This window comes from Stenella coeruleoalba, assembly GCF_951394435.1.
Source record: "Stenella coeruleoalba genome assembly, chromosome: 13".
NCBI classification, from domain to species: Eukaryota; Metazoa; Chordata; class Mammalia; order Artiodactyla; family Delphinidae; genus Stenella; species Stenella coeruleoalba.
In genome coordinates, this window is record NC_137159.1 from 21,157,446 (window position 1) to 21,301,624 (window position 144,179).

The 144,179-nt window shown below is 39.2% G+C and overlaps 2 protein-coding genes across 2 annotated transcripts; one reads left to right on the forward strand and one right to left on the reverse strand.

Moving 5' to 3' along the window:
* Positions 1-4,294: 4,294 nt before the first annotated feature.
* LOC307195733 (lithostathine-like) lies at positions 4,295-6,514 on the forward strand (the record flags this gene model as incomplete). Its single annotated transcript, XM_079940120.1, has 5 exons — positions 4,295-4,370; positions 4,946-5,064; positions 5,276-5,413; positions 6,053-6,179; positions 6,447-6,514. 5 exons carry the CDS (start codon positions 4,295-4,297, stop codon positions 6,512-6,514), a joined length of 528 nt encoding a protein of 175 aa, XP_079796246.1.
* Positions 6,515-12,146: 5,632 nt separating this feature from the next.
* On the reverse strand, positions 12,147-88,845 carry LOC307195734 (lithostathine-like; the record flags this gene model as incomplete). The annotated part of the gene is made up of 6 exons (XM_079940121.1): positions 12,147-12,214; positions 12,482-12,608; positions 13,249-13,386; positions 13,598-13,716; positions 14,292-14,399; positions 88,770-88,845. 6 exons carry the CDS (start codon positions 88,843-88,845, stop codon positions 12,147-12,149), a joined length of 636 nt encoding a protein of 211 aa, XP_079796247.1.
* Between the last annotated feature and the right edge of the window lie 55,334 nt (positions 88,846-144,179).

The following is a 144,179-nucleotide window of genomic DNA, read 5'->3' on the forward strand; positions in this document are numbered from 1 at the left end:
TCTCTGACTCTCTGTGGTCTTGAAGAGCTAATTTTAAGTGGGAGCATCCCTGTGTAGCCTGCATGAGTCTCATATTTTTGGTGCAAGTGTTGTTTGTTTTATATGGATGCCTCCATACCTTTCCTCAGTGTGTGCTGGGCAGATCGCTTAGATAGGGGGTGTGATTGTGCTTGTGGTGACCAGAGCCTGCACTTGACATTGAGCAGGTCTCCTCTTTGCTCTGTGGTTGTCACAGCCCTGTTGGGACATGGTCTGCTCCCCAGTTGTTGGATAGAAACCCCCATATCCATTTCCAAGCTTTGGTGTGAGGTAGGCAGGACTGGAGCACTCCTGCTGGGAGAGGAGTCACTTAGTATTCCTCTGCAGGAGCTGTCCACTGGGAAGTGTGGTCTGTGGTGTCACCTGTCACCCTTGGTGTGGCCTCACAAAGGACTGTTGATGACATTGCCCTTGGCCCAGCCTCAACCACGGGAATGCAGGCAATCATCCTGGGTGTGCCTCAGGGCTTGTGCTCACAAAGCCACCAGCGCAGACCCACAGGTGCACATCCACTGAAATCTGGCTCTGGGACCACAGGAGTCACATCTGAAACCAAAAAGCATGGTGCTCCAAATACTGCTTAAAGACTTCTGGTGGACTACTAAGTCTGCTTAACTGAGCAAATAAGTGTAGGGTCATTTGTGGTATAGTTTGATGGTACTAGACAAATCATGACCCAGTTGAATACTTCCTAGATCTGTAACTCAGAATGTTAGTGTTTAATGCTTTGCCAAGCACTTTTTGTTTTATGTCATGTATTATAGGGTGTTAGAGCTAAGTGTCATTATAGATCATTTAATCCTAATGGGAAATCATGTAAAACAGATACCAGGAAGAGAGTTCAAGGGTTTAGCTCACAGCAAAGATTTTGGGGCTAGTGGAAAATAGGAATGAAGTATTAATAAAGCTAAAGGTAGAAAAACATAGATAGGAGGAAGTGTTTTCAATAACTGCCAGTGTTTGCAAATCACCTTCCTGGGCTGGAAAGGGCATTGATAGGCTGTCTCTCTTAAAAAAACGAGGGGCAGCATAGACACATAGCTAAGAAGAGGTATAACAGAAATTAAAATCCAGTTTACCAACTTCCAGTCCATTTCCTTTTCCACTTTATACCCATTGTTGAGCTAAAGCTGTACAAAGGATGGTAAAGGTCATAAATCGGTGAGTTACAAAATCAGACCAATGCTGGAAAGACCCCAAGGTTTCCCACATCAACCTGCTGATGTGATCAAAATCCCATCTGCTTGAGAACTTAAATCCTCTTGAAGCTGAAAGCCAAGAGTTTTCCCTCATGCTCAAGTCATTCAGTCCTCCTGACAACACAGTGCTGAGAGTTATGGAAAAGGACCTTATTTCCTTAAGGGAATGTTATTTTTTCTTATTAAATCATTGAGTCCATCTTGTGGTTCTTAGGGGGGAAGATTGTTTACATTTTGTGTTTGATTTCTGGTTTTTGTCATTTCTGAAATTTTGGCAGAAAAATGGCACAAAGGACACTTCCCTAGAGGGGACAATGTTTACCTGTTCCTCTTTCTGTCTTCTGGCTCTCCCATGAGAGTGACCCTCCCCTAGGGAATGTTATCACTTTTAATTTAGTTACAAGTAGTCAAATTGATAGTAGTTTGGGATTTTTTCCTGTTTTCTTGTATTTAGGTAAAATATGTGGGCTTCCCTGGTGGCGCAGTGCTGGAGAGTTCGCCTGCCTACGCAGTGGGCACGGGTTCGTGCCCCGATCCAGGAAGATCCCACATGCTGTTGAGCGGCTGGGCCCGTGAGACATGGCCACTGAGCCTGCACGTCCAGAGCCTGTGCTCCGCAACGGGAGAGGCCACAAAAAAAAAAAAAAAAGATTCAGTTTTTGAAAAATAGGTCAAAAATTCAACAATGCCCTCTTCTCATTCCTTCTACCCCATGAATCCAGCCCTCTCCACCAATGTGAGTGACTCTAAAGACAATGGCTAATGAATACGTGGTTTTGCTATGAGAGAGGAAGAAGAAAGGAACAGTGCACTTACTGACTCTGAATCAGGCTGGGGCTGCTGCCATTGCCTTCATTCATCAAATTGGAATGATATCCTATAGGGCTACCTTCACTCATTTAGTTTTCCCAGGATTAGGGAATATGGTCACTGACACAGCCCAGAGCCTTGGGTGAGCTCTTATATTCCTTTGCAAGACACACCCATATTTAGAGCAAAGAGACGGATGGAAGTTTCAGTCACCCACCTTAAGGTGTTGGAGGGCAGGATGCCTGTCAATTTAACTATGACAGTTTTACCACAAGAAAGAAATGTGAAAATTCTGTCATTATCAAAAGTGAGTTCATATTTCACAATTGTCCTCCAAAGGCATACTTTATTAATCAAGACCCTATTACAATTTACTCACTAGGATAGATTGTTATATCTTTTCAGAGTCTTTTAATCTAAATGGTATCTTTTCCCACAACACTGTGTTTCTCAGGAAGTCAAGAAGCATGGGCCATTCTGTGTTTCTGATTGCTATTATTTACTTTTTCTCAAATAATTGTTTTACTGTAGCAAGATTACTTCTCAACTCATGCTATCTATATTTCCATGAAATATTGTTTTTTCACACTTGAATTTCCACTGAGCTCTAAATATAGTTATGGCTTTGCATTTAAATATTTTTCGTGAAGTAAGTTCTTTTTCCTTTGTAACAAAAGAATCTGTTGGTTGTCCTATCCTTCCTGTTAGATTATTTGTGTGTTCTACTGACTTTTGGATTCTGAGGACATGAATCAATTACAAGCTCAGTTGCATTGACTGCATCTCACACAAGCTGGCCTATAAAAACCACTTGAGAGTCAGGGTCTGCAGAGAATTCCAGCTTAACATATTCCCAGACTGACCAAAATAAACCTGAGCCACTTAGCATGTATCGCATCCTTGCCAAAATTGCCAACTCAGAAGTAAACATGACTAAGGAATTTTACTTCTTACTAAGAAGTAAACATGAAGCTGATCACCCTTTCAAGTAGAATGCAAAAATAAGTGACCCTTCTTCTACAGCCAAATGATAGTTTGCGAGGCAGTTGTCAGCAGCCCAGGGGAGTGAGCACCTTGATGAAGTAGAGATCTAACTTACATGCAATGTAGGATCAGGTCTACAATTTCATCCATCTCTTGCTCTTACCCTTGCTTAACCCTCTCTCATTCTTCCTTTGATTCTGCATCATTTGACTCTAGTCCTCCTAGGCTTGAAATTCCTCCATTGCCTCTTATTATATCACATTATTTTTATCCATCAAGGAAGTTCCATCTCTCAGAAGATCAGCAAGGCAAGTTTCCACATTTCATTTTCCTTAAGATTTTGGCTCATCTATTGAGTTGTGAGATGATTATGAAGTTGCTTTAAACCTAGCTACCATGTAGAAGAGGCAACACTGAACCACCGTCTCCTCTTACTTTCATTTCCTTCTCTGACCTCACTTATCTGTGACACTTGTCATCCCCATACTCACCTCCACTTATCATCCAACATTTATTTAATTCTACTGAACAATTTAAAAGAAATACATGTGTATGCCTGCAGGAGTGAGCACTTGAGACATCAACCAGAAGAAATACTCCAGTAGATGTGCCCCTTAAAAGTTAATACCACATTTTGTGCCACAGTTGCCTATCAGGGAAGAGTCGGGGAAAGAATAAACTTCACCTGTTCCTGGAAAAAGTGCTGACCTGTTAATGAGAAACAGGCAATATCTGTGGCAATTCCCAGGCTTTGCTGGGAAGAGACTCCTCCCCATGGCAGGAATCTCCTTGAACCAAAGCCAGGCCCTTCCCATGACCCCTGTCCTGGCTCCCCGATCCTGTTATTCATTTAAGTGCCACTCCCTCAAATCCTCTTATAAAAACCCAGTCTTTTCTGCCCCGACAAACCAGTGCAGATCCCTTGCAAGAGAAGTAAGTAGGTGCTGAGACAAGATGACACCCCTGACAGGGGTTTCACCTCACATATTTCAGGGAAGGTATACAAGGATCCCTGTCCTCAGAGAATGCAGGAGCTCTGAGAGCAGGAAAAGGCAGTCCTGGGAGGCCCCAGGTGTAGTAGGATATATAGATTTTCAGATTCTTTCCAGAACTATGGAAGGGGATGGAAGCCATTAAGATGGATTTATTCCTAGGGAACTAGACAGAGGAAAAGACAAGAGGTACAACAGGGGGTTTCTCACAGTCTCTCTCTGACCACCCTTTTTGCAGTTCTCTGGTTGTCTCCGCACATCACAGACAAAATGATGCCTTCCATGGGCGTCCCCAGCCTGTCCTGGATGCTGCTCTCCTGCCTGATGCTCCTGTCTCAAGTCCAAGGTGAGACTTTTCTGCCTCTAGCACTGGGTTCCCAGTGTTTGCTCAGGGCCAAGAAGAGGAGGAAAGCTCCTGTGTGCCTCCCGTGGTAATGGTACATCCCCACACAACAACACTGCCTGCAATTCCTGCATCATCATCCTTCCTTCAGGGTAACTAGTGGTGGGAGGTACCTCAGTGGTCCAGTAACAGTGGGATGAGATGATTCTCAATTTTCAGTAGAGTCTAATTTATGTGGGTATATTAAGGAGGGAAAGCATAGAGTGTCAGTAATGAGATGAGTAGAAGGAGAATGACTGGAGGATCCAGTGTAGAAACAGTCAGCCAAGATGAGGAGGAGGCTTGGACTTTTGAATAAGGCAGATGAATAAAAAGAAAACAGACCATCTCCCAATTACTAGGTCTACTTTATGATTAAGAAAAACTCCTGGAAATATTGGCATTGGTGACAGGCAGTCAGGAGTTTGGTGTCACTGCCTCAAGCTGTGGCACCACAGATATTCCTCAAGGTCACCTCCCCACTCCAATCCCCTCTCTCCACTTTGCCCCATCCCTCTCCTTTATTTCTTCCTCGCCAGGGGAAGATTCCCAGAAGAAACTGCCCTCTGCACGTATCAGCTGTCCGAGAGGCTCCATGGTCTATGCATCCTACTGCTATGCCTTGTTTACAACACCTAAAACCTGGATGAATGCAAACGTGAGTGCTGGGATTTGCAGTTCGGGCTGGTGAGGAGAAGCAAATTAGAGACAGGGTTTGGGGGCTGGGAGTTCCATTCTCTAGAGTTTCTTGAGGGTGAGAATGAGCACCTCATCTTTTGCAAACACAACTCCTTCTCACCTACCTTGTCCCTGCCCTTCCCTCAGTGAGGGTCTCAAGCTCCTCCCCAGTCTCTCCCTTCTCCACACAGATGGCTTGCCAGAAGAGATCCTCAGGACAACTTGTGTCTGTGCTCAGTGGGGCTGAGGGATCCTTCGTGGCCGCCCTGGTCCAGAACAACTTGAAAACCGTCTCAGACGTCTGGATTGGGCTCCATGACCCCACAGAGGTACACTTACATCCTCTCTAGTCAGTTACCTCCCAGGATGCTATGGCCACACAGGCCTGCTCGCTGTCCCCTGTGCCTGCCTAGGAAATAACATAGAGATCCCTAGAGCTTGGAGGTCAAGGGGGTAATTCGAGAATGGAGGGCCTTGAGACCAGCTGCAGAGCTGAGTTCTGTGCAGGTCTCCAGTCTCCAGCTAAGGTTAATCTGCCTCTTGTCAAGCTTTTACACAATTCACACACCACGTCTTGATTCAGTTTGCTGTGCATCCCTGAGTCTGTACATGCTGCCCTTAGCAAGTGCTAAATGAGTATTTAGGATTGATGCATTTTTCCCTTATAAACATATGTTGTCTTGGAGGTTCAGAGGGTAATCACAAATGTACCACCAAGTGTAGTTCACACAGTGTCAAGTTACTCTGAGGGGTTCTATTCGTCTTTGTGATTATTGACTTTTGAATTTGCCAATAGAAGCAAAGAGTTAGGGATTGTTTCCCAGAGGAGAGCTGTTGGGCATCACCTGGTAGAGCAGAACTAATTCCATGATGCTGGGGGGGGTACCAGGTGTTCCAGCTGAGGGAATCGTGCCAGGAGACCTCTAAAGGCCTTTCCAATTCACCTGACTCCATCCTCTGCTCTATAGGGCTCTGAGGCCAATGGCAGTGGATGGGAGTGGAGTAGCACTGATGTGCTCAATTACGTTGCCTGGGAGACAGATCCCTCCACCAGCTCATCCCCTGGTTATTGTGGGAGCCTGTCCAGAAACTCAGGTAGGAAACAGAGGAGGTCACTTCTTTCCAGCCTTTTCCATCCCCTCATCCCCTATTTCTGGGTCTGGTCTTCAGAGAATCCCCCTGGGATGGAACTGTTCATCTGTTCCCATCTCCTCTCACCTCTCCTTTCTTTCTCTCTCTTTCCTCTGGAGTGGGACCCTGGTGACTTTGAGGGAGAGCCTTTGAGTCCTAGGCCAGAAGCTGGGATGTGTCCCCATTGGTTTCTCACCAGCTCCATTCACTTGAGCTCTTCTGTCTCTTCAGGCTATCTGAAGTGGAGAGATTATAACTGTTCTGTGAACTTACCCTATGTCTGCAAGTTCAAGGGCTAAGTCAGATGGGAAGTCACTAGCCTGAGTCTGGTGTGCAGCTCATCATGGACTTGGAACCAAGAGTGAAGACCTATCCCGGAAAGGGGAATCCTCCCCACACCCCCAACCTGACCCCCTCATTCTGGCCTTCCCTGTCTCTCAGCCTCATTTCAGGCATTTGTGTGTGTTTGTGTGTGTGTGTGTGTGTGTGTGTGTGTGTGTGTGTGTATGCATAGCATGGCCTGAGGTCTTGTAGAACAGTAATAAATATCTTATTCCAAACTTACCTGCTTTTGTGCTCTTGTCTTATAACAAGACTCTGAGGAAGATGTTTGTATGGGAAGAATCTAGGGGTGGCCTCTGTCAAGTTTCATCCAATTTCCTTGGAAAATGACTGAATGTACATTCCCACCAGTGTATTTGTGATGAGTATGTAGGCCCTGTTCCCTTAGGAATTAGGTTGTGTTATACAAAGGCATTGCTTCCCCACACACTATACTGCCCATTCCTCCTGATGGTATGACACAAGCAGCCTTCGTGTGGTCCCATGCTATTTATTATAGAATGCACTTCTGAAATCATTTGCTGTGAAGGATCATGAAGGATCTATTCCTTTTCTTTAATGTGAAATCCACATTGGATCATGACTTCTATAAAATATAGTCAAGAATAAATTACTTGGACTGACATGCAGATCATTGGCAGTTGTCACTCTCTTTATTAAAACAGGAAATAATCTGAATAATTTTAACACCAACAACTTTTCCTGGGGTAATCTCCTTTTCTTGGGCAATCTGCCGAGGCACCCCATTACATAGATACCTTCTCATTTCTGCTTACTTGGATCAGAACTGCTAGATCTATAAACTTTTAGAAACATGAAATTGCAATTTGGACAACTTGTTGGATGCTGAGTGTGGATTGGCTTTATGAGTAAGAGACTCCTGGAGGCCCCTGTCTAGGGAGTCTCCACTCTCTCATGGCTTTTTCTTTCTGGGAACCCACCAGATTATTATGGTGAAGAGATAAGTAACCATTCTGAAATATGTTCAGATAAAGACACCATAAATAAGGAACTCTTCAGGTCAATATTCTTGATATACATGGTTGAAAATATCCTCAACAAAGTATTAGCAACTCGAATTCAACAGAACATTGAATGTATAATACACCCTGAACAAGTGGTTCTTATTCCTCGGATGCAAGTATGTTTCAACATATGCAAATCAATCAACAGTGTACATCACATTAATAGAATAAAGGGTAAATAGCACACAATCATCAATAGATATAGATAAAGCTTACGGAATCTGTGGTACAACACAGTGGCTATAGTTAGCAATAAGATATTGTGCACTTAAAAAACTGTTTAAAGAAAAAGAAACTATTAGGAGTGTAGTTCTCATGTTAAGTGTTGTTACCACAGAAACAAAGAAACAAACCAAGAAGCGGGACGTAAGGAAACTTTCAAAGGTGATGGATATATTTACTACCTTGTTTGCAGTGATGGTAACACATATGTATACATATGTCCAAATTATCCAAGTTATATACATTATGTGCAGATATCTGTATTTACCAACTATTCCTCAATAAAGCTGTAATAAAAGTGGAACACAATCAAGGAACTATGGAGCACCACTACTGCCGAGATCCTGGATTTAATACAGAGTGCCTGGAATCATTGTCATTATTGGGTTTTTTTAATCGTGCCATCCCTAAATGAGCTTTTTTTTTTTTTTTTCTTTCAATATCTAGGTTGAAAAATTCTGAATTCTTCTAGAGGAAATCAAGAAAATCTTAAAATCTACTATATCTATCTTAAAAAATTAATCTATATTAAAAATACATTCTTACAAAGAAAAGTTTAGGTCTAGAGTGTTTTTGGAAGAGTCCTACCAAACTACCCCAAAACACATATTTTAAATATTATATACAGGCTTGTAGAGAATAAAGGGAAAATACTTCCTAACTCTGACAGATAATAATAGAAAAAATTCCTTACGGAAAGGAAAAGATATACTTTTACCTAGTTTCAGATGTAATGGGTGATTCTCTCTTTGAAGAAAGATTGCCTATCTTAAAAGGGTATAGGAAACTTGCTAAATGTCAATTAAGGAAAGTAGACACTGTCAATTCATCTGATCTATTTATTTAAGAATGAAAACCTCCATATATAGTATCACCAGATTTGGCAAATATGCAATATCTGTCAAGTTGAGCAAAGATGTAATATTTGATATACACTAATACCAAGAAACTATTTGTGGCTTATCTGAAATTCAAATTTAGCTAGGAGTCCTCTATTTTATCTGGCAAATATACCTATGTAGCAATGCTGAGTGGCTCTTGGCCCACATAGAAGATTTTGACCAAGGTGACATCCCCCTTTCAGATGGGGCAATTGGCCAAATATTTTTACACAAGATATGAGGCTGAGAATGTGTCGGAAATGAGGTAGTGAGTAGTATAATGGTCTAAAAATATTTAGGTTCAATGAAAATTTCAACCGTCTTCACTCATGTAAGTGGTTCTTTTCAAATAAATCATCATTTATTCACTCTTTTTATTTATTCAAAAAATATGAGTAGAGACCCCACAGGATATTAAGCCTTCCCAACTCTAGTCCCGACTGAGGCCAGAGCATGTTTCCAGGACACAGGACAGAAAACCCACTGGGCATTTCTTGCAAGTACTCAGGAAAGTGATACCATTCAGCAACTATAGGGATAAGGAACTAATTGTGTGGTCCATGAAATGCTGCTAGTCCTCAAACTGTTTGTTGCCATACCTGTGCAAGATAACTACAGAAATCCAGGGTAAAATTTTAGAAGTTTTTATAGCAATTTGGCAGATTAGTTTTGTCTATGAAATCTAAAATTTTATAAATGGTTTCTTAACATATGTAACTCTTTTTTTATATTTCAATTTTAGTAATTCATTTTTAAAAAGGCTTTAATTCTTAGAATAGTTTTAGATGTATGGAATTATTGAAATGGTAATACAGGGACTTACCACTTGATACAACTGATGAACCATACTGATACAGTATTACAGATAATTCTAATTGAAATATTATTGACATACAATATTACATTAGTTTCAGCTGTACTACATAATGATTGGATATTTGCATACATTATAAAATGATCAGCATGATAAGTCTAGTAATCATCTGTCCCCATACAAAGTTATTATAATATTATTGACCATGTTCCTATATATTGCATCCCCATGGCTTATTTATTTTATAACTGGAGGTTTGCACCTCTTAATCCCCTTCCCATATTTCACACCCCTTACCACTGGCAACTTCCTGTTTGTTCTCTGTATCTATGAATGCTTTTATTTCTTTTCATTTGTCTGCTTTATATTTTAGAAGTCACATATAAGTAAGGTTATATTGTATTTGTCTTTCTCTGATTTAATTCACTTGGCACAATACCCTCTAGATTTATACATATTGTCACAAAATCTTTCAGTTTTTTTCGTGTCTAAGTAATATTCTATTATATAAATTTTATACATATAAAATATATATTCCTCATCTTCTTTATCCATTAATATGTTGATGAATAGTTAGGTTTATTCTGTGCATTAGCCATTGTAAATAATGCAGCAATGAACATTGGAGTGTACCTACCTTTTCAAATTAGTGTTTTTCTTTTCTTCAGGTAAACACCCAGAGGTGAATTTGCTGGATTACCTGGAAGTCCTAGTTTTAATTTTGTGAAATAATGTTTTCCATAGTGGCTGTACCAATTACATACCCACCAACTGTGCATGAGCGCTTTTTTCTCCACCTCCTCACTAACACTTGTAATTTGTTGTCTTTTTGATGATACCCATTATGCCAGGTGTGAGGTGGTGCCTTTTTGTGGTTTTGATTTGCATGTCCATGATGGTTAGTGATGCTAAGCATCTTTTCATATGCCTATTGGCTGTCTTCTTTGGAAAAATATCTACTCAGATCCTCTGCCCATTTTTTAATCAGAGTACTTGATTTTTGTTGATGTTGAGTTGTATAAGTTCTTCGAGTATGTTGGACATTGACCCCCTAATGCAAATATTTTCTCGCAGTTAGAAGGCTGTTTTTCTGTTTTGTTGATAGTTTCCTTCACTGTGGAAAAGCTTTTTATTTTGTCCTAGTCGCATTTGATTATTTTTGCTTTTGTTTCACTTGTATGAGGAGACAGATCCATAAATATATTGTTAAGAAGGATGTCACAGGGCTTCCCTGGTGGTGCAGTGGTTGAGAATCTGCCTGCCAATGCAGAGGACAGGGGTTTGAGTGGTGTTCTGGGAAGATCCCACATGCCGCAGAGCAACTAGCCCCATAAGACACAATTACTGAGCCTGTGCGTCTGGAGCCTGTGCTCCACAACAAGAGAGGCCGCGATAGTGAGAGGCCCACACACCGCAATGAGGAGTGGCCCCCACTTGCCGCAACTATAGAAAGCCTTTGCACAAAAACGAAGAGCCAACACAGCCATATATAAATAAATAAATAAATAAATAAATAAATAAACAAATAAATAAATATATATATATATTTTAAAAGGCAAAATTCCTTTAAAAAAAAAAAAAGAAGGATGTCACAGACTATACTCCCTGTGTTTTTCTACTAGCAGTTTTATTGTTTCAGGTATTAAATGCAAGTTTTTTATGCATATTGATTTCAATTTTGTATATGTGTGAGAAAGCAGTCCTGTTTGATTCTTTTGCATGAAGCTGTCAGTTTTCCAACACCAGTGTTGAAGACACTGTCTTTTTCCCACTGTATATTCTGGACTTCATTGTTGAAGATTAATTGACCATATAAGTATGGGTTTAGTTTAAGGCTGTCTATTCTGTTCAATGGACCTATATGTCTGTTTTTTTTGAGTACAATATTCTTTTCATTACTGTTGCTTTGTAGTAAAGTTTGGGATCACGGAGTGCCATACCTACAGTTTGCTTCTTTCTTAAAACAATGACAACTGCCAATGATCTGCATGTCAGTCCAAGTAATTTATTCTTGACTATATTTTATAAAAGTCATGATCCAAGGTGGATTTCACATTAAAGAAAAGGAATAGATCCTTCATGATCCTTCACAGCAAATGATTTCAGAAGTGCATTCTATAATAAATAGCATGGGACCACACGAAGGCTGCTTGTGTCATACCATCAGGAGGAATGGACAGTATAGTGTGTGGGGAAGCAATGCCTTTGTATAACACAACCCAATTCCTAAGGGAACAGGGCCTACATACTCATCACAAATACACTGGTGGGAATGTACATTCAGTCATTTTCCAAGGAAATTGGATGAAACTTGACAGAGGCCACCCCTAGATTCTTCCCATACAAACATCTTCCTCAGAGTCTTGTTATAAGACAAGAGCACAAAAGCAGGTAAGTTTGGAATAAGATATTTATTACTGTTCTACAAGACCTCAGGCCATGCTATGCATACACACACACACACACACACACACACACAAACACACACAAATGCCTGAAATGAGGCTGAGAGACAGGGAAGGCCAGAATGAGGGGGTCAGGTTGGGGGTGTGGGGAGGATTCCCCTTTCCGGGATAGGTCTTCACTCTTGGTTCCAAGTCCATGATGAGCTGCACACCAGACTCAGGCTAGTGACTTCCCATCTGACTTAGCCCTTGAACTTGCAGACATAGGGTAAGTTCACAGAACAGTTATAATCTCTCCACTTCAGATAGCCTGAAGAGACAGAAGAGCTCAAGTGAATGGAGCTGGTGAGAAACCAATGGGGACACATCCCAGCTTCTGGCCTAGGACTCAAAGGCTCTCCCTCAAAGTCACCAGGGTCCCACTCCAGAGGAAAGAGAGAGAAAGAAAGGAGAGGTGAGAGGAGATGGGAACAGATGAACAGTTCCATCCCAGGGGGATTCTCTGAAGACCAGACCCAGAAATAGGGGATGAGGGGATGGAAAAGGCTGGAAAGAAGTGACCTCCTCTGTTTCCTACCTGAGTTTCTGGACAGGCTCCCACAATAACCAGGGGATGAGCTGGTGGAGGGATCTGTCTCCCAGGCAACGTAATTGAGCACATCAGTGCTACTCCACTCCCATCCACTGCCATTGGCCTCAGAGCCCTATAGAGCAGAGGATGGAGTCAGGTGAATTGGAAAGGCCTTTAGAGGTCTCCTGGCACGATTCCCTCAGCTGGAACACCTGGTACCCTCCCCAGCATCATGGAATTAGTTCTGCTCTACCAGGTGATGCCCAACAGCTCTCCTCTGGGAAACAATCCCTAACTCTTTGCTTCTATTGGCAAATTCAAAAGTCAATAATCACAAAGATGAATAGAACCCCTCAGAGTAACTTGACACTGTGTGAACTACACTTGGTGGTACATTTGTGATTACCCTCTGAACCTCCAAGACAACATATGTTTTATAAGGGAAAAATGCATCAATCCTAAATACTCATTTAGCACTTGCTAAGGGCAACATGTACAGACTCAGGGATGCACAGCAAACTGAATCAAGACGTGGTGTGTGAATTGTGTAAAAGCTTGACAAGAGGCAGATTAACCTTAGCTGGAGACTGGAGACCTGCACAGAACTCAGCTCTGCAGCTGGTCTCAAGGCCCTCCATTCTTCAATTACCCCCTTGACCTCCAAGCTCTAGGGATCTCTACGTTATTTCCTAGGCAGGCACAGGGGACAGCGAACAGGCCTGTGTGGCCATAGCATCCTGGGAGGTAACAGATTAGAGAGGATGTAAGTGTACCTCTGTGGGGTCATGGAGCCCAATCCAGACATCTGAGACGGTTTTCAAGTTGTTCTGGACCAGGGCGGCCACGAAGGATCCCTCAGCCCCACTGAGCACAGACACAAGTTGTCCTGAGGATCTCTTCTGGCAAGCCATCTGTGTGGAGAAGGGAGAGACTGGGGAGGAGCTTGAGACCCTCACTGAGGGAAGGGCAGGAACAAGGTAGGTGAGAAGGAGTTGTGTTTGCAAAAGATGAGGTGCTCATTCTCACCCTCAATAAACTCTAGAGAATGGAACTCCCAGCCCCCAAACCCTGTCTCTAATTTGCTTCTCCTTACCAGCCCGAACTGCAAATCCCAGCACTCACGTTTGCACTCATCCAGGTTTTAGGTGTTGTAAACAAGGCATAGCAGTAGGACGCATAGGCCATGGAGCCTCTCGGACAGCTGATCCGTGCAGAGGGCAGTTTCTTCTGGGAATCTTCCCCTGGCGAGGAAGAAATAAAGGAGAGGGATGGGGCAAAGTGGAGAGAGGGGATTGGAGTGGGGAGGTGACCTTGAGGAATATCTGTGGTGCCACAGCTTGAGGCAGTGACACCAAACTCCTGACTGCCTGTCACCAGTGCCAATATTTCCAGGAGTTTTTCTTAATCATAAAGTAGACCTAGTAATTGGGAGATGGTCTGTTTTCTTTTTATTCATCTGCCTTATTCAAAAGTCCAAGCCTTCTCCTCGTCTTGGCTGACTGTTTCTACACTGGATCCTCCAGTCATTCTCCTTCTACTCATCTCATTACTGACACTCTATGCTTTCCCTCCTTAATATACCCACATAAATTAGACTCTACTGAAAATTGAGAATCATCTCATCCCACTGTTACTGGACCACTGAGGTACCTCCCACCACTAGTTACCCTGAAGGAAGGATGATGATGCAGGAATTGCAGGCAGTGTTGTTGTGTGGGGATGTACCATTACCACGGGAGGCACACAGGAGCTTTCCTCCTCTTCTTGGCCCTGAGCAAACACTGGGAACCCAGTGCTAGAGGCAGAAAAGTCTCACCTTGGACTTGAGACAGGAGCATCAGGCAGGAGAGCAGCATCCAGGACAGGCTGGGGACGCCCATGGAAGGCATCATTTTGTCTGTGATGTGCGGAGACAACCAGAGAACTGCAAAAAGGGTGGTCAGAGAGAGACTGTGAGAAACCCCCTGTTGTACCTCTTGTCTTTTCCTCTGTCTAGTTCCCTAGGAATAAATCCATCTTAATGGCTTCCATCCCCTTCCATAGTTCTGGAAAGAATCTGAAAATCTATATATCCTACTACACCTGGGGCCTCCCAGGACTGCCTTTTCCTGCTCTCAGAGCTCCTGCATTCTCTGAGGACAGGGATCCTTGTATACCTTCCCTGAAATATGTGAGGTGAAACCCCTGTCAGGGGTGTCATCTTGTCTCAGCACCTACTTACTTCTCTTGCAAGGGATCTGCACTGGTTTGTCGGGGCAGAAAAGACTGGGTTTTTATAAGAGGATTTGAGGGAGTGGCACTTAAATGAATAACAGGATCGGGGAGCCAGGACAGGGGTCATGGGAAGGGCCTGGCTTTGGTTCAAGGAGATTCCTGCCATGGGGAGGAGTCTCTTCCCAGCAAAGCCTGGGAATTGCCACAGATATTGCCTGTTTCTCATTAACAGGTCAGCACTTTTTCCAGGAACAGGTGAAGTTTATTCTTTCCCCGACTCTTCCCTGATAGGCAACTGTGGCACAAAATGTGGTATTAACTTTTAAGGGGCACATCTACTGGAGTATTTCTTCTGGTTGATGTCTCAAGTGCTCACTCCTGCAGGCATACACATGTATTTCTTTTAAATTGTTCAGTAGAATTAAATAAATGTTGGATGATAAGTGGAGGTGAGTATGGGGATGACAAGTGTCACAGATAAGTGAGGTCAGAGAAGGAAATGAAAGTAAGAGGAGACGGTGGTTCAGTGTTGCCTCTTCTACATGGTAGCTAGGTTTAAAGCAACTTCATAATCATCTCACAACTCAATAGATGAGCCAAAATCTTAAGGAAAATGAAATGTGGAAACTTGCCTTGCTGATCTTCTGAGAGATGGAACTTCCTTGATGGATAAAAATAATGTGATATAATAAGAGGCAATGGAGGAATTTCAAGCCTAGGAGGACTAGAGTCAAATGATGCAGAATCAAAGGAAGAATGAGAGAGGGTTAAGCAAGGGTAAGAGCAAGAGATGGATGAAATTGTAGACCTGATCCTACATTGCATGTAAGTTAGATCTCTACTTCATCAAGGTGCTCACTCCCCTGGGCTGCTGACAACTGCCTCGCAAACTATCATTTGGCTGTAGAAGAAGGGTCACTTATTTTTGCATTCTACTTGAAAGGGTGATCAGCTTCATGTTTACTTCTTAGTAAGAAGTAAAATTCCTTAGTCATGTTTACTTCTGAGTTGGCAATTTTGGCAAGGATGCGATACATGCTAAGTGGCTCAGGTTTATTTTGGTCAGTCTGGGAATATGTTAAGCTGGAATTCTCTGCAGACCCTGACTCTCAAGTGGTTTTTATAGGCCAGCTTGTGTGAGATGCAGTCAATGCAACTGAGCTTGTAATTGATTCATGTCCTCAGAATCCAAAAGTCAGTAGAACACACAAATAATCTAACAGGAAGGATAGGACAACCAACAGATTCTTTTGTTACAAAGGAAAAAGAACTTACTTCACGAAAAATATTTAAATGCAAAGCCATAACTATATTTAGAGCTCAGTGGAAATTCAAGTGTGAAAAAACAATATTTCATGGAAATATAGATAGCATGAGTTGAGAAGTAATCTTGCTACAGTAAAACAATTATTTGAGAAAAAGTAAATAATAGCAATCAGAAACACAGAATGGCCCATGCTTCTTGACTTCCTGAGAAACACAGTGTTGTGGGAAAAGATACCATTTAGATTAAAAGACTCTGAAAAGATATAACAATCTATCCTAGTGAGTAAATTGTAATAGGGTCTTGATTAATAAAGTATGCCTTTGGAGGACAATTGTGAAATATGAACTCACTTTTGATAATGACAGAATTTTCACATTTCTTTCTTGTGGTAAAACTGTCATAGTTAAATTGACAGGCATCCTGCCCTCCAACACCTTAAGGTGGGTGACTGAAACTTCCATCCGTCTCTTCGCTCTAAATATGGGTGTGTCTTGCAAAGGAATATAAGAGCTCACCCAAGGCTCTGGGCTGTGTCAGTGACCATATTCCCTAATCCTGGGAAAACTAAATGAGTGAAGGTAGCCCTATAGGATATCATTCCAATTTGATGAATGAAGGCAATGGCAGCAGCCCCAGCCTGATTCAGAGTCAGTAAGTGCACTGTTCCTTTCTTCTTCCTCTCTCATAGCAAAACCACGTATTCATTAGCCATTGTCTTTAGAGTCACTCACATTGGTGGAGAGGGCTGGATTCATGGGGTAGAAGGAATGAGAAGAGGGCATTGTTGAATTTTTGACCTATTTTTCAAAAACTGAATCTTTTTTTTTTTTTTTTTGTGGCCTCTCCCGTTGCGGAGCACAGGCTCTGGACGTGCAGGCTCAGTGGCCATGTCTCACGGGCCCAGCCGCTCAACAGCATGTGGGATCTTCCTGGATCGGGGCACGAACCCGTGCCCACTGCGTAGGCAGGCGAACTCTCCAGCACTGCGCCACCAGGGAAGCCCACATATTTTACCTAAATACAAGAAAACAGGAAAAAATCCCAAACTACTATCAATTTGACTACTTGTAACTAAATTAAAAGTGATAACATTCCCTAGGGGAGGGTCACTCTCATGGGAGAGCCAGAAGACAGAAAGAGGAACAGGTAAACATTGTCCCCTCTAGGGAAGTGTCCTTTGTGCCATTTTTCTGCCAAAATTTCAGAAATGACAAAAACCAGAAATCAAACACAAAATGTAAACAATCTTCCCCCCTAAGAACCACAAGATGGACTCAATGATTTAATAAGAAAAAATAACATTCCCTTAAGGAAATAAGGTCCTTTTCCATAACTCTCAGCACTGTGTTGTCAGGAGGACTGAATGACTTGAGCATGAGGGAAAACTCTTGGCTTTCAGCTTCAAGAGGATTTAAGTTCTCAAGCAGATGGGATTTTGATCACATCAGCAGGTTGATGTGGGAAACCTTGGGGTCTTTCCAGCATTGGTCTGATTTTGTAACTCACCGATTTATGACCTTTACCATCCTTTGTACAGCTTTAGCTCAACAATGGGTATAAAGTGGAAAAGGAAATGGACTGGAAGTTGGTAAACTGGATTTTAATTTCTGTTATACCTCTTCTTAGCTATGTGTCTATGCTGCCCCTCGTTTTTTAAGAGAGACAGCCTATCAATGCCCTTTCCAGCCCAGGAAGGTGATTTGCAAACACTGGCAGTTATTGAAAACACTTCCTCCTATCTATGTTTTTCTACCTTTAGCTTTATTAATACTTCATTCCTATTTTCCACTAGCCCCAAAATCTTTGCTGTGAGCTAAACCCTTGAACTCTCTTCCTGGTATCTGTTTTACATGATTTCCCATTAGGATTAAATGATCTATAATGACACTTAGCTCTAACACCCTATAATACATGACATAAAACAAAAAGTGCTTGGCAAAGCATTAAACACTAACATTCTGAGTTACAGATCTAGGAAGTATTCAACTGGGTCATGATTTGTCTAGTACCATCAGACTATACCACAAATGACCCTACACTTATTTGCTCAGTTAAGCAGACTTAGTAGTCCACCAGAAGTCTTTAAGCAGTATTTGGAGCACCATGCTTTTTGGTTTCAGATGTGACTCCTGTGGTCCCAGAGCCAGATTTCAGTGGATGTGCACCTGTGGGTCTGCGCTGGTGGCTTTGTGAGCACAAGCCCTGAGGCACACCCAGGATGATTGCCTGCATTCCCGTGGTTGAGGCTGGGCCAAGGGCAATGTCATCAACAGTCCTTTGTGAGGCCACACCAAGGGTGACAGGTGACACCACAGACCACACTTCCCAGTGGACAGCTCCTGCAGAGGAATACTAAGTGACTCCTCTCCCAGCAGGAGTGCTCCAGTCCTGCCTACCTCACACCAAAGCTTGGAAATGGATATGGGGGTTTCTATCCAACAACTGGGGAGCAGACCATGTCCCAACAGGGCTGTGACAACCACAGAGCAAAGAGGAGACCTGCTCAATGTCAAGTGCAGGCTCTGGTCACCACAAGCACAATCACACCCCCTATCTAAGCGATCTGCCCAGCACACACTGAGGAAAGGTATGGAGGCATCCATATAAAACAAACAACACTTGCACCAAAAATATGAGACTCATGCAGGCTACACAGGGATGCTCCCACTTAAAATTAGCTCTTCAAGACCACAGAGAGTCAGAGAAATATAAATAAATATAAGTAAAATGAAGAAGGAGAGGAACCACTCCCAATTAGAAGAACAAGAGAAGTCCTGAAAGAACAAACAGTGAAACGGACCTTTCCATTCTACTAGATCTTGAGTTCACAAAGGAGGTAATAAAAACACTAAAGGAATTAAGAAAAGCAATCAGTATAAAGGGAGACCACAGTAAACAGGAACTAGAAACTTAAAGATGAACCACTTAAAATTAGGAAACTCACTTGCCAAGACCAAGCTGAGCTAAAGGCATAATTAGAAAAATAAATAATGCGAGAATGAATGAGTGACCTGGAAAATAGAATAACGGAAATCACCGAATCACAACAGCAGACAAATAGACAAATGAAAGAAAAAAAAAAAAAAAGAATGAAAGCCGTATACAAGACCTATGATATAATGTAAAGCACGCCAATCTATGCATAATAGGGATCCCGAAAGGAGAAGAATGAGAAAAGGGGATTGAAAATATATTTGAAGAAAGTATGGATGAAAAATTCCCAAAGCTAGAAAAGCAAACAGATATCCAGGTACAGGATGCACAGAGGGTCCTAAACAATATGAACATAATAGATCTACATCAAAACATATTCTACTTAAAATGACAAAATTTAAAGATAAAGAGAGGATTCTAAAGGCAGCAGAGAAAAATAAATAATTAATTATAAGGGAACCCACATAAGGCTATCAATTCATTTCTCTACAAAAACGTTGTAGGCAAGAAGAAAGTGGCAAGATGTACTTGAAATCCAGAAAGGGAAAACCTGAAACCTAGGATACTCTACCCATAAAGATAATTTTTCAGTATAGGAGAGATAAACGATTTCTCAGAAAAGCAAAAACTAAAATAATACAGCAATACTAAACTAAATATTCCTAAAAGAAATATTGAGAGGTCTTTCTTTATAAAAAAGAAGTAGGAATCTAGGGGAAAGAGAATATCAAAATTGTAAAGTAAATCACTTAATTAAGCCAGTACACAGATTTAAAAAAAATAAGAAAAAATTTGTGAAAACAATGATAACAACAATGAACCGCAAAAGGATAAACATGAAGATGTGAAAGAGGACATCCAAATCATAAAATGGTGTGGGGGGGAAGAAAATGTAGATTATTTTTAAAGAATATTTTTGAGTCTATATGACTACAAGTCTAAAGCAAGTAGACATAGTAATGGGTTAATACACTTGAAAAACAGGGTAACCACAAATCAAAAACATACAAGGTTCACAAAAACAAAAAAGAAAAAAGAAGAGAACATGCATATAATACAAAATAAAAGCATCAATTCACAAAATGAAAAACAAAAAGAAAAGGAAAGGACCAAAGAAGAAATACAAAATCAACTGGAAAACAAGGTTTGAAATGACAACAAAGTCATAGTTAACAATAATTAACTTAAATGTCAATGGACTAAATGCTCCAATCAAAAGACATAGAGTGGCAGGTTGGCTAATAAAACAAGAACCTACAGTTTGCTGTCTACAAGACAACCACTTTAGGGCAATGATACATATAGATTGAAACTGAAGTGGTCGGAAAAAATTCATGCAAATGGAAATGACAAGAAGGCAGGGGTAGCAATACTCCTAACAGACAAAATAGACTTTAATAAAAAGACCATAAAGAAAGACAAAGAAGGACACTATATAATGATAGAAGGATCAATACAAGAAGAGGATATTACATTTGTTAACATATGTGCACCCAATATAGGAGCACCTAAGTACATAAAATAACTACTAACAGATGTAAAGGGAGAAATTGATGGGAATACCATGATAGTCGAAGAATTTAACACCCCACTCACACTGATGGACAGATCTTCCAGATGGAAAATCAATAAGGAAACAGAGATCCTAAATGACAAAAACAGAACAGTTAGACTTATCTTTTCAGGATATTAAATCCAAACCCACACAGTATACACATTCTTTTCAGGTGCACATGGAACATTCTCTAGGATAGACCACACACTAGGAAACAAAACAATCATCAGCAAATTTAAGAGGATAGAAATTATTTCAAGCCTCTTTTTTGATCACAACAGCATGAAAATAGAAATCAACCACATAAAGAGAAATGAGGGAAAAAATGATTACATGGAGACTAAACAACATGCTACTAGGATACAAATGGCTCAACTATGATGTCAAAGAGGAAATTAAAAAATAGCTTGAGACAAATGACAACGAAAACACAGTCATACCAAATCTATGGGATGCAGATGAAGCAGTTGTTAGAGGGAGGTTCCTAGCACTACAGGCTTTCCTCAAAAAACAAGAAAAATCTCAAATAAACAACCTACCCTACCATCTAAAAGAATTAGAAAAAGAAGAACAAAAAAAGCCTAAATTCAGCAGAAGGAAGAAAATAATAAGATTAGAGATGAAATAAATATAATAGAGACAAAAAAAAAAGGAAAAAATCAATAAAACCAAGAGTAGCTTCTTTGAAAGGGTAAACAAAATTAACAAATCTTGGCCCAGTCTCAACATGAAGAAAAGAGAGAGGATCTAAATTAACAAAATAAGAGACAAAAGAGGAGAAGTAACAACCTACACCTTATAAATGAAAAAAAAGAGAGAATCGCCCACCCTGATACCAAAACCAGACAAAGACACTACCAAGAAAGGAAACTACAAGCCAATATCTTTCATGAATATACATGCAAAACTTCTCAACAAAATATTAGCAAACCAAATCCAAGAACACATAAAAAAGATCATATACCATGATCAAGTTGAATTCATCCCAGGATCACAAGGATGTTTCAATATAGGCAAGTCAATCAATGTGATACACAATATCAAGCAAAGAGGGGCCAAGTAACACATGATTGCTTCAATAGATGCAGAAAAAGCATGTGACAAAATTCAGCATCCCTATGGAATCTTAAAAAAAAAAAAAAGCCCCATGTTTCTGAAGAATCTAGGGACAGGACAGGAATAAAGACACAGACATAGAGAATGGACTTGAGGATATGGGGAGGGGCAAGGGTAAGCTGGGACGAAGTGAGAGAGTGGCATTGACATATATGCACTACCAAATGTAAAATAGATAGCTAGTGGGAAGCAGCCATATAGCACAGGGAGATCAGCTCCATGCTTTGTGACCACCTAGTGGGGTGGGATAGGGAGGGTGGAAGGGAAATGCAAGAGGGAGGAGATATGGGGATATATGTATACGTATAGCTGATTCACTTTGTTATACAGCAGAAACTAACACAACATTGTAAGTCAGTTATACTCCAATAAAAACGTTAAAAAAACTTATTCAGCATTCACTTATGATAAAAAACTCTAAACAAAGTGTTTATAGAGGGAGCACATCTCAACATAATAAAAGCTATTTATGATAAACCCACAGCCAACATAATACTCAATGATGAGAAGTGGAAAGCTTTCCTTCTAAAATCTGGAAGAAGACAAGGATGACCACTCTTACCAATTCTATCCAGTATAGTATTGGAAGTACTAGCAACAGCAATTAGACAAGAAGAAATAAATAAAAGGTATCCAAATCAGAAGGGTAAATGTAAAATTGTCTTTAAATGCAGATGACATGATACTCTATATAGAAAACACAAAAGACTCCAGCCAAAAAGTATTAGAACTGATAAATGAATTTGGCAAGGTAGCAGCATACATGATTAGCATACAGGACTGTGTTTCATTTCCTTACAATAACAATGAAATATCAGAAAGAATAAGAAAAGAAACAATTCCTTTTAATACGCATCAAAAAAAATACTTAGGAATAAATGTGACCAAGGAGGTGAAAGACTTGTACGCTGAGAACTATAAAACGTTGATAAAGGAAACTGAAGATGACTCAGAGTGGAAAGATATTCCATGCTCTTGGATTGGAAGAATTAATATTGTTACAATGACCATACTATCCAAAGCAATCTACAGATTTAATGGAATACCTATAAAATTACCCATGACATTTTCCACAGAACTAGAACACATAACCTTAAAATTTGTATGGAACCACAAAATAACCAGAATTGTCAAAGCAATCCTGAGGAAAGAAAACAAAGCTGGAGGCATAACCCTCCAGACTTCAGACAATACTACAAAGCTATAGCAATCAAAACAGTGTAGTACTGGCACAAAATAGGCATATAGATCAAAGGATCAAAATAGAGAGCCCAGAAATACACCCACACACCTACAGTCAATTAATCTTCAACAAAGGAAGCAAGAATGTACAATGGAGAAAAGACAGTCTCTTCAGCAAGTGGTGCTGGGAAAGCTGGACAGCCTCATGTAAATCAATGAAGTTAGAACACTCCCTCAAACCATACACAAAAGTAAACTCAAAATGGCTTAAAGCCTTAAATATAAGTTATGACACCAGAAAACTGCTAGAAGAGAAGTTAGGTAAAACATTCTCTGACATGAATCTTAGCAATGTTTTCTTAGGTCGGTCTCACAAGGCAAAATAAATAAATAAATAAAAGCAAAAATAAACAAATTTGACCTAATCAAACTTATAATCTTTTGCACAACAAAGGATACCATCAACAAAATGAAAAAGCAACCTATGGACTAGGAAGACACATTTGCAAATGATGTGACCCACAAGGGCTTAATTTCCAAAATATATGAACAGCACAGTCAACTGAATAACAAAAACCAAACAAACCAATAAAAAATGGGCAGAAGATCTACATAGACATTTCTCCAAAGAAGACATTCAGATGGCCAATAGGCACGTGAAAAGAGGATCACCATCGCTAATTATTAGAGAAAAGCAAATCAATACTACAATGAAGTAGTGCCTCACACAGGTCAGAATGGCTGTCATTAAAGAGTTTATAAATAATAAATGCTGGAGAAGGTGTGGAGAAAAGGGAACCCTCCTACACTGTTGATAGGAATGTAAATTGGTGCAGCCACTATGTAGAACAATATAGAGGTCTTTAGAAAACTAAAAATAGAGTTACCATATGATCTAGAAATCCTACTCTTGGGCATCTGTCTGGAAAAGACAAAAACTCTAATATGAAAAGACACATGCACACCAATGTTCATAGCAGCACTATTTACAATAGCCAACATGTAGAAGCAACCTAAGCGTCCAAAAAGAGATGAATGAATAAGGAAGATGTCATATATATATATATATGTACATATATATATATGTATATATATGTATATATATATATGTATATATATACACACACACACACACACACATATTTATACATACACACACACACACATGCACAGCGGAATATTAATCATCCATAAAAAAGAATGAAATATTGCCATTTGTAACAACATGGATAGATCAAGAGATTATCATACCAAGTGAAGTAGGCAGAGAAAGACATATAATATATCATTTATATGTGGAATCTAACAAAAAATACAAATCAATTTATTTACAAAACAGAAACAGATTCACAGAAAACACACTTTTGCTTACTAAAGGGGGTGGAGGGATAAATTAGGCATATGGGCTTAATAGATATACACCACTATATGTAAGAATAGCTGTTGTCAAGCCAATCAACATTGTCTACTGTACCTACGGTCATACTTAAGTTCCCGAGATACTGATCACAGGGGATCATTTGCTAAATTCATAATCTTTATGGCTGACCAGTTTGTGTCCTGAACCACATCATAAATTTTCTTCCCCTGGTAAACTCTCATGAAGCTTTCCATCTAGAAGTCTAGAACAGAACTACAAAAGCTGTTTCTATCTTTCCTCCCCCTGCTTCCATTCTACCCCACTGAACCCTCCATAATTTAGTGCCTTTCAGGCTGTCCAGAGCTCTTCTTCTCCTGAAACACTTGATAAAAAAGTCGCTCCCTGCTAGTAATTGTTAGCTCTTATTTTCTCTCTCTAGAAACTAGTCCACCTCAGTTTGGGTATAATAAAGTGGGTGTTCTCCAATTTGTGTATGATCCCCCAATGCATGAAACTTGTATGAGAAACTTTGTGTCATATCCAATACCTGAGTTCTCTGCAATTTCCTCTTCCACAGTTCATACTCTAATGGGTCACTAATAGCTCAAAGGGGCCTTGACTGAGATAGGGCACAGGCTTCTTTTAGGTTGGCTTCTTTGCATATAAGTTTAGGCTAGTCGCATATAAGATGCTGACATACATTATTACTCACTCAAACAAAAGGGGTTGTTTTTAGAAGGATATGGCCTTATCTCAATGCACCCAACTTTAGGGCACAACCAAGTCTCACGAAGGCCTAGAAAAAGGAAGAAAAATGTCAGAAAGTGAAGATATGCTCTCCTTCATTTTCTTTCTTTAATTCACTGGGTTTGGGTCATTCTCTTTGATCCAGTCAGTTTCCTTGCCTTTTGGGTACATGCAGCATGATCAAACATGGTTAACTCATTAGAGATCTTCCAAACCTTCACTGCAGAGACTCAAAAGATTAACTATATTCATGGTGAACAAATTCATTTTCAAGAGAATATCTGTTTCATCTAGCTGTCCTGGTTATTCACACCAGGCCAATCAACTGGGGCAAGGAATTTGAATCACTTGGTGTTATTATAGGAACTTCACTCACTGCTTAAATAGGACCTGTAGATGAGACCTAGTTCTTAGAGGAGGGAGCCAGAAAGGCACCCCAACAGAAGTTTACTGCAGCAAACAAGACTTCATTGTCTCAGCCTCTTGTTTTGACCTTGGCTTGTTTTCAGACCTAGATTCCTTCCTTGGATGTTGCCCCAAACACCACATCTGCTTCTGACCTTGGACTGCCTCCAGACTTGCAGGAGTTGTCCAGCTGGCTGTTGTATTCACTACTCTTATGGTATGTATTCAGCCCTCCTCTGTGTCAAGAATGATGTATTTAACTTGTCCTGATCAGGATTTAACCTGTCCTGATAGATGCCAGTCACTGGGAGGCAAAGAAGAGAACAAAACCTTTTCTCCAGTTGGATCAGTACACCCCCACAGGTTCCTGTGTCTCTGGTGGTGCCTCTGTCATTGATTTTACCTTCCATCTAGTGTTCAGGAGACAAAAGAATTTGATAGCAATCGCAGACGCAGAGAACATCTGGATAAGAGACCTGTAAACCAAGTGACTCTAGTATCCTAATATCTCTGAATGTACCTTAGTGATTCACCCCTTTTACTTTTAACAGGGTTCTTCTCTCTCCACCTCCAAACCTCCTACCAATGTTAGGTAGTCAGTCAGTCATTAGCAGCAAGGAGGTAGCAGTGGCAAGAAAGACAAGAAGTCATCGAGTCGCACCCAACCATCTGGTGACTCTCCCCTGACCCCGCCCAGAACAGACAAAACTAGGGTCGTGTGGTGGTCAGCTTATCCTCATATAGAGGGGCACCGTAACAGAAGGGAACTTCTCTGGGCTTCGCATGCCCAGACCAGACAGGTGTGTGACCTATAGTAAACCCAAACTCATTATACCATCATTATAATAAAATCTCCATGTGGTTTTGCCCCACCCCACACCCCGTGGGCATTTCTTAGCAATTTAAGGCTGAGAGCATGCACAGCGGTAAACCTGTTACATGGATCAGGACCTTCAATCAAATAATGATCCCCTGTCACTCACCCCCGCCTCCCTGCAGAATGCTCCTTAAAAGCGCCCTTAAACCTGTCCAAGAATGCTGCTTTCAATTCGCAGAAACAGCCTGCTCTCGCGCTTTCTCTCTCTCTTTCTCTCACTCCCTCTTTTACAGTGTACCTATGCTTAAATAAACTTTGCTATGTGCTTAAGCTTAAAGTGGTAGTTGGCGATTCTTTGCTTACTACGGTGGGACTGAGATTGCTGGTCCGGGTCTTCCTTTGACCTCCTCCGTTGAAGCTATTTTGTTACAACGCACGTCTACCCGGTGACACCACCAAAGCATATTTTTCTACCCTTCCCAAGTAGTTTTTAGAGTGCACCTCGGGGGGACCATTGCACCCGAGCTGCATAGGTCTGTGCTACAATTATGAGCATACTTGGCACTTGCATTTATTTATGGATTTCTACTTCACGTCTAAAGCAGAATTCCTCCGAATCTCATTCCTTCAAACACTCTTTCAAGAACTAGTCCTAGATTTGTTTCACTTTGCTGTCTGCAAATATTTTGGAAATGCTTGTTCCATGGTTAAGTTCAGGTAACACTGTTATGCAAAGTTAAGCAAGTTTCTTTACTGCAGGGCTGTTCTCTGACTCTGTGTGCAAATGCACCAAAATGAAGGAAAGTAAAAGGTTTTGCAGCTCATCAGGCATTTGGCCATAGGTTTTTGTGGGCATGTTTGTGTATTCCTACTTGGGAGAAATACCTGTTAATAGATCACTACGTTACTTCAGTTTTATTAATCGTTGAAAGCACCGCTTTTCAAATCATGACTTGCAACTTACTGGTGTCTGAAATTATTAAATCAAGTTAGTGGGTAATAACTAACATATTCTTTGTAAACACAAGGAGAATAGAATAGAAAACTCCACAGTATATTACATAAAGTGGGTAAATAGTGTTTTGTGACATTTTAATTTTGATTTTCAGCATTCATACGATTGAAAAGTGTTGAAATATAAAATATATTTTTTATTGTAAATAGCAGCCAAAATTTTGAAGATCGCCAGTCTTCCTCTGGTTGTGCACTGGTATTTCAGCCAGGCATCTCTCCCATAAGATTTTGCCCCACGGATTTGCTGCCTTCTCTTATTTTCTCAATACCTGGCAGACCAGAGCTACTGGTCTCATGGCAAAGGGGGATGATAGTGACTTATTTTCTCTTATAATCTATCTCCTGAAGCCCAGTGTGGGATTTAATGCAGAGAAAACGAATATCTCGGCTTCCCACCAGCATCCAGTACGAAGTTTTAAAGTGGGAATTAGGCACTTGAAAGTATAGAACCCATTTGATTATAAATAAAAGCGAACTGTGTGTTTTCGTATATATCTGGTTATATACAACTGGGAAAAAAGGAAGAAAAGGAATGACAACGACCTCCTGTGTCCCTGCTCTCTGAGCACTCATTCTTCTGCACGTGATCACGGGGCAGAGCCGTCTGACTGCCCGGGTGTCCTCAAACCCTCTGACTCCGAGTGAGGTCCTATAGGTGTAGTGTTGAAAGCCTCCCAGTCCTTCTGATGTGTCCCGCTGGTGCCGTAGAAGAACCAGTGCCCTGGACCCTAGCTCTGGCTTTTGGAGTTTGGGTCTCAGTACCCTCATGTGTAGTGAGATTCTCTCTTAGCCCTGGGAGAATGCATTTGGTTGATGACCTTACCTGGATAGACTGCTGTGTTGAGAGCTTTATCACACTGCCCCAGAGTATGTATAAAGTCATAAACACAGGGTGCGTAGATAACGTTTTTACCCCAAAAGTTTTGCGGTTCTTCTAGGCAACATGAAGGAACTCTGTTGTTGCTGGTATGGCTTTGAGAGTCAGAGTGGGAAGGATAAACTGGTAAGTTTGGTTCCTGTGTGCATACTGGAAGAACCCTTTCATAATAAACTAGAGACTCTACAACAACAACATCAAAAACAACAAACAAAAGAAAAGAAAGCAAACAAACAAAAACCCACTATTCGAAAGAATAGGCTTTTAGGTAGCTACGGGAGGATTAAACAAACTACCACTAGGGTGTGAGCTGGCTGAGCACACAGTTTAGTGCTGGGGAAAATTAGAAGCAGGAGCAAGCTGCTTCTAAATAGAGAGTGGGTTAGAGAAAGGCATCAGGAGAAAAAATAAAGTTTAATCTACTCCTGCATCCTCTAAGATTAAATGTCTGCCACAGTTGCACATCACAGGGGACAGAGGAAACACATCTTGCAAATGAAAATGCAGGGTTGTAATAACCCAAGGGTCAGAACTGGGTAGCTGAGTTGTGTCCCTAAGCAAGTAGAGAGGAAGGCTTGCATGATGCAGAATGCTGTATACACAGGAGTGAATCGGAGAGACACCTGGGATTCGAGGGCTCCTAATACTTCAGAAACGATGACTGATGTGAATGCTCAGGGAGAAATTTGTCTTTTTCCCCTCTTGGCTACTCAGAATGAGAGTGCGTCCTTTGTGTCGAGGGACACCCCTTGGTGTGGGTCATGGCGAGAGGCAGGGTCACAGCTCCCAGTACAGAAGCAAAGGTGACAGATATCCTCCACCTTCCAGTTCTCTGGAGGTTAGGATAACCTCCATTGTGATTGAGGCATGACAATGAGACGCCCAGCCAGGTGGTGGCACAAAGAGGAAGAAGCAATTAGAGATCATTCCCAGTGTGTATGGAGCTGGGGGCCCTGTGGTGCTGGCTGTGAGGGTTCAATGTTTGTGGCTCACAGGGAGCTTCACCATCAACTTGCTCTAACTACATGATTTTCCTTTTAGCCGCCAGACTTTCCTGGTTCCTTTCTTGCTGTCCGGACCTGGTGCTCCAGCCTCCCAGTGAAACTTTGATCAAATGAATAACCTTTATGTTTTGTTTGTTTTTACTTTTCAGCTATTTCAAGGTGTATCTGAAGTGCAGTCAAGGGTACATATTTAAAGTGCATTTAAATATTGATGTCTTGACTTACAGATACACCCAATGACACCATCAAAATAACCCCTATAATAAACACAGCCATCACCATGAAGGTTTCCTCTCCCACCCCTACTTCTCACCCTCAACTTCTCCAATCCCCCCAATCCACGGTAACCACTGATCTGTTTTCAGGCACTATAGATAAGTTTAACTTGCATTTTCTTCAATTGTATATAAGTAGAATAATACATGGCATGCTTTCCTCCCTGGTTTCGTATACTAAGCAATTTTATTTCAAGAGTCACTCATATTATTGTTTGTTTCAACACTTCATTTATTTTCATTGTTGAGTAAATTCTATTGTGTGGGTATGGCATAATTTGTTCTTCTATTGATAGACAGTTGGGTGATTTTCAGTTTTGTGTATTATAAATAGAGCTGCTGTGAATGTTAGTGTACAAATTTATGTAGAGACAAATGCTTTCATCTATCCTGGGTAGAGAGCTAGGAGTGGAATACCTGTGCTGCACAACAGGCATATCGCTAATGTTTTAAAACCTGCCACACATTTTCTGAAGTCATAATATTATCTACATCACCACCAGCAGTGTTTGAGAGTTCCAGATATTTAGCATTCTCAGTATGGTCAGGCTTTCTAATTTTAGCCATTCTTATAAGCACATAATTACTTCTCATTGTGATTTAATCTGCCTATCTTAATAATGAATGATGCTGAGAAAGTTTTCATGTGCTAATTTTCCATCTACATATCTTTTCGCGTAAATAATTGTTTAAATCTTTTGCCCATTTTGTACTGGGTTGTTTGTCTTATTATCAAGTCGTAAGAGTTCTTTATATATTCTAGATAAAATTACTTTGTGGATATATGTTTTTGAAATAGTTTCTCCCAGCTGGTAGCTTGGCTTTCATATTCTAAACAGGGTCTCAGGAAGAGCAAAAGCTTTTCATTTTATCAAGTACAACTTATCTATTTCTGTCCTTATGTAGTTTGTATTATTTTTTTCAATCTTTGCTTAACTTACAAGATTATCTCCTATATTTTCATTTTCAATTATTATAATTTTATACTTTGTGTTTAGGTCTGAAATCCATTTTGAGTTCATTTTTGAATAAGATGTGAGTTTTGGTCAGACTTAATTTATTTTGTGTGTGGACATCAAATTGTTTCTCACACTATTTCTCAAAAGACTACCCATTGAATGACCTTTTTTTCCGTTGTTTTTTCCCTTAGCTTTATTGACATATATTTGACAAATAAAAATGTTATACATTTAAGATATACAACATGATGTTTTGATAAAATTGTAAGGAACCCAAGATAGAATGCAGATGAAAGCGAATGGACCTAACTTCCTTTACAATAAACAAAGTAACCATAGTAGGAGGGTAGGGAAAATGAGCTGGTTTAAGTGACTTTGAAAAAACATATTTTGGCCAGATACTTATACACACTAATGACAAAAAAGAACTGCACACACTGTACTCTAGTAGGCAAGTTTGTTTCTCACAAAGATCTAGAATAACAATCTGAAAATACTCTATATAAATACTGGAGTTGGGTAAATACATAAGTAAATATACTGTAGGTAATCAGAGCCAGTTTTCTCTCTTTGGGAGAATGCAATTACAAATAAGATAAGGAGGAATTCTAGAGAGAACCTTGTAATTCTGGATTACAGTTGGAGTATTTGCTCCTTTAAAATGATAATATCCAGACGTAATTTTCTTTTATATTCTATTAGTATGGTGAATTATACTGATGCTTTTGAGTGATAAAACAACCCATATTTCTGAGGTAAATAATCCTTGGTCATGGTTTATTCTTTAGTATATTTCTTTATTCAATATATTAAAAATTTTGTAGGACATTTTATAGTTCTGTTCATGATGAGTATTTTTGCTTAGTTTTTTCATGTGTTTTTTCTGGTTTTCATATCAGGATAATGCTGACTTTATAAAATGTGCTGGAGAATATTCTTTTATCTCCTATTTATTGAAAGAATTTACATAGAATTGACATTAATTCTTCCTGAAATATCTGGTAGCATTCACTAGTGAAGTAGTTTCTTTGCAAATTTTTCTTTATGGGAAGGCTTGAATGAGCTTTTTGGTTTGTGTCTTTCAAGGAACTTGTCTATTTCATATGAATTGCCATATTTGTTGATGTGAAGTTACCTATAACATTTCCAGTGGCTTTCAAGGTCTCTTGGATTTGTAGTGCTGTCTCTGTTCCCATTATTGGTATTAGCCATTGGGATATCACTCTTTTTCTTCAGTTGGGTCAGAGGTTTTGTCAATCTTATGGACCATCTTAAAGAGTTATCTTTGGTTGGATGGCTTCAATTACTGTTCTGCTTGCAGCTAAGGTGCAAAAAGACATTTTGTATGATTTGAATACTTAAATTTATCGAGATTTGTTTTATGGTTCAGAATATGGTTGATATTGGTACATGTGTATGTGCGCTTGAAAAGAATGTGTATTCCTCTCTTGAGAGGTGTAGGAGTTTATAAAATTTTTAAGCTGTGTTTCTATCAGAATATTAATTACTGATTTTTGCTCTTATCTGGATCATTTCCTTTATTCTCCGGCTATTGTGTTTAGTTTAGATTTTTGGTAACAACCTTGATTGTTGATTTGAGATCTATCTTCTTCTCTAATGTAGCTATTTAATGCTGTAGATTCCGCTCTGAGCACTGCTAAACAAATATCTAAGAGAAAATTAAAAAAATATATTTTCACATAGAAACTTGTAAAGAAAAGTTTATTGCAGGTTTATTTGTAATAGCACAAAACTGGATACCACCCAAATGCCCTTTAGTATGTGAATGGTTTAACAAACTACCTTTTGTCCACACCACAAGCACTATTCAGCAAGAAAAGGGAGCAAACATTGATAAAGACAGGAATTTGGAAAACCTCTAGGAAATAATGCAAGTGAAAAATCCAATATCAAAAGGTACATACTAGTTGATTCTATTTATAAATCATTCATGAAATAGCCCAATTATAGTGATAGAGAACAGATTAGTGATAACAAAGGTTTAAGGATGAGGGAGAAGAGAAGGAGAGTTTTTTTAGGGATATCAAGAGAGAGACTTGTGATACAGTTAAGTATCTTGATTGTAGTGAAGTTAGAAAAAGGACAAGCTTCTGCCTCTTCATTTATGTTCCTCCCTTTGAGAAAGCCACAGTATCATCTTAGACTAAATTTTTCAGAAGAGAAAAAAGCATGAAACCCTTACTTATAGCTCTGACTTTCATAAAGTTTTACATTGGTTGGAATATTTTTGAAGATCCAGGAGACCCCTCCTGGGGCACATGCAGGCATCCTCTTGGGAATTCCCAGAAAAAACCAAGTAGGGAACTTCATAAAAACTTGGGTTCCAAAGAGTCAAGTGGGATGACAGCTAATTTTGGTGAACTGGGCAGTGTCACCTCATTTGGTGGTCAAATACTTCTGGGGACCCGACAACCTAGGAGCACAGACAAGGACCCCTACTCAGAAACTTTTCAATTCAGCCTCAGGTGCTATTCTTGCAGGTGGCATCCTTGGTCTCTTCTCTATCTCTGTCTAGATTCTGCCCCCAGATTTTGCTAAGTCTTTGTTACCCACTCCATTGTGAGCTTCTGGCTTCCACTGCCTTTCTTACCAGAATTTAACAGGCTGCATCCCTGATTCTGGACAAATGTTTTTCACTCTTGGTTCCTGAGTTTCTCTGGCCCATTCCCCTACTCCATTCCCATAGGGAAGCTCAAAGAGGAATCTGTATTTGCAGGATAGCAAGAGACAAGGTGCTGGAGCAAGGGGGTGGGAGGCGTGTACAGGAAAGTCTGGGCATGACATGTGGTGCTGAGCTGCTGCTGATAAGCAAATCTCACTCAGAGAAGACGTAAGATTTCACTAAAAACATAGAAGCTTACCAATAAAACAACAAGACGTGACAAAGCGTAATGCTGTGACTTACAAAACCGCTGATTAAACAAAATATGCATATGCTGGCAGCCTACTAAATGTGGCATGTCACCACTTAGACTCCTGGCACCCGGGACGCTCCTCCACCCCCACCCACCAACATCATCTGAGCTCTGCACATCACATAGACAATCTGTTTTTCCATCCCAGCAGTGCCAGCTGTCCCTTGAGGAGAAACTGAGGAATGCTCACCAAGAAAGGGAAGTGTGAAATCTTTTCAGTAGATCCTAGCCACTCTCCGGATCTTGGTGTGAAGTGAAAACAGCTGGTAGCTAACTCTTGCCAGCTTCAGGCTGACGGCTCCCCACACCATCAGGCTCCAAATAAGCTGTCTTATGACAGGGAAGAAGCAACCATTGGAAGTGTTTCAAATTCAACACAGGCTGACTTTTCTCTCCCAGATCTAAATGTATCCACATCCAGCTGCCAAGTTTCTAAGATCTGTGGAAACCTGCAGATTCTCTCAGGTTAGAAAACTGGTTCCTCTACTGAACAAAAGCCATTGGCTGCTTTGCCCCTTCATGGTTCTATAAAGGTTCCAGAGTTTTCATGACATTGTTCTCGTTCCATCACTTTACTGCCCCCCACTATCACAGGCTTCAGCTTAACCTTCCTGTCTTGGAATAAGAGTAAAAAATCTTATCTCTGGCAAAAGGAGTCCGGGCATGAGGGAGCAGGCCTGGAAGAAATTGACGGGTGGCTTAGGCAAAGGAAAGCTTCCCAAGAAAATTCCTCTGAACCCAGAGGATTCAAAGCACTGATTTCCAAAGGTGTTACTGCAACCCATCTTTTAGGAAAGCAGAGACACCAAGGATGAACTCTTACTCTGGTTACTGAGTGACCCACCATCAGAGCCTGCCCTTCAGATGGTCTTTCACAAACTATTTTCGATTCACTCTCAGGGAAGAAGTTTCTGGGGTCTTGAGACTCTCTCCTCCAGAAGGTCCCCAAATCCTAAATGAATATTGGCAAAACTCCTCCCTTAAATTCTGTCGTTCAGGACCAGAGTTGGTTAAATCAATGAAATGCATAGAACTTATAATATTGGTATTTTGCCTACCCCCCTCCTTTTCATTTTTCCTTCCTTCCTTCCCCAGTGTGTGACTACATTTCTTGGGAAAATGTGACTAAAGAAACCCACTCAGATAATTGTTCACAAAAAGTATCCTGAGGCCTCTCCTGTGGACAGAGCACAACTGGCATAATTTTTAAATTCTGCCTCAACAGTTGTGTTTTGCTATGAGGCACTTATCCTCAGAACTGAATGTCCCATGGATTGCTTTAGGCTTTGGACACACTTGACAGTAATTCTTGAAAAGCATATTCATTTGGATATTACTTCAGATTGGACACTGTTCTTATCCAAATAATATTGGTATTACCTACATATTAGGTGTTGCTCACCTACCAGAAATTTTATATAGCTTCAACTTATATTAACTTATTTTTTCATCCTTCCAACCTTATGAAGAAAGTAATATTGCTATCCCATTGTGCACATAATACGCAAGAGGGGGCTTCACTAGAGCATCTGGAGAGAGCTCGGCCCTGCCAACATCTTGATTTTGTCCCAGCGATATTAATATCATATTTCTGGCCCCCAGACGGTTCCAGAATAAATTTCCCTCATCTTAAGTTGCCAGGTTTTCGGAAATTTGTTAAAGCTGCCATTGGACACTATACCGTATATATAACAAGGTAGAAGAGTCATAGAAAGTCCTCAGTGTGTGTCCATTCCTTCCAGGGTATTGGACCAGGTCTAGGAGATTATGAAAAGGTAAGGACTCCAGATACAAAATTCACCATCTGCTTACTTCACCACTTCAGACTTCTCTCTATTAAACTGCAGATGTTTGCATCCAACGTGTTTGAGGTATGGCCTCACAGTGTTTCTGCACCTATGAACACATGCATTCCTCTACAAAGACCACTTCACAGACAGGAGGAGAACCCCATGAAGAAAACACAGTTTTCATTCTAATAGATGGCAACATATCTTTGAAAAGTGTGAGAATAAATGACCCTCAAGTTGGTGGCTGAATTTGCAGAGGGAATTTTAGAAGCCTTTACCACCAACAGCATTCCTCAGTATAAATCACACAGTTGGTGTTGTTTATACAAAAAGAAAATGGCTGAATCTTGGTAAGGTGATTCTATCAAAGATTGGTTGCTTGTGATTCAATGCATCGCTTATGGCACAGGACGTGGCTCCCTAGACCAAGGTGATGCTAACATTTCATTCAAAGTTGTCTTCCTCCTTAATCTACCCCCCTTCCTCCAATAGTAAATTGGTAGGTTTCCTTCTACTCTCTGTAAATATGGAGTCTTGTCTTTGATGTCAGAAATGGGTAGGGGTGGTAAGGAGATGGCCAAACCCAAATGACTAAGCACAACTTCTGGTGGCTTTAAGAGGTTCTTCCATTTCTCTTCAGGCACAGTAAGCTCTCAAGACCCACTTCAGGAGCCAAACATTTCAAAATGTTTAATATGTTTGAGCATAAGTAGCTGCCATCACTCAAAATATCCAAGCAGGTGGGAACTATAGGGAGCTGATAATTAAGGAAGATCAAAATAGCTGGAGAGGATGCTGTCTTTCTAGGGTCACTGAAGTTGCTGGTTTGAGGTCAACTGCCTCTGAGATGTAGTGGTGAAACTGAATACTTATAAGCATAACTGAGGAATATCCATTTGGAATCTAAAGAACACAAGTGAATACAGAATGAAAATTTAGGAAGAAAGAAATTGAACAAAATGTCCACAGAAAGAGAGATGTGTATATCGAGAAAAATGGATAGATAAAATATAATGGAATATTAAACAACAGTTCAATCAAATAATCTAAATCTTAACATAATTTTGAATGAAAAATAAAATGCCAGTTGCAGGAACAATACAAACTGCTTGATAAAATGTATATGTGCTTCGAAAGGACATAGATCAATACTATATTAATGTATTGATTAATTCCCATGTAGTTTAAAGAGTAATGAGAGAATATAGAGAAATTTATTGTAGTATTTGCCCAGAGAATTTATAATGAGTTTTTTTTTCTTTTTATAGAGACTGAAGATTGTAAACAAAGAATGGAAATGATAATATTTTTCTTCTGAATGGTAGGTTCATATGTGTTTGTTTAATTAGTACAATTTCATTCTACATTTAATAAAAAGAGCTATGCTTTCTTAAGAGTTAGTAACCAAGGAAAGATACTTCTATTTTTCAATAAATAAGGGATTTGATCATATTCTTCAGAGTTATCGAAAAATGCAGATGGGTGGTATCCAGTATACTTGGTGCTATTGGCGTCCAGAGTAGGACACCCTAAAATGTGCCTCAGTGACATACTGATTATTTTGAATTAAAGTTACTTAAGAAGTGGCCAAGGAAGAGGGACACTCTGACCTTCCTTTCTGTCTCCCTGAAAGCAGGAAATACATCTCATGTGACAGGTGCCCTCCTTGCATCTGGAGGTAGACGGACACATTATGGCAAAGACAGAGAATTCAGATTGATAAGCATATATAAACGAAACTTGTTACTTCTTAATTTACTACTCCAGACCCAAACTCTATTCTTCACTAATTAGGAACCCAAAGCCTAAGTTTCTTTATTCTGTCAATTCCTCACAAATTCATTTCTCCTTTCTCTCAAAGTATAAAAACTGTCTGCTTTGTTCACTTCTTAGTTTCCATTTCTATGAGACTTCCATGTATATGAATTAAAATTTCTTTCTTTTTCTCTTGCTAATCTGTCTTGTGTTAATTTTATTCTGAGTCCAGCCACAGAACTCAAAAGTAGTTGAGAGGAAATTTCATCCTTCCAAACAGTTGGTGAGACAGGTAGGAGGCTGGCTGTTCCCTGCTTCCCTCCCTAAGTCTTCTGCAGATGAGAGGCCCTGGGACATCTGACGAAGGCCTGCAGAAGGTGAAAGTTCTTTCTTTCCATGTCAGCCTCCTGGATCTCTGCCTGCCAAGTGTGTTGGAAGGGAAAGTGTTAAGAGCCCATTTTATCTCTCTCAAATTTAGATAAGCAGGAGAAGATATTACTGGAGCTAGTTCCTTGGATGAGCAACTCTTGGGAATCCTTTACCTCCCAGCGATGGTCACAGTTTTTCTTTGTCTCCGTCTCTTGTGTTGTTTGCCATAAGGAGCAAGAACCATAAGGCAGCACACAAGCTTAGGCCCTCTAAGTCTACCCTTGGAGCCAATCTCACAGAAAGGTGAGTTAACGATTCTTACCAAACTGGCATCATTTAGACAAACTTTATTGTGGGTCCTTTATGAACAGATGAAGTTTTTCATTCTGTCTTCTTTTATATCCTGAGAGCTTAACTTTCTGTCCAGTGAAAACAATCTCGCTGGTCTCTGCCTTCAGGAAGGTGCAGTTACTGGGGTGCATCTGGTGGCCAAAAGAATTGGTTTGGTTTCCAAGACACGAAGTCATGAAGTCATAAGCAGTACTCCATTTGTCTGGCCGTACCAACAATTAGGGAGTTTGTCATAAGGGATCTCAGTCCTTATGGGGCCTTTATCATCTCAACCTTCATTGCTTGTTAGACTAATACTAGAAGTGAACTTTCTAGATCTTGGGAGGGCTACACACTAACTTGTGAGACTTCTCTTGCTTCTTTGGCTAAGCCATAATAAAATGCTTATTGATCTGAGTCACTATTTGAAATTAATAAATGATCCTACTCATCAATGGCCAGAGTATGGATCCTTTAAATTGGCTATATTTAAAAGGAAACGATTTTTTCAGAGCTCTCATGATAACAGGTGTCATATTGGTACTTATGAAAAATCACATTAATGACTAGTCTTAAAAAAATCCTTTATTAAATAAAATAAATTCGACAAAACTTCAACATAAATTCCCTTTCTTAAAAATCACCCCTTCACCTCAGCAATTCCCGATGCCCTCCTACAAATAAGCAAGAGAGAAATCTGCTGGAGACCAATATTCAAGTGCTCACAGAAACAAGTGTCGTTTTCTTGCAAATCTTTTTCACACCAGGATTATAAGTCTAGAAACAAGTCAAGGCCCACATATCTTTACCAGCCTCAAGCCTCAGCTATTCCTCTCAAAATGTTTGTAGATATTGTAAAACATCACGATACTGGAGCAATATTGCCCAATATTTCGGAAAAGTTAATAGTAATTACCCTAAGACTTATGATCATATGCAAATATATCCTAAAATTTCCAGGAGAAAAATTCCATTATTTTCTGTGTTCCTTAAAGTTATAAATCTTACCATGTATTTGAAATGTAAACACAGGCTGCATAGCCCAAGACTGGGCCTGGATTAACTCAATGTGTAGAACACTAAACTAACTAGAAAAGGAAAAAAAAGAAAAAAAAAAAGAGGAAAACAGGCCTTTAAAACACAAGCTGCCAAAAAGTCTCTCTTGCCCAAACTCTATTAAATTACAGTCTTCTTAAAATTGCTTGTCAAGGACAAATACAGATCTTAAAAGTCTTGTCCACATATAATAAAAAAAATAAAAACTTTAGCCATCTGAGTGAATAATCTTTGATTTATAAATAGTGAATATTTTACTGTAATTAATTCATGACTAAAGTTTTAAAATGAAAATTATGAAATTTCTGGTTGTGTCTGTCTATATGTGTATGTTACCTTTGGGTGGGATTGCCAAAATTAATTTGACAAAGAGCTCTACTTATTGGCTTTAATATTCAAGCACTTATATAAAAATTCTCAAAAATGTAATAAAAACTAAACCAAATATTTTTCAAGTCACAAGATCTAAGATAATCTTTAGTATATAAAAACAAATTTTAAGCTTCTTGGTTCAATAAGTACAGGTATGTCTTCAGAATTAGCATTAAATATAATGTCGGTAAACAACTTTTGTTCTACCTTGTTTGCTTATCAAAGGGGTTAATTTTGTCTCTGTTGCAAAGTTTGTCAGAAAAACAAACAAAAAAACAAGATAATCACTGATGTCTTTAATATCTCAAGAAATGTTTATGCTAAGTGTAATTATTAAGAACAAATAGATTAAATAGATGTAAGAGATAAGAGTTTTTAGGTAAACTTTAAAAAAATAACTGTCTTAGAAATGTCAATCTGGAAGGCAACCAGAAGAAATGGACAGTTTGGGAAACATACAGCCCACCAAAACTGAATCAAGAAGAAATAAATAATTTGAACAGACCAAGGACTAGAAGTGAAATATAATCTCTAATGGAAAAAAAAAAAAATCCCTGCAAACAAAAGTCCAGTACTGGATGATTTCACTGTGGAACTCTACCAAACATACAATGAAGAACTTACACCGATCCTTCTCAAATTCTTTCAAAAGATTGAAGAGGAGGAAGCACTCCCAAAGTCATTCTATGAAGCCACAATCACCCTGATACCAAAACCAGACAAAGACACTATCAAAAAAGGAAATTATAGGGCAATATCTTTGATGAATATAGATGCAAAAATCCTCAACAATATATTGCAAACCAAATCCAACAACACATAAAAAGGATCGTAAACCATAATCACACTGGATTCACCTCCGGGTCACAAGGTTGTTTCAACATAGGCAAGTCAACCATTGTGATACACCACATCAACAAAAGAATAGACAAAAACCACATGATTATCTCAATAGATGCAGAAAAGGCATTTGATAAAATTCAACATCCATTCATGATACAAACTTTCACCAGAGTGAGTATAGAGGAAACATAGCTCAACATAATAAAAGCTATCTATGATAGGGCTTCCCTGGTGGTGCAGTGGTTGAGAATCCACCAGCTGATGCAGGGGACACGGGTTCATGCCCCGGTCTGGGAAGATCCCATATGCCGCGAAGCAGCTAGGCCCGTGAGTCATGGCCACTGAGTTTGGACGTCCAGAGCTTGTGCTCCACAATGGGAGAGGCCACAACAGTGAGAGGCCTGTGTACCACAAAAAAAAACAACAACAACAAAAAAAAAGCTATCTATGATAAACACACAGCCAACATAATATTCAATGGTGAAAAGCTGAAAGCCTTCCTGCTAAAATCTGGAACAATACAAGAATGCCTGTTCTCACTACTTCTATTCAACATAGTATTGGGAGTACTAGCCACAGCAATCGGACATGAAAAAGAAATAAAAGTTATCCAAATTGAAAGGGAAGAGGTAAAATTGTCATTTTATGCAGATGACATGATACTTTACAGAGAAAACCCTAAAGACTCCACACAAAACAATTAGAACTGAAAAACAACTTCAGAAAGGTAGCAGGATACAAGATTAACATACAGAAATCTGTTTCATTTCTTTACACTCACAGTGAAATACCAGGAAGAGAAAGAAAAAAAAAATCTCTTTTAAAACGTATCAAAAAAATATTTAGGAATAAACCTGACCAAGGAAGAGAAAGACTTACATGCTTAGAACTATAAAACATTGATGGAGGAAATTGAAGATGATTCAAAGAAATGGAAAGATAACTCATGCTTTTGGATTGGAAGAATTAATGTTGTTAAAATTGCCATGCTATCTAAAATGATCTACAGATTTAATGGGATACCTTTAAAATTACCCATGACCTTTTCCACAGAACTAGAACAAATAAACCTAAAATTTATATGGAGCCACAAAAGGCACAGAATTGCCAAATCAATCCTGAGGAAAAAGACTAAAGCTGGAGGCATAACTGTCCCAAGTTTCAGACAATACTACAACACTATAGCTATAGTCAACACAGTGTGGTATTGGCACAAAAATAGACACATAGATCAAAGGAACAGAATAGCAAACCCAGACAAAAACCCACACACCTATGGTAAATTAATCTTTGACAAAGAGGGCAAGAATATACAATGGAGAAAAAGAGAGTCTTTTCAGGAGGTGGAGGTGAGAAAGCTGGAAGTTAGAACACTCCCTCAAACTACACACAAAAACTCAAAATGGTTTAAACACTTAACATAAGACATGGCATTGTAAAACTGTTAGAAGAGAACATAGGCAAAACATTCTCTGATGTAAATCATAGCAATGTTTTGTTAGGTCAGTCTCCCAAGGCAAAATAAATAAAAGCAAAAGTCAACAAATGGGATCTAATCAAACTTATAAGCTTTTTCACAGCAAAGGAAACCATAAACTAAATAAAAATACAACTTACGATCTGGGAGAAAACATTTGCAAATGATGTTCCTGACAAGGGCTTAATTTGCAAATTATACAAACAGCTCATACAACTCAATATCAGAAAAAGCAACTACCCATTCAAAAAATGGGAAGAAGACCTACATAGACATTTCTCCAAAGAAGACAATACATATAGCCAATAGGCACATGAAAAGCTGCTCAACATCACTAACAATCAGAGAAATGCAAATCAAAACTGCATAGACACCTCACACCTGTCAGAACGGCCATCATGAAAAAGTCTACAATTAACAAATGCTAGAAAGGGTGTGGAAAAAAGGGAAACCTCCTACACTGTGGGTGGGAATGTAAATAGGTACAGCCACTATGTGGAACAGTATGGAGGTTCCTTAAAAATGTAAAAATTGGGTTATCATATGATCCAGCAATCCCACACCCCGGCATGTATCTGGAAAAGAGGAAAACTCTAATTTGAATAGATACATGCACCCCAATGTTCATAGCAGCACTATTCATGATAGCCAAGACATGGAGGCAACCTAAATGTCCATTGACAGATGACTGGATAAAGAAGATGTGGTAATATATACAATGGAATATTACTCCACCATAAAAAAGAATGAAATGATGCCATTTTCAGCAATATGGATGGACTTAGAGATTATCATACTAAGTGAAGTAATTCAGACAGAGAAAGACAAATGTCACAGAATATCACTTATTTGTAGAATCTAAATAATGATACAAGTGAACTTACTTACAAAACAGAAACAGACTCACAGATATAGAAAACAATCTTATGGTTAGCAAAGGGAAGGTCTGGGAGGGGTATAAATTAGGAGTTCGGGATTAACAGATACACACTACTATATATGAAATAGAGAAACAACATTATAGCACAGGGAACTATGTTCTATATCTTGCAGTAACCTATAATGGAAAAGAACCTGAAAAAGGACACATATACATATAACTGAATCACTTTGCTGTATACCTGAAATTAAGACAGTATTGTAAATCAACTGTACTTAAATTTAAAAAAGAAAAATAGAAAAAAAAAAAAGAAATGTCTACTTGAGTAGTTTCCTAAATCTCTTTGGTAATTTACATTCTTAGAGTTTTCCTAAGTTAAATTAAATATTGGGAATTCATTGAATGTCCTTTCCTAATGAGATAAATTACTAAAACTTTAATTGCTAAATAGGTCGAAGTTTCCACCTGCATTTGACCTCTTAGTACAGAGAAACTAACTATGTTTGGATCTATTAGTAAATAAATTTTGTGCTTTATTGAAAATTTGTACTTTGAAGTAGCTTATGTTTCTAAATATTATATAATGTATGTGTAAGTCAAGCCACAAAATGTTAATGCAGTTTACAATTGCTTGCTTCTTTATTTTCACTGAACAAAATAAGATTTCAAATAATTAAGAATTCTAATCAATATATGTGGTTAAAGCTACCAGATATAATAATTGGGAAAGAATGCATTTGGGGGTAAGAAAAGGTTTAAAGTATAGACATATCTTTGTTTAGAAAAAAGAAAATGAATTTGTCCCAAAGCTAGTTGTTTCTAAATGGGAAAGGAAACCAGGGTCAAACTGAAATGGATATAGAAAATTGTAAAATATTTGTAAATAAACGAATATTTGGAAAGAAATTTTATGTGTGGTCAGGACTGGATAAGATTGGAATGAATTTAATTAAGTAAATTAGTTTTAATATCAAAATTAAGCTGATATAAAATTGGAATTTACTTTTCTCTCTTTGTTGAAAGGACAAAGCTTTGTTTTGTTTTGGTTTTGGTTTTGGTCTGCTCTTGATAATAAGAGATTCTGAAAATTTTTTTTTTTATCTTTAAAAATTTACCTAGAAAAAAAATCTTATGTCTTGTCAAAATAGTCACTTATGTTATATGTTATCTTTATCAGGTCTTTTATTACTCATGTAAGTCCTCTCAATATGAAAAGAGCTAAATTTTGCTTAGAATTATATTCTATATTTGCCTATGAGGTCTTTAATTTTTATTTTGGTTAAATTGATGACTATGATTTGTTTCACAGTCACCTATTGGACTATTTTTAATGTTTTTATATTTTTTACAAAATTCCCAAAAATCTAATTCTAAATGAAGTCTTTGTGACTTAGAACTAACTCTGAGATATGAAATATTTTAGAGGGTCACTGAAATATCTAAAAATTTGTTCATTCTCTCTTTATGAAAAGAGAGACATCAAACTAATTAAGTACATTTGATATGTAAAATTCCATGGAATGCATTGCAAAATAAGAAGTAACATTAAGCCTTCTTTATGTCGTGTCTATATAGATATGTATTATAGCTGGACTCAGAAATTATGTAAAATTCCTGTATCCTAGTGTCAGAGAAATGCCCTAACTGACTTTCATGAAAAAGCAGCAGCAACAGAATCTGTAAATTTTGTGGCAAATGTGGATGAAGTCCATTCTCCTCCTGAAAAAGAAAAAAAAAATTTACCCCTTATTGCCAGACTTTCGCCATCCTAATGTGCTCGTAACATGGCAACAGTCTGCTCCTGAATCAAAGAAAATAAGATGGATAAACAATAGCTGTAAATTAATCAGACAGCCAGGGCTATAGGAAACCTGGACAACCACTTGGCTCCTCCTGGCTTTCTAGCAAACCTCATTTTTTTGTTGTTTATTTTTTCTTGTATTTCTTCACCCACCATAGTGCAGTTACAATTACTTAAGTCATAAATAGACATTGGCAGGAAGATTTCTATAAAATTGTGAAAACAGTCTACCTGAAATGTCTTACCTGTTGGGTTCATAACCCTGGGAAAAAATATTTCTGTCCTCAGTGGCTTCAGACCTCCTTTCTCCGGACCCTTCGAATACCTGCAACTGTTAGTTCAACTACCACTTAATATAGGCCATCAAGATGTTCTTGGTATTGTATGTATGTTTTCTGGATGGATTGAATCCTTCCTTTGCTTCAAAGCTGATGCACCCACAATAGTAAAGAAACTGTTAAAAAGGAAATGTGTTTTCCCCTTGGGGCCTACCTTCCACAGTCTCCAGTGATCAAGGCACTCAATTCACTGGGCAAATTCTATGAGACTTAACAACAAACTTGCAATCTTCTGGGGATAATCACTGTCTCTGTCACCCTCAATTATCAGGCAAGGTCAACAGGACTAATGGAAAAGTGGACTAATAAAGAACAAGAGTTAATCACATGGGATTGAATGAACTGATGAATGGGATTATAATTTTATATGACTTTTTGTCTAAAATACTACTTATTTTTTAATCTTTTGTTTCCCAGATACAACGAAACTTTTTTCAAGATTTACAGTAGGTTAGGACTTCCCTGGTGGCACAGTGGTTAAGAATTTGCCTGCCAATGCAGGGGACATGGGTTCGAGCCCTTGGTCCAGGAAGATCCCACAAGCCGCAGAGCAACTAAGCCCGTGTGCCACAACTACTGAGCCTGCGCTCTAACGCCCGTGAGCCACAATTACTGAGCCCACATGCCACAACTACTGAAGCCCTTGTGCTTAAAGCCCAAGCTCCACCACAAGAGAAGCCACAGCAATGAGAAGTCCGTGAGTGGCAAGGAAGAGTAGCCCCCACTCACCACAATTAGAGAAATCCCACACACAGCAACGAAGACCCAACACAGTCAACAATTAATAAATAAATAAATAAATAAATAAAAATTTATTTTAAAAAAGATTTACAGCAGTTTAGTACATTATACTGTTGTATGCAGGAGTGAAACAGTTCTCTTTTTCACCCTACCTAATCCTTCTAGAATTCAGAAACTCTCAGTGAGCATTCTTATTTTCTTGGCAATATAGTTATTTGCATTAGTTCAATAAGAATCTGTTCCCTTTGTAACAGGACACAATAAGAAACATTGATTGTATTACCAAGGCTTTGACTGGAATGTCATACTTCAGAGAGACATGCATCGACAGATATGACCAGACACCTTGAAGGAGCTAAGGTTGACTTTATGGAGCCACTATATCCCTTTAGAGAAACAGCCTCACACCATGTTCACAGGATTCCCAGCAGCCTTACCTGGAACCTCAGGATATTTTGGGGACCTCAAGAGAAGAGGAATTGGCCAAAGTCTATAGGTATTACAGGCAAACCTGATGGCAAATCTTTAGTGTGACTTACTGGCCCTGAAAGGCTATTAAAAATTGAATCTGAAGATTCCTTATCAAAATTTCCAGCAAAACATATTTACAAATGCCTATATGGTCAAATCTCTATTTTTGCTGAACTTAGACCAAGATTTGGAATCTAGACACTTTGTAAACAAATTAGTCTTAATTTGGTTATTTTTGGTAGAAATTAGGGTGATTTTAGAGAGGAAAAAATATGTTTAATTAAACTATGATACGCACTTGTGGATATTGGATTGTAGTGCTATTACTTTTCCCTGAAGTTTTGTTATTTACCTGAGAATTAGACTAGATACTGAATTGTTCTAGTTTTCTCCCATATCTGACTACAGCTCTCCAAACTAATTTTTCCAATTTTTTTTGACTCTTTTGAAAAACCTGGAATCACTGAGAACTAAAACTGCCCTTTTCCTGAAGGCCTGCAAACTGATGCTCGACTATTTGATATAAACTTCAGAGAAATGGTCACAAGCTCGCTCAAATTTAAACAATCCTCCTGTCTGTTGCTGTATGAGCCACATAGAAAATTTACCTGCAAGCCTGATTACTTCATCGGAGATATTTCAAACTGGGAAAATCAACCTTCAACCCTACATCTAGGCTCAGAAAATGGTTTATAATCTGCTCCAATTATTAACCTTTGCTTTCTTTTGTTTCCATAGAAATGACTCTCATTAAATTCCAGGTTGCTTGCCCCTTAGGCCTGGCTTTAGGAGGCCATTTGCATCACCACCTCCTGAATTGAAATATAACAATTTAACTGAACTGAACTGAACTGTTCTCAAAACTGAGAAGCTGGTTCAGTGAAATAGAGGACTCTACTAACCCGTTCTCTCTCTCTGCCATCACCAGCTCAGTTTTTAATATTTAAAACTTCTAGGGAAGTTTCAGAAGAGGGAACTGTTGGGGTCCAGAATCGTCTGTCCCAAAATGTGCCTCAACTGACATATTGATTACATTGAACTAAAGTTACTTAAGAAATGGCCAAAGCAAATGACATACTCTGACCCTCCTTCCTCTGACCCTCTGACCCTGTGTCTTTGAAAGCATGAAGTGAATCTCTCATGTGAAAGGTACACTCCTTCCATCTGGAGGTAGAAGGACACCCTTATCACAAAAGGTAGGGAATTCAAGCTAAGGAGCCTATATAAGAAGAAGCCTATATATAAGAAGCCTATCTGTTCTCAGAACTCATTGTGATTTAATCTGCCTCTCTAAATAATGAAGGCTCTTGAGAAATGTTTCATGTCCTAATTTTCCTTCTACATATATTTCTGGGGAAATATCTGTTTCAATCTTTGGCCCATTTTGCATTGGGTTGTTTCTATTGGGTTCTTTATTATGATCAGGTTGTAAAAGTTCTCTATATATTCTAGATAAAATTTGTTTGTGAATATACATTTTAGAAATATTTTTTCTCATTTGCTGGCTTGCTTTCTCATATTTTTAATAGGGTCTCATGAAGATTAAAATCTTTTCATTTTATCAAGTCCATCTTACCAATTTCTGTTCTTATGTAGTTTTACTTTCACTCTTCACACCTTTTATTTTATTTATTTATTTTTAACATCTTTATTGGAGTATAATTCCTTTACATTTTTGTGTTAGCTTCTGCTGTATAACATAGTGAAACCGCTATACATATACTTATATCCCCATATACCCTGCCACGTGCATCTCCCTCCCACCCTCCTTATCCCACCCCTCTAGGTGGTCACAAAGCACAGAGCTGATCTCCCTGTGCTGTGCGGCAGCTTCCCACTAGCTATCTCTTTTACATTTGGTACTGTATATGTGTCAATGCCACTCTCTCACTTCATCCGAGCTTACTCTTCCCCCTCCCCGTGTCCTTAAGTCCACTCTCTTAAGTCTGCATCTTTATTCCTGTCCTGCCCCTAGGCTCTTCACAACCTTTTTGGGTTTTTTTTTTAGATTTCATGTATATGTGTTAGCATATGGCATTTGATTTTCTCTTTCTGACTTACTTCATTCTGTATACAGACTCTATGTCCATCCACCTCACTACAAATAACTCAATTTCATTTTGTCTTATGCCTGAGCAATATTCCATTGTATATATGTGCCACATCTTCTTTATCCATTCATCTGTCGATGGACATTTAGGTTGCTTCCCAGTCCTGGATATTGTAAATAGTGCTGCAGTGAGCCTTGTGGTACATGACTCTCTTTGAATAATGTTTTTTTCAGGATATATGCTCAGTAGTGGGATTGCTGGTTCATACGGTAGTTCTATTTTTAGGTTTTTAAAGAACTTCTATACTGTTCTCTATAGTGGCTATATCAATTTACATTCTCACTAACAGTGTAGGAGCGTTCCCTTTTCTCCACACCCTCTCCAGCATTTATTGTTTGTAGATTTTTTGATAATTGCCATTCTGACCGCTGTGAGTTGATACCTCATTGTAGTATTGATTTGCATTTCTCTAATGATTAGTGATGTTGAGCATCCTTTCACGTGTTTGTTGGTGATCTGTATATCTTCTTTGGAGAAATGTATATTTTGGTCTTCTTGGCTCACAGGGCTAGTTGCTCCGCGGCATGTGGGATCTTCCCAGACCAGGGCTCGAACCCCTGTCTCCTGCATTGGCAGGCAGATTCTCAACCACTGTGCCACCAGGGAAGCCCTTCTGCCAATTTTTGGATTGGGTTCTTTGCTTTTTTGATATTGAGCTGCATGAGCTGCTTGTGTATTTGGAGATTAATGCTTTGTCAGTTGCTTCATTCTGAGGGTTGTCTTTTCGTCTTGTTTATGGTTTCCTTTCGTGTGGAAAATCTTTTAAGTTTCATTAGGTCCAATTTGTTTATTTTTGTTTTGATTTCCATTTCTCTAGGAGGTGGGTCAAAAAGGATCTTGCTGTGATTTATGTCACAGAGTGTTCTGCCTATGTTATCCTCTAAGAGTTTTATACTGCCTGTCCTTACATTTAGGTCTTTAATCCTTTTTGAGTTTATTTTTGTGTATGATGTTAGGGAGTGTTCTGATTTCACTCTTGTATGTGTAGCTTTCCACTTTTCCCAGCACCACTTATTGAAGAGGCTGTCCTTTCTCCATTGTATATTCTTGCCTCTTTTATCAAGGATAAGTTGACCATATGTGCATGGGTTTATCTCTGAGTATTCTATCCTGTTCCATTAATTTATATGTCTGTTTCTGTGCCACTATCATACTGCCTTGATTACTGTAGCTTTTTAGTATCATCTGAAGCCAGGAAACCTGATTCCTCCAGCTCCATTTGTATTTCTCAATAATGCTTTTGCTATTCTGCATCTTTTGTGCTTTCATACAAACTGTGAAATTTTTGGTTCTAGTTCTGTGAAAAATGCCATTGGTAGTTTGATAGAGATTGCACTGACTCTGTAGGTTGCTTTGGGTAGTAGAGTCATTTTCACAATGTTGATTCTTCCAATCCAAGAACATGGTATATCTCTCCATCTGTTTGTATCATCTTTCATTTCTTTCATCAGTGTCTGATAGTTTTCTGCATGCAGGTCTTTTGTCTCCTTAGGTAGGTTTATTCCTAGGTATTTTATTCTTTTTTTTACAATGGTAAATTGGAGTGTTTCCTTAATTTCTCTTTCGGATTTTTCATCATTAGTGTATATGAGTGCAAGAGATTTCTGTGCATTAATTTTGTAACCTGCAACCTTACAAAATTCATTGATAAGCTCTAGTAGTTTTCTGGTAGAATCTTTACGATTCTCTATGTATAGTATCATGTCATCTGCAGACATTGACAGTTTTACTTCCTCTTTTCCAATTTGTATTCATTTTATTTCTTTTTCTTCTCTGATTGCTGTGGCTAAAACTTCCAAAACTATGTTGCATAATAGTGGTGGGAGTAGGCAACCTTGTCTTCTTCCTGATCTTCGTGAAAAGGGTTTCAGTTTTTAACACTGAGAACGATGTGAGCTGAGGGTTTGTCACATATGGTCTTTATTATGTTGAGGTAAGTTCCCCCTATGCCTACTTTCTAAAGAGTTTTTATCATAAATGGGTGTTGAATTCTCTCAAAGGTTTTCTGCATCTATCGAGATGATCATGTGGTTTTTCCCCTTCAATTTGTTAATATGGTGTATCACATTGATTGATTTGCATATATTGAAGAATCTTTGCATTCCTGGAATAAACCCCACTTGATCATGGTGGAGTATTTTTTTAATATGCTGTTGGATTCTGTTTGTTATTATTTTGTTGAGCATTTTGCATCTATGTTCATAAATGATATTGGCCGATAGTTTTCTTTTTTTGTGACATCTTTGTCTGGTTTTGTTATCAGTGTGATGGTGGCCTCATAGAATGAGTTTGGGAGTGTTTCTCCCGCTGTTATATTCTATTTTTTTTGTTTGTTTTTTGTTTTGTTTTTTTTTTTTGTGGTACACGGGCCTCTCACTGTTGTGGCCTCTCCCGTAATGGAGCACAGTCTCCAGATGTGCTGGCTTAGCGGCCATGGCTCACGGGCCCAGCTGCTCCGCAGCATGTGGGATCCTCCCAGACTGGGGCATAAACCCGTGTACCCTGCATCAGCAGGCAGACTCTCAACCACTGCACCACCAGGAAGCCCTCCGCTTCTATATTTTGAAAGAGTTTGAGAATGATAGGTGTTAGCTCTTCTGTAAATGTTTGATAGTATTCAGCTGTGAAGCCATCTTGTCCTGGGCTCTTGTTGGTTGGAAGATTTTTAATCACAGTTTCAATTTCAGTGCTTGTGATAGGTCTGTTTATCTTTTCTATTTCTTCCTGGTTCAGTCTTGGAAGGTTGTGCTTTTCTAAGAATTTGTCTCTTTCTTCCAGGTTGTCCATTTTATTGGCATATAGTTGCTTGTAGTAATCTCTCATGATCCTTTGTATTTCTGCAGTATCAGTTTTTACCTGTCCTTTTTCATTTCAAATACTGTTGATTTGAATCTTCTTCCTTTTATTCTTGATGAATCTGGCTAATGGTTTATCATTTTTTTTAACTTCTCAAGGAAACAGCTTTTAGTTGTATTCATTTTTGCTATTGTTTCCTTCATTGTTTTTCATTTATTTCTGATCTGATCTTTGTGGTTTCTTATCTTCTGCCAACTTTGTGTGTTTTTTTTTCTTCTTCTAATTGCTTTAGTTATAAGTTTAGGTTATTCATATGAGATTTTTCTTGTTTCTTGAAGTAGGATTGTATTGCTGTAAACTTCCCTCTTACAACTGCTTTTGCTGCATCCCATAGGTTTTGCATTGTCGTGTTTTCATTGTCCTTTGTTTCTAAGTATTTTTTGATTTCCTCTTTGATTTCTTCAGTGATCTCTTGGTTATTTAATAGTGTATTATTTAACCTCCATGTGTTTGTATTCTTTACAGGTTTTTTCATGTAATTGATATCTTGTCTCATAACTTTGTGGTCAGAAAAGATACTTGATACAATTCCAATTTTCTTAAATTTACCAAGGCTTGATTTGTGACCCAAGATATGATCTATCTTGGAAAATGTTCCATGAGCACCTGAAAGAAAGCATATTCTGTTGTTCTTGGATGGAATGTTCTATAAATACCAATTAAATCTATCTTGTTTAATGTTACATTTAAAGCTTGTGTTTTCTTATTTATTTTTATTTTCATTGATCTGTGCATTGGTGAATGTAGGTTATTAAGGTCCCCTACTATTATTGTGTTATTGTCAATTTCCCCTTTTATGGCTGTTAGAATTTGCCTTATATATTGAGGTGCTCCTATGTTGGGTGCATAAATATTTACAATTGTTGTATCTTCTTCTTGGATTGATCCCTTGATCATTATGTAGGGTCTTTCTTGTTCTCTTGTAATAGTCTTTATTTTAAAGTCTATTATTTTCTGATATGAGAATTGCTACTCCAACTTTGCTTTGATTTCCATTTGCATGGGATATCTTTTTCCATCCCCTCACTTTCAGTCTGTATGTTTACCTAGGTCTGAAGTGGATCTCTTTTAGACAACATACATACAGGTCTTGTTTTTGTATCCATTCAGTCCATCCAAGTCTTTTGGTTGGAGCCTTTAATCCATTTACATTTAAGGTAATTTTTGATATGTATTTTCCTATTACCATGTTTTTAATTGTTTTGTGTTTGTTATTGAAGGTCTTTTCTTATCTTGTGTTTCCTGCCTAGAGAAGTTCCTGTAGCATTTGTTGTAAAGCTGGCTTGGTGGTGCTGAATTCTCTTAACTTTTGCTTGTCTGAAAGGCTTTAATTTCTCCATCGAATCTGCATGAAGTCCTTGCTGGTTAGAGTAATCTTTGTTGTAGGTTTTTCCCTTTCATCACTTTATATATATGCTGCCACTCTCTTCTGTCTTGCAGAGTTTCTGCTGAAATATCAGCTGTAAACCTTATGGAGATTCCCTTGTGTGTTATTTGTTGCTTTTCCCTTGCTACTTTCAATATTTTTTTCTTTGTGTTTAAGTTTTGATAGTTTGATTACTATGTGTCTTGGTGTGTTTCTCCTTGGCTTTATCCTGTATTGGACTCTGCACTTCCTGCACTTGATTGACTATTTCCTTTCCCATATTAGGGAAGTTTTCAACTATAATCTCTTGAAATATTTTCTCAGTCCCTTTCTTTTTCTCTTCTTCTTCTAGGACCCTTATAATTCGAATGTTGGTGTGTTTAATGTTGTCCCAGAAGTCTCTGAAACCATCCTCAATTCTTTTCATTCCTTTTTTGTTGTTCAATTCTTTTCATTCCTTTTTTGTTGTTCTGCTCTTCAGTAGTTATTTCCATTATTTTATCTTCTAGGTCACTTATCCACTCTTCTGACACAATTATTCTGCTATTGATTCCTTCTAGAGAATCTTAAATTTCATTTATTCTGTTGTTCATCATTGTTTGTTTGCTCTTTAGTTCTTTTAGGTCCTTATTAAATATTTCTAGTATTTTCTCCATTCTATTTCCAAGAATTTGGATCATCTTTAGCAACATTACTCTGAATTATTTTTTAGGTAGACTGCCTATTCCCTCTTCATTTGGTTGGTCTTGTGGGTTTTTACCTTACTCCTTCATCTGATGCTTATTTCTCCTTCATCTGATGCATATTTCTCTGTCTTCTCATTTTGCGTAACTTACTGTGTTTGGCATCTCCTTCTTGCAGGCTGTGGGTTCGTAGTTCCCATTGTTTTTGGTGTCTTCCCCCATTGGGTAAAGTTGGTTCAGTGTGTTGTGTAGGTTTCCTGGTGGAGGGGGCTGGTGCCTGTATTCTGTTGGATGAGGCTGCGTCTGTTGTTTCTAGTGGGCAGGACCACATCCGGTGTTGTGTTTTGGTGTCTCTGTGATCTTATAATGATTTTAGGCAGCCTGTCTGCTAGTGGGTGTGATTGTGTTCCTGTCTTGGTAGTTGTTTGGCATGGGTTATCCAGCACTGGAGCTTGTTGGTCATTGAGTGGAGCTGGGTCTTAGCTTTGAGACAGCGATCGCTGGGAGAGCTCTTGCCAATTGATATTATGTGGGGCCAGGAGTTCTCTGGTGGCCCATTATCCTGAACTTAGCTCTCCCACCTCAGAGGCTGACAGCCAGCCAGAACACCAAGACCCTGTCAGCATCACGGCTTTTGGGAAGTCTGAGGTCTTCTGCCAGCATTCAGTAGGTGTTCTGTAGGAGTTGTTCCACATGTAGATGTATTTTTGAGGTATTGGTGCGGAGGAAGTTGATCTCCATTTCTTACTTCTCTGCCATCTTGAAGGTCCCCTCTCCTCACACGTCCTGTTGTTAGAGGATCCCCATTTCATCTGGAAAGGACATAAATCTGGCATTGTCACTTCAGGCCTAGCCCATCCACTTTTTTTCCCTTTGTGCTTAGTCTGTTTCACTTGTTCATAGCGAGCCCTGTGCAGGGGCCTTGCCCCTGGCCCTTCAGACCAGAGTTCCTCATGAAATGGCTGAGCTGACACCTCAGCTCAGAACGTGTGCTGAAGCTCAACACCGGACACTCAACTCAAGGTGGAGGCAGGCTGTGCACAGAGACACTACACATGCCCTGCAGTGTGATCTGTTTCTATGTAGTTTGTACTTGTTTTTTTTTTTTTTTTTCAATCTTTGCTTAACTCACATTAACAAGATTATCTCCTATGTTTTCTTTTCCAACTCTTAAAATTTTACACTTTATATTTAGATCTATGTTCCAATTTGAGTTAATTTTTAATAAGATGTGAGTATAGGGCAAAGTTAATATATTTTGATAATGGACTACTACTGTTTGAGCATCATTAAAAGACTTAAAGACTTTTAATATGTTTAAAAGACTATACATTATTGATCTTTTTTCCACTGTTTTTTCCCTTATCTTTATTTAGGTATACTCAAAAATAAAAATTGTATATATTTGAGATATACCATGTGATATTTTGATAAAACTGGAAAGAAACCAAGGTAGAATGCACATGAAAGCAAATGCATATAACTCTTTACAATGAATCAAATAACCATACAGAAGAGGGTGGGGAAAATGAACTGCAGACAATATGTTAGCTGGATACTTATACATGCTAAAGACAAAAAAAGAACTGTACACACTGTACTCCAGTAGGTAAGTTCGTTTCTCACAGGAATCTAGAATAGCAATCTGAAAGTCCAGTATATATATACTAGAATTGGATAAATAAGTTAACATATTGTAGATATGGAGAGCCAGTTTTCTTTCTGTGGGAGAAAGTAATTACAAATAAGTAAAGGTACAACTATAAAACCCAAGTTTTTATAAAATCTCCTACTTGGCTTATTCTGGGGATTCCCCAGAACATGCATGCATCTCCCCCATGAGGGGTCACCTGGATCTTCAGTAATTTTCCAGCCAGTTCAAAGCTTTACTGGAGTCAGAGCTATGAGTAAAGATTTTGTAGGTTTGTCCTTTACTGAAACATTTAGATGAAGACGATCCTACAACTTCTCATGGGGAGGAACATAAATGAATTTGGCAGAACCTTGTAGTTTTTCTGTCCAAATTATTGTGTTTTTTAATAGTTTTTCCCTTTTCTTGCTGAGTAGTACTTGTGGTATGAAAAAAAACACAGTTTTTTTAACCACTCACCTTTTGAAGGACATTTGGATAGGATCCACGTTTGTGCTATTACTAATAAAGCTGATATAAACCTTTCTTTACAAGTTTCTCTGTGAAAATAAGTTTTTACTTTTCTGGAATATATGTTTAGCAGGGTTCAGAGGGGGATCTACTGCACTGAATACCTACATTAGAGAAGAGGAGAGGTCTCAAATCAATGACTGAGTATTTTTTACCTACGAAACTAAACTAAACCCAATATCAGGAGAAGAAAGGAAATAATCCAGATAAGAGCAAAAGTCAATAATCAACCTTCTGAAAGAAACGTGTCCTAAAAGACTTTTATAAACTCCTATACCCATTGAGAGAGGAATACACATTATTTTCAAGTGCACAGAGACATGTACCAATGTCAAGTTCCTTGAAAGACACAACTAAAAAGCTCATTCAAGCATTCCCATGAAGACAACTTTGTGACCAATTTACTTCACTAGTGAAAGCTACCAAATATTTAAGGAAGAATCAATGTCAATCCTGTGTAATTTTTTTCAGAAAATGAAACATAAAAGAGGATTTCCCAGCCATTTTATAAGACCAACTTTATCCTGATATGCAAACCAGAAAATTATATTTAAACAACTAAGCAAAACTAATCCTTATTAACAAAGATAGCAAGCTTCCTATCAAAATTTAACAAATTGAATAAAACAAAATATTAAAGAATAAAACATCATGGCCAAGGATTATTTATCTCAGAAATAAGGTCTGTTTTATCATGCAAAAGTATCAGTATAGGGCTTCCCTGGTGGCGCAGTGTTTGAGAGTCTGCCTGCCGATGCAGTGGACAGGGGTTCGTGCCCCGGTCCAGAAGGATCCCACATGCCGTGGAGCGGCTGGGCCCATGAGCCATGGCCGCTGATCCTGTGCATCTGGTGCCTGTGCTCCACAACGGAAGAGTCCACAACAGTGAGAGGCCCACGAACCTCAAAAAAATAAAATAAAAAAATCAAATTATCAGTATAATTCACCATATTAATAGAATGTAAATGAAAAATATGTGACAATATATGCGTGTGTGTATTACTATCATTTTAAATTATTTTAAATAATAATGGTTATTATTTTAAATTATTATTTTAAATATTTGTGTGTGTATGTACCATTACTGCAATCCAGAACTACAAGGTTGTCTCTAAGGGAATAAACTGTTGAAAAACACAAAAATTTGGAGAACCACCAGGAAACCATGCAAATGAAAAATCCAGTATTGAAAAGATACATATTAGCTGATTCCATTTATAAACAATTCATGAAATAACCCAGTTATAGTGAACAGATTAGTGATAGCAAAAGTTTAGGTATGTGAAGGAAGGGTAGGGGAGTCTCTTCAGGTATATCAAGAGGGAGTGTTGTGATACAGTTAAGTATTCGATTGTAGTGAAGGATAGAAAAAAGACAAGCTTCTGCCTCTTCATTTATGTTCTTCCCTTAGAGAAAGCCACAGTATCATGTTAGCCTAAATTTTTCAGAAGAGAAAAAAAAAAAACAAGAAAAACCTTACTTATAACTCTAACTCCAGTAAAGCTTTGAACTAGAAGGAAAATTCCTGAAGATCCAGGTGAGCCCTCCTAGGGTAACATGCAAGTATGTTCTAGGGAATCCCCAGAATAAGCCAAGTACGGAACATTATAAAACTTGGGTTCTGAAGAGGCAAGTGGAATGACAGGTCATCTTGGAGAACTGGTGGTCACACACCGCTGGGAGCCTGGCAGTCTAGGAGCACAGGCAAGGAGCCACTACCTCAGAAACTTTTCAATTCAGCTTCGAGTGCTATTCTTGTTGGTGACATTCTTGGTCTATTCTGTGTCTCTGTTTATATTTGGCCCCAAGATTTTTCTAAGTCTTTGTTACCCACTCCATTGTGAGCTTCTGGCTTCCACTGCATTTCTTACCAGAATTTAACAGAACATGTCCTTGATTCTGGATAAGTGTCATTCACTCTTTGTCCCTGAGCTTTCTCTGGACCATTTGCTTACTCCATTCTCATAGCGGAGTTCAAAGCAGAATCTACACTTATGTGCCCTTTGTGTCTTCCCAGGTTGCATATTTGGAGGATGCAAGAGTCAGGGTTCTGGCGAGAGGGGGCCTGGGACATGTGCAGGAAAGTCAGGGCATGACATGTGGTGCTGTGCTGCTGATGCTAAGCAAATCTCACTCAAATAAGCCTTGAGATCTCACTAAAGAACATAGTAGCTTACCATTAAAACAACAAACTGTGACAAAGCATATGCTTGTAACTTAGAAAAACTGCTAATTAAAAAAAATATGCACATGCAGGCAGCTTACTAAATGTGGCATGTCACCACGTAGAGTACTGGCACCCTGGACACCCCTCCACCCCCACCACAAGCATCATCTGAGCTCTGCACATCACATAGACAATCTGTTTTTCCATCTCAGCAGTGCCAGCTGTCCCTTGAGGAGAAACTCAAGAATGCTCACCAAGAAAGGGAAGCAGGAGATCTTTTCAGTGGATCCTAGCCACTCTCTGCATCTTCTTATGTAGTGATAACAGCTGGTAGTCCACACTTGCCAGCTTCAGACTGACTGCTCCCCACACCATCGGGCTCCAAATAAGCTGTCCTATGACAGGCAAGAAGCAACCATTGAAAGAGTTTTAAATTCAACACAGGCTGATTTTTCTCTCCCAGACCTAAATGCATCCACCTCCACCAGCCAAGTTTCTAAGATCTGTGGAAACCTGCAGATTCTCTCAGATTAGAAAATTGGTTCCTCTTCTGAACAAAAAACATTGGCTGCTTTGCCCCTTCATGATTCTATAAAGGTTCCAGGGTTTTAATGACATTGTTCTCTTCTCTTTCCCTCACTTTGCTCCCGCCACTGTCATGGCCTTCAAATTAACCTTCCTGTGTTGGAATAAGAATAAAAACATCTTACCTCTGGCAAAAGGAGTACAGGCAAGAGAGAGCACACCTGGAAGGAATCAGGGAGTGGGTTGGACTAGGGGAAGCTTCCCTCCAAAATTCCACTGAATCCAGAGGATTCAAAACATGAGATTCAAAGATAGTACTGCAACCCATCTGTTAGGAAAATAGCAACTTTACTCTGTTTACCGAGTGACCCTCCAGCAGACCCTGCCTTTCAGATGTCCTTTCACACACTATTTTCGATTCACTCTCAGGGAAGAAGTTTCTTGGATCTTGAGACTCTCTCCTCCAGAAGGTCCCCAAATCCTGAGTGAATATTGGCCCAACTCCTCCCCTAAATTCTGTCTTTCAGGACCAGATTAGGTTAAATCAATAGATTGAAAAGGACTTATATTATTGGAATTTTTTCTTTTTCTCCCCTCCTTTATATTTTTCCTTCCCTCCTTCCCCAGGGTGTGCCTACATTTCCTGAATCAACATGACTAAAAAAACCCACTCAGGTAATTATTCCAAGAAGTATCCTGAGGCCTCTCTTATGGACAGAGCACAACCGGCATAATTTTTAAGCTCTGCCTCTATAGTTGTGCTTTTACTACAATGCAATTATCCTCGGAACTGAGTGCCCCAAGGATTGCATTAGGCTTTGGACACACTTGACAGTAATTTATGAAAAGTGTATTTATTCGGATGTTACTTCAGAATGGACATTGTTCTTATCCAAATAATACTAACCAACATTAATTAGGTGTTGCCCACGTGCCAGACATTTTATATTGCTTCTACTTGTATTAACTTATTTAATCATCATCCCTACCCTATGAAAGAAGTACTGTTACTACCCCAATGTGCACATAATATGCAAGAGGGGGCTCCACTAGAGCATCTGGAGGGAGCTCAGCCCTGCCAACACCTTGATTTTGTCCCAGTGATACTATTGTCAAATTTCTGGCCTCTAGAACTGTTCCAGAATAAATTTCTCTCATCTTAAATTGCCAGATTTATGGAAATTTGTTATAGCTGCTATAGGACACTCTATCTTTTCAGAAGCCTTTACCACCAACAACATTCCTCAGTATATACCACACCCAACTAGAGTTGTTCATGAAAAAGAAAGTGGCTGAATCTTGGTAAGGTGAATCCATCCGGGATTGGTTGCTTATAATTCAGTGCATTGCTTATGGCACAGGACATAGCTCCCTAGACCCAGATGATGCTAATATTTCATTCAAAGGTGTCTTCCTCCTTAATCTACCCCTCTTCTTCCAATAGTAAATTAGTAGGTTTCCTTCTACTCCTTGTAAATATGGAGTCCTGTCTTTGGTGTCAGGCATGGGTTGGGGTGGTAAGGAGATGGCCAAACCCAAATGACTAAGCACAACTTTTGGTGGCTTTATTAGTTCCTCCATTTCTTTTCAGGTACACTAGCCTCTCAAGACTCACTTCAGGTGCCAAAGGTTAGACTTCCATTCATTTCAACATGTTTAATAAGTTTGAGCATAAATAGCTGCCATTACTCAAAATACCCAAGCAGGTGGGAACTGTAGGGAGCTGATAATTAAGGAAGGTCAGGGTAGCTGGTGAGGAGGCTGGGTTTCTAGGGTCATTGAAGTTGTTGGTTTGATGTCAATTGCTCCTGAGATACTGTGGTGAAACTGAATACTTACAAGAATCACTGAAGAATATCCATTTGGAATCTAAGGAACACAAGTGAACACAGAATGAAAATTTAGGAAGAAAAAGTTTAAACTAAATAGCCACAGAAAGGGGTGTGTATATCAAGATAAATAGATAAATCAAATATAATGAAATACTAAACAACAGTTCAATCAAATAAGTTTAATCTTAACCTAATATTGCATGAAAAATAAAATGCCAGTTGCAGGAAGAATACAAACTACTTGATAAAATGCATATGTGCTTTTAAAGGACGTAAATTAATATGATATATTATGTACTGATTGATTCCCATGTAGTTTAAAAAATAATGGAAGAATATACAAAATGGAAGAATATACAGAGAAATTTATTGTTGTATTTGCCTGGAGAATTTATGGTGATTTTTTTTCTCTTTATAGAGACTGAAGTTTTAAACAAAGAAGGAAATGGTAATTTTGCCCCCTGATTGTCAGATTTACATGTGTTTGTTTCACTAGCACATTTTATTTCTGCATGTAGTAAAAATAGCTTTACTTTCTTAAGAGCTTGTAACCAGGGAAAGAAACCTTTTTACTTTTTCAATAAATAAGATATTCAGTCATATTCTTCAGAGTTATCAGAGGATGCAGATGGGTGGTGTCCAGTATACTTGGTACTATTGGGGCCCAGAGTAGACCACCTCAAAATGGGCCTCAATGACATATTGTTTATTTTAAATGAAAGTTACCATAGGAGCAGCTAAGCACAAGGGACACTCTGACCTTCCTTTCTGTCTCCCTGAAAGCAAGAAATAAATGTCATGTAAAAGACACCCTCCCTGCATCTAGAGTTAGAAGGACACTCTTATGACAAAGACAATGAGTTCGGGCTAAGAAGCCTATGTTTAAAAACCTTATTACTTTTTAAATTTACTACCCCAAACCCAAACTCTGTTTAGGTTCTTCACTAAGTGGGTATCCCAAATCTAAGTTTCTTTATTCTGTCAATTCCTCCAAATTTATTTTTTCTTTATCTAAAAGTATAAAGCCTGCCTGCTTTGTCCACTTCTTAGGTTCCATTTCTATGGGACCCCCATGCACATGAAATAAATGTTGTTTCTTTTTCTCCTGTTAATCTGTCTTGTGTCAATTTTATTATTAGTCCAGGTACAAGGACTCTAAAGGGGTAGAAGGGAAAATGTCCCCCTCCCAGACACTTGTTGAGCAAGGCAGGTGGCTAGCTGGACCCTGCTTCCCACCCTAAGTCTGCTGAAACTGACAGATCCTGGGAAATCTGACAAAGGCCTGTAGAAGGTAAGATTTCTTACCATGTCAGCCTCTCAAATCTCTGCCTATAGGGTCTGATGGAAAGGAAAGTGATGTGAGTCCCTTTTCTCTCTCTCTGAATTTAGATAGGAGAAAATTTTAGTGTTGCTAGATCCTTGGATGAGCAACTCCTGGGAATCTTTTACCTCCCAGAGTTGGTCACTGTTTTTCTTTGTCTCTGTCTCTTGTGATGTTTTTCATAAGGAGCAAGAACCATAGGGCAGAACACAGGCATAGGCCCTCTAAGTCTGCCCTCAGAGCCTAAGATCTCAGACTGGTGAGTTAATAGTTCTTACCAAACTGGTGTCAATTAGGCAAGCTTTACTGTGGGTTCCTTATGAAAAAACAGATGAAGTTTTTTTCCTTCAGTCTTATTATGTGTTCTGAGAGCTTGGCTTATGTCCAGTGAAAATATTCTCTCTGGTCTCTGCCTTCAGGAAGGTGTATTTACTGGGGTGCATGTGTTGGCCAATGGAACTGACTGGGTTCCAACACATGAAGTCACAAGCAGCACTCTCTCTTTGTCTGGCTGAGCAAGTTCTCAGGGGAGTTTGTCATAAGGAGCCCCAATCCTTAAGGGGCCTTTCTCGTCTCAACATTCATTGCTTGTTAGTGTTGGAATAGTCCCACTCCTGTTGCACCTGCATGGTGCCATTAACTAGTAGCACATTTATTTCTGGAGGTACCTCATGTTTTTGTTTGACACCAGAGACACCGTTTTCTCTACACTATTCTTTCCGCCTATAGCAACAAAGGGATTTTACTTTCTTAGACTAACAAACACTGGAAGGGAACTTTCTAAATCTTGTTAGAGACACATACTAGCTCGTGACACTTGTCTTGTTTCTTTCGTTAAACCATAATAAAATGTTTATTGGTTTGAATCCCTAGTTGAAATCAATATATGAGCCTACTCATCAATGGCCTGATGACGGATGCTTTCAATTGGCTATAATTAAAAGGAAATAAATGTTTGAAAGCTGTCATCATAAACAGCTGCCAGATTGGTACTTATGAGAGAATCAAATTATAAGGGACAAAAAAGAGTTCTAAAGAATCTTTTATTAAAAGAACAGAAATCCAACTTAAACAAAAATCTAATATAAATTCCCTTTCTTAAAAATCACCCCATTACTTCAGCAATTCCCCAGACCTTCCTACAAATAGTGAGGAAATAAATCAGCTGGAGGCCAATATTCAAGGGCCAACAGAATCTGTCTTTTTCTTGCAAATCTCTATAAAACCAGAAGTACACCTCTAGAAACATGTCAAGGCCCACCAAATCTTTACTAGTCCCAAGGCCTCACCTATTCCTCTCAAAGTGCTTTTAGATATTATAAAAGATCAAGATATTGGATGAAAATTGTCCTGCACTTAAGAAAATATGTTTTAACAATAATTACCCTAAAACTTATAATAATAGAGCAATATATTCTAAAACTCTTAGGAGAAAACTTACATTTTCTTTCTCTGTCCCTTAAAGTTATAAACCTTACCATGTCTTTGAAATGTAAAGGTACCTCACATAGCTTGAGACTGAGCCCTTATTAACTAACTCAATGGGTAGAACATGATACTACAATTAAAAAAAAAAAGAAAGAAAAACAGAAGGGGGCCTTTTTCAGCACAAAATGCTAAAAGGACTCTCATTCCTAAACTCTTATAAATAACAACTTATTTAACATTGTATGTCCAGGGCAAATACAGATATTAAACATCTTCTCTAAAATAAGTAAGGACTTTAGCCATCTCAGTGAATAATGATTTTTATAAACTAGTGAGTTTTCTATTGCATCTGCTTCGTGACTAAATTTTTAACATGAAAATATGAGATCTCTTGTTGTGACTGTCTGTATGTGTATGTTACCTCTGGGTAGGATTGCCAAGAGCTCTACTTAGTTGGCTTTAACAAACAAGTGCCTATATAAAAATTGTCAAAAAGATATTAAAAGCTAACTCAAATGTGCTTCAAGTTCACATGATCTAAGATAATCTTTAGTAAATAAAAGCTAATTTGAAGCTTGTTGGTTCAATAAATACAGGTATGTCTTCAGAGTTAACATTAAATATAATGCAGATAAACAACTTTTATTCCACCTGGGTTCATTTGTCAAATGGGCTAATGTTGCTTCTGATGCAAACTTTGTTAGAAAAGCAAATATAAAAATGACATAATTTCTAACTGCTTTAATGTCTCAGGAAATTTTCATGAGTAATCTAAGTATGATTATTAAGAACAAATAGATTAAATAGATGTAAATGGGTAAAGAGTTGTTAGGTGAACTTCTTACCAATATTTTTTTTAAAAATGTCTACTGGGGCTTCCCTGGTGGCGCAGTGGTTGAGAGTCCGCCTGCTGATGCAGGGGACACAGGTTCATGCCCCGGTCTGGGAGGATCCCACATCCCACATGCCGCTGAGTGGCTGGGACCGTAAGCCATGGCCTCTTAGCCTGCGCGTCTGGAGACTGTCCTCTGCAACAGGAGAGGCAACAACAGTGAGAGGCCCGCTACCGCAAAAAAAAAAAAAAAAATGTCTACTGAAAATAGTTTCTTAGTCTCTTTGGTAATTACATCCTTAGATTTTTTGCTAAGTTAAATTAAATGATGGGAATTCTCTGAATATCTACATCATTTCCATGTAAGATAAAATATTCAAACATTAATTGTTAAACAATATGTTTATACTTACTTTTTATCTCTTAGCACAGAGAAACTAAGTATGTTTGTATTTGTTAGTAATTTTATCTTGTGCTTTACTGAAAGACTGTACTATGAAATAACATATGTTTCTAAAATTATAAAATGTATTTGTGCTTCCTAAGCCACAAAATGCTAATGCAATCCACAATTGCTTATTTTCACTAAAGAAATTAAGATTTCAAAGGTTTAAGAACTTTAATTAGTATATGTGGTTAAAACTACCAGATATAATAATAGAAAAAGGATGTGTTTGGGGGTAAGAAAAGATATAAAGTATGGAGATGTTTTTTGTTTAGGAAAAAGAAAATGATTTTGTCCCAAAGTTGGTGATTTCTAAATGGGAAAGAAAACCAGGGACAAATTAAAATGGACATAGAAATCTGTAAAATATTTGTAAATAAAGGAATCTTTGGAAAGGAACTGTATGTGTGGTCAGGACTGAGTAAGACTGGAATGAATTTAATTTAATAGGTGAGTTTTAATATCAAAATTAAGCTGGTAGAAAATTAGAACGGGTTTTCTCACTTTGTTAAAAGGTTTTGTTTTTTTTTGTTTTTTTTTTTCTATTGGTCTACTCCTGATAATAAGAGATTATGAAAGGTTTTTCTTTATATTTAAGTAATCTGCTAGAAGAAACAACCTGTGTCTTGTCAAAATAATCAATACATTATATGTTATCTTTATCAGGTCTTTGCTTACTTAAGGAAGCCTAGTTCTCTCAATAATAAAGAGCAAAGTTTAATATAACCTTCTACATTTGCCTATGAAGTCTTTAATTGTTGTTTTAGTTAAATGGATGACCATGATTTGTTCTACTGTCACCTATATGACCGTGTTTTTAAGCTTTTTTGATAATTTTGGCAAACTTCCCCAAAAGCAAATTCTAAATAAAGTCTTTTTGAGTTAGAAATAACTTTGAGATATGAATTATGTTAGAGGGTTCTTGAAGTATCTCAAAAATTTGTTTTCTCTCCTTTATGAAAAGAGCAATGTTAAACTAAATATATTTGATATATTAAATTACATGGGACACATTGTCAAATAAGAAGTAACATTAACTCTTCTTTATGTTGTGTCTGTATGGATTTGTACTATAAGTGTTCCCAGAAACTACATAAAAGTCATGGAAGTCATATATGTTCTGACATAAGATGTTATCTGTCATTAAAATTGAGGCTTATGCTAAAGGGACTGAACTCAAGTATCAGGGAAATGCCCTGACTTTCGCGAAAAAGCAGCACCAACAGAATCTGTAAGGTTGTGGCACATGTGGTTGAAGTTCATTCTGCTTCTGCAAAAACAAAAACAAAACAAAAACAAAACAAAACAAAACAGAACAAAAAAATGCTTATTGGCAGATTTATGCGATCTCAAGGTGCTTGTGACAAAGCAACAGTCTGCACCTAAATGAGAGAAATTAAGATGGAGAAGCAATAGCTCTAAATTAACAAACAGGGCAATGGGAAACCAAAATGGCCATTTGGTTCTTCATGGCTTTCTGGAAAACCTCAGTTTTTTGTTTTTCTCCTTGCATTTCTTCACCCATCATAGTGAAGCTAAAATAATTCAAATTGTAAATAAACATTGGCAGGAAGATTTCTATAAAATTAAGAAAACAGTCTACCTGCAGTGTCTGAGCTGCTGGGCTCATAACCGTGGGGAAAAAATAATTTTGTCCTCAGTGGCTTCAGACTTCCTTTCTCTGGACCTTTTGGACATCTGCAGCTGGAATTCATTCAACTACCACTTAATACTGGGTTATCAAAATGTTATTGTTACTGTATGTATGTTTTTCAAATGGGTTGAATCCTTCCCCTGCTGCAAAGCTGATGCCCTCACAATGGTAAAGAAACTTTTAAAAATGTGTTTTCTGCTTGGGGTCTACCTTCCACAATCTCCAGTGATCAGGAACTCACTTCACTGGGCAAATACTATAAGCCTTAACAACAAACTTGCAAACTTCTTGGATTCGCACTGTCCCTGTCACCTCAATTATCAGGCAAGGTCAACAGAACTAATGGAAAACTGGACTAAAAAACCAAGAGTGAATTACATGGGAATAAATGAACTGATGAATTATTATAATTTTTATAACTTTTTGTCTAAAATACTACTGATTTTTTATCCTTTTTTTTTTCAGTATAGGAAATTTGAAAAAAATTTACAACGATTTGGTAAGACATACTGTTATAAGCAGAGTTGAGACGTTGATCTTTTTCTCCCTAACTGATCCTTCCAGAATTCAGAAACTCTCAGTGAGCATTCTTATTTCCTTGGCAGTATAGTTATTTGCATAAGTTCAATAAGAATCTGTTCTCTTTATAATACAACGCAATTAGAAACACTGATTATATTACCAAGGCTTTGACTGGAATGTCATATTGGAAAGAGACATGCATAGACAAATATGACCAGAGAGCTTGGAGGAACTAAGGCTGACTTCTTGGAGTCAATAAGGCCCCTTGGAAAAAAATCCCTGTACCTTGTTAACAGGGTTTCCAGCAGCCTTACCTGGTAAATAAGGAAGGATCCTTCCTGGAAGGCCCAGGAAACTTAGGATACTTTGGGGACTTCAAGAGGAGTGGAATTCACAAAATCTATAGTTGTTATAGGCAAACCTGATGGTGAGTATCTGGTGTGACTTACTGTTCCTGAGAGGTTATTAAAAGTTTAATATGGAGATTTCTTATAACAAGTTCCAGCAAAACATAATTAAAAGAGCCTACATGGGTAATCACTATTCTTGCTGGACTTATGAAAATAATCAGGTAAAGCTTATTAAATTAAAATATTTTCCAAACAACTTAGTCTTTATTTGGCTTTGTAAAATGAGGGTGATTTTAGAGAGAAAAAATATGTTTCAATTAAACTATAATACCCGCTTGTAGATATTAATTTCTAGTGCTATTACTTTCTTTTGAGATTTTGTTACTTACCTGAAAATTGGACTGGTTACCGACTTTTCTAGTTTTCTGCAATATCTAACTACAGTTCTCTAAAGTTTCCAGTTTTACCCTCTTCTTTTGTTTTGGGATTATTGAGAACTAAAACTGCCCTTTTCCTGAAGCCCTGCAAATTGAAGCTACATGATGTGATATAAATTTCAAAGAAATCACTAGAATAGCTCATATTTAAACAATCCTTGAGCTTGTTTCCGTATAAGCCACTCAGAAAGTTTACCCACGCATCCTATTACTTCCTCAGAGATAATTCAAACTGCAAAAGATGCTTTGTCCCTGACATCTAGCAATCTGCTTGACTGCCTGCAACCTGGGCTCAGAAACTGGTTTATAATCTGCTGTCTCATTAACCTTTGTTTTCCTTTTGTTCCCACAGAAGCGTCTCTTATTAAATACCTGATTCCTTGCACATATGTCTGGCTTGGGGAGCCCATCTGCATCATCTACAACTGTTTAACTGATCTGTTCTCAGAACTAAAACGTTGGTTCAATGAAATGGAGGATCCTACTAACCTGTTCTCTTTCTATATAGTCAACAGCTCAGCTTTAAATATGAGAAACTTCCAAGTTTCAGAGGAAGTAGCTATTGGGGCCCAGGCTAGGCTGCCCCTAAATGTACTTCAATGGTACATTGATCCTATTGAATTAAAGTTACTTAAGAAGTAGCTAAGGAAGAGGAACACTCTGACCCTCCTTTCTGTCTCCCTGAAAGCAAGAATTAAATCTCTCATGTGAAATGTAGACTCCCTGCATCTGGAGGTAGGAGGACACCTTTAGCACCAATGGTAGGGAATTTCAACTGAGAGGCCCATGTAAACAAACTTTGTTATTTCTTTAATTTACTTCCCCAAGCCCAAGCTCTGTTTAGGTTCTTCACTAATTAGGTACCCAAAGCCTAAGTTTCTTTATTCTGTCAATTCCTCACAAATTTATTATTTCTTTGTCTAAAAGTATAAAAGTTTCCTACTTTGTCCACTTCTTAGGTTCCATTTCTATGGGGCCTCCATGTACATAAATTAAAATTTGCTTATTTTTCGCCAGTTAATGTCTTGTTTCAATTTTATTTCAGCCACAAGAACTAAAGAATGGTAGAGGGGAAAACTTCCCCATCCCCAACAATACCATGATATATTTCTCTTGATAAAAGTAAGCAAGCAATTAATTTTTGAACATTAATACATGCTGGATTGTTGCTTTTTTAAATTTGAGATATTTCATTTTTCAAGAAGACTTTAAACACACAATGAGTTTCCAGGAATAAAAGATCTAATACTTTAAAATGCATATAGATATATTGTGGCTAGTGTTATATAGAGAGGGAGCTGCTGCAAGATAAAAGAGGAAGATTTAAAACAACAATTGACACAACAGTTGTCTCATCAAAGTTTTTATTGGCCCCAATAGCTGCATACTTATTGAGATAATTATCCATTTGCTTACATCTATGTCCGGCCAAATTTCACATGCAAGGTAATAAAATTGAGGACTTTTGCTCTGTCCATAGTGATGCCTTTTTCAGGGAAGCTTTACTCCCATCCCTTCAATATGTACCTCCTTGGCCTCAGGGACCTCGACATACTATCTTCTGACTTCGTTTCACCATGTACAGAGGAGCTCATTTCAGGCCTTTCCCATCACAAGTCCTCTGAAACTCTTCTGATAGATGGAAAGCAGAATGCTGGATTTCTAGAGTTCATGTGTCCCAAGTGGAGTAATTCCTTAATAAGTCCCCAATAAGGCTTAGCACAGTTCAAGGCTGTGACTGATAAGTGGTTCTGTTGGCTGTCTTCTGGTACTTGTTCACTACGTTCCACCCTCATACTAGGTATTGAAAACTTTCTATAGAGAGATTATCTCCAAATTGTTTTAATTCTTGGCAGTCCTGTGGGTAAGAACCTGTCTAGAAAAATTTGGCCTGTAATAAAAGGGGCTAAAAGAGCACATGATGGACTGAGGCCATTTCTGGTCTACTTACAACACAACCATTTTTACTTCAAAGGAAAAGTCTAGAACATTTAACACACACTTTTATTGCATGTTCTATTGGCAGCTACTATCTTAAATGCTTTACAAATAGTAGACTAGTTCATCTCCATCACATAACAATCTGAAAATACAGGTGATGTTATTGAGCATATTTAACAGAGGAAAGAACTGAGGATCACAGAGGCTAAGAAACTTAAGATCAAACAGCTACATAGTGTTGGAGCTGGATTGATTTGAAACGAAGAAGTTTTCTTTCAAGGTAATTTTATATTGCTAAAACTTTCTGTGTTCCTTTTCTTTAGTATCTTTATATTCAACCTATCCAGCTCTCTGAGGCCTGACTGATCTTAATAAATAACCATATATTGATCATGGCTATAAGTACAGACCCCACGGGAAGAGCATAAAAATGAATAAATGTGAGACATCAAGCACAAAGTCCTTTGACCTACACTTAATTTGTCCTTTATGTATTTACATACACCAGATTCACTAACATGGGGGGAGAGGATGTTGTACTTTCTCATCTCAACATAGTTGTAAGCAAGCCCCACCCTTGGTCACAAACACATGGGGTCAGATAAATTAAAATCAGGATGGAGCCTGGAAAGATAGAGCCTCAACCTCTCACTCATGACTCAGTGTGTGTCCATGGAAATAAAGAACATAAAAGCATTAGGAAAAGCACCAGATATTATAGAAAAGCATCCATGGTCTCTCCCTCCTCTAAATCGCATTATCTTTGAGTGGTCAGAAACACATTCTCCATCAAGCCACCAGTTATTTAATTTACTTAATTTGAGCAAGAAGTCTCTAGAAACATTGTAAATTTCTCACATTCAGAAATAGCTTTTTTTCCTCTAGATTCCTCCTCTATAAAGCCTTGAATTTGAATTATAAGGGGAGGGCACAGGTGAAAGCCCAGAGACCCTACAGAGGGTCCTGACAAGGAAATTCCAACATCAGGAGTAGCCGCTTCTTGGAACACCCTGGGAATTGTCACAGATGTGGTCCCATGCCCCAGACAGGTTGGCAAACTGTCCAAGTCAAAGGCAGGATTTGCCCTTCCCCAGTAGCAACCAGATGCTCTGTTCCCATGATCCCGAGCACAAGGGGAAGGAACTGAGTCCTTCCAGGAAGAGTGATGGCTGGTGTGAGAGGCAAGACAGCAGGGGGTCTGCAAAGAGAATATGAACCTATAATGGGACAATCTGTGGGACACAGGGACAAGGGGGGCAGTGGGGCCAAATGTGGAGCACCTCTGCTTGGGGCAAGTGGGAAAGCAGCTTGAAATCACAGAACTTAACTGACTTGTCCAATATCTTACTGTCAAAGAAAGAGGGGTTAAAATTCAACACTTCTGTCTTCCAGTATATTTTTTCCTTCTTTTGCTTTCTTTCAAAATTCATGCTGTTCTTATCTCTGAACACCCCCAATTGCAGATTTCCTACTGAGTCCTTGTTTTGTTGGCCCTCCCCTGCCATCAGTTTCCTGACCTGTCCTCTGCCTGCATTGCTCTGATATGATTTCAATGGATTGACCAAACCACTCCTTCATTTGAACTGTGCCCATCTTCCAAGTAGCCTGTAAGCCCATGCTGCTTTTCTTCCATTGAGCACACTTTAAGGTCAGTCAGGATCACACACAATCCCTTGCAAATGGACCTCCTGGAACCTTTAAACATCTCTCTGATGGGACCATGCTGCTCTGTCCTCAGACCCTGCCATCTGGTGGATGTTTTCAACACTGGTGTTTTTCTTATTTTTCTAACTTCTGGGTACAATAGGGTCAGACAGAGAATTCTCTTTCACAATATTTTCCTTAAGCATGGCCTGATACAGGCTTAGGATACAGCAGAAGATAGACTAAATCTGTTCATTAAGATCTGACAGGCATTGGGCCTTTCATACTCAGAGAAGGTAATTTTCACTCAATAAGAGTGATTCCAACCTAAGCCCCACATATTTTATCCCATGGAAAGCCTACTGTATTAGTTTAATTTTGCTGTGTAACAAACTCCCACTTGTTTTCAGGTTATTGGCAGAATTCAGTTCCTGGTAGTTGTAGGACTGAGGTCCCATTTCCTGCTGGCTGTCCACTGAGGTGCCACTCTCAACTGCACACCTTGGTACATGGTCACCTCCATCTACTAAACCAGCAAAGACACAATATATCTTTTTGGTGCTTTGAATCTTTTGACTTCCCCTTACATAGTCAATCAGAGAAAACTGCATCTAAATGGCTCATGTAATTAGATTGGGCCACTTCAATAATCTCCCAGAAAGTTCTCATTTTATTGACTCAATTAACTGATTAGTGACCTGAATTGTTTCTTAAAGAATCCATTTTGCCATATAACATAACATCATTGAGGGGTTGCTATCTCATCTTGCTAAAGGCTCTTTTCACAATCAAGGGGAGACAGTTTATAAGATCAAGTGTCATTGGGGGTCATTGGCATTCTGGATAACCCAGACTTATCTGCCATTCATGCTTCCCTGAGATGCACCTCACTCAAACCTGTATAATGAGATAATCCCCCTATTTCTTATATGAAAGCACCTGAAAGATTGGAGACTGAGACATTTCCTCTCTAATTTGCTTGTACTTGCCCCTGTGGCCATTCTCCACCTCTCTCCCAACCACCCCCACCTTGTACAGAAAGTTAGCCCCTGTATCTCTTCCCTCACTTAGAGAAAATCTAGATGGCCCAAGTTATGTTTGCTAATTTTCAAGAATATTTCCTTTAATCTTGACAGTAGCTGAAACAACCCAACTTCCCATGCTACAGCTCCATAAAACAATACATATTTCTGACCCAAATCAGAATGTTCATTGGGAGGCTTCTCAGGCCAGATATTTTGAATAAAGGCTAACAGTGCTCTGCTTGATTTCCTTCCAGTTTTTGGTACACTGACTTGAACAGGGCTGGACCTCCTACCACTCAGTTCAGCCACTTCCAGAAACCCCTTGACATCTCTCCACCTGAGAGTCCCAGCAAATATGTGACTGAGGAAGGCCCCTCCTAAGCACTGCTCCACTCTCTTTGCTTTATAGAGTGGTTTAAACCCTTATTCTCTCTCTTCTTTGTCCTTGGTCTAAGCTTCTTGACCTAATCTGTTTCACCATGGTACTCATGGTTATCTAGAAAACCTGGGAAAGCAGTGCTGAGGAGATGCTGAATTTTTTTCTTCTATCTTCTTATCACTTGACTATGAGAAACTGACAGTCATTCAAAGAATTTCAGGGTCATTTTCTGCCTTTTAACATGACAAAGATTATGGTACCAATAGTGCTAAACACTTGAATCTCAGCTAGGATTTTATGAAAGAAAATTTAGAATGTCACAGTGTCATTAGGGGAATTTGAGATATAAATAAGACCCTCTCATTGTATAGTACCTTAAAATCAAAAGGTTTAAAGATTCTAAATATTTAATCATCTACATTTTTTAAAATCTTGTGAAGATGAATTTATAAATATATAAAAACTCTAAAAATGTAAGAAAAGTTGAAAATTCCTTTCTTTAACCATTCCTGAGGATAGACAAATAAAACAGACAATCTAACCCCCAAATTTAATGGTATTTTGGTTGATTCTTTTCCAAACTTGTTTTCTTACCTGATTTCCTGATCCATGACCTCGTGAAGTCCACAGTATTTGATATTAGCAGATATTTCAGGAGGGTATTGGTATAAGAGTCAGTTTTCCTTCAGAGAGAGGCTCTTGGAAAGCTCAGGAAAGAAGATGGAACTCCTAGTATCATGCAGGACTAGACACCATGTCAGGACTGGGTCTGTAACAACTGTAGATTTATAAGAGGGAGGGAAAGAGAGACACTGTAGGACCTTGGGGGAAAGGGAGGGAGGGGAGGACTGCCAGAGGAAAAGGCCAGGATAGCAGGTCTGACAGGTGTAATTTTAAAAAGGGCAAGAAACCTATTTTTATATTGAAAGGAAAATGCAATGGAAACAGCAATAGAAATTAGGAAGTGAGACATAAGACATCTCAGTTAAAGTCCTTTTCTTCCAATGTGCTGCAAACGTTACTTCATTTCATGTCAAGGACCATGAGCTCTCTGAAATTTTGCTCTAATAGCAAGGCTAGTTGTCTCCCCATGGTTACACAGATATTTGCAGGAGGCAAAGGACATTAGTACTTGTAGCATCATGAGTTTCACAATATTCATCTCAGTCCCCCTTACTCGCTAGTCCCATGGTGGGGACATAAATGGGCCCATACAGGTGCCTTCACATGTAGTGGGTTATGTTATAGGAGAGGAATATCCCCTACAATTACACTAAAGGAGCTTGGGTAACATGAATCTTTATGATGGGCAGTAAGCTAGCCTACTCCTTACTTCAGATGGAGACATCTTTCTTGTATTGGACAGTAACCAGGTCTGACTTACTTCACTCTGGATGGAAACACTATGTCAATTTTCTAAAACTATAAGCAAGCCTGCCTTTTGTTTGGAGAGAGATGCCATCTCTACTTTGTTTTTTTTTTTTAACATCTTTATTGGAGTATATTTGCTTTACACTCCTTCAAGAGGAGTGGAATTCACAAAATCTATAGTTGTTATAGGCAAACCTGATGGTGAGTATCTGGTGTGACTTACTGTTCCTGAGAGGTTATTAAAAGTTTAATCTGGAGATTTCTTATAACAAGTTCCAGCAAAACATAATTAAAAGAGCCTACATGGTCAATCACTATTCTTGCTGGACTTATGAAAATAATCAGGTCAGGTTTATTAAATTAAAACATTTTGCAAACAACTTAGTCTTTATTTGTCTTTGTAAAATTAAGGAGATTTTAGAGAGAAAAAATATGTTTCAATTAAACTATAATACCCACTTGTAGATATTAAATTCTAGTGCTATTACTTTCTTTTGAGGTTGTGTTACTTACCTGAAAATTGGACTGGATACTGAATTTTTCTAGTTTTCTCCAATATCTAACTGCAGTTCTCTAAAGTTTCCAATTTTTCCCTATTCTTTTGTTTTGGGATTATTGAGAACTAAAACTGCCCTTTTCCTGAAGCCCTGCAAATTGAAGCTACATGATGTGATATAAATTTCAAAGAAATCACTAGAATAGCTCATATTTAAACAATCCTTGAGCCTGTTTCCGTATAAGCCACTCAGAAAGTTTACCCACGCATCCTATTACTTCCTCAGAGATAATTCAAACTGCAAAAGATGCTTTGTCCCTGACATCTAGCAATCTGCTTGACTGCCTGCAACCTGGGCTCAGAAACTGGTTTATAATCTGCTGTCTCACTAACCTTTGTTTTCCTTTTGTTCCCACAGAAGTGTCTCTTATTAAATACCTGATTCCTTGCACATATGTCTGCCTTGGGGAGCCCATTTGCATCATCACCTCATAAATGAGATACAACCGTTTAACTGATCTGTTCTCAGAACTAAAATGTTGGTTCAATGAAATGGAGGATCCTACTAACCTGTTCTCTTTCTATATAGTCAACAGCTCAGCTTTAAATATGAGAAATTCCAAGTTTCAGAGGAAGTAGCTATTGGGGCCCAGGCTAGGCTGTCCTCAAATGTACTTCAATGGTACATTGATCCTATTGAATTAAAGTTACTTAAGAAGTAGCTAAGGAAGAGGGACACTCTGACCCTCCTTTCTGTCTCCCTGAAAGCAAGAAGTAAATCTCTCATGTGAAATGTAGACTCCCTGCATCTGGAGTTAGCAGGACACCCTTACCACCAAAGGTAGGGAATTTCAGCTGAGAGACCCATGTAAACAAACTTTGTTATTTCTTTAATATACTGCCCCAAGCCCAAGCTCTGTTTAGGTTCTTCACTAATTAGGTACCCAAAGCCTAAGTTTCTTTATTCTGTCAATTCCTCACAAATTTATTATTTCTTTGTCTAAAAGCATAAAAGCTTCCTACTTTGTCCACTTCTCAGGTTCCATTTCTATGGGGCCTCCATGTACATAAATTAAAATTTGCTTATTTTTCGCCAGTTAATGTCTTGTTTCAATTTTATTTCAGCCACAAGAACTGAAGAATGGTAGAGGGGGAAACTTCCCCATCCCCAACAATACCATGATATATTTCTCTTGATAAAAGTAAGCAAGCAATTAATTTTTCAACATTAATACATGCTGGATTGTTGCTTTTTAAAATTTGAGATATTTCATTTTTCAAGAAGACTTTAAACACACAATGAGTTTCCAGGAATAAAAGATCTAATACTTTAAAATGCATATAGATATATTGTGGCTAGTGTGATATAGAGAGGGAGCTGCTGCAAGATAAAAGAGGAAGAGTTAAAACAACAACTGACACAGTTGTTGTCTCATCAAAATCTTTATTGGCCCCAATAGCTGCATACTTATTGAGGTAATTATCCTTTTTGCTTACAAATAAAGCTGGCCAAATTTCACATGGAAGGTAATAAAATTGAGGACTTTTGCTCTGTCCATAGCGATGCCTTTTTCAGGGAAGCTTTACTTCCATCCCTTCAATATGTACCTCCTTGGTCTCAGGGACCTCAACATACTATCTTCTGATTTCGTTTCACCATGTACAGAGGAGCTCATTTCAGGCCTTTCCCATCACAAGTCCTCTGAAACTCTTCTGATAGATGGAAAGCAGAATGCTGGATTTCTAGAGTTCATGTGTCCCAAGTGGAGTAATTCCTTAATAAGTCCCCAGTAAGGCTTAGGACAGTTCAAGGCTGTGACTGATAAGTGGTTCTGTTGGCTGTCTTCTGGTACTTGTTCACTACGTTCCACCCTCATACTAGGTATTGAAAACTTTCTATAGAGAGATTATCTCCAAATTGTTTTAATTCTTGGCAGTCCTGTGGGTAAGAACCTGTCTAGAAAAAATTGACCTGGGAGAATAGGGGCTAAAAGAGCACATGAAGGAATGAGGCCATTTCTGGTCTACTTACAACACAACCGTTTTTACTTCAAAGGAAAAGTCTAGAGCATTTAACACACACTTTTATTGCATGTTCTATTGGCAGCTACTATCTTAAATGCTTTACAAATAGTAGACTAGTTCATCTCCATCACATAACAATCTGAAAATACAGGTGCTGTTATTGAGCATATTTAACAGAGGAAGGACCTGAGGATCCCAGAAGCTAAGAAACTTAAGATCAAATAGCTACAAAGTGTTGGAGTTGGATTGATTTGAAACCAGTAAGTTTTCTTTCAGGATAATTTTTATATTACTAAAACTTTCTGTTTTCCTTTTCTTTAGTATCTTTATATTCAACCTATCCAGCTCTCTGAGGCCTGCCTGATCTTAATAAATAACCACCTATCGATCATGGCTATAACCACAGACCTCACGAGAAGAGCTTAAACAGTGAATAAAGGTGAGACATCAAGCACAAAGTCCTTTGACCTACACTTAATTTGTCCTTTATGTATTTACATACACCAGATTCACTAACATGGGGGGAGAGGATGTTGTACTTTCTTATCTCAACATAGTTGTAAGCAAGCCCCACCCTTGGTCACAAACACATGGGGTCAGATAAATTAAAATCAGGATGGAGCCTGGAAAGATAGAGCCTCAACCTCTCACTCATGACTCAGTGTGTGTCCATGGAAATAAAGAACATAAAAGCATTAGGAAAAGCACCAGATATTATAGAAAAGCATCCATGGTCTCTCCCTCCTCTAAATCGCATTATCTTTGAGTGGTCAGAAACACATTCTCCATCAAGCCACCAGTTATTTAATTTACTTAATTTGAGCAAGAAGTCTCTAGAAACATTGTAAATTTCTCACATTCAGAAATAGCTTTTTTTCCTCTAGATTCCTCCTCTATAAAACCTTGAATTTGAATTATAAGGGGAGGGCACAGGTGAAAGCTCAGAGGCCCTACAGAGGGTCCTGACATAAGGAAATTCCAACATCAGGAGTAGTCGCTTCTTGGAACACCCTGGGAATTGTCACAGATGTGGTCCCATGCCCCAGACAGGTTGGCAAACTGTGCAAGTCAAAGGCAGGATTTGCCCTTCCCCAGTAGCAACCAGATGCTCTGTTCCCATGATCCCGAGCACAAGGGGAAGGAACTGAGTCCTTCCAGGAAGAGTGATGGTTGGTGTGAGAGGGAGGGCAGCAGGGGGCATGCAAAGAGAGTGTGAGTCTGTAATGAAACAATCTGTGGGACACAGGGACAAGGCAGGCAGTGGGGCCAAATGTGGAGCACCTCTGCTTGGGGCAAGTGGGAAAACAGCTTGAAATCACAGAACTTAACTGACTTGTCCAATATCTTACTGTCAAAGAAAGAGGGGTTAAAATTCAACACTTCTGTCTTCCAGTATATTTTTCCTTCTTTTGCTTTCTTTCAAAATTCATGCTGTTCTTATCTCTGAACACCCCCAATTGCAGATTTCCTACTGAGTCCTTGTTTTGTTGGCCCTCCCCTGCCGTCATTTTCCTGACCTGTCCTCTGCCTGCATTGCTCTGATATGATTTCAATAGATTGACCAAACCACTCCTTCATTTGAACTGTGACCATCTTCCAAGTAGCCTGTAAGCCCATGCTGCTTTTCTTCCATTGAGCACACTTTAAGGTCAGTCAGGATCACACACCATCCCTTGCAAATGGACCTCCTGGAATCTTTAAACATCTCTCTGATGGGACCATGCTGCTCTGTCCTCAGACCCTGCCATCTGGTGGATGTTTTCAACACTGGTGTTTTCCTTATTTTTCTAACTTCAGGGTACAATAGGGTCAGACAGAGAATTCTCTTTCACAATATTTTCCTTAAGCATGGCCTGACACAGGCTTAGGATTCACTAGAAGATAGGCTAAATCTGTTCATTAAGCTCTGACAGGCATAGGGCCTTTGATACTCAGAGAAGTTAATTTTCACTCAACAAAAGTGATTCCAACCTAAGCCCCACATATTTTATCCCATGGAAACCCCACTGTATTAGTTTAATTTTGCTGTGTAACAAACTCCCACTTGCTTTCAGGTTATTGGCAGAATTCAGTTCCTGGTAGTTGTAGGACTGATGTCCCATTTCCTGCTGGCTGTCCACTGAGGTGCCACTCTCAACTGCACACCTTGGTACATGGTCACCTCCATCTACTAAACCAGCAAAGACACAATATACCTTTTTGGTGCTTTGAATCTTTTGACTTCCCCTTACACTCAATCAGAGAAACTGCATCTAAATGGCTCATGTAATTAGATTGGGCCACTTCAATAATCTCCCAGAAAGTTCTCATTTTATTGACTCAGTTAACTGATTAGTGACCTGAATTGCTTCTTCAAGAATCCATTTTGCCATATAATATCACATAATGAGGGGTTAGTATCTCATCATGCTAAAGGCTCTTTTCACAATCAAGGGGGAAAACATATAAGATCAAGGTTCATTGGGGGTCTTTGGCATTCTGTACAACCCAGGTTTGTCACCATTCATGCTTCCCTGAGATGAACCGCACGCAAACCTGTAGAATGATAATAATCTCCCTATCTCTTATATGAAAGCACCTGAAAGATTGGAGATGGAAACATTTCCTCTGGGATTTGCTTGTATTTGCCCCTGTGGCCATTTTCCACCTCTCTCCCAACCACCCCCACCTTGTACAGAAAATCAGCCCCTGTATATTTTCCCTCACTTAGAGAAAATCTAGGTTGCCCAAGTTATGTTTGCTAATTTTCAAGAAGATTTCCTTTTTTCTTGACAGTAGGTGAACCTCAACACACCTTCCCATGCTAGAGCTCCATAAAACGATACATATTTCTAACCCAAATCAGAATGTTCCTTGGGAGGCTTCTCAGGCCAGGTATTTTGAGTAAAGGCTCCAGGTATTTTGAATAAAGGCTAACAGTGCTCTGCTTGATTTCCTTCCAGCTTTTGGTGCAGTGAGTTGGACAGAGCTAGACCCCCTACCTCTCATCTCAGCCACTTCCAGAAACCCCTCGACATCTCTCCACCTGAGAGTCCCAGCAAATGGGTCGCTGAGGAAGCCCTCTCCTAATCACCACTCCACTCTCTTTGCTTTAATTTGTGGTCTAAGCCCTTATTCTCTCTCTTCTTTGTCCTTGATCTAAGCTTCTTGACCTATTCTGTTTCACTGCTCATGGTTATCAAGACAAACTGGGACTGTAGCATGAGGAGATCTGATTTTTTGTTTCTTCTATCTTCTTATCATTTGGATATAAGCAGCTACCAGTCATGCAACAAACTTCAGGGTCATTTTCTGCCTTTTACCATGACAAAGATCATGGTGCCAATAGCACTAAACACTGGAAGATCTGTTAGGATTTTATCAAAGCTAATTTCGAATGTCATTGTTTCTTCCGGGGATTTTGAGTTATAAATAAGACAATCTTTTTATGTGGTACTCTATAATCAAAAGGTTTAAAGATTCCAATTATTTAATCATCAGCATTTTAAAACTTATTGTGAAGATAGCTTTAGAAATATATAAAAACTAAAAAAAAGAAAAATTGAAAATTCCTTACTTTAAATATGCCTCAGGATAGGATAAAAAAAAAAACATAGAAAAGCTCACCCTCACAAATTTTTTTATTTTAAAAAAAATTTCATACTTTTATTTATTTATTTATTTAAATTTTATTTTATATTGGAGTATAGTTGATTTACAATGTTGTGTTAATTTCGGGTGTACAGTAAAGTGATTCAGTTTTATATATTATATATATTTTTTCCCATATATTTTCCCATATATGTTATTATAAAATATTGAGTTGATTTCCCTGTGCTGTACAGTAGGTCCTTGTTGATTATCTATTTTTATATATGGTAGTGTATATATTTTAATCCCAAACTCCTAATTTATCCCTTCCCCCACCTTTCCCTTTAGAAACCATAAGATTATTTTCTCTGTCTGTGAGTCTGTTTCTGTTTTGTAAATAAGTTCATTTGTATCATTTTTTAAATAAATGATATCATATGATAATTTCTTTTTCTCTGTCTATATATGATAATCTCTAGGTCCACACATATTGTTTCAAATGGCATTATTTCATTATTTCTATGGCTGAGTAATATTTCATCGTATATGTGTACCAAACCCACACAATTTAATGGTATTCTAGTTGACTTTTTCCGGACTTGTTTTCTTGCAAGATTTCCTAACCCATGACCTCTTAAAGTCCACAATATTTTATGTTAACAGATATTTCATAAGGATATTTGTCTAAAATTCAATTTTCCTACTCCCACTTACCACTGCAACAAAAAGCATAAGATACCTAGGAATAAACCTACCTAAGGAGACAAAAGACCTGTATGCAGAAAACTATGACACTGATGACAGAAATTAAAGATGATACAAACAGATGGAAAGATAAACCATGTACTTGGATTGGAAGAATCAACATTGTGAAAATGTCTCTAATACCCAAAGCAATCTACAGATTCAGTGCAATCCCTATCAAACTACCAGTGACATTTTTCACATAACTAGAACAAAAACTTTCACAATTTGTATGGAAAGTTTTCATACTTGCATGGGTCTCTTTCTGGGCTCATTGTTTTATTCCTTAGTTCTATTTTTCTATCACTGCACCAATGCACTGTCTTATTAATTACATAATTGGTAAGACAAGTCTTTTCAACTAGTTTTTGGGGAAAGTCTTGGCTATCCTTAACCCTTTGTTGAATGTTCATGAAAAATTCCTGGTCATGATTTTGATTACATTTTGAGATAAACTTAATTTAGCTATAAGTTTTAGTTTTTTAATATGTTGCTGGGTTCACTTTGCTCTTAATTTTGGTTTGAAGTTTGCATATTGGTTCATGGGTGAGATTGGCCTATAGTTTTCTGTTTTTTTGTACTGTCTTTGTCTGATTTTGTTATCAAGTTATACCAACCTCACAGAGTGTGTTGGGCAGTGTTCATCCTTCTTCTATTATTTTAAGAGTTTGTATAATGTTTGGATAATCTGTCTCTTGACTATTCTATAGAATTTACCTATAAAGCCCTGTAGACCTCATGTTTCCCTTTTGGTAGGAATATTTTTTTTTTTAACTAAAAGTCTAGATTTTTAAATGGTTATTAAAGAGAATTCAGTCTTTCTCTTTGTAGGTCAGTTTTGGAAAGTTATATATTCTAAGCAGTTTATTAGTATGAAGTTATTATAATGTTTTTCTCATCTTTTTAATGTTTGCTACATCAGTAGTTAAGGTCCCATTTTATTTATAATAAAATTTATTTGTGCTTTCTCTTTTTTCTTGATCAAGTTTTGACTTCATGATCCTTTCTAGTATATGTTTATTTCATGTTACATTAGTTTATGCTTCCCTCTTTTACTTTCTTCCTTCAAATATTTTTATTATTCTATAGTTCTCTTTTTGACTTGTTACTTTGTTTTTGATATTTTTACTTTTTGCTCCTTCCTCATAATATAATTGAATTAAAGTTATAACTATCCATCAAAAAAAAAATCAGTTTTCCTTTAGAGGCTCTTGGAAAGCACAGTTTTCCCTAAGGGAAGAATGATGGGACTCTCCCTGGTATCCTGCAGGACTAGGCACCATGTCAGGGTGGGGTCTGTAACACCAGTAGATCTATAAGGGGAAGGGAAAGAGAGACACAGTAGGACACAAAGGGAACGGGGGGAGGGGGGGACTTCCAGAGGAAAAGGCCAAGATAACAGGTCCGACTGGTGTAATTTAAAAAAGAACAAGAATCCTGTTTTTTTCTGCAAGGAAAATGGAATGGAAACAACAATATAAAGAAATTAGGAGGTAAGATTCAAGACCCTTCAGTTAAAGTTCTTTTCTTCCAATGTGCTGCAAAAGTTACTTAATTTCATGTCAAGGACCATGAGCTCTCTGAAATTTTCCCTAGTAGCAAGCATGGTTGCTCTCCACGGTTGCACAGATATTGGCAGAAGGCAAAGGACTTTAATACTTGTAGTATGATGAGTTTCACAATATTCAGCTCAGTTCCCCTTACCCCCTAGTCCCATGGTGGGACATAGATGGGCCCAGACAGGTGCCTTCATATGTAGTGGGTTATGCTACAGGAACAGAATATCCCCTATAATTATGCTACAGGAGCTTAGGAAACCTGAATCTTTATGAGGGGTAGTAAGCTAGCCTACTCCTTACTTCAGAGGGAAACATCTTTCTTGTACTGGAGAGTAACCATGCCTGACTTACTTCACTCTGGATGGAAACACAATGTCCATTTTCTAAAACTATAAGCAAGCCTGCCTTTTGCTTTGGAGAGAGATACTATCTCTATTTTTAAAGGCTTTTCGCTACACAGACATCCATGCAAAGATACACCAGAAGAAAGGGCAGTCAGTGCCTCTGCTTGCATGAAGTTCAGAAACATCAGAGCCCCACATAGAATTGTTTCCCAAGTCTTCTCTGAACATTCTTTGCTTCCTCAGTGAAACAAGAGGGTTCTTTGCACTTGTGATAGTCAATGACTTTTAGAAAAAGATAATATGTATGTGTTTAAGGGTCTGGGGAAGGGTCCTTGGGAAGCTATCAGCAGTAAGATGCTGAGCATTTCATAATCTTTAAAAGGATGGGATTGAGCAATGAATGTACATAAAGCACTATACAACTAGAAATCTTTTGTCATCTTTATGATGCATTCTGAATAGCACCTAAGATATGGCAAGGCATATCCTGAAGACAGCGTCTCTGGTTAACATTTTCTTAAAAGAACAACTCTTGGGTTTTAATGATCCAAACTCCACACAATGTGTATATCCCCCAGTGCAATATTTTTCAGCCAAAATTTATATAAGAAAACTTCATAGTTGCATCCCCAAATCTCAATATGAATCTCAATATGAATCCTTTAATAAAATTACAAGTACAGAATTACAAGTACAGAATCATTTGCTCTTTTCAAAAAGAGTGCAAGTCACAGATGATGCTGGTGTAGAGAAAGGAATCACTAGGTCATGCACCTCATACAATAAAAACAATGTTTTTAACAAATGCATTCATTGTGTGCTAATCAGGAAATCAAGTTTTAAAGAATTTTCCTTTATTTTTTTTTTTGAGGAAGGCAGAATAATTCTTTATTATTATTTTAATTTACTTTTGGCTGTGTTGGGTCTTCGTTTCTGTGCAAGGGCTTTCTCCAGTTGCGGCAAGCGGGGGCCACTCTTCATTGCGGTGCGTGGTCCTCTCGTTATCGCAGCCTCTCTTGTTGCGGAGCACAGGCTCCAGACGCGCAGGCTCAGTAGTTGTGGCTCACGGGCCCAGTTGCTCCGCGGCATATGGGATCTTCCCAGAACAGGGCTCGAACCCGAGTCCTCTGCACTGGCAGGCAGACTCAACCACTGCGCCACCAGGGAAGCCCAAGAATTTTCCATTTTAACATGACAGCTTGCTACTTAAACATAGGTGTTCATGGGTTTTAGAGCATTGGTTGGGGGATTGGGGTTTGGGGTGGAAACCCACTGTATCATGTATTTTTTTTTTTTCACTTAAAATAATGAGATATAAGCTCACAAGTAAAAGTTTTAGACTAAAGTCAGATTTTCAGGGATATTTGCAATTGGATTCAATTGGAAGAATTATCACCTTCTTTATCATCCTCATCTGCTACCATCAGATTCTATGTAGGCAAGTGTTGGTCATTTTTTTTTTAATTTGAGGAAAAGGGCAAAATCAGGAGATGAGATGGGCTATCAGTAGGGGTAACGGTCTGTCCACTCTTCCCTGCATCTCTCTTCCATGAATCTTTTTCCAAATATCTTCCTAAATATTCCCAGGAGGCCTGATCTCTTGCATCCCTTCTGGGTTTCTTCTTTGCTTCCTTTTTGCAGTCTCTGCTGGAGGATTTTTTCTCACACCCTCTGCCTCTCAGGGACGTGGGAACTGGGCACCTGGAGGCATTCAGAGAATGATAAAACTTCACCTTTGCCTAAAGGAAAGTGGGACTGATTGTGGGGAGGATACCTTACATTTCACAGTTCCAGCCTGTTCCTGGAAGGGCTTCTCCCCATTCTGGGAATCTCTCTGAGCCCACGTCACCTGTGTTCCTTCTCAGTGTCCTGGCTTTTTTCTGCTTACTTGATAGGCTTTGATTTTACCTCTACCCTTTGCTCAGGTCCTGCTATAATAAATCGTCCTTATCTACTCTGGTAAAACCACTCAAGCTGTACGGTGAGTGGGGGAATGGAAAAGGAGGTCCTTCACTGCCTCAACCTCCCACATGTACATTTCATAATTTAACAGAATGAAGCATTTCACTGTAATTTATAATAGCTCATATTCAATTCAATAGTTGTACCACAATTTATTAAACTTATCCAGTTTGTTGAATGTCTATATTATCTTTATTTTAATTTTAGAAGAGATAGGAATAAATAATTTCTTTAATCAATGATTTTAAATGCTCATGATTGTTTTAAGTGATTTTTTTCTTATTTTAAGAAAAATCAGAAGGTACTTCTTTCTGGAAAAATGGCTGGCAAAATTTCCTGCATTGATAGGGAATCATTAAGCAGCCACTTGGTTTATAGATCCAGAATATGGGTACAGAAGTGGCCTTGCTGGAGTTCCAGGTAATCTAAATATCATAATATTTAACACATCCTTAGGAGAACAGCAATATCCAGTCTAAACTTGATTTAGAGAGAACAGTTTGAAAAGATTTAATAAAGTATAATATCACAGATTTTTTTCCAAGCATCCTCTTAATTCTCTATCCTTTCATTGCTCTGTGGAGAAGGCAGTGTTTTGATTTTATCTTCACCAGATGACTTATTGCCTTTTGAAAATATACATCATCACCAAACTAGTTTTAAAAATTCATGGCATTTAAGCTTTAAGTGTCAGTGGGGCTGGTTACTTTCAAAGAGAGGCTGAAAATAGCCACGGCACATTTCCATAATAATCTGGGCAAAAGAAAACTACAGAGGAACATTCACTATGTAAGCTGGCAAAAAGAACTGAAAAATTGGAATAGTGATATTATATGATGTCAGGTGTCAACAGCAAACTGACTTGTCCTTAACTTAGAGTCTGCAAATTTAGGATGCCTCCCCTCACTGGACATGCTTGTATTTTGATTCTTTTGATGGTAGTAATATGATAATTGCTCATTATTAAGCAAAAAAAAGATTTAACTGTTTTTCATATCCCCTAATCCCAATTACAACTTCAAGTTTTACTTACTTCCAGTTCTCCGAATATGTGTGCAGATATAATCCCTGGCAGCTCCCAGGTGTTCCATAAGAAAACCCAATCCTTCCATCCTTCTGAGAGTAACCCTTCCTGAGGTTTGTTGATAGTGATCACACTCCAAGATCCTGGACAGTTTACAACTCATGTAATTCAACTAGGATAGTATATCCTCTTTGCTCTAATAATGGTTCAAGTATGCACAGTAATTGAGGCTTCAAGTGCCAGCCCATGACATACCCTTGCCTATAGCGATTTGCTCAGGTTTGTCTAAAAAGAATGAAGTTCAGGATTCTTTTATTTTATAAATTTAGGGAAGAGTATAAATCCTCTATTCTGATGTTGAGTAGCAATCAGTAGCCCTAGTTGCTGCTGGCGACTCTCTTGTGCTGTAACAAAGGAAGGCAGTAAACAGATAAAAGATACAGATAAAAGACAATGCAGACAAGCGAGCCCCAGAGAAATGACACTTGAGCCCTGGTCAAACTGAGCTCAAAGCCTTCCTCACTGTTAGATTTTTCAGTTATGTATCCAGCAAATACCTTTACTTTTTTGAGCCAAATTATGTTGGGATTTTTCTTACTTTCAACTACAAATATCCTATCTAACACAATGGGTTCCAGCAGGAAGGAGAGGATCTGGTCCCAACAGCTGTGGTAGCCCACCTGCCATTGAAGGGAGAACTCAACTAAAATGGAAACTGGCACAAGCACAATCACTGTGAACTTTTCAAACCCATGTTGTTACTTTAAACAGGGAAGAAAATAAAGACCCCTGGCATGGTACAATCATAAATTTATTTAAACTTATAGAGAAGTGTTTCCACCAAAAATGCTGAAGGAGTATTTAGTCAAGGCTGTCTATCCTAGAAAGAACAAATTAAATTTAACAAACATTAGAAATAAAAGACACTGACCATTCATTTAATCTCTTTATTTGAGAAGCAATACCCTTACATGTCAATGCTATAGTGCTCTTGACCCATATGGAAAATTCTGTTAGTGGTCTTGTATGATAATTTTTCCCATTTTAGGGAACTGGCCCAAAACATTTATTTTTTCCACAATGGAAGCTAGTGGCAAGGGAGGGGTGGTGATAAGGTGGAAGACAGATTAGTGGTCTTGAAATATGCAGATACACGAAAAGGCTGGGTCTTGCCTTCGGTTAGGTAAGAAGAATTTCTTCAAAAAACACAATAGTTTTTCATCCAAAAAGTGTTAAGAAAAATCTTGTTAGACTTTAAAGTCACACCAACTCCAGTCCTGACCGAGGTCAGAGTGCTTTTAAGGCCCAAGGACAGAGGACCTACTGGGGTCCATTCTCACAAGTACCCTATAGGAACAAGGCAACATGTGGTTAGATGGACCACTGCTAGCTGAACATGGTAAGTTAAGTACAGAATTTGACAGATATTAGAAAACTGTACTCAGTTTGACAGATTACATTTATGTCTGTTGAAACCAATCACAAGAAAAACAGGTTTTCATTTAGATTATCTGTTTTATCCATTTAAGTAGTCTGTTAATTCATTTGTGTTGTATATTATGAATATTAATAAAATCTGTTCATTATGTTTCACACTGATGATTTAGGAAGTACAGTTCTAAACATCATCACATACCTTAAGACTGGTTGCCTCATACCCTCAGAAACCTTTCTTGGGGGAATGTGTGGGCAATAGAGTGTGTGGGAGAGAGAGGTCTTTATATTTCCACAACACACATCCTACAGAAGCAGTGTTGATGTACCTCAATATAAATACACAATACACAAATATGCTAAGAAGCATATATATATATATATATATATATATATATATATATATATATATATATATATATGTAGTTATTTCCCCAAAGACATGGGTGAAATTGGGCAGAGATTGACCAAAGTTTCTCCTTGCCCACCAACTTCTTCCTTCTCGGAGTTTCTCTATGGAAATGAAGCAGAGAAGACAGGCAGTGGAAGACTAACATTTTTATTATGAACCTTGAAAAACCAGGTTATAGAACACACAAAAGAGCCTGAAATTAGGGTGGGGAGAAGGGAAGGTCAGAATAAGGTGGTCAGGTTGGGGGTATGGGGAGCATATCCCACTTTGGGATGGGTCTTCACACTTGGTTCCAAGTCCACGATGAGTTGAACACCAGACTCAAGCTGCTGGCTTCCCATCTGACCTCATCCATGAACTTTCAGACATAGGGTAAGTTCACATAACAGTTATAATCTCTCTACTTCAGATACCCTGGAGAGACAGAAGAGCTCAAGTGAATGGGGCTGGTGGAGCTTGAGAACCCAATGGAGATGCATCCCAGATTCTGGTCTAGGACTCAAAGGCCCTCTGTTATCTTCACAAGGGTCCCACTCCAGGGGAAAGAGACAGAAAGAAAGGAGAGAAGAGAGGGGATGGGAACAGACAAGCCAATATTATAGTTCCAGCCCAGGAGGACTCTCTGAAGACCAGGCCCAGAAATGGGGAATGAGGGGATGAAAAAGCCTGAGCAGAAGTGATCTCTTCTGTTTCTTTTTTAACATCTTTATTGGAGTAAAATTGCTTTACAATGGTGTGCTAGTTTCTGCTTTATAACAAAGTGAATCAGTTATACATATACATATGTTCCCATATCTCTTCCTTCTTGCATCTCCCTCCCAATCCCACCCCTCCAGGTGGTCACAAAGCACCGAGCTGATCTCCCTGTGCTATGCAGCTGCTTCCCAGTAGCTATCTATTTTACGTATGGTAGTGTTTATATGTCCATCCCACTCTCTCACTTTGTCACAGCTTAGCCTTCCCCCTGTTTCTTACCTGTGTTTCTTGACAGTCTCTAACAGTAGCCAGGGTTTGAGATGGTGGCTGGATTTCTCTCCCAGGCAACGTAATTGAGCACATCAGTGCTACTCCACTCCCATCCACCGGCACTGGGCTCAGAGCCCCATAGAGCAGAGGATGGAGTCAGGTGAGGTGAAAAGGCCTTTAGAGTTCTCCTGGCCTGATTCCATCAGCTGGAAGGACTGACCCCCTCCTCAGCATCATGGAATTTGCTCTGCTCTTCCAGGTGATGCCCCATAGCTCTCCTCTGGGAAACTCTCCCAAACTCTTTGCTCCTATTGGCAAATTCCAAAGCAAATGATCACAAATACCAATGGAATCACTATGGGTACTGTGTCACTGTGCACTGTGAACTGCACTTGGTCGTGCATTTGTGATTACCCTCAGAACCTCCAAGACAATGTGTTTTATAAAAGGGAAAAATGTGTCAATGCTAAATCTTCATTTACCACTCGCTAAGCACAGCATGTGCAGACTCAGGGAAGCTCAGAGAACTGAATTACAAGGCATGATGTGTGAATTGTGTAAAAGTTTGACAAGAGGCAGATTAATTTTAGCTGGAGGCTAGGGACCTGCACAGAACTCAGCCCTTCAGCTGGCCTCAAGGTTCTCCATTTTCTCCAATTATCCTCTGAGCTCCAGGGATCTCTAGGATATTTTCTTGGCAGGGGCAGGGGACAGGGAGGGGCCTGGTAGCCATAGCATCTTGGGAGGTAACAGATTAAAGAGCATGTAAGTGTACCTCTGTGGGGTCATGGAGCCCAATCCAGACGTCTGAGAGGAGTTTCAAATTGTCCTTGAGAAGGGAGGAAATGAAGGATCCCTCAGCCCCACTGAGCACAGACACAAGGTGTCCTGAGGGTCTCTTCTGGCAAGCCATCTGTGTGGAGAAGGGAGAGACTTAGAAGGAGATTGAAATCCTCACTGAGGGAAGGGCAGGGCTAAGGCAGGTGAGAAGGGGTTGTGTTTGCAAAAACTGAGGTGCTCATTCTCACCCTCAAGATAGAGAATGGAGACTCCCAGCCCCAAAACCTGTCTCTCATTTGCTTCTCCTTATCAGCCCGAACTGCAAATTCCAGCACTCATGTCTGTATCCATCCAGGATTGGGTGTTATAAACAAGGCATAGCAGTAGGACGCATAGGCCATGGAGCCTCTCGGACAGCTGATCCATGCAGAGGGCAGTTCCGTCTGGGAATATTCCCCTGAGGAGGAAAACATAAAGGAGGAGGATGGGGTGAAATGGAGAGAGGATATTGGAATGGGGAGGTGACCTTGAATAATATCTATGAGGCCAGTGCTTGGGGAAGTGACATCACACTCCTGACTGCCTGTCACCATTGTCAACACTCCCAGGATTTTTTTTTTTTTTTTTTTTTATCATGAACTAGACCTAGTAATTGGGAGATGGTCTGTTTTCTTTTTATTCATCTGCCTTATTCAAAAGAACAACTTTTCTCCTCTTCTGGGCTGACTACTCTTCTACTGGATCCTTCAATCTTTCTCCTTCTATTCATCTCATTAAAAACACTCTATACTTTCCCTCCTTAATCACCCACATAAATTAGACTCTGATGAGAAAATGGAAATCATCTCATCCCACTGGTACTGGACCACTGGGGAGACTCCCACCACTAGTCACCCAGAAGGAAGGATGATGATGCAGGAATTGCAGGTAGTGTTGTTGTGTGGGAATGTACCATTACCATGGGAGGCACACAGGAGCTTTCCTCCTCTTCTTGGCCCTGAGCAAACACTGGGAACCCAGTGACAGAGGCAGAGAAGTCTCACCTTGGACTTGAGACAGGAGCAACAGGCAGGAGAGCAGCATCCAGGACAGGCTGGGGAGGCCCATGGAAGGCATCATTTTTGTCTGTGATGTGCGGAGACAACCAGAGAACTAAAGGAAGGGTGGTCAGAGAGAGACTCTGAGAAACCCCCTGTTGTACCTCTTGTCTTTCCCTCTGTCTAGTTCCCTAGGAATAAGTCCATCTTGATAGCATGCATCCGCTTCCATACTTCTGGAAATAATTGGAAAAGCTGTATATCCTACTACACCTGAGACCTCCCAGGACTGCCTTTACCTGGTCTCAAAGCTCCTACGTTCTCCGCAGACAGAGATCCTTGTATACCTTCCCTGAAATATGTGAGGTGAAACCCCTGTCAAGGGTCTTATCTGCTCTCAACTCCCACTTGCCTGTCTTGCAGGGATCTGCACTGGTTGGTCAGGACAGAAAAGACTGGGCTTTTATAAGAGGATTTGAAGGAGGGGTGCTGAAATGAATAACAGGAAACTGGAGACATGAAAGGGGTTATGCGGAAGTGTCTGGCATTGATTCAAGGAAATTTCCACCACAGGGAGGAGATCCTTCCCATCAAATCCTGGGAATTGCCACAGCTGTTACTCCTTTTTCTTGAGCAGACCAATACTTTCTCAGGAACAGGTGAAGTTTACGCTTTTGCCATCCTTGTCCAGGTAACTGGTGTGAAAAACTTATAGAAATGAAGACAGCCTGGTGGCTCGAATTCTGTTTCATAGTTTAGAAAATATGTGACATTGGATAGTTAAAGAAGTACTAGAAGTGTATTTTTGGAAAATCTGTCAAGAACTGACTCTTGCTGGCATATATATGAGTTTCATCAATCCCTGTCTTTTAAGATTAAAGAAAACCCAACGAGTAATAAGTAAAAGTTGGGCGAGTATAACATTGGAAAATATTGCTGAGGGCAAGATATGAGTTGAGGGAAACAAAAGAATTGAAGCAATGGGAAAGAGCAATGTTTCAGCATTGCTTTCTCCTTATTGGAACAAGGTGTAAAGGAAGCATGGAGTGTTCTAAGGCAATAGACAAACCAGGATCAGGTAGATTTTCCTTCTGGCCAACTCTGTGTGAGAAGACTGAGAAATAATTCCTCAGTTCACTTCAATTCCGAGCCGGAAATTTGATACCTCAGAGTGGCATTCTCAGACCATGATGTGCAGATCCCTGGGGGTCTTCAAGACCATTTCAAGGGGACTGTAATATTTCAATTTTCATAACTTTACTAAAATATCATTTGCCTTCTTCACTGTATTGACATTTGCACTGATGGGGCACAGGCAACTGTGGGTAAATTTCGGGGTCCTCAGCATTCACCAAGGTAGGGGTGTCAACCTGTGTTCTTCACTCCCACGCACTTGCAAGAAGCAAACAAATACATTGACTCTAAAATGTCCTTCGGGACTTCCCTGGCCGTCCAGTGGTTAAGACTACACGCTTCTGCTCCAGGGGTCATGGGTTCAATCTCTGGTCAGGGAACTAAGATCCCGCATGTTGCATGGTACCTCCAAAAAAAAAAAAAAAATGACACTGATGAAGCAGTAAAGATAACTCATTTTAGTAAATATATTTTTAATTTTTATTTTGTATTGGAATATAGTTGAGTAACAATGTTGTGTTAGTTTCAGGTGTACAGCAAAGTGATTCATTTATATATACACATGTATCTATTTTTTTTCAAATTCTTTACACATTTAGGTTATTGCAGAATATTGAGCAGAGTTCCCTGTGCCATACAGTAGGTCCTTGTTGGTTATCAATTTTATTTTATTTTATTTATTTATTTAATACATTTTTATTTATTTTATTTATTTATTTTTGGCTGTGTTGGGTCTTTGTTGCTGCGTGCAGGCTTTCTCTAGTTGAGGCAAGCAGGGACTACTCTTCGCTGAGGTGTGCAGGCTTCTCATTGTGGTGGCTTCTCTTGTTGCAGAGCATGGGCTATAGGTGTGCAGGCTTCAGTAGTTGTGGCACATGGGCTCAGTAGTTGTGGTTCACAGGCTCTAGAGCATAGGCTCAGTAGTTGTGGTGCACGGGCTTAGTTGCTCTGTAGCATGTGGGGTCTTCCCAGACCAGGGCTCAAACCTGTGTCTGCTGCCTTGGCAGGCAGATTCTTAACCACTGCACCACCAGGGAAGCCTGGTTATCAATTTTAAATATAGCAGTGTGCACATGTCAATCCCAAACTCCCAATTTTAACACTTGAATACATTTCTTCAAAATTCTGTATGACTAAGTGGAAAGCCTGTGTACTAAAGTATAATGGTTGTCTTGGGAAAAAAGCCTTTGTAATCCACCATTTTCATGGAAGAAAATTCTTTCTTGAAAGATGGACTGAGAGATAAACTTGTTAATCACATATGGGCATTTTGCTGACATTAAAAAAATGATCAAAATGAGATAATAACTAAATATTTTAAAATCCTTGTTTAACATATAGTATTATAAATATCAATATTTATTATAAATATCAACAATTCTCATGAATAAAAATTCTTTGGTGTCCTCAATACTTTTTAAGAGTGTAAAGTGTCCTGAGGTCAAAATGGTTTGATAACCTCTGATTAACAACGAGATACCAATTTCCAGGATATATTGGGGATAGAGACAAATTTTTTGTTACAAAACAGGGATACAATCAGCAAAGTCTAGAAGGTGGGGTAAACTCTACAGGATAAATGACTCCATTTCCTTAGCAAATGAATTTAAGGAAGTAAAGCAATATGAAATTCTTAACATTTGAGAGATGTATTAATCAAATACAAGGTATGTCTCATGTTTAGATCATGATTTGAACAAATCAGATGAGAAAATAATTTTGAGACACTTGACTAGGTGTGAACATTTGAAAATATTAAGGGGTTCTATTATTTTTTGGTGCAATTACAATATTGTACTTATATTTAAAGTGATATTGTCATTTACAGATAGATGATAGAATACTTACAGTTGAAATGTGTTGTTCAGGATTTGCTTCAAAGTAATCCAGTGTAGTAAGGGTAAGAAAAGGAATATAGATGAAATGAAAGGTCATGTGGGATAATTGTCATTGTTTGGTGATAGATACCTAGAGGATCATCATACTATTCATTTTGGGTTTCTTTGATTATTTTTTTCATAAAATATTGGGGAAAATTTCTGGAAAAAAGAAAAACTGAGGTTCAACAATTGTTGAGAAAAAAATTTAAGACCAGTCTGACTCAAGAATATAGCTGCAAAATTCCTGAACAAAATACTAAGCCAAAGAAGTTTACCAATGTATGTAATAAATGAAGGTAAGAATATTTTAGTAAAAATATTACTAAATATGACCACTTTAAAACAAACATAAAAATAAAATAACAAAGTAAATGTGAAGGGAAAAATGAGAGAAAATACTTTATGTACATATATATCTGACAAAGAATTGATTTCTAGAATATGTTTATAACAGTAAATTCAACAAGAAATTGAACAATACATTCATTAGAAAAGAAGAGTGAAAAAGCATGAGCATGCATTTCAGTAAAGAAGAAGCACAGGGCTTTCCTGGTGGTGCAGTGGTTGAGAGTCCGCCTGCCGATTCAGGGGACGTGGGTTCATGCCCCGGACCGGGAAGATCCCACATGCCGCGGAGCGGCTAGGCCTGTGAGCCATGGCTGCTGTGCCTGCACGTCCGGAGCCTGTGCTATGCAATGGGAGAAGCCACAACAATGAGAGGCCCGCGTACCACAAAAAAAAAAAAAAAAAAAAAAAAGAAGAAGCACAGTGATAAATACATATATGACAATATGTCAACCTTATTAGCAATCAATAAAATTAAAATCAAAATGAAATATAATTTCACACCTATCAGAATGACAAAAAAGAAATTTTGACTTTCCAAAATTTTGGTGAGGATTTGGAGCAATGAGTTGTCCATATTGCTGCTGGCAGTAGTGTAAATTGATAGAGCCCTTTGGGAAAACTGGCATTTTCTTACAGCCTCATACTCAATCATTCCACTCCTAGGAATATACAGTTTGCATATAAATGCCAAGTAGTATGTATACACAGGATGTTAATAGCATCACTATTTATAATGGCAAAAAAGCCAAAAACAAACCAAATGTCCATTAACAGGAAACTGGATAAACATTTTGTGGTTTAAACAAGCAATGTATCTGAGTGAAACTGAGTGAACCACAGTTACAAGCATTGTTATGGCTTAACCTCAAAGACATAATGTTGAGGAAAATTTATCAAAATACAGAAGATTATAAACTGTGTAATTTCATTGTTTAAAAGGTCAAAAACAAAATTTGAAAAGGCTTCTATATCATTTAGGCATACTTATACATAATAAATTATATTAAGAGGAGGGGAATTATAAACTCAAAATTCTGAATTGTTACCTCTGAATGAAGGGAGAAGGAAATTGTTGGAATGAGGACACAGGAAGCTTCAACTATATTAGCAGTTATATACTTGTTAAGTATGGTGGTGGTTACTTGAATTTTAAAAAATGTTCTTTTAATCATATACATAATACTTTTATTGTCCTCTCTATATAAAATATGGTATTAAAAGTTAAAGAAAATTGAATTAAGTAATGTAAGAAAACCAGAAATAATTTTAAATTGTCTTTAAATTACTAGAGTTAGCCCACAGAAATCAATCTAAAACAATTGTTGAACTTCAGACAAAGGTTTCATCAAGATAGTTGTCAGGTTATAGTCATCTGAAGGCTTGACTGGAGATGGAACATCCACTTCCAAGATGACTCATTAACATGCTAAATTTGTGCTGGCTGTTGGTAGAAGGCTTCAGTTCCTCAGCACGTGGACCTTTCCATAAGACTTCTGGAGTGTTTTTACAATGTGGTGATTAGCTTCCTCCAGCACAAGTGATCCAAGAGAAAGCAAGGCAAGAGCTGCAATGTCATTTAAAACATAGCTTTAGATGTTGCACGTGGTCATTTCTGTAATATCTTATTAGTTACACGTGTCAGTTCAGTCCAATATGGTATGGACTTATATGAGCATGTAAATACCAGGAGGCAGGGATCATTAGGTCTTATCATAATAGCTTGTTACCAGAATTGGAACCTGATACTTTATCAGTCAGAAGTCAGAAGTCCTATGTAAGAGGGCTGGTCCTTTATTTCTTTTTTTCCTCCTCTAGGAGATCCTTCTGAATGTATGTAATATATACCATTTTTACATGGGAGAAGAAATTTCACTCAATTCCATCCAGCATCCCTCAAACTTCAAATAAACTTGGATGTGTGTGAGAGTAGGAGACAGGATGTTTATCTCCTGCTAGTTACAGAATCTGATGCTTACGGCCCTACCTATTCAAAATGTTCAGTTATAAACTGAATTTATCATTCCTCTCCTGTTTAAAATCTTTCAAAAGTTTCTTCATTATATATTTTTGTGATTAGCTATTTATGCACAGCAAACTATCCCTATTTAGTGGCTTAAATAAACAATTTATTATTATTTCTCATGGTTTTGAGAGTTAACTAGGCATACTTATATGGCTCTTCCTGGGGAGCTCTCATGTAGATAATGGCTGGAGCTGGAGTCATATGAAGGATCAAATGGAGGACTGAACCTCAAAGATGACCATACACAGGAGTGTACTTGACTCTGACTATTATTGGCTGAGAGCTCAGTTGGGTCTGTTAATTAGTGTGTCAACACAGGGCCTTTCTATGTGGCTTGGACTTCTTATAGCATGAAGGTGTCAGGATAGCAGGACTTTCATAGTTGATCAGGGCTCTTAAAGGGCAAAGAAGAAGTGACCAGTTGTCTTAGAATAGGTTGAGAAATGACATTATGCCATGTACACCATACTCTATCGGTCAAGCATGTGTTTGTATTCCCAGCATCTAGAACTTTAAGCACTCAGTGATGTTTATTGTATAGATTAATAGATTTATTCATAATGATTTTGATAATTATAGCAGCTGCATTTAATTTCATAATGCCTTACAGGTTTAGAAGACTTGGATTTTAATTTTATTTCTTTCATTTAATATGTTAATTTGAGGAAGTAATTTAATCCTCCCCTTCTTGGATCTGTGTTACTCAATTTTCCAATGAGGATTTTGGATGAAGCGGACTCTGAGGTACATTCTATAATTCTCCTTTTGTTGGCTGGAATGCTGTAAATACCATGAATGTGGGTCAAGAGACCCACTGAAAAATATTTATTGTTCTCATATTAAAACCTTAGTTACTCTTTAGGATGGCCATCTTCTTAGCTTATTGCACCAGAGGAATAATTTTTGAGCAAGCTTTGGGAAAATTACACTATCATGAAACCAGTCTGGAAATGGAGCCATTGCAGATCATTTTCACTCTATTATTTAGTATTGACTGTTACAAACAACTTATTTCCAAATGCGCATCTTCTGGGCTCTCCTTGCATATTTGTATAAATAGAATATACTTAAATAATTGCCACATAGTATTTTCAACTAAATAATTTTATTCAAGGTGTAATAATTTGTTAAATTCTGTGAGCTCAACCACCTTGTAGTTTTAGAAGAAAGCTAAAGAACTTTGCCTAAAGAACTTAACATGGCAACTGACATATATATAAAAAATTACCAGGGAAGACTCTGATTACTAAAATGACACATTCTTTCAGAAAGTATTTCAAAAATTAGTAGAGCTTGATAGGTGCTGTCTGTTTCTAATCCCTCCTTGTTCTAGGAGTTAATTTGAGTCCAGTAAGGAGACTGATTATATACATCAAGACACTGGGATTTGGGCTAAATCAAGAACAATATGGACTACAGCTCAATGCATAAATAAGTTCTATGGAAGAAAGTGCTCTGAAGGTCAATTTTAGAGATTAGTTTACTAAAGGAAAAGAAAATAGAAGGATTAAGAGCAGGAAGAAAACAGTTCAGATAATCTGAAATCCCTCAAGATATCTGATCTTGTGGATTAGCTGGAGTTAAGAACTCAGACTAAAGGAAAGTTTTGCTCCTTAGCCTCACATTTCATGGCGTGAAGTGGGAAGAATAGGGAGGAAAGGCATTTTACAGAAAATTCTACTCTAAGCACAGTGCATAACATCCAAGGCTCTCCTTTTTCATACTTCCTCCTTCCTCTTCTTTCTGTGTTTCATAGATCTACCTTAGCTGCTTAGGGGAGAATGGAGACGTGAGTAAGATTGCACTGTAATTGAAGGGAGGGCCAAGAGATAGGTCAGAAGCAAAATGGTGACACCAGCCTGAGCATTAGATAGAGATGAAGTAAGTAAGGTAAAATAACCAGGCACCCCAAACTAAGTTGTAGGTAGAAAAAGAATGGCGTGACTCAAATCTGGGATTGATCCCAGACAACTGAGGAGTGTCAAGGGAAGGCAATGTGTTTCATCCAGGAGCAGAAGACTCCTAACACAAATTCAGGAGGACAGTACTTTCATTATGTGGTGAGAAGAGGCAGCTCCAGCCCTCAGACAGTACTTGGAATTAGGTGACTCCACCAAAGTAGGGAACCTGGGTGTGTGGCGCTGGGGGAGACATGGGATTGAGATTTCCAATAGGATTTCTAGGCTGGATTTTATCTGGGATAATATAAATGCTTTAAGATTGTGGTGCTCTCTTTCCTACCTCATAATGTTCCCCTGGGCATCCAGATACCTATCTCTATGCACATTTGCCCCCATGCCAGCCCAGACAGTGGGCTAATGGAAGGGACATTCACTTAGGCATAGTGATTAAGAGTTCAGCTCTCAAATCAGACAGCCCCATCTCTTGGGGTTACAGTGGGAATTAAAATAATGTATGGCTATCCTTAAGCATGGTGCCTAATACATATAATCACATAATAAATGGCAGCTAATCATAATGTTATCTTCAGTGCCTGGTAGTACCATAATAGATGTTCAATAATTTTCAGTGGAATGACATAAATACATACATATGGTCTGCAGATACAGGTTATGGAGAAGTGACTCCATTGAATCATTTCTGTAGCTTACCAGTTAGTTGATTTATTCTTTAGCCTTCAGCAATGTTCTCTTGAGGACATCAAGCTAACAATGCTTTTCCAGTCTTTGTATTTTCTCTATATCCTTAAATGTAATGAAATGATATTTATTTTTTAAAGGTATTCAGAAGTTACTAACTTAGGAAAGCACTTTACTCATAAATTTAGTGTTATCAGAAAATTGCCAAACTAATTTTTGCAGAAGCTCATCTGATTCTAACTACTATTTAATCAGCACTAATTTTGTGCCTGGCCCTGTGTCAAGAGCTCTACATAAATGATCGATTTAATACCCAGATCATCATTATGAGACAGCTATGCTTACCCTCATTTTTCACAAAAGAAAATGAAACTTTGGAAAGGTTGAATAATTGGGTCATGGTTCCTCAAAAGTAACCAAATGAGGATTAAAACCCCCAAAGCCAAAGCTATGGTCTTAATCTCTGTTACCCACTTTTGTGGAGAGAAGAGATTCTTTTTTCTTCTAAAAAAAAAAAAAAATAGAGTATTGGCTTTTGCTGCAAGGCTACTCACTTCTGCACCATGAAAGAGGAAATATTTTTTCTAAGATATTTAACTTACCATTGGAATGAACTTGACATTTAGAAGACCTAAGCCCAGAAAATCTGATTTCTGATATACAGGGAGGGGGTTGAAAACACTAGGGAAAATCTGTGACTAAGGACGATGTGTGGTTCTTTGCTAAGCTACATTAACCTAATGGACACTAAGAAAAAGAATGTGTTCAGTGGAGTTATCAGATTCTCTTTACTTACTCAAATACAGTACCATCAATTCCTTTATTCTAGAAAAGGACTGCTACTGTTCCTGTTTCCCTGTAATAAGTCATCCAGATGCTGTAAGTTCCAACTTCCCTCTGATTTAGGCAGTTGTTGAAATTTGCAATACTGTCCATTATTTTCTTTTATCCTCAAAATTACCCTGTACATTAGACAGGACATCGGTTAATTAACTCCACATTACAATGAGGAAATTCAGGAACAGGGAGGGAGCCCAACTTAGTCTATGTCACACTGCTCATTTGTGACCAAGTCAGGATAAAAACTGAATTCTACCTCTGAATTCTTCCTTGTCAGTACTAGACTCCACACTATTTCACTTGAATTAAAATATTCAGGTACTCAGCAGCAAAGACTTAAATTCTGAAACGATCCAATTAATTGCTCTCTGACGTGATACATTTTTGAAAGGTTTCACCTCGCTTGATGGATTCATTAATTTTAGAACATCTTATTTGCTTTCTGCTAATGGAATTTTCAGCAGATAATTGGTTAGTTTGCTTTTCTAAGCCTCATGCATAGTTTAAATGTCATTTTATGCAAAGATATTTACTGCATAGAATATTGGTCTAATTAATTTTTGAGAGCAACTGGGAATTGCTCTAAGTTATTCTTGTCTGTAGTTACAGCATGAACCTTAACAATGTCATTGGGATTTCTTGTAAGTATAGGTGCCCACATATGTGAATCTAGGTGCACATGTTTGCAGACATAGGTTCAGAATGGTGGTTTTGCTTTGTTAAAATTAAGACATGGTTTTCCTTTTTTTTCAAGTAGTACATTTTTCTATAATTGTTCCAGCTCTAGGTAATAGAAGAGCTTGATTGTGGTGTATCCCAGGGAATCCTTCTGGAGTGGGGATGTATGAGAATCAACATGCTTACAGAGCACAGAGAAAACTCACTAAGAGGATAGGCTTCCAAACCCAGGACAGTAAATGCAAAGGATGGGTACAAAGAGAAGTCCATTAGATGCAGCTTTCTTCATCCAATGGGATGGATTGAGGATAAATGTCAACTCTGGGAGCTGCAGTGGTTTTAGGCCCAAGGAATTTGTACTGAATTTGGAGAATCTGAGATAACGTAAGGAAGTAAAAGCAGTCTTGGGGAATGGTGTTGTCAGTCATAAAGGGTAAATTTTCAAACCTGAATTATGAATCCCTGCTGAGCTCAAGTGCAAATTATGAAGCAAAGGTTGCAATTCAGGCAAGCCTAATAATACACTAATGGAATGAGTAAGGGCAATTTGTCTCAAGAGCAATCTGAGGATTTGTTGCAAGTATTTTTAGGCTGGAAGCTGGAAGAGTACATTCAGATTCCATAAGATAGTGGGTAGAGTTACTAGAACACTGGATACATTTGTTAAGATTGGTTGTGCATCTGAGATGGAAGGAATCAGTGTGGAGAAAATGATATTTTGAACCTGTCATGTTCTCTCCAGCTTCAAGTACTTGACACAGGGTTTTCCTTCCTTATGCAATACTCATTTGCTCCTCCCTTCATACTTTCTCTAATGTGTTCCTAGTTATCATTTAAGTCCCACATTAAACATCACTTTTTTAGGAAGACCTTTCCTGAAGTCTTGTCTAGATAGTGTTCTTCTGCTATGTATTTCTCATAGCATTTTGGCTCCTTGCACTTTATTGCAATTATTTACTCTATACCTATTTTTCCCTCTGGGATATAGGATCAGTGAAGGAAAAGACTATAGTTTTCTTGTTTACTACTATACCTCAGTCCTTAGCATTGGGTCTGGCTCAAGTCTGAGCCAAACTCATAAGTTCAGAGATGTTTCCAATGCTATATGACTGTAACTGTTGGAGCTGAAGCTAGAACCAAGGTTTTCTGGCTTCTTATCTACTGGGTTTCAGTCTAGATAGCAAAAATAATTCTTCAGCAGAAGACTGGTATTCTAAATTCAGAACACCATTTGGCTTTTATGGACGAGCAATGAATTTGGACTTAACTGCTCTGGTGTCAACTGTCCGTTCTTGAAAAATAGTGCTCTCATGACCTTTTCTAGTTCAGAGGAATGATATGAGAATCTAGGGAGACCTATGGTGTAAAAACTCTTTGAGGATACTATGGTGTAACCATGTTCAAGGATATAGATGATATTAACATTATCCTTTTCAAAGTTCTTTACATTTCAAGTTTCAACTGCATTTTATGAGGTCAGTTGGACTGGGATATATATATATATATATATATATATATATATATATATATATGTGTGTGTGTGTGTGTGTGTGTGTGTGTGTGTGTGTGTATATATATATACACACACACACACAAACTACTGGCCAAACAACTCATGACTCACTCAAGTTCAGTGGCGGAACTGGAATTGGCTTCTAATTCCTTCAAAACAATATTTCTTATATAAAATTTTAGTTAAGTTCAGTGTAGTGAACATTTATATTTTTCTACTAAGTTAAAGAGGTGGACAGCTCCACTTGCTCTATTTTATTAAGAGGAAAGTCCAATAAGAGCTTGAGCCCTTGAGTGTTTGTTCTCTAGCCCACTATGTCTTAGCACATCTGGTTTGAGGAAAGTCAAGAATTTGACCTTGAACTCCACCTGTGACCCATAAATGCAGGTCTTCAACTTACAGGGAGTGAGCATCAGTAAACTTTCTCCTCTGCCAAGGAGATGACTCACAGTTCAGCACTACAAATGGGGACTAACAAGTGATCAGGGACATTGCTTTCAAGTGGAGGAGGCACCAGGGAAACTCTAAGTGTTTGAATTATTTAGCAGAACATGCTTACCTTGGTGTTCTTGGTTTAAGCTCAAGGCAAAAGCAGAGATCCTCCAACCAGTGATTATAACCATTAATCACCCTTCTCACCACCATAAGCAATGTCTCAATGATACTCTAAAATGTGTTTTAACTTTCTCACAGCAGGATAATTTGTGATAAACTAAGTACTTTTGTCCCTCTGGTTATACACTTTTAATGTGCTTTAAATAAAGTGTTAAGGTTGTTTTATTCACCTCATAAAATCAGGAATGCATCAAGCAAAGCCGCCATGGGGGAGTTTATTGGCTGGAGTTTATTTTAGTGAAAACTTTATTCACTAAACTTTTTCCACCAGCAAGTGATTGCCATGCATGTGGTGTTAGGGGAGCAGTCTGATCCACACAAGGTTTTACCTACAGCAAAGTTTTGAGGAAGAGTAAAGAACTGAGTTTTTCAGGTCAAGGATGGGTTTAAATGTATGCTTTGCCAGTGTCTGGTTATGTGAGATAAGGCAAGTGACTTAACGTCTCTGCACCTGTTTCATCAGTGATAAAATGGAGACAATATCTCAAGATTCTTCTGAGAATTAAAGGGAAACATTGGCTTCCCAGCACAGCACAAGGGTAATGAGGTGGCACAGCCCTTTGGATCCAACTATTCCAAATTTCACATGCTAGTTCACTCCCCTGCTGTGTGTCTGAATGCTTCTCATGTCATCTCAACTTTAGTTTTCTTTTTTCTTTTTTTTTTTTTAATTGGAGTATAATAGCTTTACAATGTTGTGTTAGTTTCTGCTGTACAACAAAGTGAATCAACTATATGTATACCTATCCCCTCCCTCTTGGACCTCCCTCCTCACCACCCACATCTAGGTCATCACAGAGCACCGAGCTGAACTCCCTGTGCTATACAGCATGTTCCCACTAGCTATCTATTTTACACATGGTAGTGTATTTATGTCAAACTCAATCTCCCAATTTGTCCCACCCTCCCCTTTCCCCACATGTCCGTTCTCTATGTCTACGTCTCTACTCCTGCCCTACAAATAGGTTCATCTGTACCATTTTTCTAGATTCCACATATATGTGTCAATATATGATATTTGTTTTTCTCTTTCTGGCTTACTTCCCTCTGTATGACAGACTCTAAAATGGTGATGATAACATCTACCATCCAGGCTTCTTTTTAGGGTGAACAAACATTTGCTGCTACCTGACAGCTTTGGAACCATGATCCATCTTCCAAAGTTCTCTGCCTACTTTTCCCTCCCACACCTCTTTTGACCATAAACGTTAGATGCTTCTGCTGCCTCATTGAAGCCCATAGCCATCTGTCACATCCCACTGTTTCATCCAAACTTCTCCAGCTGAATTCCATCTGTCTCTGACCAGAATTTGTTTATTCTTTGTCCTGATTATAGACCCCTTTTTATTTCTTTGAGATAAAAATTAAGTAATCTTTAAAGCTAAATGCTAATAAGGTATTATAAGGCTAAAAATATTAAAAGCTCTTTATGGAGACATCACTCTTTAAGCAAGAAGAACAATCTCAAAATGTGCTCATTTTATGCTCCATGGCAAGCAATCTGGGAAATTTTTTTCTTTGTGTGTGTGTGTATTTGGATTTTTCGGTATTTTTGAAGGGGGTAGTTTTCCATAGACCTTCAAAATGGGTCACATGAGATGCTGATATGACACCAGGAATTTGGAACTCATTCAACATTTATCTGGCTAATGTATGGGTAGCTCATCATATTTAAACTAGGTGTGTTTGTATGTGGGAATTTCTGGACATGCCTGGAGGACCTGTAACTAAAACCTGAATTTCTCTAATTATGGATTCAAATTCTAATTGTGGATTCTCCTTAGAAATAAAAATATGAATTTCACTGACTTCTGACCACGCTTGCTGATGCAGGGCCTTCTATAAACTCTCTATCCTTCATGTTACCTCAAGAGTGTCTGCAAGTTTGAGGGGTATCTCACAAGTGCTTGTGGACAGGTCTTCTGATATTGCAATTCCAACTTCCAATACTGTCTCCACTGAAGTCTCCTACTGGGCATTACCACAGATATGTAGCTTGCAAATGGGCAAGGTCACCAGTGCTCACATGACAGCCCTATAGATCTGGTGGTAGACTGTGAAAAAGTATGTGTGGGGACGATGAGGGGAAGGTGGACCTCTCCACTTCATCCTATATCCTGTGAGAGGATTTCCAAAGCAGTGCCAAAGCCCCTAGTACTTTGGGATCCCTTATGCTTAAGCCCTACTGTTCCAGTGCTTTTCTACCATACCAGCTATTTCTGTTTCTGGCTAGACAGTCACCCCTCTCTCTCCTGAGAGGCAGACATGGATCTGAGCAATGGGATTGGGGCAGGTTTTGTGTTATGGTCATGATACTGTATTCAGAATCCATCCTCTTCTCTCATGACTCAGGCTTTGTGACAGTCAGATGTGTCTGCCTGATCCTCTTTTCTTGGTAAGTTCTTTCTCAAAACACTCCTCTGCCTTCTACAAATAAATAAGATTCTGTTTGGCCTGAGCGTTTCCAGATAGTTGCTGAAACATATCTGAACCCAAGATCTACGAACAACTTAGGTTCTAAGGTACAGTCTTATACTTGGGAGATAAAGCTGAAACCAAGAGTCCAGGATAAATTTTATATGCTTACCTTGGTAGAGGAGTGATAAGAATAAAAGTTAAAATGTGACAGAGCTGCTAGATATGGAGAGACCAGTTAGGGGCTGAAAAATGTTGTATGGACAAATGTGTACCTAAACTACTATCACAATAATAGTAGTGATGCTTGTCCTTGATTTCATTATTTTATTATTTTCCTTTGGTTCCTTAGAAAATGGATCAAAAGAGAGATAGGGTCAGATGTATATTAGTAACCCAAATTTACATGTGAGGAATCTGAATCTCAGAGAGGAGACATGACCCATCCAAGTGCACATACCTGGTAAGGTATAAATCCTGGTCAGAGTCTAGGTAACAGTAATATATACACCTAGAAGACAATTATGATGGAGGAAAGTGGAGAGGATTTTGATTTTGGACATGTTAGTTTAAGGTTTTGGTAGGAATTCCAAGAGGAAATGTGAGACTGAAGGTCAGAAACAAGGTCAGGTTTAGATTTCTCAGTGGAGTATCTACTTGATAAGACTCCTGAATCCATTGGTGTGGGTGACTGAAGGAAAGAATTGACCTAGAGTGGTGAAACGGCCAGAGCCTGAGAAGCGGTGAGAAGTCATGGAAGACAGCAGTGCAGGTGGAAGTAGGGCAAATACCCCCCTTTTCCCACATGGATACTGTGCTATTCATAAATCCACCTGCACATGCCTTTCCAACCACATCAAGGCTCTTCAAGGGCAGGAATTGTGTCTTTGCCTTATTTTTCATATACTACAGTGCCTAGCACAGGGCTGGGTACAGAGGACTTCAAAGTGAGAGGGAAATAGGCATCCTGATAACAACTTGGTCCTTGGAAATTCTCTAGCCTCAAATATCTGTGACAAGTAAAATAATGTAAATAAATATCAAGGCTGTGTGATTTATTACTCCCATCATGCTGCACAGTGTGACACATCACAGCATGTGATATGTCACATGCTGTGACACATTGAAGAAAATCTTCAATTATTAAAAAAAGGAAAGAAGCATAAGTTTAAATAAAAGATTTTAACCTGCTGCAAAAATGTTGAGATACAATAATAACTTGAAGGTACACTGTTTAACTCTTTTAGCAAGAGAAATGAGAAAACAGCCTGGTCCCTCATCCTGCTATCAGGGTGAGTTCAGTTTCAGGCTGCATCCACTTGGCATATTGATTGACCTTTGAAATTACATTCAACACCCCTAAAGACTTCCTGGCACAGTTATCTCCATTGAGCTGCATTATCAGAGCTGCTTTTTTATCAGCCTGAGTTGCTGTTTTATCTTCAGCCTCTGAGACCCAATTATCCCGGAACCAGGAAGAGACACCTCAACAGCAGTGGAGTGGTCATCTCAACAGCAATGGTCAAAGGCAGAGGGGGTGGGGAACAGGTGGGGCTACTAACTGGAAGTTTGAAAGGGTTTTTTCCCTCTGCAGAATTTCCTTGCCATAAATTTATTGAATCTTAGGATTGGAAGATACCCTAAATTGTACCCAAATCAACTCTATGTAAAATCTAAGTACATTCCATGATGGGAAACTCGATCTCTTGAGCCAAGCATTTTAATCCCAGCCCCATACTTTTTTCTGTCCCACCACACTCTGGGTTCACCCACAGCAATGGGACAGTACATCATGGGTTTAAGAGCTGAGTGGGTGTGTGGAGGGGGAGACAGCTGCCTGGTGAAGCTGCAGTATGACCATGAAGCCAGGAGAAGCAACTAATGTAACTTGCTGTTCAACCCTAACTCAGTCCTCTCCAATTCCATTTAGACCTGCTTCATTTCCCTCCCAACTATATCTTTTATGCTTCCTCTTAGCTTAATCCCATGCTCAGTTCTGTGGGGAAAATGAGATGTGATTTCTGCTTTAGGATGCCCGGAGCACATGCAGAGTCCAGAGGAGATGGCTGGTCAGGGCTCTGACCAGACCTCAAACTGCAGTCTGCACACTCAGCAGGCTGCAGCTATGCAGACCGTCCGTCTGAATTTAACGTCTCCTGACAAGTTTTGTCCTTGCTGATCTATGACTTGGAACATACTTTGCCCAGAGTTGTGCTTGCTAATTTCTTCTCAATCCAAATCTCACCTCAGCAAACTTTCCCCATTGTCCCTATATAACACCCCCCATCTCCCTGTTCCAACCCTCTGTCTATTTTACATTTTGCTGCCTTATTTTCCTAGCAGCTCTCATAGCTATCCAGGATTGCTTTTATTTGTTAGTTTGCTTGCTCCTTTGTCTATTTTCTGACGCCTGCCAGAGTGAGAACTCCAAGAGATTAGGGCCTGGCCTGGTGGGTTCAGTGTCAGTCGCACAAACTGTTTGCCTTGAACCTGCTGATACTCAGTAAATATATTTAAATAAATGAAAGCATTCACCCAGGAAATAATCAAAGATTCATTATCAACACAATTCCTGACACAGGTGAGTGGCCCCATTGGGTCACTGAGATCATAAGGGGTCACTTAAAGGGAGGCGAGAACCTTCAGTGGGAATTTCTGGCTGGAGGAAGCTAATAAGTACAGGGTGTGTAGCAATTTTTCTTTATCACTTTCCATCACGGAACCACTCCCTCTCTCTCCCAGATCCTGGAAGGAAACAAAACAGCCCTAGGCTTAAAATGTAAACTCAATCCTCTGCTAGCAGCTTGTCCTGGATAGGGCCAGGCAAGGCAGGGCAGCTGGCCAGCCAGCCCACAGCCTCCTGTCCCTTGGATGGCAGGAGACCAGCTTGCAGATGGTAAGGAATGGATTGCAATTCAGATTGCTGTTGTTTGCCTTTGCTTTCAGTTGAAGGACTGAAGACATGGGGTCTCCCTACCTCCTAGGCTGGCAGACCGGGTGATGGACCACTCTTAGGAAGACAAAGGAAAAGTGAGGTAATCAGGAAGTGGTGGGCAAGCTCAGAAGAAGCCACTGGAGGAGAGGCCATCTGTGTAATCTGCCAACAGACTTGCCCTCAGAGGAAGTAGAGAGCAGTGTGGTTAGAGGGGCCTCCATTGGTCCCAAATGAGAAGAGGTCCCTCACACAATGTCTCCTCAGCACATGATGTCCAAAGGTCATCTCAAATATGTCATTCCAAGACTTCTTGATCCCCCACCACCCCCGTGGTTTCAAACTTGTCTCTCCCCAACTCTTCCTCATCTCCCTAAGTGACATCTACCTAAGTTGCCCAAGCCAAGACCTGAGAAGGCTCCTTGAGGCCCCTTCTTTCCACCACTGCCAACTTCACATCTCAAGTAGATCCAAAATCAGCCTATTGCTCTCCATCCCCAATGCTACCATCCTGATCCAGGCTAACATCACTTCCAACCTGGATTGTAACCACCCATCAAGTCCTTTGGTTCTACGCATACTCCTCTGTTCTTTATACAGAGACTGAGATGATCTCTGAAGGATTTAAATCAGATCAGCCCACTGTCTACTTCATTTCTAAAAACAACAACTACCTGCCTGATTGGTTCTGTTTAGGTATCTAGTCAGGATATTTAGTAGTACTGTATCCCCTGGTCAATGGGGCAGATGAATCCAGTCGAGAACTAGGGAGACCACTGCTTTATTTTGAGGCTCAAGTTCCGTGGCAATCCAGTAGTCTTGAAGTCCAAGATTAATTGTAAGAGAAAAGGGTTCCCGAAACTTAACATTTTAAAAACAAAGCTTGGAGGTCTTAATGATGAGTTTGACTTTAAGGTATAACATAAGGAAATACAAGATATAACATCAGAGTGGATTCTCCAAAATTGAAAAGTGGACAAATATTTAAGGAGGGACTAAGTTATTATGATGTCTGCGTCCTGAGAAGAGACATAGCATCCTATTCCCTTAGATCTTGTCCTGGGCTCTTTTTAGGAATAAGATGATATTTCAGAGAGAAAACACAGGAAGATGAGAAGTAATATGAGATTATCCAATGTGGTGCTCTCTCTCCTGCCATGGTCTGTGTGGTCCAGGAACAGTCTCACTAAGAGGAGGTGTCCAGGTGAGTAAGCCTCATGTGGTACCCCTGATGTTCTCAGCCTGTGTTGGCACACAAGGATGCCATTGGGTGCTCCTCTGTATGTCTGTGGAAGGAACAGGATGTGTGAGAGGCCTGGGTGGATGGGAGAGGCCTGGAGTTGGGATGAGGATGTTGCAGCATGTGACAACCTGGAGACTGGAGGCAAATGGCTAATCCAGAACATGGTCATTATCAGCAGGAACAATGTTAACTCTAGAGAAACCTCTCAGGAGCAGCCACACCTCTTCAATCCCAGGGAGAGAACATTCGATGTCCAGACAAGGGCAGGGCAGATCCAAAGGCAATGTATAGACAAGCGACCCTCCCTCTGAAGCCATGGCACTACTCAGTCTTTGCCTACACCTGAGATGGAGGATAAAAAGTGACTTCTTGGGACAGTATAAAAAGACATGGTTAGCTTAAACTTTGACCTGCATTGAGTGGGAAATTAGCTTGATGCTGAGGTAAACTCATGCACCACCAGGCTATCACTGAGGCCATGGAACAGAAAGACTCCAACATCAAATTTAAATGCTGGAATCACAGTCTTCATTAAATCAATGGAAACTCACAATAAGAATGAAACAAAGGGTAAAGATGGGGCAAATTAATACACTTCAGAGAGGCTGCAAGAAGGATGGAAGGACCAACCACACTACCTGTATCTTGGGATGCAGGATGTCCGCATCTCCTCTCTCTCTCTACAGCTTCAGCCTCCCCCACTGATGACGTTGTTATGAGGATCAGAGTTGACATTCAGGTAAGAGTCCCACAGTTGGAAGTTGTCCTGGGCCAACAACACAGATTTGCTCTAGTGAGTAAATTTAGGAACAAGTGTGCCTGTTTGACAGCTGCAGCTTGGCAATTATCCAGATGAACAGTTGGCTAATTGGTTTTATTTGTTTTTCTTGGGAAGAGGACATATAGAGCCAGAATGGGAGTCTCCAATGGGCCACTGAATGGGCCTTATGTACATTAAGGGTTAATATATATTTAGTGTCTCTGTATATTTAGTACCTTATAAATCTTGTGCATATTTAGTGTACAGCAGTCATTTAGTACCCAGATGCCTCATAACTGCTAGGTATCTTTTGCTCCTTCATCTCTTCCTATCTATGTTTAGCACACACGTGTTCTACTTATCAACCATTATCTGTATTTAACTTAAAATATTTCTATTATCAAAGATGAATGTCTTATGGAAATTCATCGATAATTTTAGAAATGAATATAATCTACAGAAAAACTGAATCACTTTGCTGTACACCTGAAACTAACACAGTATTGTAAATCAACTATATTTCAATTTAAAAAAAATAAATGTTTGCTAAAAGCAAATGCACTTTTACATCATTACAACTTGGTTGCCAATTTACCTCAAAGATAAATTTTAAACTAGGAATAAATACAATATCTTTGGGATGTTTAAGCTTTCCTTTATTTTTTCTTTATGGTAAATCTTTTCCTTTATTTTTTTTCACCATCATTGGGAATGAGGGATCAAAAGCAAGATGAGAAGATTTACAGACAAAGAAAGCTATTTGGTTTTCTACTTCTGAGCTTTAGTTCATAAAATATCACTGGAACACATTGCAGAGCAGAACAGTATCCAGGAAATTGATTATTGTGCTCTATGGCCTTCTTTTCTGCTCTTCTCCTTCTCTGAGGTCCCTTGTCTCTTCTGATCCAGGGCTCGATTTGTGCTCAGTCTATAGCATCTGCCTCCACACTTCACTGTGCTGGAGACAGTCAGCACCTGCTCCAGGACCTCAGCAGTTCTGGATTCTCCTCTGACTCTTCCCTGGAGATGGAGAGTGAACTAAGACCCTCTGATTTCACACACAGGCACCTGCTGCCCATGCGTTTGACTTACTCCCATTTCATTTCCAAAATGAAAGCATTCTGTAAAGGGAAAAGTTAAGGAGTCCCTGAGCTGTGTTCTGTTGCTGTTTTGGGTGATGAGCCAGGGTCTGCTGAGAACATGCCTATTCTGACAGGAGCCCCAGCTGGACTCCTGCAAGGAAGCAGGGGTGCCAGGTCTGAGGGAAAATGGGAGGAGAAGATGTAAACAAGAGCCTTGAGGCTTTAGTGACAAGCATCACATACACAACTGAGCCACCAGCCAGTCTGAAACATCTGTGAATGGGAGTGTGATCTTATCGAATTGTAGGTAAGATTATTTCTCATCTCCAAGGTACTTCAGTGACTCCCTCTCTAAGTGATGAATTCCAGACCCCTTTCCTGTTTTCCAGCAGGAAAACACTGCCGGTTCTATCTACTGGGATCTTACCCTGCTTTTTCAGTGACTCTCCCTGGCCTAGCCCACTGGACAGCCCCAAAGGGAAACAGTCCCCTCCCAAATACAGACAGTCCCTGATTTAGGATAGTCAACTTAAAATTTTTCAACTTTACAATGGTGTGAAAGTGATATCCATTTAAGAAACCGTACTTGGAATTTTGAATTTTGATCATTTCTCAAGCTAGCGGTACCTGGTACGATAGTCTCTTATGATGCTGGGCAGCAGCAGTTACCACAGCTCCCAGTCTGTCATGAGATCAGCAGGGTGAACAACCTATTGGTTGTCCCTATAGGAACCATTTAACCAATAGGAACTTGCAACCATTCAGCACCCAGACAACCATTCTGTTTTTCATTTTCAGCATAGTATTCAATAGATTACATGAGATATTTAATACTTTATTATATAATAGACTTTGTGTTGGGTGGTTTTTCCCAATTGTATGCTGATGTAAGTGTTCTGAGCACGTTGAAGGTGGGTTAGGCTAAGCTATGATGTTTGGTAGGTTAGGTGCCTTAACTGCATTTTCAAGTTATCATATTTTCAGTTTACAATGGATGAGTTTATCAAGATGTAACCCCATTGTAAGCTGATGAAGATCCACCCTGAACCAGTTGGCACCTCCAAGATTGTGGCCGTGCTGTTCCCTCTGCCTCGAATGGCCTCTCCCTCTCTTCATGCCTATTTTCTGCCTGGAGAATTCTCTGCTCTCCACCACTGCTTGATTGAGCCAGTATCATAGCTCTTCACAAAGTTTGCCTTGGTCAGTTGGAAAGTGTCTCTTTCTAACGTGAATTGTCTCTGAAGTCAGGAACTGTATCTTACGTCTGAGTTGTCAGAACTATACCCAGTTCTCTGTACATTGTAATTGAATTAATTAATTTCATTAATTTATTAATACCGAGCTATTGTTGCAGGGGGTCCTATCCCATGCTCAGGCAAGGCCTCCAGCATCCAAACACATGTTGCTCACTGATGGATGCTCATTTATGAGGCTTGAACTGCTGACCAATTTTGCTTCCTCAGGTAGAAAGTAAAAAGACTTAATTCCTGCCAGTTCCTTGGCTGGTGATAGTAATAGAGCATTACGTCAAAGTCCAAGAAATGGAATTGCACTCAACCATGGTGGGTGACATGCACAATTAGAGATGTTTATAATTAGCATTTGTGAACACAATTTAAGATTAAATGGTTATAAATAGGATACTCACGAGGTTTGAGGTTTCCTTTTCCAGACTTATACTCTATTTTTCTTTTTTCATGCTGAAAATCAATTAAGCATGAGGAACAAAGTGGGAAAATTATACATTTTCATAATGTGTTTCCTTTAATGAAGGACAAAGCAAGAAGGGAGACAAAAAGGCAAAACTCATTTGATTCATGGCTTGGTTATTTGTAAAGAGATAAATACTTACTTGTAATCAAATGGACAATTGCTTTTTTAAGTTTGAGGACTAGAAAAGAACTGCCTTAGTGCAAAGAATAATGTCGTTTCAAAATGAAAAAAAAAATAGGGAATTCCATTGATAGCTTTTCCTTTGAAACTTGACTCTAGAAAGAGGTTTCTTTGATACTGGAAATCTTTGATGATAAACGACTTCAAATTCACTGTGGAGGGATCATATTAACAAGGAGGAAGGATTTGCAATTTGGTGACTTATTTTAGCATCCTGAAACTTTTGCCTGTCCCCAGTCCTTAGGTATGCTGATATCCAGAAAAAGGTATACCTCCCACCCTACCTGGAAGTCAACCAATATAGCTCTGCAATCCTGCCAGTAAAGTTTCATCCGATGTCCAATAGCAAACTCCTCTAGAAGGGAACCACCTTCGTATAAATATCTTGCTGTGAATTTTGAAAATTGAAGCCCAACCGAATGGTGAGAATTTGAGGATTTGGTGAGGCCTAAGGCATAGGTAATGATATCTAACTATCTATCTATCATCTATCTATCTATCTATCATCATGGATCCATCTAATGATCTAGGGAGTTGATGAGTCTAAGTGTGTGTGTATTTGGTTTCATGCTGGCTTTGTCCTTTCTTATATAAATACTATTATATGAGAGACAATATAACACTTTGTTTAAAAGCATGAATTTTTCAAGCTGTCATGTTGATGTTTGCATACTGTCTCTGCCTTTTAGTAACAAAGGGAAAGGATATGTACCTCACAGGCTCAGCATGATCTTCAATAAGATAGTATTTTAATAGAGTGTGCCTGGTTCACAGTAAACCTTCAATACATGCTTATTGCTGTTACTATTGCAAAAACTGTCTTCATCTCTTTGGCATTCTTCAAAAGTCAGGTTTCAAGTGCAGGGCCTGGATGAGCAAGATTTCTGCTGTTCTAGTTAACACTTCTCAAGTTGGACAAGATGCTGGAGTGATGACTGGCCTCCAGTTCCAGTATTTTGCTCTCTCATGACCTCCTGTGCCCCGCTCCGTGGATGTCAGGGGATGCCACACCAGAGTCCTGTCATTTAAGTTCTGAATTCCTATTACTTGTGAGCTATTCTGAGAACAAACTCTACAAAATATTCTGGGTGTATGTTCTGAGAAAGTCAAGATATGTTTGCAGGAGCAGATAGCATGTCCATTGATACAAGTGGGATGTTAAATTTCCCTACTATTATTATTATTATTGTCAGGTTCTCCATTTATGTTTGTTAATATTTGCTTTATATATTTAGGTGGTCCTATACTGGGTGTATATATGTTTAGGAACACTATATCCTGTTCTTTTATTGATCCTTTTATGATTACATAATGCCTGTCTTTGTCCTTTATTATAGACTTTGTTTTAAAATCTACTTCATCTGCTATGAGTAAGGCTACCCCAACTTTCTTTTTGTTTCAATTTTTGCATAGACTATCTTTTTCCATCCCCTCACTTTCAGTCTCTGTGTGTCTTTAGCTCTGAAGTGAGTCTCCTGGAGGCAACATATAGATGAGTCTTGTTTTTTAAATACAATCAGCCACCCTATATCTTTTGATTGGAGCATTCAGTTCATTGACATTTAAAGTGATTGTTGATAGGTATGCACTTATTATCACTTTGGTATTTGTTTTCTGGTTGTTTTTGTAGTTCTTTTCTTCTTCTTTTAGGCTCTTTCCTCGTGGCTTGATGATTTTATTTAGTGTTATACCTGTGTTTCTTTTCACTTTAGTTTTTGTACATCTATTGTAGGTTTTTTATTTGTGGTTACCATGGAGCTCATATATGTTGACCTATAAATATATCTAACTGATTTAAACTGATAGTCATTTAAGTTTAAACACATTCTAAAAGAACTACATTTTCTACTCCCCACTCCAACGTTTTGTGTTTTTGATATCATATTTTATATCTTCATGTATGTTCCTTAAGTGTTTATTGTAGTTCTAGTTAACTTTACAATTATATTACCTTTTAACATTCTTACTAGCTTATTTATGTGGTTGTTCCACAGCCTTTAGTACTTATTTGCTTTTACCAGTGAGATATTTTCCCTTCCTATGATTTCTTATTGTAGCCTTTTATTTTTCACCCAAAGAAGATCCTTTAACACTTCTTGTGAGGTTGGTTTAGTATTGAAGAACTCTTCTGGTTTTTGCTTGTGTGAAAAGCTCTTATTTCTCCTTCAATTCTGAATGATAACCTTGTTGAGTAAAGTATCCTAGGCTGTAGAATTTTTCCATTCAACACTTTAAATATATCATACCACTCCCTTCTGGTCTGCAAATTTTCTGCAGAAAAATCAGCTGATAGCCTAATGGGGGTTCCCTTGTACATGATTCTTTGTTTTTCTCTTGTTATCTTTAGAATTCTCTTTTTCTCTTTAACTTTTGCCAATTTAATTATGATACATCTTGTTGTGGGTCTCTTTGGCTTCATCTTATTTGAGACTCTGTGATTCCTGTACCTGGATAACTGTTTCCTTCTTCAGGTTCAGGAAGTTTTCAACCATAATTTTCTCAGATATATGTTGTGCCCTTTTCTCTCTCTCTTCTCTTTCTGGGATCTCTATAATGTGAATGTTAGTATGCTTTATATTGCCTGAGAGGTCCCTTAAGCTATTCTCATTTTTTAAAATCTGTTTTTCTTTTTGCTTTTCTGGTGATTTCTATTAATCTGTCTTCCAGATTGCTTATGCGTTCTTCTGTATCACCTAATCTACTAATATGTTAATTCCCTCTAATGTATTTTATTTGTTATTGTATTCTTCAGGTCTGACTGGTTCTTTTTTAAGTTTTCTAGTTCTTTGTTAAAATTCTCACTGTGTTCATCCTAAGTTCAGTTAGCATTCTTATTATTATTGCATTGAACTCTTTATGAGCTGAATTGTTTATCTGTGTTTCATTAGGGTTTCTTTCAGCATTTTTTCTTGTTCTTTCATTTGAAACATATTCCTCTGTCTTCTCATTTTATTTAACTTTCTGTGTATCTGAATTCAGGTGAAACAGTTACTTATCTCAGTCTTGAGTGCATATCCTTGTGTGGGATCATCCCTATGCAGTCTGCTTGTGCCCAGTGGCTTTGGTGGAAGAGCTAGATTTGAAGTGAGCATGGGCTGTGTTTTCCCTCAGGGTGTGCTGACAGCCATCACCTTGGTGTGAAGTAGGGCTGGAGATGGAGGGGCTAGAGCCAGAGCCAGGTATAAGCTGGGGCCTCTCCTATGCTCAATGGCCATCACTACCCTATTGGCAATGGGTTAAGGGGCTGGAGGAGGAGGCCTGAGAATATTGGGCTTTTCCCCTATGTGACGGCAGTTTCCACCTTGTTTGGGGATGTGGCCAGGGCCTAAGGGCTTGTGGCTGTACTGCTGTGCTTCTTTCACTTTCTCCCCAGTGTACATGCCTTGGTTAGAGGCTGGCTGGGCCAGAGGGGTTGGTGGCACACCACTGAGCTGGCCTCACCCCCTCCCAAGTGTGTACAGGGATGTGCACGCTTGTGATCATGGTCTCCACCCTAGAATGATTTTACTCCCTCCAGAGTGTTTGTAGGATGCTGGCCATGGCTGCCTCCACCCTGGTCAGAGGCAGGGCCAGGATCTGAGCTGCCTCTGTTCCCTCCAAGCTTATGCATTCCCATTGTCAACAGCAGCCTCTGCCTTAGTGGGGGCAAGAGCGTCTGGAGCAGGAGTCTGGTGCAGGCTTGGGGGTGCTCTGGGGTGTTCTTGCAAAGCTAGCCAAAGCCCCACACAGTTTCAATGTGCTGCCTCTGTGCTATACAGCTGGGAGTAAGCAAAGCAAGACTGTGCATGCCCTCTTTAAGAGTGGAATTTTTGGTTTCTTATAGGCCTTGGGTAAGCCCCACTGGTTTTCAAACCAGCTAAGGGACCTCATCTTCCCGGTATTAGACTCTAGGGCTGGGGTGCCTAATATGTGGCTTGAACCCCACGCTCCCTGGGGAAGATCCACTAGCCTGTGATAACACCTCCTCTTCTGTGTCCCTTGCTAGGGGTGTGGTCCTGACTAGATGGCTTTTCTTCCCTTCCTACTAGACTCCACGTGGATCATTCTTTACAGCCTTGGTTGTAGAAAAGCTGTCCTGCTAGCCTTCAGGTAGATTTCACCAGGAGTCAGTCTATACGTAGTTGTAGTTTTGATGTGTTCATGAAGGTATCTGAGCCCAGTGTCTTACTACTCTGCCATCTTGATCTCTCCTCTAGGACCTCACTTGTTAATTAGGTCACAGACTTGGCCGTCTCAGGGGCTAGAGGAGGCCAGGCTTGGAGAGACTGACAACAGCAAACCAGGTGCTCATGGCAATGAGGGGATTTCACACGTCTGGAACCAGGGCTCCCAGTTGCCATGGTGAGGTCCTGCCACATCCACTTATTGGAGATGCACACTGAGCTGCTGCAGCAGGGAGGTGGTATCCAGATATGGAAGTTGCCACAGGTCGCCACTTACCTGCCATCTTTCCATCCTGGATGTTGCAGGATGCAGGAATTTTACTTTAGCATAAAGAGGCTCATGTTCTGAGTCTGGACCATGGATGGAATCCTGGCTGCAAGGTCAGGCCTGGGCTTTGGGACCAACCTAACTGCTTGTATTGGGTTGTGCTCAGTGTCCAGAGAGGTGGCCGAACAGTAGCCCTCTTTAGGAACATTCCTGTCTCATAACATTCCTGTCTTCCAAACACTGAGAAGAGTGGTTGGAAACAGTGGTCCAGCTGCATTGCCAGCAAGGTGTAGCCCCAGAGCCCTGACTCAGAAAGGAGCTGAAGTGGGACTTCCCTGGTGAGACAGTGGTTAAGAATCCACCTGCCAATGCAGGGGATACAGATTCGACCCCTGGTCTGGGAAGATCCCACATGCCACAGAGCAACTAAGCCCTTGTGCCACAACTACTGAGTCTGTGTGCCGCAACTACTGAAGCCCACGTGCCTAGAGCCTGTGCTCTGCAACAAAGAAAAGCCACCACAATGAGAAGCTGGTGCACTGCAAACAAAGAGTAGCCCCCGCTCGCTGCAACTAGAGAAAGCCTGCACACAGCAACAAAGACCCAACACAGCCAAAAATAAATAAATAAATAAATTAATTAATTAATTTAAGGAAAAAGAAAGGAAATAAAAGAAAGGAGCTGAAGTGATAAGGAAGCTGGACCTGGGGTAATTTCTGCTCTAATGACCAAAGGAAGGTGGAGAACTTTTTGTTTGGAAGCCCACATCTTCCGACAGTGTAGTGCTTGGAGTTTACTGTCGATGTTTAGAACAGAGACATTTCTGTGCAACTTTTAAGCCAGTTCACTCATTTGTCAACTGGACAGCAGCAAAAAAAAAAAAAAAAAACCAAGGGGACTTCTGTCTCCCTAGACTCATCTGTACCAATTGCCTTCCACTCGCTTTATTCTCTGTCTGTGTCACCTTGGCTTCTAAACCTAATGGACTTTGCTCTTCTTTCTGAGCCATGTCATTAGCCCCCAGACCTGGCCTTAGAAAATGGCCCAACACTTGGCCACTTACAACAGTACCTCCTGTGGCCTGCCCCGTCCTAAGGATCCACCCCTAGTATCTCTGCTGCCACACTGTCACCTCCAGGGGATCAAACGGGTGCAGGTGAGAAGTGAATGGCATGAACTCAGATAGTGCCCACAAGAATGAGGAAAGGATTTGGGGAGCATGGGGAATATAGGGTTGGTTAGGAGAGGATGATGGCGTAGATACTGAAGCTGAGGAAACTGCAGAAGTTCGGATTATGTCCCAGTTTTGCAAGTGTGTTTCAGTTCCTACCAGGGGCCTCCTCCTGTGTCAGGCCATGCCACGGAGAGGACAGGGCTGGGGACAGCCAGTCTCTGATTTTGGAAAGCTCGACTTTATTTGAAAGAAGAAAGTGACAATAGGCAGAGATCTAGTGTAGAGTTTGCTCTGGTCAGAATGTTTGTGTCCCCCCGTATGTTGAACTCCTAATGCCTGATGTGATGATATTAGCAGCTGGGGCCTTTAGGAGATGCTTATTTTATGAGTGGGGAACCTCATGAATGGGATGAGTGCCTTAGAAAAGAGGCTCTAAGAGATCCCTCACCCCTGCCACTGTGTGAGGTCACAGCAGGAAGGTGCTGCTTGTGAACCAGGAAGAGGGCCTTCACCAGAACTGGCCATGCTGGCACCTTGGTCTTAGACTTCCAGCCTCCAGAGCTGTGAGAAATAAACTTTTGTTGTTTTTAAGGCACCCAGTCTGTGGTATTTTGCTATAGCAGCCCAAATAGACTAAGATAGGGTGTAACAACACATGGAGTGTGTTGGCATCAATTTTATTTGTTATTGGAATCAGAATAGTAAATGAGATGAACAGGACTTTAGTTTGTTTAAAAGGTGCTGACCTGGGAATCAGATGCCCTGGGTTCACGTCCTAGAAGTTCTATGTGACCTTGAGCAAGTCACTTCCCCTCTCTAGATTTATTTCTTTATTGTTATAACAAAGAGATTGAACTGAATGATATTAAATGAATGATATGAACTGAACGATATTAAAGCTAATGCTTTCTGTGTATCAGGGCTTTGGGTATATTTTTTCACTTAGTTTTCCTAACAACCTTCCTGAAGGTGTTGTTATCACATTTTACAGACATGAGACTTGACCATGGAGAGTTTAAATGACTACCCCAGGGGCTTAGGTCCAGATCTGAATCCAGATCTGCCTGGTCCAAAGCTCATGCACTTTTCTTCTATTGTTCTCTGTGGATTTCTATCAACACCAAATAAAATGAGTGAATGGTCTCTGCCCTCAAGTGGCTCACAGACTATGGGGGAGAAAAACTATAGAGCTATATAACTATAGAGCAATGCCTGCCATGTAAAGAAGTGCAGAGGACAGAGCTGTGTGTATGATGGGAAAGGGTAATGGAAAATGAACAGATGATTAGAGAGAAGCAGAGGGAAGAGATGCCATGTGAACTTGGCCTTGAAGGATGAGTAGGACTTTGAAGGCTGGAACAGGGGAAACTGCCAGGCAGCATAAACAGTGTGAATAAAAGTGTAGAATATGGACATACACATGCACCTGAGGCTGATAAGCAGAGGGTGGCTGGAACACAGGGAGCATGGTTAGGGGGCCTGAGGATGAGGTCCAACAGGCTGCAGTCTCCTCCACTTTCAGTGGTGGGGTCCCTGCTCCGGACTCCTGGCCCCTCAGTCTCACAGAACACAAATGCTGGCCCCACTCTCTCCCTGCCTGTGGAGAGCACTGCTACCCAGCTACCCAGCACAGGTAGGAGAGGCAGGTAGGCAAGGATGCAGAAATCCACCTGCCTGGCTACAGCTCTGGCTTGGCTTTGCTTCTTAACACTGGTTTTCTACTTGAAGCTCCACACTCTGTGAAACCACTGGCTCTTGGATGCTTTGGTGATGTCCTGACCCCAGAAGAGACGGGAACTGTGGATGTTTGTGGTCAACCTGAAAAGTCTTGAGAACTAACCAGTGAAGTGTATGAGGCCTGGTGCAGCCAGGAGCCCTGGGTGTTGTCGTGGCTCCTCTGTCACAGATTAGCTTTGTGACCTCAGTCAAGGCCCTTTGCCTCCACTGTGTCTTATGGAGTCAATACATTCATGGCCTCCTTCTCTTCAGATAGACATTTTGAAAATACAGTGAGATAATATATAGATTTCAGACTGATGTGGTATTTAGATGCACTGTTACAAATTTTTTCCTTCTTCACAATTTCCACTGGGAATGAATCAGACAGTTTAAATTAAAAACAAAAAATCAAAGGAGGAGGGAATGAATGTAAAAGATCTGAAAAAATAACCCAGTTCAGACAGAAGCCTGCACTTCTCAGAAGCAAACATTAGAGGGCGCCATATACCCATGCTAAGGAATCTTTTGATTTCAATACCTGATTTTAATTTCTGTGCCATTCAGCTTCACTGACATTCTCCATGTAGGGGTTAAAATGGGGCAGCTTATCAGGAGTATGTCAGCTTGTCTCTTAGTCCGATTCTGACCTTGTGCAAAATAATTCTAATAAGCGGTCTTTTGCCTTGTGCAAAGAACTCCTCTTTCTCTCCGGGTCTAGAGCCAAAATCCTTACCTTGTTTCATGTATCTGAATCTCTGTCCTGATAGTTGACACATTTTAAGACTTGGCTGGGCAAGGTCTAGTGACCTTCCCCCACCTTACCAGCACTTGTCCATTTGAACTGGACTGACTGCCCATCCTCCTTTTCTGCCTTCCAAGGCCTGTGGCCTGAGATTCAAGCCACAGCCCCACAGGCACCCTGGCAGGGGGGTCTGTTTTCATGTGGATAGGGGAAGGAGAATAAGAATCTAAGATCTAGAACAAGCACTTTCTGGGACAGGTCAGGGGAGGGAGATAGAACAACTGTGGTATTGAGAGATGGTCCGGTTTGGCTATTGGAGCTGAGTCTGGGAGTATAGGGGGACTATTCCAAGCAGAGGGACCCAGATGCAAATGGTCCCAGCAGCCCTGGGTGCGTGTAGGAGCAAGAGGGACCAGCTTTCAGGGTAGAGCTGATTCCAGGGTGACCAGAGTGTGTGGCTACCAGTTTTATTTCCTGATGGGATCAGGTATACATGTGTGGCATTGGATGAGTATCAGTGCTCCTGCCTCTGGTTGGGCAGGAGACATAGTGGGAGAGGAGTAGCTGTGAGTCTCTGTGAGATGCTGGGTCCAGACAGGCTGTCAGAGCAGGAAGTGGGGGAGTCAACATAGGCTCTCAGAACTGGAGACCACCAAGGTCTGCTGGCCTCTGTTAATTTGAACTCTGGGATATAAAAGCTAAGAGATTATCTAGTCCAGGCCTGGGCAAACTATGGCCATCAAACACAGCCTCCCTTACTTCTGTATTATTGTGGCTGCTGTTTAATGCTATCAAGGCAGAATTGCAACAGGGACTGTATGGCCCACAGAGTCTAAAATATTAATATCTGGGAATTCCCTGGCAGTCCAATGGTTAGGACCCTGCACTTCCATTGGAGGAGGTTCCCAGGTTCAATCCCTGGTTGGGGAACTAAGATCCTGCAAGCTGCATGGTGCAGCCAAAAAAAAAAGAAAAATTAATATCTGGCCCTTCACAGAAAAGTGAGTAATTCCTGGTCTAGTCTGACCCATCTGTTTTAGGATGAGGAAAGTGATTCTCAGAGATGTGACAGGGTCAAGCTGGAAGTAAACAGATATGACAGCTGCCAGGGAGTTGCTGTGACTGGGATTGACTGCAGTGCCGGTCTGAGCTCATGCAAATTATCTTCTATTTCTTTAATTACCCAAGTAAGGCACAGCAGGCCAAAGGCTTTTAATTCAGATTAATTACAATGACATTGTTCACTGTTTGGATGGGATTCTGGCCATGTCTGGGACAGTGCTGAAGATAATAACGTCCTTGTTATCCAAAGGAGGGACCAGGCTAAGGAGGAAGGGGATGGTTTTATTGACTTGTCTCCTCAGGCCTTTAACTTCCTCTCACATATCTATGTCTTTTGATCTAATAGTAAATCTTTGTTCTACATTTACTATTGGTTTTATTGATTTACCAGAAATGGTTTTCTAAGAATTATAGTCCACGCTTAGCCCAGAGTCTGACATGGATATAGGCTTAGCCACGTATTCTTTACATCTGAGACTGTCGGTGTCCAGAGAGAGAACTCCCTGACCCTGGGTCCTCAGAGTTTGGATGACCAGATGACCACTGGAGGAGACTTTGCGATAAGGCTCTCACCAGGATGTGCAGCTAAACTCACTGCTTCTTAGAGAGCCTCCAAAATTTAAGATGTTGTGATTCTTTTGTTTCATAGCAAAATAATGCAACCTGCTCCACAGCCCCCAAATCAATGAGGCATGTAGATGTAAGAACTCAAAATGAGAAACCACCAAACTTTGAACCTCCATAGCCCTTAGAATACACATACACAGCACTCCCTTCAATTTAGCTCAGAGCCAACTCTTGCTCAGCACCTTCCTGTGGCCGGCAAAAGCAATTCACCCAGTCAATTTGCTAAAATCGAATATGTCAAATGTACTTGTTTTTTTACTTATTTATTTAATTGGCTTGCTTTTTTTCCCTCTATATTAAAGTATTTTGTATATATATATATATATATATATATATTTTATATATGTATATATATATATATATATTTTGTATAAAGTATTTTGTTAAAAAGGAGAGTTGGCTTTGTTTCTATTACTGTTGGCAGCTGAAGACTAAGGGTGGGGAGAAGAGAGAATCCGTTTTATAAGAATATATTTCCAAATATGAATAACTCCTGAATAAATTCTTCATATTTTCAAAAATACTGTATTCACTACTTCTTTTAATATTGAGGAGAAATGCCCACTTCTACCCACTGGTGTGAGACAGGCACAACATTTTTGGATGCTGGTAAAAGTCATAAAATTGGGATTGTCTGATCTTATCCAATTGCACCCTCCAGGACAGGGTGAAGCTCTGCTCTTCTATTACTATTATCATTATAATTTACTATCTTAGAGGGTCCACTCACCAAACCCTAACAGTCCCCAGCTTTTAGACGTCAGAAAGTAGAAAAGAGCACAGGAACAGGAGTCAGACCTGGGTTTCAAACCGGAGGCAGGAGTGGATTGGAGAGAATGCGATGGGGTTTAAGGAGACAGCACGGGATGTAATGTCTGGGTCGGGGTGCTGGTCTGGAACACAGGAGTCAGTGAGCAGGAGGTGGAGTGGGTGCCACAGCAGCTGAAAAGGAGTGGCTCTAGAACCATAAACCGCGAAAGGCGGAGAAGGTGCTTTGCAGCTGGTTTGCGGCCTCTCATAGCAGAGGTCTCGGGCGCCCTCTGCTGGGGGCCCAGATCCACACAGTCTTTTGATGGCAGGAGGTGGGCGGATTGGGGCTGAAACCGCCCAGTTGAATGAGAGCAGGCTTCTTCTAGCAACCCAGGATGCAAGACTGCCTTGGGGAAAGTTAGGTTGAGGTTCAGGTTATGCGGAAGCCTCTGCGCGGTTGGGTGGGGCACAGAGTACCTGTGCAAGCGCTGGCCTTCGCACAGCAGCCAGGGCAGCAAGGCACCTGGGCATCACTGGCGCTTCCTTTGCACGCAGCTGTGCTAAGAGGGCAAGGCTTGGTCTTGTGCAGAAGCACATGGGGAAAGTCTCCGTTAGGGTCGGCCAACTAAGGTTTCCTCTCAGACTGAAATAATTTCTGTTTTAATCTTCCGTTGAAAGGAAAAAATAATAGTAATGGGCTTATAGGTTTTGTTAAACAGTGTATTTAAAACAGGTAAAATCGTGATTAGAGGCATAAAGTGAACATGTGCAATATTTTATTTAACTCATTATGAAGCGAGGGAACCAAGAAGATATTACAAAATCTTTAAATAAGTCAAAAAGAAGAGCTGTTTATAGATTAAGAACACTGAAACGAATTTGCAAATGGTTGCAAAACCGGTGTATTTACAAATGATTTAGGGGAGAAGTTTTGTCCCAACACAATTTTGGGTCCTATCTATAAACGAGATTATTTGCATTACAATCGGAAGGGTGCAAAGCGCAGTTCCATCCCTATAGGGGAAGAGGCTGGAACCCTCGGACGCCGACGGGGGCTGGGGCTCCAGGGAGGAGCATGTTAGAGCGTCCTGGGCGGGTTTTGGGCGGAAAGACTGAGTGTGAGAAGCAGGGGGAAGCGGGGTTCTTGCAGCATCACCGATCAGCAGGGAGTTGGGTGCAGCATCAAAGGGTGCGCGAGATGGGACCACAGAGTGAGAGTCGGGGCGGCGGTCAGAGAGAGAGGACGGCAGGGGTTGGGACCTGGAACTCTCTCCTCAGGTCTCCCCGCAGCCCTCAGCCGGAAAAGACGCCTCCGGCCGGGTTTCTGCTGCCGCCGGAGTGGGAGGGCGTCCGTTACTAGGGCCCGGGCCAGCTAGGAAGTCAGGAGGGATCGGAGGGGTGTCCGGCAGACCGTGGGGGGCTGACTGGAGCATGCGGGATGGAGGGTCCCCAGAGGCCCCGAGGCGCAGAGGGGCGCATGCGGAGGTCTCGGAGGGGCCCGGATGCCGAGGTCGGAGCCACGGGTGGGCCGCGACACATGGCTGTAGAGGGGGTTCAGCGCAGAGAGGGAAAGTCAGTCGATAAAGGTGTGTCATGGGTGGTCCTCGGCCACCTCCCCTGGGAGGAGAGGCCCCGGCTTTTAGGTCGAGCGACCCCCAAAGAACAGGGATGTGGGGCGGGGTCTCAGCGCCACAGAACAGAGCCCACCGAAGTGGGTTTTAACGGCAGTCAAGGACATCGTCTTGGCGAGTTAGCGCAGGTGGTGGTAGGGACGGGAAAGCTGGAATCAGAGGCTGGAGAGTAGAGAGTAGGGGACGTGGGTCCTGCAGGGCGGGTGCTCCATGAAGCCGAAAACAAGGGGTTCTCGGTGGGGGACTGGGGGACAGAATACTGGTGAGGCTTAGCGAAGCAGCAGAGTAGGCTCTTGGGGCGGAGAGAGAACGAAATCTAGGGAACTGAAAATCGGGAAAGTGCTTAGAGCCTCAGGGAGCACGGTGGGTTTAGGGCGCCCAGAGCCGCAGAGCCCGGACCGCGGAGGTGTAGCGCGCCCCATCGTGGCAGTTTGGATGAGCGCAGAATCATTTCCAATATTCGCCCATTAAAGGCAAATACAGGGTAAGAGAGATGGAGAGTAAGGAATAAGAAGTGAAAAAAGAAGTCTGGGAGGTAAATAGGAGAGAAAATAGCAGGAAGGAGCTATTCTGAAGCCGAAGGAGGCGACCAGACTGCCTTACTGCGAGGCTGACAGGCTGGGGGCTGGGCTGGATGAAACAGAGGTTGGGGGTCAGCGATCCCACACAGCACGCCCCCACCCCCAGGCAGAACTGCAAGGACACACTCTGATATGTTGTTCCCAGCTGTAACTGTTACACAGAACAGAAAAATGAATTAGAAATTTAAGAAAGAAAACAAAGTACTTATTCTGAAAAATAGCCCAAAGCTTAGAGAGAGTTGCAAAACCCACCCCATTCCCAAGACCCCCATGGACACCCAAAGTGTAATATCAGTAAAGCAAGTCAGTGGGGACTTAAATTTCTGTCGAAAGTGCCACTGTAACTAAATTACGGATGTTAACCAACTGGCTTTCTTTTATTCAAATAACTTTTGGCCAAATACAGTCCAGGGCTCAAGCTAGGGGTAACTTGCATCCTCCCTCTAGCATAGTTTGAGAAAGAAGTTTCTCTCTGGGCCATGGTTTGCAAAGAGAACACAATTTTGAGATGAGGAGGCATCCCTGACTGGGGAACTCGGCCCTGGGAGGAGGGCCCAGGCGGGGTGGGTGACTTCCTCCTTTGTAGTGTTGATCCAACAGTCATTTACCTTTCTCTGCTCACTTTGTGTGTCAGTGGTGAGAAGCTCTAGGCTGTTCCTCCTGGTAGCTATCTGAGGGCCATGTAAAAATGACTTGAGGCCGTAGCATCATTGCCCACCCCTACTATTTACCCCTAGACCCTTCATGTACCTGGGGTAGGCTCTAAAGCTCCACATTACAAAAGAAAAAAAAAAAAACACAGGATGGTGGACTAAGTGACTCTTAAGGAGACAAAAATTATCAGTAATGTTCTGTGAACTAGATTCCTAATTCTTCTGAATTTTAGTCCATTGCCTTTTTTACTGTCCTCCCTGCAGAATCTGGAAACCCAGATATTCACTCTGCAGAGGTGAGGTAGTGTTGTGCTAGGCTACCTGAGGCATCTCAGTCTCTCTCTCACTGTTTTCTGTAAATTTAGGATAAATGGCAATCATTCTTGCATGCTTAACATCCTGACCCTTGACATTTTAATTCCTTCAAATGGGGCCACTCCATTTATTTATTCTTTAACTTTTAAAATATTGAGGCTCTGTGAATTAGGGGCCACGGTCAGAAAACTAGTGAGGGAGATGGATGTATAAACTAATTGCAGTAAGTAAGGTGTAATACATGAATCAGCACAGACATGTACAAATGAAGCCAGGTGTCCAGGAGGGAACAGTTTAATTTGTCTTGGAGGTATGACTTGGACCTGGTGATACAGTGACACTTTTAATTGGATTTTGAAGGATGGATGAATAAAACAAATAAAATGAGGGTAAAGGTTTGATGCTGGGCATTTCCCAGGAAAGGGAATAACACATAAGAGGAACATATATGTACTTGGTACAAATAATGGAATGTATTTCATTAGAACTAGAACTTGGAATGCGAGAGGGCGGGAATGGAAGATGGGGAGATGATGTTGAAAAGATACAAGTGGCTGTGTTTTGATTTTATTCTTAAAGGCAGGGGGAACCAACCGTTTTTTGGAGGGCATAGTTAGCTATGTTTTATTATTTATTTATTTTATGAAATCTTAGGGCACTATGAAGAATGGATTTAGGGATGAGATGGAGCAGGGCCTGGCATTTGGGAGGCCACTTGAGGTGCTGTTTCAATAGTTTAGGTAGACAGTGAAAACTTTAGCACATGGGAGGTAGTATCATTCAGTGACCAAGAGAATGGTTTTGGTGTCAGATAAGCCCCAGGTTGAAATTCGAGTTCCGTGTGATTTGGGGGCAACTTGTTTAACTTCTCTTATCTTCAATTTTCTGTTTTATAATAACAGTTTGTAGGCTTCAACTGGATAAAGTGTATAAAGTGGTCAGCCTGGTGCTTGGCACATGGTAAGGGCCTCTATTGCTAGAATGTAGAGTTGTGAAAAGAGTGTTAAGAGTAGGAGTTGGAAACTTAGTGTCTGTTCCTGGCTCCATCACTTACTTCACTTGATGGTTTCTTGGCGATAAAGAGGCTGATTCAAGAGACAGGTTAGAAGAAGCCTGTCTAGAAAAGGGGAACAGAGAGTAAGAGAGAGAAGGAAGTGGGAGAACTCTGAGGTTACTGACTTAAGATGGATGGTGATTCATGATGGTTTCATTAGCCGAATGGAGAATCCAGGAGAAACAGCCACTGGGGGAGAATTTGCTTTTAGCTTTGAGATTCAAATTTCTTGAAAAATATGCACATGGGTTTGTTTCAGAGGTAGATGATCAGGGCTGGAAATTCATATTTTTGGAGTTAGCAGCTTGAAAATGGCAGTTGAGACTATGGGTCATTATTCACGTGGAAAAGACAAGAGGCTGAGTATAGGCCATTGAGGCCACACATATTAAGAATGAGCAGAGTGAAATGGCACGAGGAGTCTGTTAATAATGAACTCTTTGGTAAATAGAAAGGGAATAACCAGAGAGAATCATGGAAATGAAAGGAGTTACTCTTAGGAGGGAGCATTCAACTGTGCCTGACTCTGCATACTGTATTAAAAATTCAGAACAGGACAATGAACACTGGGTTTGAAAGGAAGAGATCTTTATGCCTTTTTAAGATTGGCTTCAGTAAATTTAGGAGTAAACTTGAGACAAATAAATGTAAGCATGAGGACTGAGGAATAGACTGCTTCCCCAAGAAGTTCAGTTTTGAAGGGTAGAAGGATGCATCTCTAAGTTCAGAATTAGGTAGGGTAGAAGGTAATTTTTTTCTCCTCAAGCTTTTTGAGGTTCAGGTGACAGATAAAAAATGTATGTATTTCAGATGTACAATGTGATGTTTTGATACATGTATATGTAGTGCAGTGATTAACACAGTCAAGTTTATTAACATATCCCTCACTTCACATAGTTACAATTATTTATTAGTGTGGCGAGAACACTTAAGATCAACACTGTTATCAAAGTTCCAGTATGCAATACAGTATTATTAGCTATAGTCTCCATCCTGTGTATTAGATCTCCAGAACTTATTCATCCTACGTAACTAAAACTTCTTACCTTTTGGCCAACGTTTCCTCCTTCCCCATCCCCCAGCCTCTGGCAACTACCGTTCTACTCTCTGATTTTATAAGTTTGACTTCTTTAGATCCCACATATAAGTGAGATTATGCAATATTTGTCTTTCTGTGTCTGTCTTATTTTATTTAGCATAATATCCTCAAGGTCCTTCCATGTTGTCACAAATGGCAAGATTTCCTTCTGTTTTAAGGGTGAATAATTTTCATGTGTGTGTGTGTGTGTGTCTGTGTGTGTATGTGTGTCTGTGTGTCTGTGTGTGTGTGTGTGTCATACCCAGAAGTGGGAGTTCCATTTTTAATTTTTGAGGAAACTTCATACTGTTTTCCATAATGGTTATACCAATTTACATTCCCACAAATAACGTAAAGGGGTTCCCTTTTCTCTACATCCTCATCAACATTGGTTATCTCTTCTCTTTTAGATAATAGCGATTCTGACATGTATGAAATGATGTCTCATTGTGGTTTTGATTTGCATTTCCCTGGTGGTTAGTGATGTTGTTTCATATAGCTGTTGGCTGTTTTCATGTCTTCTTTTGATAAATAACTATTCAGATCCTTTTCCCATTTTTAATGGATATATATATATATATATATATATATATATATAGCTATTTTATATATATATATATTGCTATTATATATATATATTGCTATTAGTTGTTTGAGTCCCTTACATATTTTAACCCCTTATCAGATAGATGGTTTGCAAATATTTCCTCCTATTCTGTACGTTGCTTTGTTTGCTGTGCAGAAGCTTTTCAGTTTGATTCAATCCCACTTGTCTATTTTTGCTATCATTACCTGTATTTTGGGGGTCATATCCTAGAAATCATTGCACAGACCAATGCTAATAAGCTTTTTCCCTATGCTTTCCTCTAGTTGTTTTATACTTTCCACTTTTATACTTGTCTTCAATTCACTTTGAGTTGTTTTTTGTGTATGGGATGAGATAAGGGTCCAGTTTCATTCTTCCGCATTTGGATATCTAGTTTCCCCAGCATCATTTATTGAAGAGACTATCCTTTCCCCATTGTGTGTTCTTGGCACCCTGATCAAATATCATTTTATCATAGATGCGTGGATTTATTTCTGGGCTCTCTATTCTATTTCTTTGGTATATATGTCTGATTTTATGCCAGTACCATACTATTTTGATTACTGTTGCCTTGTAGTATGTTTTGAAATATAAAAAGGTGATGCCTCCAGCTTTATTCTTCCTCAAGATTGTTTTGGTTATTTGGTATCTTTATGAATTTCATAAAAATTTTAGGATTTTTTTTCTATTTCTGTAAAGAATACCATTGGGATTTTGGGAGGGATTGCATTGAATCTATGGATAGCTTTGTAGTATTGGGATTTTAACAATGTTAAGTCTTCCAATCCATGAGCACTGGATATCTTTCCATTTATTTGTGTCTCTTTTAGTTCCTTTTTCAGTGTTTTATAATTTTAAAAGTGTACAAGTCTTTCATCTTTTTGGTTAAGTTCATTCCTAAATATTTTATTATTTTGTTGCTATTGTGAAAAGGATTGTTTTCTCAATTTCCATTTCAGATAGTTTGTTGTCTGTGAATAAAAATGCAATTGTTTTGGGTATGTTAATTTTGCATCCTGTAACTTTACTGAATTTGGTTATTAGTTCTAACAGGTTTTGTTGTTGTTGTTGAGTCTTTAGAGTTTTCTAAATATATGATTATGTCATCTGCAAACAGACATGATTTTAATTTTTTTCTTTTTGATTTGGATTCCTTTTATTTATTTTTCTTGTCTAACCACTCTGGCTAGGATTTTCAGTACTGTATTGAATAGAAGTGGTGACAGTGGGCATCTTTTCCTTGTACTGTATCTTAGGAAAAAAGCTTTCAGCTTTGTCACCTTGATTATGATATTAGCTGTGGGCTTTTTATATATGGCCTTTATTGTGTTGAGGTAAGTTCCTTCAATACTTATTTTGTTGGGAATTTTAGTCAAGAGTGGATGTTGAACTTTGTCAAATGCTTTTTCCATGTCTATTAAGATGATCATGTCTTATTTTTCTTTCTAATGTGGTCACATTGATACCAAAACCAGAGAAAGAAACACAAGAAAACTACAGGCCAAAATCCTTGATGAACATAGGTGCAAATATATTTAATAAAATACTAGCAAACCAAATTATACAACGCACTAAAAGGATCATACACCATAATCAAGTAAGATTTATCCCTGGGATGCTAGAATGGTTCAACACACCCAAATCAATCAATGCAATATACCATCTTAACAAAATGATAGCTTTACCTTTTACACTGAAGAGCTGTTAAGAAAGTGTTGGGAATGGTTAGAAAGGAGGACAAGAGGCTGTAGGAGGGGGCCAATTCTAGAACAGAAGTTGAAGGGTGATCTTAGCTAGGTATAGGTGGGATGTAATAATTGGTACAGTTTAGATATATGTAGATATAAATAGGATAAAGATTGAGCAAGCTCTTGACTGGAGAATTTATGTTAATGTCATTGTCCAGAATGCTACCTTTGGAGACACATTTTCTGACTTACATCTCTGTTCTTCCACATAGTGGTTATATGATCTTGGGTAATTAGCTTAACCTTAAGGTGTTTTAGTTTCCTCATTTTTAGAGATTGTCATACCGAGTGAAGTAAGTCAGACAGAGAAAGAGAGATGTTGTATGATATCGCTTATAACCAGAATCTAAAAAGAAATGATACAAATGAACTCACAAAACAGAAATAGACTCACAGCCTTAGAGAATGAACTTATGGTTACCGGGGGGAAGGGTGGGGAGAAGGGATAGTTAGGGAGTTTGGGATTGACATGTACACAATGCTATATTTAAAATGGATTACCAACAGGCTACCAACTATATAACACAGGAAATTCTGCTCAATATTATGTAACAACCTAAATGACAAAATAATTTTAAAAATAATAGATACATGTATATGTATAACTGAATCACTTTGTTGTACACCTGAAACTATCACAACATTGTTAATCAACTATATTCCAATATAAAATAAAGAAGTTCAAAACAAAACAAAAGAACAATAAAAGGAAGATACTAAGAGTTTCTACCTCCTAGGGTTGTCAGGAGTATTCAGTGAATTAATACATGTAAGTTAATTAAAATTGAGCCTAGCCATAGTAAGCCTTCAATACATGTTAGCTGCCATTAGAAGCACTGGTGCTAAGATCTAAGACTAGAACATTTGCTGAGAGTTATTGATAAAAGATAGTTGGGGCTGGAAGGAAAAAGTAAAATTTTAGAAAGATGCTATTGAGAACAGAAAAGCAATTCCTCCAGGAATGTGTTCTGGATGGGGCAGGGGTCCCATCTCAACCTGCTTTTGGATACTACCTGATCCCTGACCTCCTCTAGGGACCAGAGTCTTGGGATCTATTAGACTCTTAGTGGTTATAAGAACGTTTTGAACCATTGATTAGCCAATCACCTGCAAGTCGGCTTGACTGTTGTTTACTCTGCAGGACTAGGAATCAAGAGACAGCTTTTGATTTATTTTTAAACTTAATTTAGAAATAGACTGGTGTATTTCTTTGGATAGAATATTAGAATTTACATGAAGATTAGAATGTTAAAGAAGTTAGAGTTCTTGGACCATATGGCTGAAAACCAAAGTTTGGCACACTCCTTGGGTTTCTAATGCATATTTCATTCTGTGCACTTTGTCAGATTTATGTACTATATATACATCTAGCTAGATGAAATTAAAAAGAAAAGGGCAGCCACTTTGTGGATTGGAGAATTTCTGAAATATTTGTAAGTTAAATTTATGACAGCAATGCTTTGCAAGTGTAGGCAATGATTATTAAAATGAAAATCACCTTCTGGGTTCCTTGCCCATGTCACTAATGACATGTGGACATTGGGGAAAAGCATGCAGAAGACTAACAATGTAAAATGATTAAATAGCAAGGGACAGCGAATTCTTATTGTTGACAACTGGGAGTAACATGTAACTGGAAATCAGTAGAAACATTGTAGAAAATTATTAGAATCAACTATTTTATATATACAGAGAGAGTATATCCAAATATTTCAGTGTAGGGAACAGTCAGTACTACAACCTCATCTTTTTATTTGATAGATATTTTAGATACTATTTGAGGAATTCCCTGCATACCACCTTGGTGATAATAGAAGGAATTAGAGAAGAGTAATGACAAAGTTGAAATTGAAAACTAAAATCTTGGAAATAATGTACAGTTATGTAGTTCATTAGATTATTTAAAGCTCTGTTATCAAAACATCATGGGTAGATAAATCAGTTTGGTTTTCTTGCAACCAGAATTTAAAAACATTGAATAAGACAGCACACATCAGAAGCAGTAAGAGAAAATGTTCTATGACACTTTGATTTTGTCTCTGTGTGTGTGCGTTTATATAGGGTTGTGATGTAAAATTAATATCTATTGTAGCTTTCAAATGTTTGAGAAATAATTTAGAATATATTAGAGAGAGGAAACAAAGAATAAGACACTATAAAATTGAATTATTAGAAAATGTTAACCAGTGAATCAATTGATCAATCTCTGCAAAACAGATTATTATGTGATGATTGAGGAATTTCAAGAATAGACAAACATAGAGGAGTGGGGATAGCTATCCACTTGGGCCCTTCTTTTTCAGAAAATGGGGTGAAGTTTAGCATTATTACTAGATTGAATAAAAATATAAGAAATACATTTCTTCTGATCTCAGGGGACTAAAAGCCAAAACTAAGACTCAGAAGCTGAAACTATAGCAAGGTTTAGGGTAAAGCACAAAAATTTAGTCCAAATGGTCAGAGAGGATATTGATACCAAAGAAAACTTGGAAATTAATGCCAAATTTTTATACCTTTGCCTCTCCTTTTTCCTGCCTTCTTTAAATGCAGAAGTTTATTTTGCTTAATTAGATTGTGTCTAATGTGAGTAGTGCAGGCTACTCTCTTCTGAATGAAAAAGTGACGTGTAATATGTGTTATATTTTTATCCTAGTGCCTTTTGTTGGGATCAGCTGACGGTCCAATTTGTGGGAAAATATGGGCATGAGCTATGAGGCTTGAGTGATGCACACTTGTCAGGATCCCTGCCTCCTCTCCCCTGTGTGTAACTCTTTCATGAAAGGATACAGTTTGAGGAATTTTTTTGGATGTGGTGGTGTCTCTGTCCTCTTTTAGACCATGTGTTCCTTTAGGGAAGAGCCCAGTCATATTTGCCTTTGAGCCATGAGCACTTTGAATATTATTGACTTCCTCACTGTAGGAAAGCCATCCACATTAACTGCCCTGCACAGTTGAATTAATCTGAAAACAGCAATGAAAAAACTCACACACCATTGTAAAGCAATTATGCTCCAATAAAGATGTTAAAAAAATAAAACAAAACAAACAAAACTACCAGAAAAAATGGATACAGTAACTGAACATAATCATAAGAGTACCAAGGACGTAAAAGTTATCAAACACATGCCTTAATTAAAAACAAATAAAACAAAGACTCTAACGTCTGATTACTTAGCTATATTTTTCATGCCTTTGAATGCGTGTTCTTCTCTTCCTCCTTAAAATTAATGAACGACTAGTTAGGAAAGCAAGTATCTGATAAATGGCATACTTGAGCTATTCCTTGGAAAGGCGGTATTGCCTAGCAGTTTCGAGAACAGTCTCTCTGCTTTCAGAGACTACCTATGTTCAAATTCCAGTGGCCAGATTTCAGCAATGTATTGGGCCTCTCTTGTCAAACCAGCTTGTGAAATAAAGGGAATGTATTAGCTAGCATAACTGAAAAGAGGTATGCTGAAGAATTTCAAGGCGGTTTATTCAAGGTTCCAGCTCCTTTCTTTTGTGATGCTCTCAGCTCTGTTGTTGTTTCTATACTTATTAGCTTATTCCTCAGATCTGTCTCTATTATGGGTCAAAATTCTGCAGCAATTCCAAATCTTACATGTGCATAATGAAGTATCCAGGTGAACAGAGTGTGCCATTGACATACTTCCCAGCAGAAGTACCCACATTTTTTGGCTCTGTTTGTTTAGGATCCTTGGATTACATGATCATTTGTGAACCACCCACAGGCACCAGAGGAAAGGACTGGGGGCATGGGCTTAACCAAAGTTGGAGACTCTATCCTGTTAGTTGAGAATGGATTCAAATTCCTTGAAATGATATGTATCAGGCAGGGAAATTAGGCAGTAGTCTTCCTCTTTTTTTACTTTCCATGTGTAAGTTGGAGAAATAATGCCATTTGTCCTATATATTTCTAACATTTTGGACTTGGCTGATTGCATCCCCAGGTGTCATTTAACTTGCTCTCCAATTCCCTGACTCCGTCTTCTGAGTTGGGGGCGAGGGGGAAGGACGAAGCATCTGACGGCGAAAAGTGCCACAGACTCTCACTGTTTTCACCGAGGTTTAGTAGATTTTATCAAATAAGTATTTCTTATTTGCTGTATGCTCTTAAAATACTTTTCAGAGACTTTGAATGTTTCCTTTTACTCTTTTTTCAAATAAGCTTCACCAGTTATGGCTGTTTTACTGCAGAAAAGAGCTCCTCATGCAATCTTTGTGGAAGTGGAACTCTATATTATAAGGGGCATATTTGGACTTGTTTTCTGTCATCATTTTTAAAGTTGTATATTTGTCCAATTTTTATACATGCTTCTGTGGCCTCTCCCGTTGCGGAGCACAGGCTCCGGACGCGCAGGCTCAGCGGCCATGTCTCACGGGCCAGCCGCTCCGCGGCATTTGGGATCTTCCTGGACCGGGGCACGAACCCGTGTCCCCTGCATCGGCAGGCGGACTCTCAACCACTGCGCCACCAGGGAAGCCCTACTGTTTTTCTTTATTTTGAGTTTAAAAAATGTTTCTTACTTGATTGTTTTCTCTCAATTTGTTTGGAATTTATACAGTGTATTTGGGTACTTGGTATTTATCCTTGAAATTTTACCATATATGTTTAACTTTAAAAAAGTATAAAGTTAAATAGTGATTCTCAACTGGAGGTAATTCCCCTTCACACACCCCTCCCCACCCCCCAGAGGATATTTTGCAATGTCTGGAAACATTTTCTGTGCTAAAATGGGGTGGGGTATTTGCTACTTGCATTTATGGCTAGAGGACAGAGATGGTAAAAATCAACACAAAGGACAGCCCTTTACAGCAAAGAATTATCCACTTTGACCCCCGTCATTTTTATCACTCTGGCCCTTGTTTATTCTTACTAGGTTTGAGACTTTCTTTACCTTTTGTGAAACCAGGAATGCCACAAATACTGTATCTTTTCTAGGCTTTAGTTGTACTGTAGTGGAAGGGTTATTTGGAACCCCTAGTCAGCCCTAGCACCAGGGTGGAAGTCTCCTTGCATCTCTGTCAGAAGGCCATGCAAAAGAATGCTTAATAATTGACAGTCCATTGCTTCCATCAGACCAGAAGTTCACATGACAGTTTAAGGAAAGGGTGAGTACAGTGTGTTGTCATTTTGCAAACTGAACATTTGCAATGAAGCCTGTATTGGCTAATGGTCAGAGCCATGATACTCTGGAGGGCTTCAGGGTAATAGATGCTGGTGTTTCATGATAGAAGTCAGGTTGGTGAAATGGACTTATTTTAGTAGGTTGCCTACATGGCTTGCGTGCCTTTGCAGTCAAATTTGAGTTCAGATTCTTTGAGGTAAAATTCTTCAATTCTTCTAGACACTGATGGATCAACTTTATAAAATGCCAGTGTCTAATAGCAAGAACAGATGCTTGATCCTTCCCTATTAGGGGCTCCTCTTGCTGAGGGATGGAGTAGTCAGCGCTGTCACTAGGTTCTGTGCAGAGCTGTCAGGTGTACTAGCTCATCTTTGACTTCCTTTGTTTTGGGAAGCCATTGCTGTCAGAGTTGGAATAAGTAATTTGAAGACTTTAGTTATAGCCAGCGGAAATGGAATCAATACATGCCCAGATTAACTTCAGTGATTAATCCCAGAATCAATGAACCAAATGATTATCATTTCTGTCAGCTGAAGATTCTGGGATGCAGAATTGTGCTTAAAGAGGTGGGTTAATGCTCACCAGCTGGCTTCTGCAGCAGGCATATCTGAAGCCACTTTTTTTCACTTCACTTGCCTCGCAGTTGCTCCAGTGATGCCTTCATGCTGCAGCCAGTTCCTGTGTCACACGGTGAGGTGCTCAGAAGCCAGATGTGACAATGATGAGATGCAAAGTCGACTTAGTCTGGGCTGCTAAATCTCCAAGGATAATGCCAAGCTAGTGAAACTTCTAACTTTTAAATCAGAGTGATTATTCTGACTCTGTGTTATGTGTGGGTGAGTGTCATTTGCTGCATTCCAAAAGAGAGCAGAGGAAACTGCAGGAAGGGCTGGAATATGAGGCCTGTGTGTGTCGTCTACACAGGGTATTGGAGCCATTTCAGTAGTGACGCTTCCTCCTGGAGACCTTGGGCATAATGCACCCACTCCTAGTAGTGGGATTGAAGAATTACCGTGTGCCAGGTGTAGTGCTCAAGGTTCTATGCATCTTATTTAAAGATAGCAACAACTCTCCGTGGCAGGTGCTGTTAATTGCCTCACTTTACAGATTAAAAAAATGTATGTAACTTTGCCAAGGACACACCTAATTTGAACTGAGGTCTATCTGATTTTCGGTTCTCAGCACTCAGTTGCTCAGCTGAGATCATCCAGGTTTGGGTAAGGCGAGATGGTTGTTGTTATGGGTTGAATTGTATCCCCCCCCCCCGCAAATAGATATGTTAAAGCCCTAACCCCCAGTACCTCAGAATGTAAACTTCTTTGGAAATAGGGTCATTGCAGAGGTAATTAGCTCATTAAGATGAGGTCATACTGGAGTAGGGTGGACCACAAATCCAATACAAATGGTGTCCTTACAAGAAGATGGCCTTGTGAAGACAGACACAAGGAGAACGCTGTGTGAAGGTAGAAGATTGGAGTGATACATCATATAAGCCAAGGAAAGCCAAAAATTGCCCACAAACCACGAAGTTTCAGAGAGATCATGGCTCTGTCAACACCTGGATTTTAGACTTTGTGCCTTCAGAGCTGTGAGACAATACGTTTCTGTGGTTTTAAGCTCCCCAGTTTGTGGCACTTTGTGAGAGTCAACCTAGGAAACTCTTGGGTTAAGTGCTTATGTATGTGTGTACATGTGTGTGTATTATTGGTATATCTATTAAAGCAAGGCACACATAGTCCCTAAAGACTACTCCGCACAGAGCACAATGTCAAGAGTGATGAGACATTGAGATCTCTGAAGCTCAGGCTCTGTGCCTGGCCAGCATAAGGCTCATGATTTACTTCTCCTTTACTGTTTGCCAGGCACTTCCCGGGTGAGGAGTTCACATCACAAACTGAGCTCCACCTCTGGAGTCAGATCTGATGCAGTGTGAGGCCCTCCCATATCTGCGCTTTGTGACCTTAGGGAAATGACTTACCCTGTCCTCTGACTCAGTCCCTTATCTGTAATATGGTCATATTATCTGTAAAGAGGTCATTGTGACCGTTGGTTAAACTAACAGGTTTTTAGCTCAGTGCTTTGCACACAGGGGTCTCGTAGATGGGATGTGTTATTATTACGTTATCTTTGTGCCTTGAATAATTGTACAAGGTGGGTACTGTTATCCCCACTTTATAAAAGGGTTAAGTGACTTCCCCAGGACTGTGGAGCCAGTAGTTGGCAGAAAGGAGTACCTACCAGTGTGCAGTTCTTCAAAATCTGGGGCTATGTCCCTTCCACTTCACAGCCTCCCTTCCCAAAACTAGAGAGCATGCAGCCTAGCCTGATAAATAAGAGGAGACAGGTACAAGGCAGTGTATAGGAAATGAGTCCAGTGGGTGTTTTGACCTCCTCGGAGAGTGTTCTCATCTTCTTGGAACACACAGAGGAGGCGCTGCCATGGAGAAAGTGGGATCTCACACCACTGGTCTCCTCTTCATCCTTTTCAGGAGTATCTGCCTCTCTGCCTTTTTTATGTTTCAATAACTTTGGAGAATACTGTGTCTTGAAAGAGAGGGCTACACCAAGCGTTCCTTGGTGTAAAAGAGGCAGAGGGTACACCAAAGGGAGGGTGGCTATGTTCATTTCTTGCCCCATTAGGCTTATGAAATGGGGAGATCTGAGACTGGACATCAATATTTTTAAAAGCCTTGCTGGCTGGAAATGCCAAGAAGTTCTTTTTTTTTTCCTTCTTGTTACTCTAGGGATGAAGCAAAAAACAGAGCCAAACATAACACTTTAAAGGAACTTTTGGTTATGAAAATGTAAAGCCAAAATCTAGCTTCAAAATGGAGAAATTCAAGACAATGTGGAACTAAATAGCTTGCCTATATAAAAATCTAAATATTTCTATCGTGGACCAAATGTCAAGGTGAAAAGGGAAGATGGCCACTTCACTACTAACTACTATACATTAGGGTAGACACACATACTGAATAACTTGGGGGATGGGGTAGATAGAACCAATTAGCTGTCCCAGACTCAAAGAACACTGTCTGTGTTAGAGAAACACAAAAGCCATTTCAAATAAAATGCTCCTGAACTCAGCCTCAAACCACTTTCCTGATAAAATTACATAGCTTGTTCCATTTATATCTGTATAAACTTTTAACGTCCACACCATTCCAATAGTAGAAGATTAATCACAGAGCCTAATAGTGTAAATTAATGAGGGCAAATCTGAATTACTGATAGTACCAATGCCAGAAGTATTTAAAAAGAATGTAGCTTTATTGTATCTTGTTGAATTTGTAAATATAAAAGAGAAAGTTCTTTCAACAATATCACATGGCATAAAGTACTGACAATACTCCTCCATGTTAAATAATGCTTAGTACACATAAATGACTTGAAATTGTTGAAGGAATTCTCACATATCCTTGGCTACTAATTTTCGTCACAGGTGTGTGACCTTGAATATCCACAGAGGAATTATTTTGAACTTTTTCTCCATGAAGCTCTCAAGATTTGATCATACATTCATAGGATTAATAGGTTAGAGACTATTGGTGTTTTCGGATTTGTCTGAATAGGCTGTCTGGAAAGTCTCCATTGCTTTGGCCTTGGAAAACGTTCCTTGGTGTAAAAGAGGCAGAGAGCCAGTAGGTGGCAGTGTGTCCCCACCTGTGAGGGGAGCCTTCCTCTTCAAGAAAAGCCCCATGCAGGCTACAAATAAGTAACAGGAAAATGTTTCTTTGCTCTGTGAAGGGTGGAAATCCATCAACCATGTTCTTTTCTCCGCACAGCTGCAGAGGACTGGCGAAGCACCTACAACCAGAGTCCTTTGTTTTGCGGCGGGATGGGAAGCCTGGTGTCCTTGCAGTCTTACGGGGCCAATTTGGGGAAGCCCTGCCTGAGACTACTAGTCTGACGCCTGAGTCAGAGCCATTCCAGTCTGAAGTGTGTACTCTCCAGAGAAGCAGTATCTTCCAAGCTCTCTACGGGTAATGAAAAGTTTGACTGGGGAACACAAGGCTTCCCACAGTGCCGCCCATCTTTCTTCTTTCTTTAGATAAGACATCCCCTGGGTTTTGCTCAGCAATGTGAAGTCGTGAATCACTGAGCTGGAAAGGAACCGTAGAGTTCATGGCCAGTGCCCTTGTTTCACAGAGAAAGCAACTGAAACAAACCACCATTATTCACCCTGGACCACTCCGCGGGTTATGCGGTCTTCCTCCCACTCAGGTACTCTTTTTCCCTTACATTTACCATGCTTTGGCAATAGGTGAAAAAGCAAAAGGAAATGACATCATGTGTTTTTGACTGTACTTGTTTCTTTTGTACACATGTAGTCCTTTAACCCCCAGAACAAACTGCTAGCTGATGTTACCCTCAATTTATAAATTCATCACCCGAAGCTCAGAGGGATTAAATGACTTGCCCAAGGTCATGAAGCTAGTAAGTGGTGGTTGATTTGTTTCTCCTACCTACCAAGAGAAGCTAGGATTTGTTTTTAGAAGCTGTTAAATGCTAAGCAGGGAGGAAAGCATGAGAAAGATTAGTAGAGAATCCATGGCCAAATTGACTCATCCTTTGTCTTTGCAAATACCACTCTGCTTTTCATGGAGTGCTTTCCCCAGTCCTCTTTTTATACTCGAATCCTCCCACTCTATGAACACTCCAACTCAAAGTGCTTAATCTTCTGAACAAATGTATTATTTATGGTTGGTTTCCCTCACCAAGCACATATCATTTATTGCTTTTAAGAGCTAGTTATCTCTTCATGAATAAAAAGTGTTTTCTTCCAGCTTGACGATAGGTGTTTACTAAATATTTTGACGGACTAATGAATTAAATCTTTAAGTAGTTATTGGACTTTACAAAAATAGGACACATCCCTTAAGGGAACATTAATACTACTCTCTTAGATTCATTTTTTTTTTTTTTTTTTTTTTTTTTTTTTTAGTTCTGTGAGTTTGGAATTTCTTAAAACAGGGATCACTGCTGCCAGGTCTCTGGAAGCATTGAACTAGCAACTAGTGTACTGGTCTGGGTAGCCTTGACTACTGAGGGCGTACAGCCCCTTAGAAATGAAGAAACGATCAGTTTTCCAAGGCTCTAGTTGCTGTAATTTAAGCAATGTATTTTGTGCATAAGGTGAATTCTGGGATATCAAAGCCAGAGTAACTTAGATTGTGGAGGGAGCCATATGTGGTCTGAGATTAGAGAGTTCAGTCACTTGTGGTGTGCCTTAGAGATAACTCCTCCCGAAAAGGAATTCCATGTTGAATAGCAGTCTTCATCCTGCCCCGTTGGAGCATTGTTTTGAGGAAGTGTGTTTGCTAGGTAAACAAAGAAAAATAGGCTATTTGGGCTCAATTTATTATGCTGAGTGACACTGAAAGGTTTTTTAGTTCCCAACCTGGGTTGATAGTAGAACCAAGGTGACCTTGCTGTTGGTGAGATCACACTTGTATGCTCTAACCACATTTCTGGGTATCCTGTTATAAATCTGCATCACTAATGGTAATCTTTCTCTTTCTCTCTCAAAATTCTGAGACTGAGTCACATAGCTAGATATTTTATTTCCTGAAACAACAAAATCAGAAAAGGTAGAATGGAGAAGAACAGATAAAAATAAATTTGATTCTTGCCTCTGTCATACATAAGATTTTTGAGATCATGTGTCATCTCAGATCTATTTTATCTGCCTGTGAGCAAAGTGAGAACAGTAACATTTGCTTCAGAAGGGATTGAATGAGATAATGTTCGTAAAGCGTCTAGAACAATACATACCATTTAACAGATACTTAATATAAAACAATGCCAGTTTTATCAACCAGCGGGGCAAGGGACACTTGAAAATGCTTTTGCCATTGAGAACAGAGAAGGACAAAGACTTGTTAACTAATACAAGCCACTTGCTCACTTGATTGCTCATTCACTTACTCAATCATAGAAAATAGTGTACTGGACCTGAGCTAGATACAGCTAGTGAATAGTGATATGGTGATTTTTTTCTATTCTAAAATAAACTTTACCAAGATATAATTTCATACAATAAAATAAACCTATTTGGAAATAATAAAGATTAGAGCCAAGATAAATAAAGAATAGAAAAATAATAATGAAAATCAAGAGTTGGTTCTTTGAAAAGATCAACAAAATTGACAAGTATTTAGCTAGAATGACTAGAAAATGGAAGACTCAAGCAACTAAAATAAAAAAATGAAAGAAAGACAGTACTACCAATTTTATAGAAATAAAAGTCATTACACGAGAGTACTATGAACACCAACAAATTAGATAAGCTAGATGAAATGGACAAATTTCGAGAAAAATACAACCTACTCAGACTGAATATGAAGACACAGAAAATCTGATTACACCTATGAGCAGTAAGTAGATGAAATCAGTAATCAGAAACCTCCCAACAAAGAAAAGCCCAGGGCCAAATGGCTTCACTGGTGAATTCTACCAAATATTTAAAGAAAAATTAACATCAGTCCTTCTCAAACTTTTCCCAAGAATTGAAGATGAGGGAACACTTTCTAACTTATTCTATTAGGCTATTAGTACTATGATACCAAAGCTAGACTAAGACACTACAAGTAAAGGAAACTACACACCACTATGTCTCATGAATACTGATGCAGAAATATCCAATAAAATACTAGCAAACTGAGTTCAATAGCATATTAAGAGGATTACACATCATGGCCAAGCTGGATCTATTCTGAAATGCAAAGATGGTTCAACATACAAAAATCAGTGTAATATACTACACTAACAAAAAAGGGGGGAGGAACTATATGACTATTTCAAATGATTTTAAAAAGGCATTTGGTAAAATTCACTACCCTTTCATGACAAAAACTCTCAATAAACTAGGAATAGAATAAAAGTATCTCAACATAATAAAATAAAACCACATAAAAAAAACCTAATAGCTAACATCATACTCAACAGTAAAAGACTGAAAGCTTTTCTTCTAATATTAGAAACAGCACAATGATGCCAGCTTTTGATACCTCCATTCAATATGGTAAAAAAAGTCCTAGCTGGAGCAATCAGAAAAGACAAAGAAGGAAAAGGCATAAAAACTGGAAAGGAAGAAGTAAAATTATCTCTGTTCACAGATGATATGATCTTGCATGTATAAAGCCTAAATATTTCCATAAAAACTGTTAGAAATAATAAAGAAATAAATGAATTCAGCAATGTTACATGATGCAAAATCAACACACAAAAAAAACAGTTGTTACTATACATTAAGAATGAACAATCCAAAGTAAGAAAACAATTAATTAAGAAAACAATTCTACTTATAATAGCACCAAAAAGAATAAATTTTTAAAAAGAAAAAAATACTCAGGGATAAACCTAACTAAAAAGGAAAAAAGACTTGTACACTAAAAACTAAAAACCTTGCTGAAAGCAACTAAAGAAGACACCAATAAATGAAAAGAGATTCTGTGTTCATTGATTGGAAAAAGTAATAAAACAATCTCTAGTAGAGAATTTTAGCCAAGGTAGTCATTAACAGCTTATGTAACCTCTGTCTTGCTTTGGCCCCCAGGCTTCACTTTTCTTTCCTTCAATTCTGTGGCCTCCACTCTTTACAAAATTTACTTGGGTAGTGGTCATTCCTATATGCACCTTATGAAAACACTTATCCTTAGTATCATTCTTCTGTTCTCCATTATCTCTGTTATCTTCAACTTACTCCTCTGCCATTTATGTGAGCATCTGAGACTACCTATTTGGTCTCATTTAAAGAAAAAATGTTTAGGATGAGTATTTTTTCTGTCCAATGCTGAATAAAGAGTACCAGAAACCCCATATGATCATGTGGGTGAGACATAGGAAGTTCAGTGAGCCAAGAGATAAAAGAGCAAATAGTGACTGATGTAATAACAGATATAGTCGTTTTGGCAGCAAGAGAATTGCTGTGGATGGTAGGGGGAGAGGGCCATTCAGCAGCCATGTGGTATTATGGCCATGGAGAAAGAACAACACTAGCAAATGCAGAAGGAATACTTGAGAACCCAAGAAGCAAGCACACTCATAGGCCAGATGGATCAGAGTAGTAATTTCTGTAAGTTATGGTGGAACATCTGATCATTTGATCAAGAATTCATACTGCCCTCTCTTGCCACCTCTTTCCAACCTTCGTACTGGAAGTATTAGCTAATTTAATAATAAAAGAAGAGAAAATAAATGGTATACTGATTGGGAAGCAAGAAATGAAACTCTGTTCTCAGATGACATGATGGTCAATGTAGAAAATTCAAAAGAACCAACCAAAAAACTCTTGGAACTAATGAGTAATTATAGTAAAGTATAAGATACAAGGTAAATATACAAAAAAAAAATCACTTTCCAAATAACAGCAATGAACAAATGGAATGTGAAATTGAACACATTATACCATTTACATTAGCATCCCCAAAATGAAATATTTAGGCATAAACCTAACAAGATATAAATACTATTTGAGGAAAATTATAAAACTCTGATGAATGAACTCAAATGAGAACTAAATAAATGGAGAGCTATTCCATATTCATGGGTAGGAATACTCAATATTGTTGAGATATCAGTTTTTCAAAACTTGATCTGTAAATTAATTGTAATCGCAAGCAAAATCCCAGCAATTCATTTTATGGCTATTGACAAATTGATTACAAAGTTTAGATGGAAGACAAAAGACCCAGAATAGCACACACAGTATTGAAGGAGAAGAACAAAGTTGGAGGACTGACCTATCCAGCTTTAAGACTCACTATAAAGCTACAGTATTCAAGAAAGTGTGGTATTAGTCAAAGAATAGACAAAGAGATCAAGGGACTAGAATAGAGAACCCAGAAATAGACCCATATATATGTCACCTGATTTTTGACAAAGGAACAAAGGCAATGCAATGAAGCAAAGACCGTCTTTTCAAAATATCGTGCTCAAACAATTCGACATCCACATGCCAAAAAAAAAAAAAATCTAAACACAGACTTTACATCCTTCACAAAAATTCAAAGATTAACTCAAAATGGATCACAGACCTAAATGTAAAACACAAAACTATAAAACTCCTAGAAGATAACACTGAAGAATATTTACATAACCTTGGGTTCATGATGACTTTTTAGATATGACACCAAAGACATGATCCATGAGAGAAATAATTGATAAACTGGGCTTCATTAACTTACAACCATCTACCCTCTGTGAATAACAATGTCATGAGAATGAAAAGACAAGCCACAGTCTGGGAGAAATATTTGCAAAAAACACATCTGATATAGAACTGTTATCCAAAATATACAAGCAACACTTAAAATTCAACAATTAAAAAAAAAATAAAAAAAGTGAGCCAAAGACCTTAACATACACCTCACCAAAGGAGATATACATATGTGGCAAATAAGCATGTGAAGAGATGCTTGACATTATATGACATCAGGGAAATAAAAAATTAAAGCAACAATAAGATATCACTATACATCTATTAGAGTGGCCAAAATCCATAATACTGACTACTCTAAATGATGGTAAGGAAGGGGGCAACAGGAACTCCCATTCATTGCTGGTAAGAATGAGAAATAGAGCAGCCACTTTGGAGGACAATTTGATGATTACTTATAAAATGAAACAAACCCTTACCATATGATCCAGCAATTGTGCTCCTTGGTATTTACCCAAAGGACTAGAAAACTTAAGTCCACACAAAAGTCTATACATGGGTGTTTATAGAAACCTTATTTATAATTGTCAAAATTTGGAAGCAACTAAGATATTCTTTAGTAGGTGAATGGATGAGTTCACCATGGTACATCTAGACAATGGAAAATTATTCTACAGTGAAAAGAAATGATCTATCAAGTCCTAAAAAGACATGGAAGAACCTTAAATGCATATTACTAAGTGAAAGAAGCCAATCAGAAAAGACCACACACTGTATGAGTACATCTATATGACATTCTGAAAAAGGCAAAACTATGCAAACAGTAAAAGATAAGTGGTTGCTAGAGGTTATCAGAGAGGAGATGAATTGTCAGAGGACAGAGGATTTTTCGAACAGTGAAAATACTCTGTTATGAGATCTTAATGATGGATACATGTCATGCATTTGTCCTAACTCATAGAATGCACAATCCCAAAAGTAAACCGTAATGTAAACTGTGGACTTCGGGGGTTTCTGATG